At 40.1% G+C, this 144,179-nt stretch overlaps 1 protein-coding gene, 1 long non-coding RNA gene and 1 other non-coding gene across 8 annotated transcripts; all 3 read left to right on the forward strand.

The window, feature by feature from the left end:
- Window positions 1–31,585: 31,585 nt before the first annotated feature.
- LOC131253351 (uncharacterized) lies at window positions 31,586–85,811 on the forward strand. 4 transcript variants are annotated; one of them, XM_058254318.1, is made up of 16 exons: window positions 31,586–31,667; window positions 33,969–34,519; window positions 34,956–35,232; window positions 36,448–36,749; window positions 39,880–40,059; window positions 40,453–41,178; window positions 44,082–44,176; window positions 44,278–44,337; window positions 44,415–44,503; window positions 44,716–44,781; window positions 45,529–46,125; window positions 47,283–47,342; window positions 66,832–66,902; window positions 67,027–67,084; window positions 81,184–81,466; window positions 84,687–85,811. In XM_058254318.1, the coding sequence occupies exons 2-16, from the start codon at window positions 34,110–34,112 to the stop codon at window positions 85,433–85,435; spliced, it is 4,023 nt and encodes a 1,340-aa protein (XP_058110301.1). In that variant the 5' UTR covers window positions 31,586–31,667; window positions 33,969–34,109; the 3' UTR covers window positions 85,436–85,811. The 4 variants fall into 4 exon arrangements, with proteins under 4 accessions (XP_058110301.1, XP_058110303.1, XP_058110304.1 ...); XM_058254320.1 differs by having other exon boundaries at window positions 34,956–35,226; XM_058254321.1 differs by having other exon boundaries at window positions 31,587–31,667; window positions 81,184–81,457.
- A 931-nt stretch (window positions 85,812–86,742) lies between these two features.
- LOC131253352 (uncharacterized) lies at window positions 86,743–94,509 on the forward strand. 3 transcript variants are annotated; one of them, XR_009175107.1, is made up of 4 exons: window positions 86,743–87,348; window positions 89,214–89,264; window positions 89,340–89,399; window positions 93,740–94,509. It is a non-coding gene; the product is annotated as an uncharacterized LOC131253352 (long non-coding RNA). The 3 variants fall into 3 exon arrangements; XR_009175106.1 differs by lacking the exon at window positions 86,743–87,348 and adding an exon at window positions 87,356–88,974; XR_009175105.1 differs by lacking the exons at window positions 86,743–87,348; window positions 89,214–89,264; window positions 89,340–89,399 and adding an exon at window positions 91,569–92,242.
- A 31,376-nt stretch (window positions 94,510–125,885) lies between these two features.
- LOC131254634 (small nucleolar RNA R71) lies at window positions 125,886–125,992 on the forward strand. Its single transcript, XR_009175757.1, has one exon. It is a non-coding gene; the product is annotated as a small nucleolar RNA R71 (small nucleolar RNA).
- The last annotated feature ends 18,187 nt before the right edge of the window (window positions 125,993–144,179 follow it).

Raw genomic sequence — 144,179 nt, forward strand, 5'->3', positions numbered from 1 at the left:
AACATTGAGCATTCATTACATGCATCCATTGAGAGTGCATGCACACCTTGTACTTTGAGTTCCTGAGGGATCTCCCTGGATGGTTGCACCTGGTATATTCTTTGCTAGAAGCCACGTAAGTGGAAGCCTACTCACAGTGTAGATGGATATATTACCCATGCTTACCTAGATGGATGTTTATAGGCTACAAATTACTCATGCCTACCTAAGTGGATGTCTAATGGGTATGATTTTGGGTTGGCGGATATCTAACCTAAGCAAGTGGATGATCATCCTACTTGACATGCATATAATGACATCTTTGCATCCATGCTTATACCGCATACCCTTTATTTTAATTGATTATTATATCTTATATTGTGCTATGTATGAATCATGTTGGGTTCACACATTAGCCTGGATAGCTAACGTTGTAGATTAAACAACCGTACAGAGATAAATGATGCAGACGACTTAATCAGGTACTGGAAGGTGAGGCTCAGTTGTTGGATGAAATAGGACTAATGGTCGTACTTAGCGGAAGATGAGCTCGCTGCATTAAACGACTGAAGGGATTTTGAGATTTATTTTAAGCAGCTTAGTTTTCATTCATGTTAACCATTTGATTTGAATTATGTTTATAATTATAGCGTTGTTAGGTGATGGTTTATGATTTTAGTTTAATAAAGTTCCAGATGGGTGGACTTAGATTGTTTTTGAGAATTTGTTTTATGAATGTGAATGTTATGAATGTAGTGCTAATGAAAGAAGTGAAAACAATTGGATGTATGAATATTATTGTGATGAAAATCTAGAATACATATAATTGTGACTCTTAATAATTGTATGATGGATGGATTTATGTACACTTAGTATATGAGTCATTAAGTATAACTCGGGTCTTAGGGTGCATATTCTGTATCTGAAGTATGGGGCGTAACAAAATGGTATCAAAGAGAGGCTTTCTTAAAAACCTAGTGTTACATGCAGGTTATATCTCCACACACACTTGCATAAATGGTAGATCATTGAAATTTGAAACTATACACCTAGGATCTCCCTTGTTTGTGTTGATTAACAAGTGGCGTAGAAACTAATTAAGTGCTGCCAATACTTTGAGTGGTGCATGGGATTAGATACAAAAACTCTAAATGCTTATGTGTCTTTAATTCTCTCTTGGACAACAATCGACAACATGGTTCATTACTAAACTCAATTTTTTTATAGGACACAATAGCCCCAAGGAAGACACATGGTATCTAAGATATATCTTCATCGACCAACGTCGTGGTTTGTCATGAACCAATTGTGGACCTGAATGCACCACTAGAATTGAAAACACCAGCAAGAGAACAAGATGAAAATGTGAAAGAAGGAAAGGAGATAGAAAGTCTGATCCCTCCAGTAGGAAATTCGGGTAATGCTAGACTTGGTGTGCAATTTCCACTATCATCAACTGCTATGCGCACGAATTTTGCTGGACCCAGTTCCCAGCCATGGGATGTTGCATTTGGATTAGTCACTCGATTGGCGGCCATGATGAAGCAACAACAAGATCAGATTGTGGCCCAAATGAACATGATATCTAAAATGGGTCAAGCTCCTCTCGGACTGAGGAATCCAGTTTCAAGACACAAGCAAGTCAGTGGAGTGGACCTATTGGAGAAATTCTCGAAACTATGATCGCAAGTATTCAAAGGAATTTCAGATTCGACGATAGCAAAAGATTGGACGACTCAAGCGGAGAAGATTCTTGAAGCTATGGAATGCCCAGATGACCAGAATGTCTGAATGGCAATGTTTGTGCTGTAAGGAGAAGTGGATATATGGTGGCAATCAATGAAAAAGATGGTCGGAACAACTCATGTGTGGACCTGGAGAGAGTTAGAAGAAAGTTCCACGAGAAGTATATCATCTTCAGAAGATGGCATAATTCTTAAAGTTGGAGCAAGGAGATATGATAGTGGTCTAGTACGAGATGAAATTCACAGAATTATCTCGATATGTCCTGAAAGTGGCTGAGGACGAAGAATATAAAGTTCAGAAATTTGAAGAAGGTCTTCGATAGAATGTTAGAACTAGGTTTTGTTGTGCAGATATCACGAAATACTCTAAGATTGCTGATAAGGCATTATGAGTAGAAAGAGACATTGAATGGACTCGTGCTCAGATGAGAGATCATCAGAATAAGACAACACCCACTAAGGAGAAACCGTAAGAAAAGAGGCAACGGACCACCGCTCCGAACACGATGCCGAACAATTATGAGTGACAATTTGTGGGAAATTTCATGTATTATGGGAAGTAAGGGCATAAGGCGCAGTTTTGCAGCCCGACTTAGAGACATCGAGTAGTTACCTCTACTTCAGTAGACACATTCATGAGTACCTTCCCCCTGCATCGACTCATTAGTCTGTTTTGTCACCCCAGACGTCAGACCGCCACACTCTTACCCTTAGTCATTAAACTTCGTGCCATCTTGACCACCCCAGAGCCAACATAATTGCCTTAGCAATCATCACGACCTACAAACCCTTAAGGAGGATATTCATTTAGACAGCAGCCCAACTAAGCCAAAGTTTATGCCGTCACCTCTACTGAAGAACCTGAAGTGGATAACAACATTATAAAAGGTACGATCATCTTGCATGATCAACCCATTGCCATATTGTTTGATTCTGGAGCTTCATTATATTTTATGACAACCGCGGTAGTTGAACGGTTAGGTATGGAATCTGTACCTCTTAGTAAACCAATTGCAGTAGAATCACCTGTGGGTAAGATTGTCACCTTAGAAAAAATTTACAAATCTTGTGGAATCAAAATTGAAGGAACCCCAATGCCAATAGATATAGTCATGATGGAGATAAACGGGTATGATGTTATTTTAGGAATGGATTGGCTTACTACCCATCATGCTAAAATTGACCGTTATGCCAAGATAATGACCTTCTCTATTCCAGGGAGGGAGCCTTTCCAAATCCGAGAGCAACATAAGGACGACGTCATATACATCACAATGGGCCTCATCATAAGGGCCTCACATACCTCACATTGGGCCTCATCACATGGGCTTCATATACATCAAGGTGGGCTTCACAGGCTAGCCCTATGGTCTAGAAAAATAGATAGACAGTGTGCTTACAACACACACATCGAGGTGGGCCTCACACATCACCAATGGGCCCCACCAACTGATGACCAGCACGGATGTTTAACGCATACATTATGGTGGATCACCGTCCCAGGTTGCTGGACAGTGTGGATCAAATACATCACAGTGGGGTCCACAGCTGCTGGACGGTTAGATCAAATACATCATGGTGGATCCTCACACGTACAACTGGTCCCCACCATCCCAGGCCTGGATAGTGTGGAAATACAACATATACATCAATGTGGGACCCACCCCCCACGGACGGACGGTGGATGAAACGCTTACATCAGGTGGGTTCCACACAGATGGACAATGTAAATTTGATACATACGTCATTGGTGGGGCCACGTGCTGGATATAGCACATACATCAGGTGAGTCCCACGTGCAGACGGTGGATAAAACACTTACATCAGGTGGTCCCACATGTGGACGGTGTGCTCCACCTGAGATTTGAATCTGCCTCATTTCCCAGGCTCATGGCCTGGGAGGCCTGGATGATGGTGTGGATCCACACGTTCATCAGGTGGGTCCACGTCCCATGTACGGACGTCGTGGATACACACATAAATCATGGTGGGTTCCCACCGTGCATGGATTGGACGGTGAGGATATACATCATATACATCAAGGTGGGTCCACGTGGTGGCCCACCAAGGTTTGGATCAAACTGATATTTGTGATTTCCTTCATCCAGGATTGTCCCAACAGACAGGCAGCAAGCCTACCCATCGAACAGGCAGCAAGGTGGAGCCCAATGTCACGCCCTAAACTTTAAAACCCGGCTCACAAAATTCCCGATTGCTGAATCCGATACCAATAGCCTCCGTAGTACCCCATTCTCTGCTCCCGGCACCCATACACCAGGTTCCAATCCTGGAATCCTACAAGGAGGATTTTCAATATGAATTTGATTCGCAGTAAGCATAACCATAAGCATACCCCACGAACAATAACCAAGATACCATCACAAATCCACTATGATAAAAAACTTTAACGTACAATGCACATGAAGGGAAATACAATAATAATAATAACGGAAACTCCTGAAGATCGACTGCACGCTCCTGCTGCGGCTAAGCTATGGCTGAGTCCTGGCGTCACCTGCACGCATCAATCGTGCATAAGCTTATAGAAAGCTTAGAGGGTGGTGTAAGTGTGTGCGCAATATGAGCATGCTCAGAATGTAATATCAGAGTAATGCGAAATCATGTTGATGAGACCATGAATGCAATCAGCTATACCAAGGCTATGCGATGCAAGGCATGAATGCTATCTGTCATATCAAGACCATGCGAAGTGAGATGCATCTCAAGCATACTAATCCTCATCCGAATCCACATATCAATACAGCTCATCACTAGATCATCAAACATCAGTACAGTTCTCACTCTGGACAATCACCGGGGTTTAGTACACTCCAAATGACACTGCCCCTTTCTCAGGCGCACAGTCCAAGTGAGCATAAGAAACCTCACTATCCGGCTGTCCAATAGTCTGTCAATACCTATCCGGCACGTCGATAGCGGACCCATTCACGAGCTGGTCATACTTACCTAGCAATGCCCCCTACCCTCGAGCGGGTAAAGCCACATCCCCTTCCAACTGACCACGACACAGTGGGAGATGCGGCCTCCTGGTATTCGGCCCTCGTGCGCTCATGTATCCACTTGGTCTCGACATTGGAATCATCCTTTGGTACCATCAGGTTTAGAGATTTTCACCCAGGAATATATATGGCGCCCTGATGCTAGTAATAGTATTTTCGGTATCCGATCCTGCCATCCGCGATATGCCTGTGGAGGCCACGGCTCTTATGTCACTGGGGCGTACAATAATCACATCACACAATGCAAGATGCATGAGTCACACAGTCCAATCATACGTCAATCCTACGCATATCGTATGCTTATGTGGGACAACTCCACCTATTAAAGAGTCCAATGAACAACCTGCCCAATAGCATATACAATGATCAAACCACATCTCATTACAAGCATACAGATGACTGACTCTCAGATGTTATCTTTACCCAATAATTCTGCAACAACTCGTCTATCTGCTGAGCCTCGATCACCCTTGCAACAAGAGAGGGTTGAATCGACACGCTCGATAGCTCAACGATAGAAGACTACAGACCAAACTCAAAGTCATACTCTGCTATATCCTCTAGCATCCTCCATTCCTGAATCATCATGTGTGTCACCAGGCCTCGTGGCTGACGTCATCCGCCACCACGTTTGCCTTGCTTGGGTGGTACTAGAGATCAAAATCATAGTCCTTCAGGAGCTTCATCCAACGCCTCTGCCTCATGTTCAGCTCGGACTAAGAGAATATGTACTTTAAGCTCTTGTGGTCAGAGAAGAGCTCAAACCTAACCCCATAGAGATAGTGCCTCCACACCTTCAGTGTGAAGATGACTACTGTCAGCTCCAAATCATGCGTGGGGTAGTTCAGCTCATGAACCTTGAGCTGGCGAGACGCATAAGCCACTGGTCTCCTGTGCTGCATCAGGACAACACCCAAGCTAATACATGAAACATCGGTAAATACAACAAATCCATCACTCCTAGAGGGAATAGTGAGGACAGGAGCGGACGTGAGGCGTTCCTTCAGCTCCATAAATGCTTGATCACATGCGTCACTCTAAATAAACTCTACGCCCTTTCGAGTCAACCTAATCAACGGGGTTGTGATACGGGAGAAGCCCTTAATGAAACGTCGATAGTAGCTCGCCAAACCAAGAAAACTACGGATCTCAGATGGGCTTGTGGGCTGGTCCCACTGATGCACTGCCTCAACCTTCGAGGGGTCCACTGCGACACCCTCCCTCCTCACCACGTGACTGAGGAACTTCTCCTCCTCCTGCCAAAACTCACACTTCTTTAGCTTCACATACAGCTGGTGAGCATGGAGGGTCTGCAATGTAATCTCTAAATGTTGCACGTGCTCCACATGGGTCCTCAAATATATCAGAATGTCATTGATGAATACCACAACAAACTGATTGAGATACAGATAGAAGACCTCGTTCATCAACTACATAAATACTACGGGTGCATTGGTCAGTCCAAAGGACATGACCTGAAACTCAAAATGACCATAACGCATTCTGAAAGCTGTCTTCGGGATGTCCTCTTCTCGGATCTGAATCTGATGATAACTGAAACACAGGTCAATCTTCGAAAAGAACTGTGTACCCTGCAGCTGATCAAATAAATCATTGATCCTCGGAAGCGGATACTTGTTCTTGATCGTGACCTAGTTGAGCTCGCAGTAATCCACGTAAAGCCTCAATGAGCCATCCTTTTTCCTGACGAAGAGTACCAGTGCTCCCCAAGGTGAACTGCTTGGACGGATGAAGCGCAACTCAGGCAACTTGTCCAATTGTCACTGCAGCTCCCTCAACTCCATCGGTGTCATACGATACAGGGCCTTTAAGATACGCGCGATACCAGGCACAAGATCAATCTGAAACTAAATATGTCGATGCGGCGGTAATCCTGAAATCTCCTAGAATGCATAGGAAAAATCATGAACCACTGGCAATTGATCGATACACAAGGCAACAGGCTCCTCAACTGCGTAGGACATCAAACAAGACAACAACTCTCCTCCGGGCCCTGCAACGAACTGGAACTGCGGCAAGCCTGGTATACAGAAAGTGACTATCCTTGTAGAGTAGTCTAAGATAGCGTGGTACTCTACAAGCCAATCCATACCCAAGATGACGTCGAAATCTGACATTAGCAGCACAAACAAGTCGACGGGCAAGAAAATCTCTACCACCAACAAGGATAAGATGAACAGAAATGTCCTAACACTGTAGTCTTCCCCAAGGGCGTCGATAGGTCAACCCCTCACTAGCAACTCTGTCGACAATCCAGACGATTAGTAAAAATCCTCAGACATGAATGAGTGCGAAGCACCGTAATCAAATAATACTCAGGCGATGCATGCAGAGACCGGGAGTATACCCTCAACGATTCCTTTGGAGAACTGTGGGTCTTGCTAAGCCACATAAAACCTAGCTTGAGCTGGCTGGGGAGGTGTCTGTCCCCTCTGAGGTCCCTGCTACTACTGCTGCCTCACCGGCAGCTTGTACTGCTATCTCTGTTACTGTTGGGGCCTCAGCGACTAAGGTGGCTAGGATTGCTGCTGCTGCGGTCACTACTATGGTGGAGGCTGCTGTGGCCCTCTCGGCTGCTGTTGTTGAGGGCGAGGCCACTCATGTAGGTGGTGCCATGTCCTACCACATCTAAAACAAGTCCCTATAAACGGCCACTGGGGTGACACTGGAGGTGCCGCTGGTGGTCTGGCGGATGGGTGGCTCCTGTGCTTCTGTGACCGCCGGTACTGCTGGGAACTACCGGAGGGGGCCTGCCTCTTCCGGTCTCTCCTCTGATTACGGTCACTCTATGCGTCGGCCCACTCAGTCTCATAAATCTGAGCCCTCTATACTACTGTCCAAAAAGTCAAGAGCTCATGCCCAATAACACGGCCTCGAAGATCGTAACGCAAGCCGTTCTCGAAATGGAAGGCCTTTCGCGCTTCATCATCAACCAAATATGGCGCGAACCTCGATAGCGCCACAAAATAAGCCTCATACTGCACCACATATATTTTTTCCTGAACCAAGGTCTTGAACTCTAACGCTTGCTGTCGACAAATGTGGTCGAGGAAGTATTGTTGGCTGAATCGGTCTACGAAATCCTCCCATGTCCAAATGAAATCAGGTCATGCAACACGGGTAATGGAAGTCCACCAGTGCTCGGCCTCACCCTGGAGAAGAAATACTGTTAACCGGACCTGTAGCTGGGTGGTGCATGCCATTGTATCAAAAATCTTCTCCACCTCGGAGCGTCATCTCTCGATAACTGTCTGATCTGGCTCACCCTCGAAACATAGGGGATCGAGCTATTAGAACTCTAGAAGAAGGGCGCTCATGTGCGCCTGCTATGCCTGGGCTAACGAAATAATGGGGTGCTTGCCCGACCACTGAAGGGCGGCCATCAGAGCCTGCAACATCTGTTGTAACTGGGAGGCACTCACGGGTACGATCGGATCCGCACCGGTCTCAGGTGGAGGAATGACATCCTCAAGCTAGGGAGTGGGGATCTCTGACGATGGAGTAAGAGTCGTAGGTGATAGAGCGGGAGTCACTTAGGTCGCACTCCTGGGCGGCAAGTCTTATAGGAAAGAACAAGGACGCCTATCAACCTTGAGAACTCTTGAATGCACGCACGTTAGGGAATTAAATTGGAAGGTTACACACTCGGGACCTAATTGTCCTGAACTCATAGCAAACATGTGATATTATTCTCAGTTATTCCCAAGTTATGCTCTAATACCAACTTTTGTCACCCCAAACTCGGAAACTGAGCTCACAAAATTTTCGATCGCTGAATCCGGTGGGCCCCACATAACTTGGTAATGTTAATAATTAGATATGTTTTAGCCGATGTGAGATGCACCGGCCAATCTAATTTCATAGAGGTGGGTCCCACGTGGGGCCCACCATATAATAATATATATTAGTATATTATATTATATTATTATATACATGTATTATATATATATTTTTTAAATATTAGTTGTCTAGCATCCAGATGGTTGGACGTCCGTCCAACGGACGGTCTGGATTTACATACATCTAGGTCGGCTCCACACAGCACCATCCAGATTTGGATGGTGCAGATACAGAATGCATGCCTCAAGGTGGGGGCCCACGGCACTTGCTGATGTCACAACATTAGCGGTTAGCTGGTGGGGTCCACATCAATGGACGGTTGGGATACAACATACCACATGATGGGGCCCACCACACTTGATGACGTCAATACATTAGCCAACGCTGCTAGCTATCCATCAAATGGATGGCCCACAATCAAAACAGATACAAAGGTGGTTCCACATGTGTGGAACCCACCAGCCTTGGATAGTGCTGATACTTGTATTTTCACCTTCATCTGGGCCTGTCCAGACGAACAGCAGCAAGCCAGTCCACTGGACAGTCCAGTAAGGTGGGCCCCACAGGTGCACGGCATGGATTGCACATATCATGGTGGGCCACACACACATATCAGGTGGGCCACACACACCTCATCATCATCTTCATGATACAAAGGAAAGAGGGAGGGAGAGAGATAGAGTGAGAGATAAGTCGGGGTAGTGGAGGGACCTCGCCACTATGGGCCCCTCATATGATTACAACACATACATCAAATTGGGTCCCATCATAAGTGGGCCATCAAATTAAAAATCAACGGTGGATCACCCACCTATTGGCCTCCTTCTTTAGCTCTTTGGACTCTTAGGCTCCTTGGCTTCGATCTTAATGGAGGATGATGAAGATTGAACGGCTAAGATGGGAGATTGGGGTAGGGAAGTGGGCCACACTTGGGTTTGGCTTGGGAAGCTTGGATGTTAGATGCTCTCCTTGGGAGCTTAAGAGTAAAGAGAGAAATGAGAGAGAGAGAGAAGTGATGGGATGAAAAGAGATGGAGTGATAGGTGGAGAGAGAAAGAGTTGACTTTGGGAATGGGTAAGGGATATGTTGCTTGTACTTGTGATAGGGTGTGCTTGTACTTGTGATAGGGTGTGTACTTGACTTAATTGATTAATTAATTGATTGATGGGATAGGTTGTAGAGATTCTCTCGAAATTCGCACACGTAGCGTTTTCCTCGAAATGCATGCGGGCCTACAACTTCTGGCCTGGGTATCGCATCGGCACGCGAGACGCAGCGTTGGAACCGTAGCGATGGTATGGTCGCTAGGATACAAGTTTCGAGTCGAGCGATATAGATCTTAGCTATGAGATTTAGGGTCATGTGTAAATGCCGATTACTGGTCGCGGGTCGCCGAAATTTGACCGGGAGGGCCGCGGAAGCCTACAGAATGGTACGGTATAGGATACGGGCCTCTCTAACACATGGACGGCATGGATTAAATACATCATGGTGGGCCACAAGATAGGAAAGAGAGATAGAGAGAGAGGGAGAGAGAGCGTGATGATGGAGGGCTCCGCCATTATGAGCCCTCCTAGGGAGGCCATGGGAATACAATACATTCATCAAGATGGGTCCCAAAAACATGTGGGCCCTCAGAATAACAAATCAAGGTGGGGATACCATCCCCACCATAAAATCAAGGGTCGAGATGACCTCTACATGTCGACTATCAAATAAATATCATGGTGGGGTCCATGGAGAATGGCCCCAACATGGATATATATATATATATATATATATATATCATGGTGGGCCATTGGCCACACTTTGGGTCTAAAATGGGATCCATACTATCGATTGGTAGGCCTCACTTGGCCCATCATTAAAATCACCAAATCTAGTCCTATAAACACTCATCGATTCCACTTCTTCTTGGTTCCTTGGAATACTAAGCTCATTGGCTTCTTCTTTGATAAAGGATGATGAAGATTGAAGGGTTAGGATAAGAGATTTGACGTAGGGAGTGATCCACACACTTGGGTTCTTTTCTCTCCACAGGATTTTCTCTCCTGGTTGCTTGGGATTTTGGGTAGAGAAATGAGATAGGATGGAGTGAAATGAGTGGGGAGTGGTGTTGTGTAAGGGGGATGGGATAAGAGGAATGGGTGTGTAAGGAGAGATGACATCAGAATTGACTTTAGGAATGAGAGAGGTATGGTGTCATGCCCTAAACTTGAAAACCGGGCTCACAAAATTTTCGATCACCGAATCTGGTGCTGACAGCCTCCGTAGAACCTCGCTTTCGGTTATCAGCGCCTATACTTCAGGTTTCGATCCTGGGATCCTACAAGGAGGATTTTCAACATGAATTTGATTCGTAATAAGCATAACTAACATAACCCACAAACAACAACTGACAATTCCATCACATTACCACTATGATAAAAAAAACTTAAGTACAATGCGGAAAAGGAAATACAAAGATATACAAAAGCTCCAAGATGATCTGCTTTGTGCTCTTGCCTCAGCGCTGTTGTGATCCAATGTCACCTGCACGCAACAGTCATGCATAAGCTTACGAAAAGCTTAGAAGGTGGTGAAAGTGTGTGCATAATATAGTAATACAATTATGCAATATCATATTAATGTAGAATATGCTGATGAATCCATGAATACTATTGGCCGAACTAAGGCTATGCGATGCGAGGCATGAATGATGTCGGCCATACCAAGGCCATGCAATGCGAGATACAACTCAAGCATACGAATCCTCATCTGAGTCCACATATCAATACAACTCAACTCTGGAATATCACTGTGGTCTAGTACACTCCAAACTAGATTGCCGCCCCATCGCACGCAACAAGGTGAGTGGAAGAGACCTCACTATCCGCCGGCCAATATCGAGCCCAGCTCGTCAATAGTGGACCCATTCCTCGAGCTAGTCAAACTCAGCCTAGTTTTGCTCCCTCCTCTCAGGCGAGTAAGGTCGCACCGCCTTCCAACTGCCTTAAGTATATTTTCACGCAGCGTGATTTGAATATGAGGCAGCGCCGATGGATGGAAACATTGAAGGACTTTAAGTTCGATGTTTCTTACCATCCGGGCAAGGTGAACCTTGTGGCAGATGCGTTGAGTCGCAAGAAGGCTATTGAGTTTGCGGCTCTGCTGATGATAGCAGAGTGGGATATGTTGGAGTTCGTGCGAGATTTTGAGCAGAAGCTTACGATGGTTGAGCCGTATGAGGTTATCGCATACGTTCGTGTACAACCCCTTATCAACGAGAGGATCGTTGCAGCTCAGGCAGATGATGAGCTTTTGGTGAAGATGAGAAAGCGGGTTGGTACAGATGAGAACTCCGACTGGAGTGTTAGTTCTGATGGGGGCCTACGATTTCGTGGCTGGTTAAGTGTTCCTGACATCCCTGACTTAAGACGGGAGGTTCTTGAATTAGCCCATAGTTCTAAGCTTGCGATGCATCCAAGTAGCACGAAGATGTATCAGGATATGAGGAGATCTTATTGGTGGGACAATATGAAGGTCCAGATTGCTGAGTTTGTTTCTCGTTGTCTCACATGCCAGCAGGTTAAGGAAGAGCATCGCTGACCTCCTGGGTTGTTACAGCCCATGCCCATAGCAGAATGAAAGTGGGACTTCATCTCTATGGATTTTATTTCTGGGTTATCGAGAACGAGGAAGGGATATGACTCTATTTGGGTGATCATCGACCGATTGACGAAATCGACGCATTTCTTACCGATCAGAGTCACAAACTCTACAGACGAGTTGGCTAGGTTGTATATCAAGGAGATAGTACGTCTGCATGGAGTTTCCCTGGAGATTATGTCTGATAGAGACACGCGTTTCACATCTTTCTTCTGAACTCGCATTCAGGAAGCGATGGGTGTGAAATTGAAGTTCAATACCGCGTTTCATCCGCAAACAGATGGGCAGATGGAGCGCGTGAATCAGGTCCTGAAAGACATGTTGCGAGCTTCTGTTTTTTATTTCAAAGACAGTTGGGATGATTGTCTTCCGTATGCAGAGTTCGCGTATAATAACAGTTTCCAGGCGAGTATCGGCATGGCTCCTTATGAGGTGCTGTATGGTCACCCGTGCAGAGCACCGCATTGCTGGGTAGAAGTTGGCGAGCGTAGTTTGCTTAGCCCGGAGTTGGTGCAGGTGACTTCAGAGAAAGTTGACATCATTCGACGTGTACTCCTAACAGCCCAGAGTAGGCAGAAGAGTTATGCTGATACGAGGCGTCGACCGCTTGAGTTTGAGGTTGGAGACCATGTTTTTCTGAAGGTCTCTCCTATGAAGGGAGTTTTGCGGTTCGGTAAGAAGGGGAAGTTGACGCCGAGATTTATTGGTCCATTTCAAGTTCTGAATCGAGTGGGAGCGGTAGCATACCACCTTGCTTTGCCCACACCTCTTGCGGGCGTGCATAACGTATTTCATGTTTCTATGCTGAAGAAGTACGTTCCTGATCCTTCGCATATTATCAGTTGGGAGCAAGTGTAGTTGAGTGAGGATGCCACTTATGTACTACGACCGACGCGTATTCTCGACAGGAATGAGCAGGTATTGCGTAGCAAGGTTATCCCTCTTGTGAAGGTGCTATGGACGCATCATAGTGAATAAGAGGCTACTTGGGAATCTGAAGCTGAGGTCAGGAAGATCTACCCTCAAATCCTTGAGGAATATGAGAAGGTATGAATTTCGAGGACGAAATTTTCCTTAAGGGGGGTAGATTGTAATGACCCTGAAAATTTTGTGCTTTTCTTTCCCTAGTAGTTGTTTTGGGGTAATTAGTGTTAATCTCGTTGCTTGTGAAATTCGCATCGATCACTTTGAATTCGATCTGCATGGCTCTAAACTTGTAGATTAGTTAGCGCTATGTTACTCTGAAATCTGGGATCCATCGTTAAATCCAGTTGTTCTGGAGAATTTTTGGAAGTTTTGGATTGGACCTAGACCGCGCGTCGAAAGTCCGATAGCGATGATCTTAAGCTGTTGCGGTCACCATGTTGGACTTGGTCATCACCTCAAAAATCAAGTCCATGTGATGTTCTGGTTCGATTTGATTGAGTTCAGAGTGAAGAGTGTGAGAACGGTTGGAAATTTAATAAGATTTTATGAAATCTGAGTCGTGTCGCTTGCGCAATGATTTTAAGTAATCTGACTGTTAGATTCTAACCCAATTTCACCCTCTGATCAAGGAAGGTGGCCCAGGCATGTCCTTGTGCTTGTAGACCTGATCGAGATTCAGTGACCGTTGAATTGAGTTTGGTCCGCCACGGCTAATCTGAAGATCTGGTTGGTACGAAAACTCAACTTGACCTAGATCCATGGTCAAAGAGCTTAAGTCCGACCTTTCGTGGTAATAGGTCCACCGGAAGTGCTTCGTTGGATCGTGAGAGGCTGGTTTTGGTTATACCCTAAGTATACCTTGGCCCTGGGGTTATTTTCATCAATATTAGGCCTGTTTATAGTCCTTAAACCCTAGCTCTCTTTTCCATACGAATTTCCTAACCCTAGCTAAGTGAGAGAGAGGAAAAGAGAGAGAAAGTGAGAGAGAAGTTGGTGAATCATCTTAGATTCTTTCCTGTTCTTCTTCATCTTTGAACCTTCACTTTGAATCGTTATTCTGACGATTCTGAGTTCATCTTTGGGTAAGTTAACCTAACCCTAATCTGTGTTAGAGCTTAGAATAGTCTTGGTGTTGCTGTATCTCATTTCTATTCTTGTCTTAGGTTATCTTGTCGCCATTGACAAAGACATATCGTCTGAAATCAGTTCGGTGTTCTTTTCTGGCTTAAGGTGCGGACTTTAAGTGTATAGGTTATAGTTTTCAAGGCTTTCAATGCCAGTGAATGGTTTATTCTTGTTATGGATGAGATTTCACATGCCAAATGTTATGTTTATGTTGCGTTCATGATATGCATGTGTTATATTGAGATTTGTGTATTCTATGTGTATGTATAAAGTACCGTATGCGTATAAATTATGAACATGTGATTGCCATGATTATTTATCGTGTACTTATGCTAATTGTATGTACGAGAACTCCTTGGTAAAAGGAATTGTCCAAAGGTGTGTATTTCAACATACATCATGTATGTTGTATTATGTATTCCAAGTGTTTGTAGGAATGTCTGAATGATCTAAAGTGTGATATATCAACCTAGTATGGGCGTTGAGAAGCGATTCTCAACTCTCCCACTAGTGTGTATGATTTCCTTCCTGTAAGTTACATTCCTTGTTATTTAATTTCAAGCATTACTTATGCTTACATTTATGTTAAGTTGATATTCTTCAAATGCTTGCGTACTACATGATTTGAGTTGTTGTTCCATTACTATTCTAAATTGTAGTTATGAATATCTGTTGTAGTGTAATATGTGTTGGACTATGCATTAGTCCAGGAAATCGGTAATCGGCCTTAAGATCGTGGCTGAGGTTGCTTTCGCCACGTAGGACGTATTAGACGAACCCGAGTCGTATTGGAGTTGTCGGCAGTGGTTTGGCCACGTGGAGTGTTTGCGCACTCTATGTCATTCAACCCAACGTGCGCTCGTGCTAGTCGAGTTCGTCAAGTAACCCGATTGTCCGATGTATGTTAACCATGTATGGACGCTACTCTTTGAATCTAGGGTATCGAACTTACCGATGACATCCTGATAACCATGGTACCTTGATCCGCAAAGACTCATGAGCCGGACATGGTGGTATGGGACACCGTGGTCGAGCTGTCAGCCTACGCTGGGGTGACGAGCCTCCCCGTAGTGACCAGTGAGCAACTAAACTCGTGAGCCGATTATGGTGGTATGGGACAATATATTCGTGCTGTCGGCCTACATTGATTGGTGACGAGCCCTTTGTAGTGACCTCGAGCATACCTGGATATCGCATTGAGGTGACGAGCCTTAGTGTAGTAACGATGGTATGATAGGCGTGCATTGATTGGTGACGAGCCATTTGCAACGACCTACAGCCATATGATCGTATGAGATATCTAGGACTGACGACCCTAGAATGGATCACTGTTTGGATGATGATATGAGGAAGGTATCTTAGTTTCTCAATCCTGCTGTATGAAAAGGACTAATAACAACTTGGTAATCATGTTCATGCACCACATTTGCATGTGCTTTGCAGATGTGGCGCACTTTGAGGTGGTGTCATGCGTAACGTAAGATGAAGACGCTGAGGGTGTATGTGTGAGGGCACGCATTATTTTGCATACATCCTTGCATTAACAAGAGTACTTAGGACATTTTTGATTATTCTGCTTTATCATTACTGCTTGATTGAATTGATAACATGTTAACCTGTGCTTTATTGTTCCACTGAGTTGATCACTCACTCCCACGTTCTGGGGCGGTGTTTAAACACCCACCAGACTCTGTCTTAGTTGCTGATGTTGCAGATGTTGAGGCGACTTCTGAGGCAGAGCGGGAGATGGATAATGATGAGGCTGCTTTTTATTTTATGCAGTTTTCAGACGGGTTCTAGTGAACCTCGTTCTGATGCGCGGGATGCTGGGATTTCTTTTGGGAAATTAAATGATGTAATCTATTACTTCTAATTTTGATAGTAACACTTGTCAGAACGACCTGGTATGTATATGTACTTCAGGAATTTCCACTTGTACACATATATTTCTATAAGTCTTCCGCTTGCTTTCTTCACTTATCCCTGAATTATATTTGCTAATTGGCTTAATCTATTCCATGTTTTATGCACTAATACAGACAACATACATCCATCATTAAATATGTTGCATAAGTGATGTTTTGGAACTCGGGAGCTGAGTTATGCTCGACCCCCAAATTTCAGGGTGTTACAAAGGCTTAAGTGGACCATAATACAGAAAGTAGTGGGGATTGAATGTCTATGATTAAGAACCTCTCGAGGGCCATAGAAGTTGTGGATTGCCTTATATTTATGTTTTCTCTTCATCCATGTCTATGTGACCTTAAGAGTCTATGTATGTCTATATATATATATATATATATATATATATATATATGTTATGTATATGTATATGTATACATGTATGTATATTATGCGCGCGCGCACACACACACACATACATATTTATGTGTGTGTATATTTGTAGGCGTGTACACACACATATAAGAATGCTCACCTGCGCGCCTTTTTAGGTGAGCACCCATGTGCACCTTTGCACGGGTGCTCACCTTTACACATGTCATGGGCACAAAATTTGAACGGTCAATGTGATGTGCACCCAATCTCACAAGCCTAACTTTTAGCTCGATATAAAACTCTAGTAGGCCATGGCAAAAGGAAACAATTTCCTCATTTGATTTGCATTTATCTTTGTTATGGCCCATTAGAGTTTTGGATCAGGCTGAAAATTAAGCCTATAGAGTTTTAAGGGATGTCGCATCACGTGGACCGTTCAGATTCTATGCCCACAATACATGTGCAAAGGTGTGCACGGATGCCCACCATTTAGTTCCCATGAGGTATATATAAGGTCGACCTCATGGGAACTTCCCATGAGGTCGAGTTGTGTGGGCCCCACTGTGATGTGTGTCGAAGTAACATCCCGAATTTTCACGGCCAAAGTTTATACTCGTGCCCAAGAAAACCATGTGTTAATAATTTATAAATTGGATGCTTTAAAAATCACACCTTTTTTTTCCTTTTAGATTACATCCACATACATTCATGAAGGAAACATTCATGAGAATAAAATCAACTGTATTGATTATTTCATCATAGTAAAAGAATTCAGTAAATAATCAAATGTCCATTCAATGGGAGCTTATTACCTTAATCGAGTTCACAGCGAAAGTATAAAACTAATTCACAAAACTATCTTCTTATTCTTCAGTATAATCTTCCATAGGGAAATAGTCCTCTAGGTCTTCAATCTGTATGTCACATGCATCATCTGTATGGTTGGAGAGGGTCAACGCCCTACTCATAATGATGGTCATCCTTTAAGATTGACAATAATTTAAGAGTTTCGCAAAAGCAATGTAACTGGGTTCGGATACATCCCGTACTCACAACTACATAATGTATCTATATGGACAAGCAATTTATATGAGATACATGCCTAGTAAAGTATATGCGGTTTATCACACTTAGCGATCACCACTATGTAGAATACGATTAGAGTTATCTGACTCGCCCCGCATCCCATACTACGAAGATTCACCGGCGTGTCTCATATTTAACCTGGATTTATGAGGTTATCCTAAGACGAACAGAACACATGACTAAATGAATCACGCAACCCAGATTGGAGCGACTAATTGCGACATCCAACTCCCAAAAAGAAAAGAATTGATGTAACATGTATAATGATTTACATATACCAATTTGTTCACCATCACCCATGAAACATGCAATTACGTATCGCCCAGGGCCGCTACTGAAAATGTATTACGTCCACGATATTTATTCAATTGCTAGAAGAGGGATTCCCAACATAGTACTTGCACCAAAAGGGGAAATTAATTAATTCAGGGAGTTCAGGAATATCAAGATACCTACCCTAGGCCTTGAAGATAAATAGCACGAGGCCAATAATATAAGGAGAGGAGTGGCAATGGCCAACTCAATAAATAGACGAGTAGTAAGGCTAACTTAAAAAAATTGGTAAGGGCAAAGGGTAAGACTTGTACCCCTCACTCCACATGAAATTAATAAAGATCGTAATAAGCATCATGTCAAATTTTTCAAAAGGGTAAAAAGTTGTTGATGATAAATTAAATAATTGCAAGAAGGAACCCATGGCAGTATGAAAACATAGTATGTAACAGGTAGGATAAAGCATCTCAGCTTAAAGTACCGTAAGCTTAAAGGATAAAACCCTCACTTATGAAGTGTCATGTGCAATTTAAGTTCGACTTCATCCATAGATTTCACCAATTATATGATTAGAGCTTAACTCGAGGTCTCATCTTGAAACTAATTATTATTTAAATTTAAACTTAACATAAAACCTTCATGTAAGTGTTTAACTTACCTTGATCAGCATCTTAGCCCAAAAACAGGTTTAATGTTATTCTTCCACTGAATTAACTTGGTCATGACTTGAATCGATCTCTCTTATTTCTTCTTCTTCTTCTCTTTCTCTTTCCTTCTTCTTCTCTTTTCCTTTCTTTCTCTTTCTTTCTTTTTTTCTTTTCTCCTTGTGATACTTCCTCCAAACGCTGGACAAAAGTGCCCTCTTATAGGGATGCAGTGCGTAATCCATACTCTTCCTGCAATGCCTTTCCCCGGTCTATTTTACGCAACCCTATTTTTATGCATCTTCCGATATCAGCGAATTTACCGTCTACGGCCAGATTTCTTCCCACTTTCCTCTCCTTTGCACCGTAGATCCAATCGGATCTGAATAGGGTCAGGCTGTCCCTGGATGGGACCACCAATGGGAAAACCATGATTAGTTTTTCTTGAATGTAAGATGATCAAACGGTGGTGGCCTGGCAAAGAGATTTAACGCACTTTTCCACGTGAGAAACAGGAAGTGCCACCGTCTTCGTCTCCCTTCTTCTCTTTCGGGCTTCTTGGGGGAAATCAGGACCCTGCTTCCAACAGTTTGGATAGCTTAGATCGAGGCCAGATGTCATCCCGTGTTTTGCTACGCGTGAGGCAAAGTCAAGTCCGTTTCCATTATCATTGCGGAAGGAGTGCGGAAGACGGCAAAAGGGTCCCGACCCTGTTTAGAGTCTGTGGGGTCCTCTACCATGGACGTCCAAGCAATCTGATCTACACATCAGGATCATCATGAAACTTCTGTCCCGAGACCAAGATATGGGATGCATCTAGGATCTAGATAGTCTGGACCGTTGATCATGGTGCGGCTCTCTGTCCGCTGATCATTGGGTGAAATCCATGAGACTCTGGTCAGCTTCGTCCATATTGGATAGATGGTCCAGATCTCCCATATGAGCCACGATGGTAAGCCATATTGACAACAACAGATGGCTCATTCAAACATCTCGCGGCGGGAAAACGAAAATCAAAACAGAGGCGAATCCTCTCCTCATTTGGAAAGTGAAGGACGCGGGTCAAACTATGTTTGATCGCTTCACTTGGTTTGACACAGCGTAGGTATACTCCTATGTGTACATGCACAATCTGAAGTGGGGTCCACCTTGGTAATCTTGACATATCCGTTCCGTTGCTTTGTTTCGTCAGCTTATACTAAGGATTAGCCCAAGGGTTGTGTAAGACCCGTATCATAGGCTGAACCATTCCTTAAACTCCCGTGGTCCTCCCGGTCGAATTTTAAAGACCCACGACCTGTAATCGACGTTTGCACGCAATCCTAAGTCGCATCCCATATATCTGAGTCAACTCGATCCGAAACTTGTACCCTAGCGACCGCGTCGTCGCTGCTGTTCCAACACCACGTCTTACATGCCGATGCGATACCAGGGCTAGGAGTTGTGGGCCCACATTTATTTTGAGAAAAATGCCGCGCGTTGCAAATTCTGAGAGAATCTCTACCAAACTTCACATCAATAAAGTCAAGTACCAACCCATACCTAACCATCCCTTTTTCACCAACAAGGCATGACACCCATTCCCCTCTCACCCAAAAGTCAACAAGCGCCATGCCCTCTTATCCCATCACTCCATCCATCACCACTCCTCTCTCTCTCTCTCTCTCATTTTCTCACTTCACAAGCAAACCAAAGAGAAGCAATCGTCCAAGCATTTCCAAGCTCCAAGATTTTGCCAAGTGTGGCCCACTTTATACTCCTCTTATCTCTCATCCTAGCCCTTCAATCTCCATCATCCTCCATCAAAGTTGAAGCTTAGGAGCTAAAGATTCCAAGGAGCTAAAGAAGAAGATCCAACTGTGGGTGTTCACAGCGCTAGATTTTTTATTTTAATTTAGGGTCCATACGATTTTGGGACCCATTTTTATGTATGTGATTGTAAATAAAGAGGGGCCCATGGTGGCGGGGTCCCTCCCTCTCTCTTTCTCTCTCTCCTTTTCTTTTGATGATATATGTATGTAGCCCACCCGATGTGATCAAATCTGGACTATCCAAATTTTTTGGACGTCCAACAAATGAAGCCCACTTGTTGCCTGTTTTTAGGCTGGCTCGGATGAGGGAAAACAAAAATATCAGCTGGTCCGTGTGGACCCCACTACGATTCATGCATTTCATCCATGCCTGTGGGGTGGCCACACATGTGTATATATATATAATATAATATAATATAATAATTTAATATAATATAATATAATTTATATTATATTATAAATAATATAATATATATACTATATATATATATATGGTGGGCCACATGTGTGGACCCACCTTGCAATGTGCAGGATCCACACCATCCAGACCTTGGACGGTGGGTCCCACGCAGCTAGACAACTACAGTACAGCGTCAGTAAGTTTTGTGGGCCTAATCACAAGGTGTGTGTGAAATCCACACCGTCCAGCTGGGGATGGTGGGTCCCACCAATGTGAGTGTTTTATCTACTTGGTCCATCCATGGGGCATATCCTAGTGGCACGTGGGTCCACACGTGGGACCCACATAGTGTATGTGTTTCATTCACATCGTCCAGTCCCTGGACGTGGACGGTGGTCCCGCTGATGTATGTGCTGGATATCCCAGTCGCCTCCATTTGTGGGACATGGGACCCACCTTGAACGTATGTATTATCCACACTGTCCAGCTAAGGACGGTGTGATCCACCATGATATATGTGTTTCATCAACGTCGTCCACTTGTTTTACATCCACGTCTTTCATATGTTTTAGATGGCACACGTGGAAGTGGACCCTACTTTTATGTATTTATTTTATACCCATATCATCCATCTGGACGGTGTGCCGTGGGACGCACCGTGATGTATGAATTGTATATTTAAGCCGTCCATTTGTGCAACCCGTCGTGATGTATGAATTGCATATCTATGATGTCTGTTTGTGCAGCCCGCCGTGATGTATGTGTTACATATCTATGTCGTCCATTTGTGCAGCCCGCCGTGATGTATGTATTGTATATCTATGTTGTTCGTTTGTGCAGCCCGCAGTGATGTAATTGTGGCCCATTGATGAGGCCTAAAGTGATGTATTTATAGCCCATTTGGCAAGGCCCATTATGGTGTATTTATAGCCCATTTGATGAAGCTCAATATGATGTATATGTGGCCCTTGAGTAAGGCCCATTGTGATGTGTATTGGGCCCTTGTGTGAGGCCATGGGCCCACTATATGCTTGGCTCTATGTGGGTCATCCCATGGGAGCAATGTTGGTTAAAGGTTCACATTGTTGGGCAATGATGGTTGAATGTCCACATTGTGACCTTTCCTTAGGCCCTGTTAGGCCCATTCTCATCGAGGCCAATTATCGATGTCGTATTGGTGCCGATTATTGATGATAATTATTAGTGTCGATTATTGATGCTGATTATCGATGCCGATATCAATGCTGATCATCGATGTCGATTATCGAGGTCAATTATCAATGTTGATTATCGGTGCCGGTTATCGATACCAATTATGAGTATGTAACAGCATAACATCATGATACATGTCCATATGCATCATCTGCATGTTTGTTATAAGATGTGGTTGACTATTGCATATGTCATAGGGCAGGTTGTTCATGGGACTCCCTAATAGGCGAAGTCGTCTCATATAAGCGCACGGTATACACAGGATTGATGCATGATTGGACTGTGTAACTCATGCATCTTGCATTTTATGATATGACTATTGTACGCCCTAGCGATATCAGGGTCATAGCTCCACAGGCATATAGTGGATGGCTAGATGGGACACTAAAAATATTTGATTCGAGCATCTGGGCATGTTGGATGTCCATGGGTGAAAGCCCTTAAACCTCTGTGGCCAAGAGATGCTCTAACGTCTAAATTGAGTGGATATACATGAGCGCCCGAGTGGCGAATACCGGTAGGTTGTGTCTCCCACTGTGTCATGGTCGGTTGGAAGGGGGTGTGGCCTTATTCGCCTAAGTGAAGAGGTTGTAAGATATGATGAGTTTGACCAACTCACAAATGGGTCCGCTATCGATGAGCCGGGTAGGCATTGGTATACTGCTGGCAGGTGGATAGTGTGGTCTCTTTTACTTGCTGGGCTGTGCAGCTAGGGAGGCGACAGTCAGTGTGGAGTGTACTAGACCTCGGTGATGATCTTAGAGATGTACAATCCTGATATGTGGACTTATTGAGTAGGAGTTGCATACTCAGCATTTTTCTCATTCATTCATTCATTCACTATCCACTCGGGTTGGTGGTGCACAGTTAATTATTGTCTACCTTCGCAATGGCTAGGATTTCGTTGGGGCGTGCGACTAACCTGAGATCAGGAGTTTACCATATTGACTCTGGCTATCTAAATTTAGGTATGAGACTGCTTTGGATAGAAGTCTCTTGTGATGAACCCCATAACCTGCGATATCACGTACTATCATCCTGACTTCACACTCTAGCTTGGTCGTTTCATTCGCACCACATATTGCATTGAATCCTCAGCACATAGCATTTGGTTTACTATACTTCTGTATTGTATAGCCTAGATGAGGTTGATGGTATTCGTAGACTCGTCAAGATTTACATATTTCATTGTTTCTTCAGTATGTAATATTTGGCTTACTATGTCTCCACATTGTATAGCTGATCTACATTGCTTCCTCAGTATATGATATTGGCTTATTATGTTTTTGCATTACACAACCTGGATAAGGCTGATGATATTATAGATTTACCAGTATGTTTCATAATTGCTCTGATATTGCATACTTGGCACTTACCTTACGCACACACTTACAACCACCCTCTAAGCTTTCTATAAGCTTATGTACGATAGATGTGTGCAGGTGGCGTTAGGTTGCAGCAGCGTTGAGCTTGGAGCGTGCAGTTGTCTTCTGGAGCTTGATTATCGATATATGTATTTCCCTTTCAGTACTGTATTCAATTGTTTATATTAGTGGATATGTTATGATGATATTGCCTTTGTGATTTGGGTCAACTTGTGGTTATACTTCTTACGAGATAAATGTACGTTGGGAAATCCTCCTTGTAGGATCCCAGGATCGGATTCTAGTGTATGGGCGCTAGAGCCAAGAATGGGGTATTACGGAAGCTGTCAGTACCGGATTCGGCAACAGAAATTTTGTGAGCCCGATTTTTAAGTTTGAGGCGTGACAGGTTGGGGCAGATTTAAAGCATTAAGTGGGTCATATTCCTAAGAAATGGGGTTATCTTGCGGTCCGAGAAGCTATGACGGTTAGATGGCTTAATCTATGGGTGGAAGTTGATTCAAGTGGTCAAGTTCTCAGAGGGGCCTATATGTGAAGGTTAGAGCGGCGGAATTTATGTCATGCACGTGTACCCGTTAGGCTATATTTCATGTAGTTTCGAGAATTTTCACTACTCAATATTGAAAAGTTCGGGCTATTACAATCTACCCCCCTTAAACATAATTTCGCCCCCGAAGTTTAGTACTTCCACTATCTGAGTCATTTTTTATGCCTCTAAGGATTCCTTACATCCGGTGTTCGAGGTAATATGAATAGATGATCGTAGTGAGTTTAAGCCTGATACACAGATCCTTTGCCTGCACAGTATAGAGGATCTACCGGTATCAATTCGTAATCCAGTTAAATCTCGATCCTTTGCTTGATCAGGGCATTTGGTCATTGACATTTGTGAGGACTTTAGAATTCAAGTCAAACCACGTAAATTTCGCTTAAACATGGTTATATCAATCCATAATCCCGATCGTTTTAGATTCATGGGAAATCTCATGTACACTTGTATTCTTATAGAGGATGAGTCTACATGGCCCATTACGCCTTCACTGCATACTCTGATTTTCCAATGTACTGCTTGAATTTTGATCTGCTTCTATCATCCTCACTGGTTCATTAGGCTTAGGTTTTCAATGTACTACTCGTAAGTTTTATATATATATATATATATATATATATATATACACACACACACACACACACAGAGGCCTAGGTGCGCGTATAATTGGCTACGTGCTTTGGGATGCTATAGCCTACCCCCCTTAAAAGAAAATTTCGACCCCGAGATTTGGTCTTTTGATAAAACCGCTCGCACCCTACTTAATGTGATTCGTAATTTCATGGTTCTGATCTCTCTACGTCCTTGGAAAAAAAATTTGTTTCACCTTGAAGCCAGATATCATAACTGAACTAGATGACAATGGATAGGCCAAATCATTCATTCGTCGTTGCACCTAAGCTTTGGTGTCGTCATTGTAAATGCCCAAAATCTTTTATATTGATAGTCAGTCATTTTAAGATTTTTAACTTCCAATCCATACGTCCACTTTATTCGAAATTTGGAGCCTAAGCCCCTAACTTGCTCTTGAGACTTTAGAAAATTTTAGGAGGCAAGATTCAACGGTTTGGGGGGAGTTTCACCATTGTGAGGTGTACAAAATCTTGTTGTATAGCAACAATTTCTACTAATTTATGCTACTGTCGTATATTGATAAAATTTTGTATAGATCCAATCGAGATGAAATTTTAGAGGAAGGTTGATGGAGACCTAAGTGATCTACCAGAAAAGTTTCTAAATTTTCTGATATGTCTAATTACTATATCTAGTGGGGATTTTGCAACATGTAAGAATTTCATTGAAATAGTTGAAAATTCTGGAAAAATTAAGAAATCTTCATTACTATAAGGGAAACTTATTTTTTCTTGATTGTGACCCTATTTAAGGATGACTTTTAGTTCAAAACAAGTCTGTTTAGAATTTTGGGGATTTATTCCAAGGTATCTAGATTCGCAGTTTCTAAATTCCACGTCTAACTTAATATTTCCAATGGGGAACCTGCATATGAGTTTCTAATTCTTCAACCTCATGATTTCATTGGGGGATAATCCTAAGAATAGATATATAATTCATAATTCCATCTTAGCCATGTAAAGTTTGTGATGGTCCACTCCCTCAGGCCCAATTAATCTCATTCTCATGCTCTGATACCAACTGTAACATCCCGAATTTTTACAGCTAGAGTTTATACTTGTGCCCGAGAAAATCAGGTGTTGATAATGTATAAATTGAATGCTTAAAAAATCACACTTTTTTTCTTTTAGATCACTTCCACATACATTCATGAAGGTAACATTCACGAGAATAAAATCAATTGTATTGATTATTTCATCAGAGTAAAAGAATTCAGTAAATAATCAAATGCCCTTTTAATGGAAGCTTAATACATTTATCGAGTTCGCAACGGAAGTATAAAACTAATTCACAAAACTATCTTCTTATTCTTCAGTATAATCTTTCATAGGGAAATGGTCCTCTGGGTCTTCAATCTGTACGTCATATGCATTATCTGTACGGTTGGAGAGGGTCAACGCCCTACTCACAGTGATGGTCATCCTTTAAGATTGACAATAACTTAAGAGTTTCGTAAAAGCAATATAACAGGGTTCGGATACGTCCCATACTTCACAATTACAGAAGGTATCCATATGCACAAGCAATCTATATGAGATGTATGCCTAACAAAGTATATGCGGTTTATCACACTTAGCGATCGCCATTATGTGGAATACAATTAAAGTTATCCGACTCGCCCTGCATCCCATACTACAGAGATTCGCTGGCATGTCCCACATTTAACATGAATTTATATGTTTATCCCAAAATGAACACAACATGACTGAGTGAATCACACAACCCGGATTAAAGCGACTAATTGTGACATGCAAACCCCAAAAAGAAAAGAATTGATATAACAATTTAACAATTTACATACACCAATTTATGCACCATCACCTATGAAACATGAAATTATGTGTCGCCCCAAGACCGCTACTGAAAACACATTACATCCATGATATTTATTCAATTGCTAGAAGAGGGATTCCTAACATAGTACTTGCACCAAAAGGAGAAATTCATTAATTCAGGGAATTCAAGAATATCAAGATACCTACCCCAGGCCTTGAAGATAAACAACATGAGGCTAATAATATAAGGAGAGAATTGTCAATGGCCAACTTAATAAATAGACGAGTAGCAAGGCTAACTCAAACAAATTGGTAAGGGCAAAGGGCAAGACTTGTACCCCTCGCTCCATATGAAATTAATAAAGATCACTAGTAATAAACATCGTGTCAAATTCCCGAAAGGGTAAAAAGCTGTTGATGATAAATTAAATAATTACAAGAAGGAACCCATGACAGGATGAAAACATAGCATGTAATAGGTAGGATAAAACATCTCAGCTTAAAGTACTATAAGCTTAAAGGATAAAACCCTCACCTTTGAAGTGTCGCGTGCACTTTAAGTTCGACTTCATCCATAGATTTCACCAATTATATGATTACAGCTTAACTCGAGGTCTCATCTTGAAACTAATTATTATTTAAATTAAAACTTAACATAAAACCTTCACGTAAGTGTTTAACTTACCTTGATCAGCATCTTGGCCCAAAAACGGGTTTAATGCTATTCTTCCATTGAGTCAACTCAGTCATGACTCGAATCAAGCTCTCATATTTCTTCTTCTTCTCTTTCTCTTTCCTTCTTCTTCTCTTTTCCTTTTTTTCTCTTTCTTTCTTTCTTTCTTTTCTCCTTGTGGTAATTCCTCCAAACGCTAGACAAGAGCGCCCTCTTATAGGGGTGAAGTGTGTATTCCAGACTCTTCCTGCGATGCCTTTCGCAGGTCTATTTTACGCAGCCCTATTTTTACACATCTTCCGGTAGCTGCGAATTTACCGTCTACGGCCAGATTTCTTCCCACTTTCCTCTCCTTTGCACCGTAGATCCAATCGGATCTGAACAGGGTCGAGCTATCCCTAGATGGGACCACCAATGGGAAAACCATGATCAGTTTTTCTTGAATGCAAGATGATCAGACGGTGGTGGCCTGACATAGAGATTTAACGCACTTTTCCGCGTGAGAAACGGGAAGTGCCGCCGTCTTCGTCTCCCTTCTTCTCTTTCGGGCTTCTTGGGGGAAATTAGGACCCTACTTCCAATAGTTTGAATGGCTTAGATCGAAGCCAGAGTGTCATCCTGTGTTTTGCCATGCGTGAGGAAGAGTCGAGTCCGTTTCCTTTATCATTGCGGAAGGAGCGCGGAAGACGTGCGAAAGGGTCCCGACCTTGTTTAGAGTCTGTGGGGTCCTCTAACATGGATGTCGAAGCAATCTAATCTCCACATCAGGATCATCGTGAATCTTCTGTCTCGGGACCAAGATATGGGATGCATCCAGGATCTGGATAGTCCAAACCGTTGATCATGGTGTGGCTCTCGGTCCGCCGATCATTGGGTGAAATCTATGAGACTCTGGCGAGCTTCATCCGTATTGGATAGACGATCCAGATCTCCCATATGAGCCATGATGGTGGGCCATATTGACAACAGCAGATGGTTCGTTCAAACATCTCGCGGCAGGAAAACGAAAATAAAAACAGAGGCAAATCCTCTCCTCGTTTGGAAAGTGAAGGATGCAGGTCAAACTACGTTTGACCACTTCACTTGGTTTGGCACAGCGCAGGTATACTCCTATGTGTACACGCGCAATCTGAAGTGGGGTCCACCTTGGTAATCTTGACGGATTTGTTCCGTTGCTTTGTTTTGTTAGCTTATACTAAGGATTGGCCTAAGGGTTGGGGCAGATTTAAAGCTTTAAGTGGGTCATATTCCTAATAAATGGGGTTATCTTGTGGTCTGAGAAGCTAGGACAATTGGATGGCTTGATCTATAGGTGGAAGTTGATTCAAGTGGTCAAGTTCTCAGAGGGGCCTATATGTGAAGGTTAGAGTAGCTGAATTTGTGTCATGCACGCGTACCTGTTAGGCTATATTTCATGTAGTTTTGAGAATTTTCACTACTCGATATTGAAAAATTCAGGCCGTTACAGTCGAACATCAACACCGTGCATTTAATGGTTCCCCTTTGGCTTATGGGATATCCCAAAAATCAGTCGTAAACGAAACTCAGGTAAGCCATACCATCTAAAACCATGTAAAGACATGACTAAAACATATAAAAGCACTTGGTGGGACCCACCTGAGTTTTGGATGTGGCTGAAACTTGGTGTGACCCCTCATCCAAGTGGGACACAAACAATGGATGGGCTACATTTGTGAACCACATTTAGGTGGACCCAATAACTGATTATGAATGTTTTAATGGGAGGGCAACCCCTCTTCACTGTTGTGTGTGGGGTGGCCCACCGAAGTCATGGATTAACTTGATTTTTAAGCCCAAGGTCCACCATGGAATGGTGCATCTAACTAATAGGGTAGATGTTTGACACACATTACGATGGGGCCCACACAACTTTACCTCATGGGAAGTTCCCATGGGGTTGATATATATACATATATATATATATATGTATATGTATATATATATATATGTATATATATATATATATATATATATATATATATGTGTGTGTGTGTGTGTGTGTGTGTGTGTATATATATATATATCCAAGTCTCCTACACTAGTCTACATGAAACATTGACTACTATCTTAACATATGGCTGGTTAAACTAGGTCCCACTGTAATGTTTTAGAGAAATCCACCTTGATCAACAAGTGAATCATTTCATTTTAATTGTAATGCATAAAAATCAACCGTATTCATGATTTAGATAGGCTATTCAATTGAAACAGTTTGAGTGGGATGTTTACCCTCGAAACAATTAGAGGAGATCATTCACTCTTGATTTATTTTAGAGACCGCCATGGTCATTATATAAAATGCAGGACTCAAATTTAGTTATATTTATAACTTAAGTAGCCACACAAAGAAAGTTTAGAGGGTGAGTGTTGCCTTGTACATTGTTTATAATTTTGTGATCCACGTAAATCTAACTATTTATTGAGTTACTTGTAATGCTTTTATTATACCAAGTAAACTTTGTTGGGTGCAATATGAATGAATGTGGTTTATCCATGATGTCCATCTATTTTTGCAGCTCATTTTAAGGGTTGATTCTAAATTGTAGCATATTTGAAGCTCAAGTGGACCACACCACGTGAAACAGTGGGAATATTGATTTCCACCATTAAAACATTCCTAGGTCCTATAGTAATGTTTATTTGTCACCTAACTTGTTCATAAGATTGGGTAGACATGGATGAAGGGAAAACACAATTATCAGCTTAATCTAAAACTTTAGTTGTTCTTAAGAAATTTTATACGGTAGGTAGACGTTCAATTCATACTGCCCACTTGAGCTTTAGATGTGTTTCATTTTTTTGCTAAAGTCCCAAATTCATGTGGTAAAATGAATTTACATGGTGGATAAAATACATAAATCATGGTGGGCTCCACATAGCTTAAAGCATATGGTGCATATTTCCTAGCTTGCCGGTGGGCCCCACCTAGCTTCCCAATGTAGTAACTTTGAGTGAAAGGCTTTAAATATATTAGGAGGAAGATTAGATCCTTGCCATTTCGACTCTTTCTGGCGGGGAAGATTAGATCAGAAGGAAGTCGGGGAAAATAATAAAAAATCTTAACTTTTTCCTACAAGAAACTCTTATCCTTGTCTTGAAATCGTCGGATTCTCATTCTCCAAACCCACGTACGCCTCTCTCCATAACGTCTATCCGGTTGGACATACCCTCGATCAGTCACACTATAGGAGCGCACAAAGGTGCATTTCCCCCTCTTCCATTCTTCTTTAAAAATTAGAATGTTGGCCCGTGAGTTACTTAGGGTGCGTTTGGATGCTTGTAAGTTTTTAAAGTTATAAGTTAAAGGTAATCTACTTACAGGTGAAAAAAAGTTAGGTGTAAGCTATAATTTACTTATAGGTAGCTTAGTTTTTGTGTTTGGATAATATATAAATTAATTACAGGTAAGTTGTTGTCTATTCACACCAACATGAGTGTGGAGTTTGTAATTGTTTAAAAATCAAATTGACACATAAAAAAACTTAAATAAAAGTATATAATTTTGTTGAGTCCGTTTAGATGAATGGTTGAACCGATACTTAAGTTAAACTAATCACTAAGTGGGTCCTGAAAGTAGGCTATTAGAAATTAAAAAACATATAAAAGTAGGCCTACTTATATGTAACTAAAAAACTTCTTAGGGGCCACAAGTTAAAAATCAAGCTAATATCTGTTTTTCCCTTCATGCAGGTCTTTTTGACCTAATCATTAGGTAGGATGTCAAATAAACATTGTAGTGGGCCCTATGAGGTTTTTAATTATAAATATTCGATCACTACCAGTCTACTTAAAATTGAGATTTGCCACAGTTTCCTCATTTGAGATCAAGCCCTAAAATGATATGAAAAAAATTGATGGACAACATAGATAAAACACATGCAACATGACAAGGCCCACAAAGCCCCATCTAGTAGCGATCTAACTATTGGCTAATGTCACTAGTCAAATTGGAATGGATCCATCGAGGTGGGTGGGATCTCAAATTGTGAAGCCCATTATGATGTATTTTCCTCACATCCACATGTGCATTTAAAGCTAATTTTAGAACATGATCCAAAAAAGAAGAACTTAATCTCAAGTGATCTATAGCACACGGAACCTTAGTAATTGACCATTAAAAACTTCCCATTGGCCACAAAAGATTCCGGATCAAGATGATATTTGTGTGGTATCTTCATCAAAGTCTTTGTTAGCTTATCAACGAGTTGGATGGCAAATAAATATTCCAATTAGATGGCAAGTAAATATTTCAGTGGACCCATTAAGTTTCTAATGATAGGGATTTAGTTAAGATTGTTTCTTGTGGTGTGTCCCGTTTGAGACTTGGATCAGCTTCATTTTTTGGATCACAGCCTCAACTGAGCTTTTAACACGGATGGACGGTTTGGATGTAAGGAAAGTACATCACGGTGGGCCCCGCAGATAGGGATCCGAAACCGCCCCTGGCCAAACAGCGCCCGTTCCGTACTTTCGCAGAAGGGAAAAAAGGATGATGAGGAAAAAAAAAAGAAAAAAGAAAAAAAGAAAGCAAGGGTTAGGGCTCACCTTCTACAGCAGAGAGAGGGAAGGAGACGCTGAGAGAGAGAGAGAGAGAGAGGGAAGGAGACGTTGGGTCAGAGCAGGTAGGTGCACTTTCAATGCAGCTGCGTTTTCTCCTCCCTCTCATAACTTTGAAATGGATAGCCGTTGCCTGTAACAAAGTAACCTGTGACTTGAAAAACACCTAATTCCCCTGTTACATTTCTTGCAATCTTACCTGATAGAAAATTACAGGTTGAGACTTTGTTGCCTGTAACATTTTCTCCCCCAAACACAAACTGTAAGAAAGTCACCTGTAACTTTCTTACATTTTACAGAAGTTACAGGCATCCAAACGGCCCCTGTATTTCTTCCCCTTTTGCCCTAACTTTCCATCGATTTCGCTTCATATTTTGGAGATTCTTGTGATTGATTTCTCTGCGAATTCCGATCATCATTGCGGAGCTAAAAATCGATATTTCCACCTCCCCGTAGGGGTAATTTGGTAATTTTAAGATATCAATTTGGTTGTTTTTGAGTATCTCTATGCTGACCAAATTACCCTTGCTGGGGTGGAGCTATCAATCTTAGGGGTTGGAAATATCATTTTCCGTATTATTATTATATTCATTGTAGAGAAATACTAATTTTAAGTGTAGGAGTTTGATTAAGTGTGGCTGCCACCTTAGATGTGGTAAGTTTGTATGGTGATCGGGACTTGATTGGGTGGGTCTCTATGTTGATGGTTGATTGTCTGAAAGTTGAAGCAATTAGACAGTACTGATGATCTGATCATTTTGAGTTTTGCTTGTTGCATGTGGACGAACTGTAAATCTTTGGCTCCACTTTGAGTTAACCATCCATTTGTTGCGAATGATCATTGGATGGCTGCCATTGTCGATGTTTTTTTTTTTTTGGATGATGGCTCATTTACATGCTGGCCCTGCAAATAAATGATCCTCTTACTGAGCTCTGTTGATCAGGACCATTGTTCTGGTGGGCTACCATGTGGATGGGCCATAATCCAGAAGAGACAGTGATTGGACAATTCTGACCATTTAATAGTTGCAAGTTTTGCTTGTTGATTGTGGGCCATTGTTCCATTTTTCTTCACCGAGTTAACTGTCAATTTGCAACCTGTGACTGTTTGACTACTGAAATCTGATTCCCTTAATTATTTTGGGCTATGTGGCCTGTGCACATAATGCTACAGCAAATCTAGGGTTCTGATCAACATGGACAGATACCATCAATTTGGTGAAGGTCTTGTGGTGTGCTCTTCATTGAACTCTGCGGCATCAGCGGTGTTTAGTGTTGTCCGGTGTAAACTTTTACTTCTTGACCCATTCTTAATTCATATCTTTGTTCTGGTAGAGTTTCTGTCTGTCTATGTGGAGAAAACCAATGGATGATCTTGGTTGCTTTGAGCTAAAACTTGAAGTTCTTTCGTCTTGTTTCAAGTGTCAATGTCAAGTCGTCAGCCCTTGCATATCTATGTGCACCTATTTTGTTTTCTTGCATGATGTAAGATTTCAAATCTTTTTGACTTGTTCTTTATTCACATCTTTGTTTTAGTAACTGTTTTGTTTTTTCAATGGAAAAACTTAAATACATGGTCTTGGTTGATCTAGTTTTTTAAATTTTAATTGGGGTAATTTGCTACTGAAGTGAAATCCTTGCTTGTCTTTCTACCTTTGAAATGAGGCTCTTGTTCTTTCATTTTGGAAGTTATCTTGCTTCTTGCTGCTCGGAAGAAGCTTTCTCTGGTTCTGGTTAGTATGTAGTCTTCAGGTTGCATTTGGATGCACGTCTGACTTAGATTGGGTAATCAAGTTGTTACCAAGTGAAATGTCCAAAGTTGGGTAACTCCCACTATTCACTATACTAATGGTAAATAAACAGTTCCAAATCGTAACCGTGTTTGATTCAGTTGCACTTGAAATGAAAACAATTTCAATAATATTGCAGCAACTAACTTTTCTGATTGGAAGAAGTTCCTGTAATAATCTGCTCTCTCTCTCTCTCTCTCTCTCTCTCTCTTTTTGTTTTTTTGCAATTTAATTATCCTAATCTAAGTCAATTGCACATCCAAACACATCATTAGACTGACTCAGCCTTGGACTTCTGCTAAGTTTCCATTTCTTTTCAACTCATTATTGATATTCTTCTTTTGCTAGGATTTCTTGTTTTCTCTTTTCTTTTCTTTCTTTCTTTCTTTTTTTTTTTGAAGCGTTTCTTTTCAACTTATCCTAACCTAGGATTTCCTATTTTCAATGGGAAAAATTTTCAATGCATTATTTGATTTTTTTGAACTATACTTTTTTTTTTTTTTTCATGTTTCTTTATTTATTTATTCATGTTGAACTAAATTCAGAGTCCTATCCCCGTGTTTGCATTTTTTGTAGGTGCTCCTGTTGCTGTTTCTGCCATGATTGCCTTCTCAAGGATTTCAAATTTGGCGGTCATGTGAAGTAGTTCTATATGTTTTCTATGTGTGTGTCTGTATTTTGGATTGGTAAATCGAAGACGTTGAATGAATTGATGCAATGGCATCGAGTAGTAAATTCGAGCTGTCTTCTGGTAGCTCAGATGGGCCATACCCCAGTGGGCAGCGGGGATCGTATGCAGCTGCTTCTTTGGATAGGTCAGGCAGCTTCCGCGAAGGCATGGAGAACCGAGCATCAGCACTTCCAGGCATGTCAAGAAGTGGTTCAACATTATCTCACATAGACATGATGAATTTTTTGCAGTCTTTGCCTTTTGATGCTAAAGTAATGGTTGCTGAGCAGAAGTTCCCTCGACAGGGGGAACTTAAAAGAGTGCTAATGTCTGCCCTTAGTATCTCCCCAAGTGATTCTTTATCTGGCGCTTTTAGTGGGAAGCCTCTACCGGCATCCTCACTGGAGGAGCTCAGACGGGTCAGGGCTACTCTCCATGAGAACTCTGTCAAGGCGAGGTATTTCTTTACTTTGTTGACAAATGTGGAGGCTAACTCAGGTTCCTACACCATATGTGTGTGATATCTGGGCAACAGGCTGGCTCCATACTTCATGTCTTGCGGCCTGAAAATCAGGCTGGTATCGTCATTGGGTGGGCTATGTTTGCAGGAGCATGGACACTTAAAATGAACTGACAAAAGGTCCACAATCAATGTATGCATATGGGCCACCTGATGATTTGACCAGCCTGATTTTTGGGGCAAGGCATGGACAACATCGGTCCACCTGATGATATGGCTTGGATCTTGATTGCACGCGATGTGGGAAATTTGGACTACAGATCATATTCTCATGAGTAGCCTTAGATTCAGAGATCCCAACATTGGGAGCTCTCTCTTCCTTTTCTCAGATTGAGGTTCGAACTACTCATTTTAAAATGTTTGATTTTGGCAGTGATCTAGCAAAATCCTTGAACGATGGTATTTCCAAAATTGACAAGTATTGCCAAGGTGCTCCATCGAGGAAACGTTCTCGACCTGATGTTTCAAGTGAGCGGTCAAATGTCTTGTTGCTTGGAGATCGATCGGTTCAGGGGGGAACTGTATCTAAGATGGGTTCCCAAAGCCATTTGAATTCTAGTGGTTTTGAACTCGGACCTCAAAAATCAGAAGAAAAGACTAGGAATACTGTTCCAAACAAACGTGTCAGGACTTCTATGGCAGATGTACGGGTGTGTATCTTGGGGTTCTTGTTCAAATCCCTTCCTGTTATCTTATTTCAATATTTCAACTCTTAACTGCTTTTGTTGTTAATGTTTATCTCCTCATTGGATGAGGTAATCCACTTGAAGTACTCATTAGACGAAATATTTATTAGCGTACATGCAATGAAGCCACACACACACACACACACACACACACATATATATGAAGAGCAATGAAGCTATATTTCTATCATTAGAGCCTTGCCAAGAACACACACATGTGCAAAGCTCATGTATAATCCACACAAGGTGCTAGCATGGGATGTAGGTGCGAGATCCAATACACCCATCATGTTGGTCTGACTTTCTACATGTTTTCCCAAAAATAAATCTGGTCCACTTGGGGGTGCAACTCGAACAGGTTAGGTTGGGTTGAGGGTCCACTTGATCCCAACCCAACCTCAAGAGGGACCCAAATTGCAACCCGACCTGCCCGAATTCCAACCCGATCCGACCCAACATCAACCTGATCCAATTACACGTGATTATTCCCATCCCGACCTAACATGACCTGGATTTACTCAACCTAAACCCAACACAAATTCATATCGGGTTGGCGTTTTCCAACCCAACAACCCAAGGACCTTAACAACCCGACCCAACCCAACCCAACCCAACCCAACCCAACCCAAACTCAGGTCGGGTCAACAGGTTGAGGTTGACCTGAACCCAAATTGCAGCCCTTGGTCCACTTATCATGGTGCTCCAATATTGGAAACAGGTAGATGAGTTGCAGAACTTAGTCAAGTTTTTAAGAGCTGGACATTTGTTTTGCAGACTGTCCCTCTTGACCGTGGGCATCAACTCGATTCTTGTGCTAGGGAAAAAATATAGTGGTTCCTTTCTGATGGATGAATTGGATCTCGTACCTATTGTGCCATGCTGGCACATGCATGGCTTGTACATGAGGTTTATTGCACATGCATGAGTGCTTAGCAAAGCTCTCCATCATTATACTCCTTTTTCCCATGCTCTACATGGATTACTTTCCTTGAAAAGTATTTGTTTCTAAATCTGTTTACCTAATCTGCCTGTATTTCTTATTCCATTGGGCTCCGCTCCTTGTTCTGATAGTCGCACATGGCTTGCACTTCTCTGTTATCTTTTCTTTTAGTTATTATGCCAGGTACTTCTTTCAGCTTCCTCGTGGGGTGACTCACATTCAAAATCTGATTTGTGCAGATGGATGTACGGGCTAGCAGTCTCGCCAGGCCTTCTGTGCCAGTGGATCGGGATAGAGACATGTTCAAACTGGTAAATGGTGTTGCAGCTCCATCTGAAGAAAAAGGTCGAACATTGGCAGCTGGTGTTGATGGTTGGGAAAAGTCGAAGATGAGAAAGAAGCGATCTGGGATAAAGTCAGATGTTTCTACCAGTGCTGTTATGTCCAGGCCTCTGGATGGTGATCGTGAACCTAAGCGATTAATCCAACAGAGGCTTGGCACCGATGCTCGATCAAGATTGAGTAACGTCCTTGGTTTCAGGTGGGATTTCTCATCATTCACAAATCTTTTCTCTGGCTTTAACCCTGAATTACTGTCTTGAAGTCCACACATTGAACATTTATGACTGTGCTATTGGCATGATTTTTTAAGTTCCTTCTATCATCATCTGGTCATTCATGTTCAATAATGTGATCTATAAACCAGAATTGTTTTGCCAAGCAATTACTTTAAAGGGTTTTATTGAGCTGAATCAGTCTTGACATGGTTTGATACAACTGAAGGTTGTACTTTCTTTCTTCCTTCCTTTAATGATATCATGGATGCATGTCTCTAAAAGAGTGTTGTATGTACCTTACAACCCTTCCAATTTATTGTGCACAAGTTCTCTTTTCGAGGTGGTGATGGTGGATGCATATCTAGACCACTATAAAAAGCGGTACTGTCAAGGCATTTTAGTTTCAACTTTCGGCCCTATAGTGTATTGTACCACTATATTCAAAAGGTCTTTTTGTAAATTCTTAAGCACTTTTCGTATCTACACTTTCATGTGTGGGCCCAACTGTGATGTAAGGTCCACATCCACTCAATCCATAAGGTTTGACCCTTCAAGTTCACCAAGTATACCAAAAATTTGGCAGATCCAGAACACAGGTGGGTCACATGCACCACAAAAATCATTGGGGTGGGACAGCCACCATTACAACCTTTCAGATTGTGTGTGAGGCCGATATTATTCTTCATGTAACATCCAAACTATTCATAAAATGAGTCCCACCAGGATAAATGGAAAACCCAAAAAGCAGGCCATTCCAAAATGCAGGTGGGTCACAAGATGTGATTTTTGATGTTTTAGGCTTGTTTTTACATGGTGTGGCCCATTTGCGTTTTGGATTTGCCTGATTGTTTAGTCTCCAAGGGGAACATGAGAGGGCTCACATGGTGGACAGAGCTTGATTTCAAGTGCGCATCACGGTGAGGCCTATCGACAAGATTATTGAATAAGCTTTTAGCCATAAAGTTTGAGTAGGGAAATACCAATGAATTTCTTTTTATAAATTTACACTTTCCTAATTAAATAATTTAATAAAATATTTATTATGCACTACTTTAACATTAGTTAAATTTTAAGTATTTTAAAATCCTGGTGTTGGTAACCCTTAACAACTGTAAATTTATTTATCATATAATCTTTAAATATTAATTTTAAAATATTGTGCAAGATTTTAAATACTTTATTAAAAGAGAACTTCTCTAGGATGGTACAATATTTTAAATATTTAATTATAAAATTCTCTTCAGTAAAACCATACTTTTACCATTTTGTGTTATTGTGGTTTTAAATTAAAGATTGTAATTCTAAAATAATTAACTAAATCTAGGAAAATTTAATAAAATTTAATAACTATTTAATTACAATTATTTATTTTGACAAATACATAAATAAAACTCTTATGTTCCACTTGCATTTGTGCATATGCCCAATTGACTAGTAAGTTTTAATGGATAACTAAAACCGGAGGTCGAAGTTCCTTACAGAAGTCATTGATGTCTCTATTCCTTGCAACTGGATGTTCTCCTGTTTGACAGTTGAGTGGGATGCCTTTGGTGTCATTCGGTGCTCATGAATTGAAGCCTACCTTGGAGATCCATTGAGGCTTTTAATGAGATCATTCAAATTTTGATCATGGTTTAAGACTTTATATGGAAAAATGATGGTTTAGTTTGTACGAAACTTGAAACTTTCGATGATTGAGTGGTTCATGATTTTGTGGTCATGTAGTTTGGATAAAGCATTTTTGCATGTTTACTTTTTAGTTAATTATGACTCTATGATGGATCTATTGTCTATTGTTTCAGGTTTAAGACAATGATGATTTTTTCTTGTCATGTTTTGTTGTCATATTAGTTAATATGATTGGGTGTTCTTTACAAGAAATTAACGTATTTTCCCAAAATTCTTCTGCTCCTAATCATCACACATTCACTAAATGCCCATGGATCAGTAGCCTATGCTATTTTTTTTTTTTGGGTGTCTTGATTGCATGGCTTTCGTCATTGTATGCATAGTGGCAAGAGGCTAGAAAAATGAACTTGATGATCACACTCGAAGGTGCCACCATGATCATCATTAGCAGATGAAATTTGAGGAAAACAAGAGGTAAAATGTTGCATGTTGCTTTTCATTCCTATCTCACCCTATGCATCCAAAAACAAGTGCAATGTGCTCGGGGGCTCCACAAAGGAATTGGATAGTATTTGAGGAGAAAAGCTCAAGACCTTCTAGGTTTTTTTTTTTTTTTAATTTTTTTTTTTAATAAATTAAAATTTTTTTTCGTGCAGCTTTAGGAAGCAGTTCACCTTGTCTGTTAGCTTCTCACCATTGTTCTGAAACCATCCATTATTTCTTATTTCATCCACCTCTATCCGAGTGATGGTTTCCTTTGTGGGTATGGGGGTTCAGTTCTCCAGCATTGTGTCTGCTGATTTTGTTATGAAATAGGAAGAAATGATTCCTTCCATCGGATATTTGAAAAAAACTGAAAACCAAGAAAAAAAGAGTTACTATTTTCTTTCTTGTTTTCTTTGTCTGTGATGTGCTATTACACATCGTGGGTTTGTCCAATGTGTAACAATTAATGGTGAGACAGGCTGATACAAACTGATACAGGTCTCCGTTGGCTATATTTTTGTGAGTTATTGGGCTAGCAATAGTCATATATTCATTTTTCCATTTAGGTGTGAAAAAAAGAGATTAGTAATATGTATTGTTTCATAAAAATATAAATCTTGACCATGCATGGTTAGTCATCCCAGCTTTCTCTGGTTAATGTTGGTTTGCTGTGTTGACCATGTACTGGGAAATATCTCATACATTTAAAAAAAATGTTTATGTGGTATTATTGGGAGTTCCATTATCTTTTTATGTGCTGCTTATGATCTTCTCGCATAGTTCATCTGCATGGTGAAAGCTGATTGCATGTTATAGTGAAGCAGTTAAATCTTCCTCCTCTCTTGTTTCAATTTTCTTTGTTGATTCCAGTTTTTGTTTCCTGGATTTCTGAATGCATCCAACTTATCTGACTAGGATTGGATTTTTGCATGCCTGACTTGTAATAAATTGCACCCTCTTGTGTTGGGTTGGTTCATTGCTGAGCATCTTAATATGCAGGTCAGGGCCTGGTAATGGAGCTGTTGGAGTTGGGAAGTTAGACGTAACCTCTCAACAGAATAGTCCAGGCATGCGTTCTGGACCTAGGGGTGAACAGGATAGTCCCACACTCCCCAATGATAGAAGAGAACGTCTTGTTGGCATGGATAAAGAAAGGGTCACTCTCAAAGCTGTTAACAAGTACGTAAATTTTCATTGGATCAACTTATATTGACAGTCTCCTCATTTGCTCCAAGATTTCTTCTGGCTAAGGGCCGGATCATCTGCTGGGCTCCCAGGCTTATCCTGGGATGGGCCATGCTTGGGCCTGGCTTTGGGTCTATGGAATTAATGATCATACATCACCCAGGATAATCATTTTCTATTGGGGCCCGGCACAAGCTCAGGTTCTGGTCTGTACATTACTTATGTGTCAGTTTGGACCTGAATTGCAGGCCGGTTAATAGAAGTGCTGGGATGAGGACTTTCAGGCCTAATTAACAAATGGAGGGCTTCGTTCAGCTTTCCTTCCCATTGCGACCTTTCCTTTTTCTGCTTGTCATTGCTAACATTTCTACTCTCTTCAATATTCAGGGCAAGTACCCGTGAAGATAATAGTGCAGCTAGTCCTACTTCAATCATGAAAATGAGTGCATCAGTTCGGGCACCTAGGTCAAGTTCAGGGGCACTACACAAGTCATCTCCTAATGTCCATCGTGCAATTGGAACACCTGATGATTGGGAGCATTCTCAAAGTACAAACAAGCTTACTGCTATTGTTGGGGCTAACAATCGCAAACGCCCGACATCTGCACGTTCCTCATCACCACCTGTTGCACAGTGGGTAGGGCAAAGGCCTCAAAAGATGTCTCGTGTTGCAAGAAGAACCAACTTTCCTCTTGTTTCAAGCCATGATGAAGAAACTGTAGCTAATGTCTCTGGTGCTGATAATGGGTTGGGATTTCAAAGGCGCTTGTCGGGTAATACTCCTCAACAAGTTAAATTAAAAGGTGATAACGTCTCCTCAGCTGGACAATCAGAAAGCGAGGAGTCAGGAGCACCAGAAAATAAGTCAAAAGACAAGGGTAAAAAATGTACTGAGGTGGATGAGAAAGCTGGGCCTAGTGGAACGCCGGCATTGCCGAGGAAGAATAAGATGGCTACTGATGAAGATCTGGGAGACGTACTTCGGAGACAAGGGAGAACTGGACGAGGTTTTGCTCCCTCAAGGTCCAGCCTTCCTGCAATGGAGAAGCACAGCAATGCAGCCACTGCGAAGCAGCTCAGAAGTGCTAGAGTTGGATCTGAGAAGATTGAAAGGTGACTGTTTGTCCTTACTGATTTTTTTTTTTTTCCTTGAGCTTGTTGTTCTCATTTGTAGCTCAGGTAGTACCTCAAACCGTCTTTTGTTTAAATCTGTCAAAGCTGTGATTCCATTTGAATTGACTGAGCATTTGAAATTTGCAAAATGATACCTGAACTGGTAGGCTGTAGATTTTTCTGCTTTTCTACCATAGAAATACTATTTCGTTGGTTTCAAATACTAACTGAAACAAACAAAAGTTGGGCGGGGAAAAATGGAAGTGGATCCAAAGTTGTGTTAGATTGCCTGCCTTCTCAGTTCTCGTGAACGGCTCTCCTAAGGTTTCTTCAAGCCGGCTAGGGGTCTTCGCCAAGGTGACCTCCTTTTCCCTTAGCTTTTCCCGGTTGTAGCTGAAACCTTTAGCTGGTTACTGGCCAAAGGTTAAGAGGCTAACCTTATTAGTGGGTTCAAGGTGGCCCCTTCGTCTGTTTGAGTTTTGCACCTTTAGTTTGCAGATGATACTATCATCTTTTGTGATGCCGATCCTGCTATGGTTGATAACCTCTGTAAAATTGTTGTGTTTTGAGGCGGTTTCGGGGCTAAAGATTGACATTGGGAAAAGTGAAATGTTGGGTATCCATCTTGTTGATGTGAAGTAAAGCTGATTGGTGTCGGTGTTTGGGTGTAAAGTGGGTTCTTTCCCATCCAACTACCTGGGTCTTCTTTTTTGCATTTGGAAGCCAGCAAAGCATCTTTGGGATAAGGTGCTAGAGCGGGTGGAAAGGATGGTGTCTAATTGGAAGAGCCGTTATCTCTCCTTGGGGGGCCATTTGACCCTAATCAAAGCAGCTCTATCCAATATGCTGCGGTACTTAGTCTTTCTTCAACTGTCAAAAATCAGTGAGGGATACACTAGATAAGCTAAGAAGGGACTTCCTATGGAAGGGGTCGGAAGATAGTTTCAAATTCCACCTATTAAGGTGGGAGGAGGTGTATGAGCCGTTATCTCAAGGAGCCGGGTTACGATATTTGTGCACTATGAATCAAGCTCTCTTGGGCAAATGGTTATGGTGGTTCAGGACAGAGGTATGAAGCTTCTGGCGTGGAATAATATTGGTCCAAATACGGCCTAAAGGATAATCCTGTGTTTTGTTGTCTCTGCCTTTTAGTCTCGAGTTGTAGTGTTTTTCTAGGTTTCTTTTCTTTTGTCTGCTTTTGTAGCATCTTTGTTTATTCTTATCTGTTTTCTTTTATATATATATATATATATATAGAGAGAGAGAGAGAGAGAGAGAGAGAGAGAGAGAGAGAGAGAGAGAGAGAGAGAGAGGAATGCTCAGCTGGGCTCAGCTGGGCACCATTTCTTACGAGTTCTGGTGAGAACTTTTTGAGAACTCATTTCCGGTGATATGGGCTCAAAATCTAAACCGTCCACCTGATGCAGCACCCCATGAAACCCGTAGGGCCCAACTTTTACCCTGATCCAAAACTTTGGTGGGCCATGACAAAAAGGGGCAAATCAAGGGAGGAAACTATTTCCTTTTGCCATGGCCCACCAGAGTTTTGGTTCAGGGTAGAAGTTGGGCCTTGGAAGTTTCATCGAGTATTACATCAGGTGGGTGGTTCAGATTTTGAGCTCATATCACCGGAAACGGGTTCTCAAAAAGTTCTCACGAGAATTTATGAGAACTGGTGCACAGCTTAGCATTCCTCTCCCTCCCTCTCTCTCTCTCTCTCTCTCTCTCTCTATATATATATATATATATATATATATTTCAATCTTCAAAAAAAAAAGAAGGAAAGGGGGGTGGGAGGTTAGGAGTCCTCTCTCTATGGGTCTTCTCATATTTGGAGACCTATAATGGCGATAAGGAGGAAATTTTGGGAAGGTGTCTCTTGCTCCTTAGGCGACGGTGCGAGAATTAGGTGTTGGAAAGACACTTGGCATGGTGACGACCCTTTGCAAAATGATTTTCCAAGTTTGGCTATAAGTTATTTTTCCAAGGTTGGCTAGTGTCATGACTTCGGAAGATCTTAAAAGTGTCAATTGTTTTTCCTACTCAAGCTTGTCAGTTTGTTGGATGCTCCCTTGCAGAAGGTTCCTTATGGATAGCGAATTGGAGGAGCTCCAATCCTGTTTGGCCCAGCTCCAGTTAGTGATTCCTCCAGGCGGAGATGATTCTATGGTGTGATCCATCCACATTGGGAAAAATTCTCTGTTAGCTCTTTTTATAAGTTTCTTTGTTCGGAAACAACTTCCAATGTTGGGTTTTATACCTATCATTTTGTCTTTTGGGCGCCCTCAAAGGTGGCGTTCATGTGGCTGATTGGTAGAAAAAAGGTACTGACTATCAATAATCTTCAAAAGTGGGCTATGCCTATCCCTAACATGTGCTGTTTATGCGATCAAGATGCTGGATATGTTGATTATTTATTTATTTCCTGCCAATTTAGTGCCAAGGTGTTGGCTTTCTGTTTGTCCATTTTTGAAATGTCATGGGTTATGCCAGGCTTAGCTGCTGATCTTCTTTGGGCATGGAATGGGAGTGGGGTTAGTAAGAAGATTAAGCTGATCTGGAATCTGATTTTACCGGAAATTTTGTGGGCCATTTGGGTTGAGCGGAATAGGCAGTTGTTTCAGGATTCTTCGAGCTATATCATTACTTTACTGTTGCCTATTAAAGTCTCTGTTTTGGAATGGCCAGCTTCATCGAATGATGATCTAGAATTTGTAAAGTTAGTCCTTGGGATGTAAATCTTTTAGCCCCTTTGTATTGTTTTCTTCCTTTGCTTTGCAAGTGGGCCTTTAGTAAAGTTTTCCATTAAAAGCATCTCATTCGATGACGTTTCCAAGTATTCTTAATTCTGTTCATATCTTCCTGTAAAAAGCATCTCATTCGATGACGTTTCTTTGATTCAGTAAAGCGGGCCGCCCACCCACTAAGAAGTTGTCTGACCGTAAGGCCTACACACGACCCAGGCATGCAATAAATGGTGGATCTTCAGAATTTGCTGGTACTTGGCACTTCCAATACAATCAATTAAATTCTTCTGCACACGTGGGAAATAATGCATATTCATTGATCATGTGTCTGATACTATTCTATTGTTTTCAGGAGAATCAGATGATGACCATGAAGAGCTATTGGCTGCTGCAAATGCTGTTCTGGATACCAGTATTGCGCTATCTAGAATGTCTGCTCGAAGTCTTTTTCACTTCCATGCAGTAATTTTGTTTTTAATTTTTATGCAGGTCACGCATGTTCGAGCTCATTCTGGAAGCAAATAGAGCCAGTCTTTGGTTTGGTCTCCGCAGAGGATATAGCCTTTTTGAAGCAACAGGTAGTTATATGCATATATATCATTTGCATGTATTTAAGAATTTTCATTTCCTTCCAAAAACTGGATTTCAGATTTTTCTTCTTCTTCTTCTTCTTCTTCTTCTTTTTTTTTTTTTTTTTTTTTTTAAAATAAAATTTTATTTAGAGCATATCTCCAATCCGTACCACTTTAACCTTATGGTTTAATTTTATTGCACCATAAAATGAAATCAGATTCGCCTTGTGGATGAGTCAGCTGCAAATATTTTTGTTCCTAGCGATTCTGATCCAAACTCAAAGGTATGAACTCCTTGCAACACGGTAACATTCTTTTAATTTATATGGTGGTTTGCTATGATTTTTCTTGATGTTCCTTGTTGTAAACTAGCTTCATAAGCTATCACTTAGTTGTCAGAATAGCTTTATTTTTCTTTATTTTATGTTGATGCTTTAACAAGGATTTCTGGCTGGATTATTGAATCTCTTAGACTTTTGCACTCTTTCTTATTACTATACAAGAAGGGAATTTATATTTGATCATTTTGGGCCCCTTTGGGTAGGTGATTCAACAATTCTTGCCGAAATCCTGATTTCGATCTGCCTAATATCTCCATGTCAAACAGAGGTGGTGCTTTCCCTGCTTAATCAGAATGATGCAAAGTTTTAAAAATGCCTTAAGAGCGAAAATTATGATTAAACAGGGAAAACTGCCTCTTCCCCGGACATATCCGGCTTGTAGGGATCCCTTCCCCTAACAGGCCTTAAAGGTTGCATTTGGGTGTACCTTGAAATTGTTGTTGGTAGGGCTTCCCAAACCGACACCACTGTGTTTGGTGTGGCTCACTATAGGCAAGTTGCATTGTGCGGAATAGCATTTCCCACTTTTCCTGCTCTAAAATGTGGTGGGATAAGAAGGTCTGTAGCTCAACCATGCATCTATCTAGAGAAATGCAAACTCCCAAAAGTTATGTAAAAAATATAATTTGGCAGGATTGTTTTATCAGGTTGCCTTTGTTAGGTATTCAAATGGGTCTTTTTCTTTTTCAGGGGGATCTTGGGCCATCAACTCCAGCACTTGTTTGTACAGATGATGGTGCTCCTGGTACAAATGGTACCGGGTCGAATGAAGCTGAGAGAGATACATGTTTTGTCAGTGAAGAAAAACAATTTCAATCTTTGGTAGATAAGTTTGGACCAGGATTTCTGGATCATCATGTGATTCCGCTTTCCCTGAGGATTGTTGCTGCTGCAATTCATGTTGATGAGATTGAAGAATTATATTGTGAGACATATGATTCATATGGAATTCGATTAGAGCAAGATACTAACTTGAAACCTCAAAGTTTGAACCAACGGTCGTTAGAAAACCTTCTGACTGTCGGAAGAGTTGCTTCTAATGGTTACCGGGTAACCACCACTCAAAGATACCTTGACGAGCTGGAACTTGCTGAGCTGGAAGGTGATGTTGTAACAGATTCAAGTATCAAAACAGTCTCAAACTTTGGGCATTCCCTAAATGTATTACAGCCCAAACAAGCAGTGATTTCTAGCATGGCCTGTACCAAATTCCAGTATGAGAAGATGAGCTTTGATGACAGGATCCTACTGGAGCTTCAAAGCATTGGAATTTCCTCAGAATCATTGGTAGGTGTTATTTTACAAAGACATAATACATGTTCTTTTTTGGTGTGAACTGTTGGATGGATATGACTATGGTTGTCATATGCTAGTCACATCTCATTTTTGTTATATTCTGTTTTTGTTGCTGTTAGTAAGTCTTAACTTTCCTTTGCATTCCGTTGATACAGAATTGGTCAGGAGTCATATTTATTTTTTATAATGATCTTTTATATGAATATATGATCATATCCTGTCTGATGAATTGGCCAATCTTAAGGCGGGGGCATTTTCACACCGGGCTCGAGTGGGGTGGCCTGTGGGATGCAGGGGCATACTCGGGGTGGGTGGCCCGTATAATCCATGGATTTGGGGCTAGTGTGAGGCGGAGCCCATGGATTTGGGGCCCACGAGGGGGCGGAACCCATGGATTTGGGGCTCACGAGGAGGGTTCGGCCGATGACCTAACCCATGGATTTGGGGCCTGGGCTATGAGATAGAGGGAATAATTGGTCATGCTCTATCAGTTCAAGCTTTTAGAGCAAATGGTTAATTGTCCTGCATCAAATCTGTTTCACCGGAACCAAGGATTGCTAGTTTTCCTTTTAATTGCATCCATTGGTTGCTGCGGCTTCTCCAAGTGTTTTTATTCATATGTTATTGACTTATTGTCCATCATGGTTTAAACAGTTGATCAAAGAGCTATTGTGATGCCCATTTCATAGTAAGATGAGTGTCATCCTGCTGTAGGAATGGCAAAGTAAGTGGTGATTGGGACTGTTGATCTAGTTGGTCATCATGTGGATGCGGCCATAATTAAAAAATTGTCGTGTTTGGACAACTTCGACCATCTGATTGATGTCACTTGTCCGCTGAATGTGGACTGTTGCTCAATTATTGAGTTAATGTGTTCCTTTCTCAGACTAGGGGTCGGCTGCTACCAGTCTGAACTTCTCTTTGGGCTAAAGGCCATCCATGTGGGTGGCTCACCAAATCAGTGGTTTGATTACTTACACAGCTCCCTTGCGTACTGTCGAGATGTTATGGTCAGGACTCATGGAGCTCCATGAAGTGCACATGTTACAGGGGATTCCTCTTTCCCCAAGTGCCATGCATTCTACTTAACTGTTTCCCTTTTTCTTTCAAATTTATGTTCTTCTCATCTCTGCTTGACCTTTTGATAGGGAGAAGAAGATGATATCAGTGAAGATATCAGTAGATTAGAAGAGAAGCTCCATGAACAGGTATTTTCTAAGTACTGTTTGCAGACTCTTTTTCATGGCTCAGTTTTGGTATCCTTGTGTGTGCATCATTTTCCTGATTCCAGCCTGTGACTTGTGCGCCTTGTGAATGCTAGTACTTGGTTTACTAATTGTGTATTTTGATGGCGGTGCGTAATGGGTGTGTGTATATATATATATTTTCATACACACCATTCACTTGGAAATAACATCTTCCCCTTCTCCTATTTGTAAATAACATCTTTTATTTTGACCGTATTAGAGTTGAAAAACTTGAGTTCGAGTTTCTTCAGATTCTGTGATAGGGTTGTAGAACACCATTAGCCACCAACCATTGATGCGTTTAAACGACATTTCTGTCCTCAAAATCAAGTGTTATGTGAAATGACATATTTGTCTTCAAAAAACTTTTCCAAATGAATTTTTCCCTTCATTCGAGCAGAGGGCTGTGGATGATCTGAAGTGCCGACCCAGTAAGGGCCAAAATTATTTCCAAATCGATCATGCGTTAGGGGCTGTGTCGAGCCTGTGTTTCATTCCAAACTGCACATCCAACAGTTGATCAGATGAGGGACCAATGATTGATCCAAACCACACATCCAGTAGGGTGCAGCGGATAATCCAAACCGCAAATCCGGGGGGCAGCACATGATGTTCACTGTTCACCCATTAGGGGATGGTCTGAACTGCTTATCAATAGGGTTCAAAAAATGATCTGAACCGCTTATCCAGTAGGCTTTCAACAGGTGATCTGAATTGTTTATCCAACAGGGTCCAGCGGATTATCCAAACAATTCATATGTAGGGGCATTTGGTGGGTAAGCTTAATCATCTTAACAATCTTATCCATTTTATTCACTTGTACAACTTGGACTTAGTTTTGACCTGCTGACTTAGCCAACCTTAGCTTACAAATGATGTAGCATTTTCTTCTGGCTAGACTAAGGTGTGTGGGGGTCACGATTTACTTAAAGAGAGGATCCAACAGTCTTGGAATGCATTCACTTTCTATACTGTACATGTGTTTTTTTTTTTTTTTTTGTGTGTGTGTGTGTGTGTGTGTGTGTGATAATCTGAGCTATCATTTATTATCCACAAAAGATGGACCATAGGTCAAAATACAATTGAGTTGAGATTGAAAACATGTAAAATGGGGCACAACACCAATAATGGAGGCCATCCAATTAAAGTTCTTGATGCACCGATAATAGGAGCGCACTACAATCTTTGGATGATGCACAAAAAAAGGAAAAAGAAAAATAAAGAACAATTTGGAGAAGAGGAGCAAATAAGTGAGTAGAAGACTGTTGATTTGTACATGTGGGGTCATGTTTTCCTCATTGAATGTCTTTTTAGTAGCAACTTCAGTGTTCTGTGCATGTGGGGCATGCGTTTTAGTGATGTAAACTGTTGAACTCATGCCCCATGTTATGAATTGACGTTATCCTTCAATACTTGGCCTATTTCCCATTGAATGTGGAGAGTTGCTGCCTTTGTTTTTTTCTTCTTTTTGATTTTTTTAATAAATTGTTGTTAATTCTTAAAAAAAAAGTTGTTGCATTTTTTTTTTTTTTTGCTTATTCATTTAGGCTATTGATCAAGGAGCTTCCAATATGGAAGACTTTTGGAGCATCTCCCATTCAGTAGTCAGGCACATCCTATCAATAGTTTGGATTGTCGAAGCATGATACCCACATTGGAGGCTAAATAGGGCAAGATCCAATCACCCCGTGGCAGCGTGCTTTGCATACTGCTGCTACCTTTGCTCCCTGGAGAGTCAAGCGCAGGGCAAGATCTAATTGCTCCATGGTCGCACTACTGTTGCTAGATGGCACAAATGATTGTCGGTCAGTGAGTGAGGATGGTCGGAGGCAATACACACACAAAAAAATACACACACATATACAAACACACATATGCATGCATACATAGAGTGAGGATGTTAGCAGTGTTTCAAATAGCGCCCGTAGCGTGGCCGTAGTGCTACGTAGCGTCCCAAATAGCGTAAATCCCCGGTAGCGTACGTTACGGGGGTCGTAGCGTACACTACAGCTATGTAGCACGTAGCATCCGTAGCGTAAGCTACAATGTATTTTTTTACTGTTTTATTTTTTTATTATTTTTTCACGTTTTCTTTGTTTCTAATGTTGAGGAATGTAACACTTGTATTGTACTTGATACTTTTAACCTATAAGATTTTTATTTCTTTTCATAATTGTGACTTGTGGTTTCAATTAGACTATTAATTAAAGTGGTTTGCTTAGAAAGTTGTTAATGTGATAATTATTTAAGTTGGCTTATATATGTGGATTGGCTTTTGATAAATGATAACTAATAACTTTTTTGAACATGCTTATAATTTATAAAATGAATAATCTTTTAGGCATTTATATATATTTTTTTTCCTTTTTTTTTCCCACTATTTATTATATGTCCTATTTTTAAATTAAAAATTAGAAGTATCGTGTAGCTTACGCTTCACACTACGTATTTACGCTACACGCTATAGAGGGCTGAGTGCTACGCATCACGCTACTGCTATTTAAAACACTGGATGTTAGTATTCCGTAACGGTAACAGTGGCCGTAATGACCACCACCTTTACCTTTACGATACAGGGTGTAACGACCATTACGGGGGCTGTAAAAGGCCGTTATGGTCTCTCTCTCTCTCTATTAATTGAAAAATATCCGAAAAACTTGTATCAGCCCTGTAGCGGACTGTTACAGGGCCGTTACAGGGGCTGTAATGGCCTTTACGGGTCATTTTTTCCGTAACACCCGTTATGGCCTTTACGACCCTGTAATGTGTAACGGTTGCCACCGTTACCTTTACGACACACCATGTGTTGAGATGATTGAGTGGCAAGACGAGGATAGAATGGAAAAGAATGCATCCGAGGGAACTTATGAATATGAGCAGCACCAATTGGGAATAAGATGAGGAGAAGTAGATTTGGATGGTTTGGTAACGTGCAATGGAGAACAAAAACTGCACCTATTAGGAGTGAGTTGGTACAATTTGAAAGCTCTAAAAGTGCAACGGGAAGGTCCGAAAGGATGTGGATGGAGGTAGTAAGAAAAGACTTGACCGCCTATGGTTTAATTGATGTTATGGCCCTTGATAGAGTGGAATGGTAGGACAAGATCCCTAGAGTGTTTTAAATAGCAAATTGTGTGTTGCATGGTGTTCACCTCTCGAAAGCGTGGGTGTAAGCTACATAGCAGGTAGCGTTAAGCTACATGCTACTTCTAGATTTTAAATTAAGGTTTTGTTTAGTTGCACTAAATATCATGAGATTTTATTATATGTGCTACAATAAAAGACAATCTAATATCATATGAAAAATAGGGTGAAGATTTAGTATAAAGATAAAGAAAGTAAAGGAACTGTTTTGATACTCTTCTTCTTCTTCTTCTTCTTTTATTTTTATTTTTATTTTTAAAGATAACAAATTTATTCAATAAACAAGAGTGAAAGCTCAATATACAAAAAATTACAAAGCAACTAGCAAGGATCCATCATTCGGATCAGAATCCTTTGAAGCGAAAATCCAGCCTAAGACATCCATTTTGGCTCTTCTATATGCATGATCATTTGATTGACTTTGGTTTTTGAAGCAATGGTTATCCCACTCTCTCCAAATAACCCTAATAACTGGCATCATTACTACGATTTGCCAATTTACCTCCTTTTTTCCTAGCACCATAGCCCGGGCCATGCTAGAAGAATGTCGACAACCAAACCCAGCATCACCCAATCTGATTGGAAGAATGCGATAAATCTAACTCACACCTTCTAGGCAAACGACCAATGACCAGAGAGGTCTTCCACTGTTTCCGCCTCACGCATGCACATAATGCAACAATTCAGAATGATCATTGCTCTTTTCTGAAGGTTGTCAATGGTGAGAATCTGATTCCTACCAACCAACCACGTAAATGCCACAATTTTAAGGGGAGATCTGCACAACCATAAGAAGGAAACCCTTCCTCTATTGTCATTTGGGGCAGAGACAATAAGAAGCTTGTAGAAGGGTTGAACCGAAAACCAGCCTAGTTTATCTGAAGACCAAACCAAGTAGTCTTTTTTGCCTGGTTGCCACCTTAAGCATTGAAAACAATCCAAAAGATGCACTAACCGTTTTGTTACTGTTATATATTATTTTATTGAAATCATTGAAAAAATTGACTAATTTTAATCTAAAATTGAAAAATTGACAAATCATTGAATATAATAATTGATTTTAATGATTTAGTGAGATCTAATTTCTAGTGTAAGCTACGTAGCATGTAGTATAGGTTATGTAGCATGTGTAAATTAACATGCAGGTTTTACTACACGTGGCTTAAGCTATTTTCATGAGCTATGTCGAGGCTGAGATAGGCTGCATCGCATAAGCTACACACTACACTGCGTAAGATATTCAAAACATTGGATTCATGTGGCAACCCCAATTAATTGGGACCAGGCTTAGACACCGATGGTGATGACAATGCATGAGTGTGTGTGAACAGTATATGTATCTTTGAATGAATAGCCCGGACCACGCCTCCCCCTTCATGGGGACATTAGCAATGCCCCCTATGCTTTTAAGTGACATGTGGAACTTACAATCATTGATCCGGGCTGTTCATTCATTCATGCAAATGAGGGTAAGTTGTGGTGAAAAAATCGTGCTGATTGGATGATCCTAAACATATGACCAATGGCATGGAAAATGGACAATTGGGATTGAGTGGAGAAACAAAATAGGTTCAAACATAATCTTGAAACATCCGCTAGAAAGATCCAACTTTGTATTGTATGATTCCAAATCACCACTTTGTGTTGATGATTCTAACCATGTGATTTATGGCTTGTAAAAAAATGGACGACAGTGAAATTGACCCCATTCAATGAGTTATGATCATTCGGTTGGCGTATCGTTTCACCATGCATGCTCCCAATTGTATGAATGAGTGGATGGCCGGATTAATGATTGGGCATGCCATGTGTCACTCAAAAGCATTGGGGATGTTGTTAACTTACCCTTAAAGTTAGGGATTAATTAATGTTAATAAATATAGCAAAGAATTTTATATCACCTCATTTTGGAAAAAAAAATGTGGTGGCTTGGTGGGTCCACCCATGGTGTTTATGTCAAATCCACCTGGAGCATCAGCCGTGTCACCCCGTATGAGGCCCATGGCCTAAAAATCAGCTCATTGTTGATTCAGGTGGACCACACAATTGAAACGTTGTATAGGGCACACCTTACCCTCCACAATGTCTCCCTTGGGGCACACCTTACCCTCCACAATGTTTCCCTTGGTGTAGGCCACCTAAAATAGGGAAGGGCTTGGTTTTTGGCTTAACAACATAAGTTTTAGTGTGGCATCTAATGGTTGGAGTGGATTGCATATAATCATCATTGTGGGTCTTGTAAAAATCAAGGGTGGATGTTTCTCTCCCAACAGTTTCCCTTTAGTGTGGCCCCACCTGAAAAACATGTTAGCTTGATGTTTTGGTTCTGGGCTTAAAATGCAATTACACATCTAATGGTCGGAATAGATCTCACATACACAGCACGCTGGGTCCCCTAAAAATAAGAGCATATGTCGTTTCCACCTTCATGGGGATGTTCGCAATGCCCCCTATGCTTTTAAGTGACACACCTACGCTTTTAAGTGACACGTGGTGCGTCCATTCATTGATCCAGGTTGTTCATTCATTCATACAAATGGGGGCAAGTCATGGTGGAAAAATCATGCTGATTGGATGTACTGCTCATAGGGGTGTACATCGAGTCGAATCGAGTCGAGCTGAGGTTCAACTCGAGCTAGCCTCAGCTCGACTCGGCTCGGCCACTAGATGACCTCAACTCAAACTCTGCTTGGCTCGGTCCTCGAGCCTGACTGGCTAGCTCGGCTCGGTTCGGTCAGTAGCTCGGGCCAGTTCGAGCCAAGATCGAGCCGAGTTTGCCTGTGCAGCATTTCCACAAACACCTGGACTGCACTTTCAAAATCTCATTGTTTGTAAAACAGTGGTAATGGTTTTACAGGTATTTTATCAAACACCTTCTGAGCAACATAAAAACCATGAAAAAGTGGGTATTTGTTTCATGTACATACCTTCCTCGCCACTAGCCACACTTTGTTGGGTCATTTCATCAAACACTTGGTGAGCAACATCAATATCAAAGGGAGGAAGACCAAGGTGAGCGCCTGAGAGAGGAGGGAGAGACTAGAGAGAGAGGGAGGAAGACAGGAAGAGGGGAGCTTGAGCTCGGGTTAGGGTTTAGGGGAGCCGAGTAAGGGAAAGGGCCAAAACAATTAGGGTTCGTGCGGCCGAGTGAGGGAAAATGAGTAAAGGTAAGTAGGTTTTTTTATTTTTATTTTTATTTTTATTTTTATTTTATTTTTTTAAGTACCCCTGCACCGAGTCAAGCTGAGTCAAACCGATTCGAGGCGAGTTCGAGCTGGATTCGATCCGAGTCGAGTCGATCTGGGGCAAGCTTGAACTCGGCTTGAACTCGTTTTTGAGCTTCAAAAATCAGCTCGACTCGGTTCGAAGCTGACTTCGAACCGAGTCGAGTTGAGCTTTTTCGAGTCAAGTCGAGTCGAGCGAGCCAACCGAGCTAGCTCGGTTCGTGTACACCCAACTGCTTGTGATTCCAAAGTATCACTTTGGGTTGATGATTCTAATTGTGTGATTTATGGCTCATAAAAAATGGATGATGATAATCTCTAAAAAAAAATAAAAAAAAATGGATGACGATAGCAAATTAGCCTCCCCATTCAAAGGGTTATGATCATTCAGTTGGCGTGATTGTTTCACCATGGCCTGTCCCCAGTTGTATTAGTGAGTGAATGGCCGGATCAAATGATTGGGCACGCCATATGTCAATTAGAAGCATTGGGGACATTGCTAACATCCCCTTGAAGGTGGGGATTAATTAATGTTAATAAATATACGGAGAGTTTTATATCACCTCACTTTGGAAAAAAGGCAGCTTGGTGGGCCCCACCATGTTGTTTATGTGAAATCCACCTAAACCATTAGGTGTATCACCCCATGTTAGGCCCAGGGCCCAAAAAATCAGCATCATCCTTGATTTAGGTGGACCACAAATTGGAAATGGTGTGCATTGCAAACTCACCTCCAAAATGTTTGCCTTGGCGTGACCTACATAGTGTGGCCTAAGTTTTAGTGTGGCATCTAATGGTTAGAGTGGATTGCATGTAATCATCACGGTGGGCCTGATAAAAATCAAGGGTGGACGTCTCTCTCCCAACTGTTTCCTTTGGTGTGGCCCACTGAAATGCATGTCAACCTGATGTTTTGGTTATGGAATTAAAATGGAATTACACATCTAATGGTTGGAATGGATCTCACATACACATCTCAGTGGGTCCTGTAAAAAATAAGGGTGGGCCTCTAGTAAAATTCTTTTTCTATCTCAAGTTCAACGGCTGGACCAGGTCCAACTAGCAAATAACTTCCAACATTTCACTTGTATACAACATCTAACCCATCTAAATAGGTTGGCCCTATCATGAGAATTACCTTTTGGAATACTCCATCAGAGACTCATTTAGTAGATCACACTTATGTTTTTCTATTTACCAATGTCTGTATGTTGTTTTATGCAGTGGAGCCCACTTGATGTGTAGACAGAACTGACCATTGCACTGGGAGATCCTTGTGGTAGGAACAACCTATTGGAAGGGCTAGACGTCCAATGTACTTAATTCTTTGGAAGTTATCACATGGGTGGACTATAGCTTTTGGTCCAACCTGTTGGATCAAGAACAGAGAGGTGCCACGCAATATCGGAAAGGTAGCGAGTATGGATCTAACTAAGAGCTTTGAAAAGGAGTCCATAAGGGCTATGGAGGAGCACAGGTATTTGTTTACCATTAGGGGGAAGTCAGAAATGCTGGGGTGAGCATGAACCTTAATAAAGTGTCGGCTCTAGGTTGTTTCTCCATGGGCTTCTTCTGTGGCTTTTAGGAAGCTATCAAAGGGGATTTAATGGTTGTTTTCAAGGAATTCCATGCCAGAGGAACCCCCAACGAAAACATTAACGCTTCGTCTATCTCATCCCTAAGAAATTAGGTGACCTACATTGTAACCGAAAAGAAAAAATTGTATTAAAAAAAGTTACCTCTGATGCTGTTACTTCTCCTCTTCCTGTAAAACTACGTCTCTCTCTCTCTCTCTCTCTCTCTCTCTCTCTCTCTCTCTCGGCTTTTCAATGAAAATCCAGCACCATGGCTCCTCTGGTGGTGTATAATACTTGATGCACTTGCACTTAGAAAATTGTACTTGTGGCATATTTCTCTCCTCTTTTTGAGAATTTGAGTTGGGTTGTTTTCTTTTCTCGTCTTTTGGCATGGCTTTTAAATTTTTTTGTTCTCTCTCAATATATATACACATACATGTGAATGTATATATAACTCGGTGTTTCGAATAGCACTCGTAGCATAGTGTAGCCATAGCGCTACATGGCATAGCTAAATAACGTAAATCCCCTATAGCGTACTGTAGCATGTAGCATTTGTAGCCACTACAATTTATTTATTTCTTTTTTAAGTTTTGTTTTTTAAAATGGTGTAAAACTCACATAAGAAAAAAACTTAAAATGTAAACTTAAAACCAAACCTTTCTATGTTTACTTTCACTTAAAATGGTGGTGATACTTTGTTAAAGTTGGTGTGAAACTCACACTAAAAAACCTTTAAAACTAAAAAGAAAAAGGGGTTTGAAAGAGGGTTTTCGAAAACCCCTCTTTACCTTTGAAAATTTTATTTCTTTTCATACTTGTGAGTTGTGACTTGTGGTTTCAATTAGACATCATTAATTAAAGTTGTTTGGTTAGAAAGTTGTTGATGTGGTAATTATTTGATTATTGATTTTTTTAAAAAACTTATATATGTGGATTATCTTTTGATAAGTAATAATTAATAACTTATTTGAACATCCTTATACTTTTAAAAATGAATCATTTATTCGAAAATTTTATAATTTTCACTATTTTCTTACTAATTATGATATTTCTCCTATTTTTAAATTAGAAAATAGAAGTGTCGTGTAGCTTAAGCTACATGCTACATGCTACAGAGGGCCAAACGCTACGCAACATGCTGCCGCTATTTAAAACATTGATAAACTAATTAAATTGTGGGACCCACAATTGCTAAGTCACAATTCCAAAATCAAATTGTTTGAACGATCATAACCGTTGATTTGATGACACGTGTTTGTTGAATTAGGGCTACTCCATATTTTTTCATTCTTCATTGTCTAATAAATGTCTATTGGTCTGATAGTTAGATGATGAAATAAGCATAATCTCGGGCTGATTGCATTAGTGAGTTGAGTGCCATAGATTGCATCAATTTGGGGCATTGAGTGGTCCTCTACCATATCAACAATGCCAACACTATTCATCCGAATTTATTTTTAAAATTTTTCTTAAATTTTCTTGGGGGAATGATGTCAAATGCTTAGGGATGTGCATTAGTGGGATAAGTACTATAGCTTACATGAATTTCGGGACAATTTGAGTCAATCTAAGCCTGTCACATTAACAAAATCATCAAACGGGCCAAGAAAATGTTCTTACCAAATAGTGGACCATTACACTATCATAAATGTGTTCAAAACCACAAAAGAATACATATTTGTCATCCTCTCAATATTTTGGATTTTTCCGACATTTTTTGGATTTTTTTCTCAAAAAAGTTTCAATTGTTAGTGTTTCAAGTATCAGCAATATTAGCTGATATATCCCACGATATATCTGGTATCCTACCTGTGTGATACGAAACACGCAAGTAGTGGGGGATATCCCACATGTTCAATCTGGTGAGTATTTCGATTTTTGATCCTTTTTTTTTTCCCCCATTTATAAATCATGTTAAATCAATGTCAAATTGTTACAAATCCATGATTTTTCATGGTTTTTGCATGAAAAATCATGGATTGAGAGCTTCAATTTCAAGGTTTGGAGGAGATGGGCTAAGTAGTGGAAAATTGAAAAAAGTCAATATTTCTCAATTCTTGCAAATCAGTTGCTATCTTTGTGTCCATACATGAAATCAAACATGTAACCTGATCTAGTGATTTTTCTTTTGCATTCGAATGTTGCTTGTGTTTTTATGTCTTCTTATATTTATAAATTATATGAATAGACTTTTAATATACATGCATTAATTCAATGAGACAATGCATAGATTAGGACTCCATACAAAGAAAACCTATTATGTGCACTTGTTTTTTTTGTAATGTTTTGATTTATAAGTTTGTATTGATGTATTTTTTAACAATAGATGAAGTTTCATTAAAAAATTTGACCAATTTCCCAATGTTCACCATGTTTCCAACAACAACGATACAGTACGTGATACAGCCGATATATCTGATGCGATAATTGGTATGTATCTATATCCCAAGGGTGCGATAAGTAACGTGATATCGATACTTCGAACATTGGATACGGGTGTAACGGCCGTTACGAAATACCTTGCTTAAGTCCCTTGTAACGACCATTATGCATAGTGGTTTTTGGTTGGGGCACTGTTGTCATCACGGAATTCCTTGCTTAAGGCCAATTAACTTGATATAGAGAATGTATAAAGATCATTGCTGGTCGTTTGAAAAATCTATAGACAAATACTTGACAGCATCTTAGTGGTGGATGAATGATTACACTCGCACAAGATGAAGAAAAGAGAAGGGAAAGTTTGCAAAATTGATATGGAAAAAGCTTTTTGACCACACGGATTGGGTACACTTGCTGTATATAAACACATGGATTTCTCTAATTAGTGGTGCTTATGGATCAAGGAATGCTTGGCGTTATCATGGTTTTCGGTTCTCATCAATGGTTTGCCTGCTGGGTTGTTAAAAGCAATAGAGGCCTTAGGCGAGGCAACACACTTTTCTCTTTCCTCTTCTTGATCGCCATTGAAGGTTTGAGTAGAATTTTTTTATGAAGTAGAAGAATTAGGTCTTGAGGTCAGTTGGTGATGCGGGACAATTAACAGTTGGCGTTGCAAGACAATTAACAGTTGGTGATGCAGGCCCCCCATCCCATGGGTTAGGACCTCGGCCGAAACCCCCTCGTGGGCCCCACTTCACATGGGTTCCGCTTCCCATGAGCCACCCGCCTCACATGAGTGGGTCCTGCCTCACACGGGCCGCCCACCTCGAGTGTGCCCCTGCATCCCACAAGCCACCTCACTCGAGCCCGATGTGAAAATGCCCCTGCATTAGTTGGTCTTCAAGCTAGTCTATCCTTCTCGATTTTGCAATTCTTAGATCTTTTGAGACAGGCTCAGGTTGTTAGTGAATATGAGGAAAACTCATAATTGTTGGTGTTGGGTCAAACAACGAAAGGCTTGCATCTTTGGCTACCATGTTAAACTGCAAGTTTATGTCTCTCCCCATCATTGTTTTGAGCCTACTTATCAGAGCCAAAACCTATGCTAATGCAGCTTGGGCACCAGTCACTGGAATGTTTAAAAAGTGACTTGCCTCTTGAAAGAAGAACTCTGTCGGAGGCGTAATAACCCTTATCGAAGCAACCTTCTCTAATCTCCTAGTTTTTTGTCTCCCCTTAAAAAATCTCATTGGTAGTTGTGAATCAGCTGAAGAAAATTCAAGGGAATTCATTGGGGAAGGCAATATCAATCAATAGAAAATTTGGGGCACTGGGAAGACGTGTAGAAACCAAAAACAAAGGTAGATTGGATTTGGGCAACATAATTAAACTTAAGAAGTAGAGCCTGCTCACAAAATGGTGGTGGAGATTTGATTCCGAGAAATCTCACCTTTGTAGAAGAATTATTGTAGACAAATATGGTCTTGTGAATGGGGTATTGGATCTTAGGGCTTGTTTGGCAACCCTTGTCTAATATAATAAGAGCCAAAGAATTAGGACTTTGTTCTAGCTCTTGTTTTTATAATATGCTTGTTTGGTAAAGAACATTTGGTAAAACATTCAAACAAAAGCTTTTTTCTTAAGGGTAATTGTTGCCTTTAAAAAAAAAATGGCAACAACTCCTTACGATCAATGTGGACTGTTCGTTTTATGGCTTTGGCTATTGATTGGATGACTAAAATCATCTAAATCAAGAGGAATGGGCAACCAATTGTGAATACCTACCTTCAATGTGGGTCGTCCATCACGTGGGGCCCACCTTTGATGTCCATTATCCATTGCCCACCGTTGATGTGGACCATCCATCATGTGGGCCCACCTTTGATGTGGGTCATCTATCATGTGGGGCCCACTTTTGATGACCGCCATCCATCATGTGGGGTGCACCTTCAATGTGGACCTTCCATTTGTTGGGCCACCTTGGATATAGGCCTTCCATCATGCGAGACCTTGACTATGGGCTGTTCATTAGGTGGGCCCCACTCGATTGGACCGTCCATCATGCGGGGTCATACTTTGATATGGTCCATCCATCATGCGGGCCCACCTTTGCTGTGAACTGTCCATTATGTGGGCCCCACCTTCAATATGGGTCATTTATCATGTGGCCCACCTTCAATGTCCACTATCCATCTTGTGGGTCCCACCTTTGATGTGGGCCATATATCGTGTGACCGACCTTCAATATGGGTCATCACACGGGTCCACCTTCAATGTCCAACATCCATCATGTAGGTCCCACCTTTGATGCAGACCATCTATTGTGCTTGGTCCACCTTCAACATAGATTGTTTAGCATGTGGGACCACATTCAATGTTAATCATCCATCTTGTGGGCCCACTTTCAATGTCCACCACCCATCATGTGGGTCCCACCTTTGATGTGGACCATCTATCATATGTGTGGCCGAACTTCAAAATGGGTCGTTCATCATGTGGGCCCACCTTCGATGTTAGCTGTCCATCATGTGGGCCCACATTCAATGTTAACCATCCATCATATGGGTCCCACCTTTGATATGGACCATCTATCGTGTGTGGTCCACCTTCAATATGGTTGTTTATCATGTGAGACCAACTTCAATGTCAACCGTCCATCATGTGGGTCCACCTTCAATGTACACCATCCATCATGTGGGTCCCACCTTTGATGTGAACAATCTCTCATGTGTGGCCCATCTTCATTATGGATTGTTCATCATGCGGGCCCACCTTTGATTTGATGGGAGAGATTGTAAAGAGACGAGAAGAGGTTAATATGGGAATTTCTTAAAAAGCGATGGTGGAATTTCTTGAAAAGTGATGTATGGGTTATTTTGGGGGGAGGAATGGACGTTGCTTCCAAAATAGGAGCACTTTTGTGGAGGTTGTTACGAAAGTTAAATTTGATGTTGTAGGTTAGGCCTCTAACGTAGTGAGATTGTTCATCATGTGGGCCCACCTTCAATGTAATGGGAGAGATTGTCAAATGAAGAGGGTAATATGGGAATTTCTTAAGAAGCAATGGTGGAATTCTTAAAAGGTGATGTGGGTTATATGGGGAATGGGCGTTGCTTCCAAAGTAGGAGCGCTTCTATGGAGGAGGTTGTTAAGAAAGTTAAAATCGATGTTGTAGGGTGGAATTTCTTGAAAAGTAATGTATGGGTTATTTTGGGGGGAGGAATGGACGTTGCTTCCAAAATAGGAGCACTTTTGTGGAGGAGGTTGTTACGAAAGTTAAATTCGATGTTGTAGGTTAGGCCTCTAACGTAGTGAGATTGTTCATCATGTGGGCCCACCTTCAATGTAATGGGAGAGATTGTAAAGTGAAGAGGGTAATATGGGAATTTCTTAAGAAGCGATGGTGGAATTTCTTAAAAAGTGATGTGGGTTATTTGGGGAATGGGCATTGTTTCCAAAGTAGGAGCGCTTCTGTGGAGGAGGTTGTTAGGAAAGTTAAAATCGATGTTGTAGGTTGGGCCTCTAATGTATTGGCAACGCCCTTTGCCTCTTTATTTCCTCATTTTGTTTGTTAGCTTTAGGTTGTATTCTCTTCTCGTCTACGTTTTCTTTGGTGGGCTTTCTAATAAAATATTTGTTACCCGTCAAGATGGGAAAAAAAAGAAGAAGAAGAAGAAGAAGAAGAAGAAGAAAAGAAAGAATGAAAGAAGTTTAGGGATAAACTTGTCCCAAAAGAAGCCCCGAAATGTCTACCCACTTTAGCAAAATAAGCTCTTAAAAAAACTGAACTCTCCATGCCTATAGAATTAAGAGGTAAAACCTCTTATGTCTAAATTAGTAGATGTAAAATTAGACCATTACCAAACAATTTATTTTGAAAAAAGACCTTAAAAAAAAGGAAGAAATAAGCAAATAGGCTTATTTGTAGAGATGCTAAACATCCCCTAAAATGCTTAAATATGAGGGATAAATATGAAGTTTGCATGACATCTCTGTCTAATGGGGACTTAAGCAAAAGGTGGGGCAATTTTCTCTAAGTTGCTACTGGATTCATAGTAAAAAAAAAATAAAAAGGTGATTGAGTTCAGCTTTGGGAAGACGATTGTATCGAGAAGTGCATGTTGACAGTCGGTTTTTTGGACTTGTATGGTATAATTCGCATAAAGTGAGTTTGGTGAAGGAGAATGTATCTGTTATCGAGGGCAAGATGGTTTAGGAAATCCCTTTCAATAGTAACTTTCGAGATGAGGAAGTCAATAGATTTACCGATTCAATGGGCATTCTTGAGCTGGTAAAGCTGTAGCTCAATGAGGAAGACTTCAAGGTTTTGTACTTGATTGATTATGGAACCTTAGCTATTAGTTTATATCTCAACAAGTCTATTGAAAGGTCTCTCCAGTCCTTTTGCTTCTTTCCTTAGATTGAGCATAATTTGCTTGTGTTTCAGGTTTTCAGCTTCTGTTTGGACCGGTGTTTTAAATAGTGGTAGCGTGTTGCGTAGCGTTCAGCCCTCTACAACGTGTATTGTAAATAGCATACGCTACACTATGTTAATTTTTAATTTAAAAATATGATAAATAGTAAATAAAGGAAAAAAAATATAAAAATACCAAAAAAATGATTCATTTTTTCAAGTACAAGCATGTTCACATAATTTATTAATTATTATTTATTAAAAGCCAATCCACATGTAAAGTCATAAGCCAAATCAAATAATTATCATGTCGACAACTTTCTAAGCAAACTACCTTAAATGATAATGTTTAATTGAAAACCACAAGTCACGACTCATAAGTATGAAAAGAAATAAAAAACGGCACAGGGTTTGGGCGAATGACAAGCGTCGTGGGTGTGCTCCCCACAGACGCAAGTTTGATTCCCTTCTCTAAGATTACCTGATGTACGCGGTTTGCGGGTGATTGTGTGCATCCGTAGGGAATAGTCTCGCCTCAAAATGAGGTGGGGATACCAAGGTATTCTGTAATGGTAATGGTGGTTGTAATGACCACCATTGTTTCCTTTATGATACGGGTCTCAACGACTGTTATGGCCCCCTATAATGGTTGTTATGGTATCTTCTTCTTCTTCTTCTTCTTCTTCTTATATATATATAGGAAAAAAAACCCAAAAAACCTGTATCTGCCCCGTAATGTTGAAAAAAAGTATGAAAAACCTGTATATGCTCTCCAACAGACTATTATGGGGCTGTTATGGCCTTTACATGGTACGTAATGGGCCTTTAACGGTGGTTACAGGTCATTTTTTTCCATAACGGCTGTTACGGCCATTACGATCCCGTGATGTGTAATGGTTGCCACCGTTATCTTTACATAACGGCCTTTACAGCCCCATAATGGCTTTTATGACACACCATGTGGGACACCATGACGTTATAAAAAAGTACAATATAGATGTCTTCTATAGAAAGAGGGGGTTTTAAAAACCTTTTTTTTTGTTTCAAGTCTGGTTTTAAAGGTTTTTTAGCATGTGAGTTTCACACCCAGTTTAACAAAGGATCACTACCATTTTAAGTGGAAGTAAACAAAGAAAGGTTTGGTTTTAAATTTACATTTTAAGTTTCTTTATAATGTGAGTTTTACACAATTTTTAACAAACAAAACTTAAAAAAAAAACCCGTACGATATGAATGCTAACACTACAACCCTTGTAGTGTACACTATTGGGGATTTATGCTATTTAACCATGCTACCATTACGCTACTAGCGCTATTGGAAACACTGATTTTACATTTTAAGTTTCTTTATAATGTGAGTTTTACACAAATTTTAACAAACAAAACTTCAAAAAAAAAAAAACAAAACATTGTAGCATATGCTATGAATGCTGCACACACGACCCTTGTAGCGTACGCTACAGGAGATTTACGCTATTTAGCCATGCTACGCTGCTGCTACGCTACTAGTGCTATTTGAAACGCTGGTTTGGACTGCTGCAAAAGGGAAGATTTTCACTATTGACCAGCTCAAGAAGCGTGGTTACAACATGCCAAACAGATGTGTCTCATATGCAAGTGTGCAGAAGAATCCCCCATCATCTTCTAATTGACAGAGTTGGGACTTGGGACTGTGTGCAGCTCATGCCCAGAGGTAAGGTCTTCTGGACTCCCCCTTTCCATTAGAGAACATTCTAAGGCGTCAAATCTTCGATTCAGCATCTTGTAGCAGAGTCAAGCTAAATATCTCTAGTTGGCCCCTAAATCAAAACGTTTTCTTGGATATGTCTGCTCTGGCAGCTGGAGGGATTTTTCTTGGTGTGGAATGTGCATTAAAACTTCCGTCAGCCCCAATTTGCAACACGAGGCCCCTGGGCAAGGATTCTATGTGACTAGCATGGGTCAACATTCCTGGCTTTCTCCAGCCCTTCTCGTGTCAGTTGCGCTCCTCATTGCTGTTCTGGCACTCAAGAAATCTTTATCTCTCATCTCCAACCGAGATCATGACATACTGATTTCAGTTGTCAGGTTGCCACAACATTCCTTAGCTGGTTCTCGGGGGAGTTTTCCCCCCTCTTGGCCTTTGTTTTTGGTTTTTCAGGATCTTAGGTCTTTGGCCGCAGGGCTAACGTTTTGTTTAACTTGTCTGCTGATATTCATAACCTTGCTTTATTTCTCTAGCCAAGGAAGGGGCTTCGCGCTCCCAGCTTTGTATCGGGAACTCGTTTCTGTGAGCTCTGCTAAGTGTACATGTGCAACAAAGCTCATGTCACTCCAAACATGTTCCAGCATGGCATGATAGGCCTGAGATGTGATAGGAAAAGGGAAGGGAGTTGTCTTGGATGGCCAAGAGGGAGGGTTGTATATGCCAAAATTTTTGAAGGGTATATTGCAATGATACTCATACCCTTCAAAAAACTGGATTATCTGAGTTGGATATTTGGATATTCTTGGATGAGGGGTATGGATATGAGATTCCTTTCTCCAAGTCTGTACCTCTGGTTCTGTTAGGGTTTTTAAATTTTGATTGAATACTTGCCAACATGGGCAGTCTCATGACTGTAACAGATCCTAATACCGATACCCAATGATTTGGGTCCAGAGAATCTGCTCTTCCTGATTCTGCTATATTCAATTTTCAGATGTGTGGTGGAGTCACTGAGTGTGGACACTTTTGGGGATGGAAGAAGTACATGAGTTGTGGATCAATCTGCATCTGTGTAATAATAGCAGTTCATATTTCAAGCTTATGCAAGATACAGTTATTAACATCCAAATGTATATGATTCACAATGGCTTGCTCACTCACTCACACCACACACACGTGCATGCATGGGTAGGGAAGGAGGGAGGGAGGGAGACCAGCCATGAAAATGAGGCACCCCCAAAATCATACCAATCCACCCCTTAGATGTGCCCTATGTGAATGTGGAGGTTTTTGGGTGGTGGCTTATTGTTTTCATTTGAGGCTAACCACAAAAGGAACCAGTTGGATATGAGCATTTCTCACATGCACATGCATATATATATATATATATATATATATATATATATATATATATATATGAGGTGCCTCACATGATACATATACCACCACAATTAGTGGTGACGGGCACTGTAATGGCTGTTACCATATGGGCTGTAATGGCCGTTGTGGCTATAATGTTCATGGGAGACCAGCAAGTTTACCCACCATGAAAATAAAATACCCCTAAAATCATACCAATCCACTCATTAGATGCGCCCTACATGGATGTGGGGTTTTTTTGGGTGGTTGTTTGTTGTTTTTTATTTGGGGCTAACTGCATAAAAGGATAGTAACTTATCATCCAACCGGTTGGATATGAGCATTTCTCACACGTTCGCACACACATAGACAGGCGCATATATATGAGGTGTATACATATTCTACCACAATTAATGGTGACGGGCACCATTATGACCGCTATGATACGGGCCATAATGGCTGTCATGGCTATAATGTTTATTTATTTATTTATTTTTTAAGTAATAAATTATATCGGCCCAATAATGGCCATTACAGGCTAGTTTTTCTGGAACGCGCGTTACAGCTGCGTAATGCGTAATGGCTCCCACCATTACCACTAAGTAACCATTTGTTAATACATTGGTGGCGGCGCTAGGCTACTGTAAATTAGGGGTTCCACCAAATTTCAGACCATTCCAAAACTCAAGTGGGTCCGACGAAGTGATTTAGCTGTTTTAGGCATAAATTTGTACTGTTCCAGATGGTGTGGCCCACCGAAGTTTTGTATATGGCTGCTTTTTGGGACATTCCCTTTTTAAGAGGGGAGCAACCAGATGGTTTACACACCAAATATACATCACGGTGGGGCCTGCAGTGCTTGACCTTGGTGTGAGTTACGCTGAGGGTGACCTTATGGGAACATTTTGTGTGTGTTTATGTGTGTGCGGGGTTGTCTGTGGGTGGGTGCTGGTAAATTGCATGAAATGAAACAATCAAGATCAAGTGGGGAAACAAATTGGTGCAATTGATTTATTTGGTAGGCTTTGCTTTGGATATTTATTGATTACAAAGAGAAGCACTTGGTTTCTTGCTGGTTTCTATCTGAGATGTGGCTTGTAAATAAAGGACACTTGCAAAAAAAAGGGGCCAATGTTCAAGGGTTAGGATCATCCAGTCAGCATAACTTTTTGCACCATGGCTTGCCTCTAGCAATACCAATGAATTGGCAGTCTGGAACGATGTTCGGCTGTCCTACATGTAAATTAAATCTTTGGAAACATGGCTAACATCTCCATAAAGGTAGGGATGTTAGCATGTCTCATGTGCGTGTGTCTACACTCAGATGTATATGCATATATTACAAACCCATTCTTATGCCCAATATGTTATGTTTATAGATAGTCTAACATATTTTATCATACAATTTATGCTGTCTATATGGATTTCACACTGTTTTGGTCTTTCTAAGCCTCCTTTTTTTTTTTTTTTTTTTTTTGCTGCACCTCTGACATGGCACCAGTATCTATTTCCAGATTATGGTGATCTGGACTATTAACTGAAGAAAGAATCTGATCAATTTGCATTTACTGCAGCATTTTTCTTGATAGTATTTTTATAGTTCTAGAAAAGAAACACATCACTACTTTTTGTGACATGGTTTATTATTTTGTTCATCTTACAGGTTATGCAGAAGAAAAGCATGCTAGTCAAACTAGAGAAGGCAGTTTTGGAGGCAAGAGAAGTTCAAGAGAGGTAACAAAATGATCCTATTTCTTCTTTAAATTTTTGCACGTGCTTAATTTGCACTCTTTACTTCTTTGCTGGATTCGTGTTTTTCATGCATAACTACTTCTGTTAAAAATTTATGGTTGTATAGGGGCATTGAACGTCTGGCATTGGACAAACTTATTGGGATGGCTTATGACAAGTATATGGTAACTCTCTATTGTCCAAAACACTTCCTGTTTATCAATGGTTTGATATGTTTCTTTGGATGGTAAACAATGCACTAAGGAAGCTTTCAACTCTAGGCTGATGGGTGTTCAATGTTTCGATTATATCTGCTGTGTTTCATTAAACTATTTTTTTGCAATTGGAATAAAAATACTCCACAGTCATGTTGTTGTGCATTGCAAAAATTTCATTCCATGTAATTTAATCGCGTCTGCCAAGCAATGTTTTAAATAGCGAATGATGTATATTGATGGGAAGAATAGGGAAAAGAGTAAATATAATGATAAAAGATAGCAATATGTTGATTTTATATTCTTGCTCTATTTAACTAAATTCACTGAATACACTAACTAATTTTTAGTGAGAAATAGTGGAATGTTATGAATCACTAGAAGTTTTTTTTTTGTTTTTTTTTTGTTGTTTTTTTTGTTTTTGTTTTTGTTTTGTTGTTGTTATTGTTGTTGTTTTAGCATAGGCTATGTAGCTATAGCATTAGAATATGCTATGTAGCATGTAGCTTATGTCAGGTCATGTGGCATATGCGACTCAAGGTATTTTCATGCGCAACATAAGCTACACACTACGTCTATTTAAAACTGGATAATCAGTATGTAGAACAATTTGTGATTTATCAATGTGCAGCAGATGCTGGTTGATGTCTCTTGGATCAGAATATTTATGTCGTATTGGATGATACAAAATACGACCATATCGTGATATGGGCCCAATACAACCATATTGGATTTTTTTTTTTTTTTTTTTGAAATATCTCTCTCTCTCTCTCTCTTTTAATTTCAACTATATGGAGGAAGCTTAAAAAGTAATTTTAGATAAGATCTACGTTATTTTGGGAATAAAAACAAAGATTTCAGTGGGAATATGATGTAGGCCCGCAGGGCCTGGCATCTGCTGATTTTCAGTCATTTCTTACTAGATTTAGGGTGTAAATGTCAGAAACTGCAATTTACTATTTTGGAAGATATTGGGGCTGATTTGAAGATGCGATTAAAGATTTTGAGAATTATTTCCTAGATTTCCTTTCAACAAAGATTGTAAGGTAGAAAAAAAATGCTAGACGAATGGAGGAAAAGTACCATCAGTACCTATTTATAATAATAAAGGAGACTATGGGAGAGGGTGATTGAGCAAAGACTAATGCATGAGATGAATGCATTAGAAAATCAACTTGGTTTTATTCCTGGGAGGTCTACCATTAATGCTTTTTTCCTACTTAGACAATTGATGGGGAAATATTAGGAGAGGAGGATCGATCTCCACGTAATCTTTATTGACTTAGAGAAAGCATAAGAAAGCATTTGATAGGGTCCCAAGAGAGTTAATCTGGTGGGTGTTGGAAAACCACGAGTTTCAAGATGATATATTGAGTTGATTAAGGATATGTAAGAGGGAGCGGTAACAAATGTGAGGACCATTGGTGGAGAGTTGGTGAGTTCCAATTACTGCAGGCTTGTACCAGGGGTTGGCACTGAGCCCCTACCTTTTCGCATTAGTTATGAACAAGTTAACGAGGTTTGTTGAAGAGATTCCATGGTATTTGTTGTTTGCGAATGACATGGTTTTGATTGACAAGACGAGGGAGGGCATAAACATAAAGGTAGGTTAATGGAGGGGTGCTTTAGAATATAAAGAATCTGAAATTAGTCGGACAAAAATAGAGTATACAAAGTGCAATTTTAATAACAATAGGATTGAAAACAAGGAATTAGTTTAGATTGCTAACCAAGAAGTTTGCTAAAATGACCATGTTCGATACCTCGGGTCAATAATTCATGAGAGTGGAGCCTTTCAAAAAAGGAAAAAAAAAAAAAATCATGAGTGGAGAGATTGACAAGGACGTTGCCCATAGAATTCAAGTTGGGTGGAAGAAATGGAGATGCGTCTTTGGAGTTTTATGTGATTTTTATGTACCACTAAAACTGAAAGGGAAATTATGGGACATAATGTTGGGTAGTTAAGGAACAAACCTATTCATAGGATTAAGTGTAGCGGAAATGAGGATGTTGAGATGGATGACTAGTAAGAGGAGGAAGGATAAAATTAGAAATGAATGCATTCGAAAGAACTTAGGAGTAGGACCAATAGGTAATAAGATAAGGGAATGTATAATTAAATGGTCCGGTCATGTGCAATGGAAACCAAGAATTGAGCCAGTTGGACTTAGGAGTGAGCTAACACAAGTTGAAGGCTCTAAAAGGGTGCAGGAAAGGCCTAAAAGGACATGGATGGAGGTAGTGAAAAAGACTTGATGACCTATGGTCTAATTGAAGGTGTGTCCCTTGATAGAGTGGAATGGGGCAATAGGATTCATGTAACCAACCCCAATTAATTGGGACATGGTTTAGATGATGATGATTTCCTAGATTTGCTTTTACATTTTTCGGCATGTTGCTATCACAGGTAGATTATATTAATTTGAAATCAATTAGATTCATTTGAAAATCAGTCTAATAGTTGAGGGGATTTAATTAAGTATTTATAAGAGAGGAAGTTTGAAAATTAAAAAAGTCTCTCTCTCTCTCTCTACTCCAATATTTCTTGTGAGTGTGCACTTGTTCATTTCTTTTTCAATTTGGATATCAAGATCTCATTGACTTGATAACCGGGTTGCACCCGATTTGACGAATAAATGCTGGATGAACTATTACAGGAAAAGTTGCAAGAAAGGGTAGACTATTACTCTTGAACCATTACAGGAAAAGTTGCAAGAAAGGGTAGACTATTACTCTTTTTCACGTTTCCATTGTCTTATAGTTATTATTAATTTTTTTAATGGGCCTTAATCCACAAAATAAAGCTTGATTAGTGTTTAGTTAAGTGCCCATTTGATTTACTTTTAGTGGGTCAAGTCGACGGACAACATTCTTATCAAAGAATGGTCTGATACACCATTATATACAGATGCAAAAAACACAAGGAAAAAAAGAAGGAAATTATTGATTCTTGAATTTATCTTTTCCCCATTGTCCTGAATTTTTTTACGCTAATTATTTGGCTTAAAAGTTTTGACCGATATGGACCTATATAGGCTGATACAAATATGATATGCCTGTAATGTATTGGTTTTTGGCTTGGCCAATACTCCCTTCTGTACCGTTATTCAGAACCATGTGATGTCTCGCTTTGTGAGAGTTTTACACAAAAGCTCCTACATTAGATTTAGTTTTCAAATAACCAAAAGAACCTTTTTGTATCCTAATTTAGAAATTCAGAACAATTAGAAATACTTAAATATATAAAACCCTCATCAAGCCGTGGACTGGAGACTGCCTGTTATGTTTGATGAAATACGGGATTTAGCTTGAAGGACAAACATTTTGTTTGCTTATGTCGAGAGGAGTGTAAATGTATTGCTAACAACTTTGCTAAAGAGGGGATCAGAATTGCTAAACCCTACGACACGTAGCAAAACCCCAATTCTTTTTCCAATTTCAAATTCCCTAATCCTTAACCTTTAAGACAGCAATTCTCAACTTTCTTCATCCAGCCCCAGTTTTCAAAAAACCCCAACTCCCATTCCCTAGATTTCAAAATTTTCTAATTTACCTAACCCTAAACCCCAATCTTACCAAAACCCTAGTAGATTGCCACAGAAAGGAAAAAAGTAAAAAAAAAAAAAAAAAAAAAAAAAACAAAAACCTGGTGGATTGCTGTCACAAAAGAGAAAAAAAAGAAGAACTTCCCACAATGAGATCTTTAGAAGATATTAATCAATTAGGACCTATGGAAGGTAGAACTTCCATCTAGCATGGGGATTAATCTTAATTCAAAGGGAATCACTTGTCCTAGTAGGGTTTGGTAGGTTAGGATTAATTTAGGAACTAGGAATTTGGGAATTGGATTAGGGTTTTAGGATTGGGTAAGCTAGGTTTTGGGAATGTAGGTTCTAGGTTAGGGTTTTAGGCTTAGGGTTATGGGATTTAAGGGGAAGTTAACAGGAAAGGATGAAAGATGAAAGAGGGAGAGAAATGGGGATTGGTTGATTGTACGGACAACCGTACGAATTGTATGGTCAAGGGTGGGGATCGGTATGGTTGCACGGTTAGGGTAGGTTTAGGTTTAGGCCGGTTTTGGAGATGATGGGGAAGGGTTTTGAAGGAAACAAAAGGAAAATAATGGAATAGAGAGAAATAGAGAGAGATTGAGGGATTTAGAGAGAAAAGTGAAAATAATACCTTGAAAGAAGAGAAAAGAGAGAAATAAGATGGAATCACTCCATGGCTTCACACACTCCAATAACATGAGGTTTTCTTTGCTAAAATAAAAAGAGATTATTTATTTATTTATTTAATGCATAATAACCTTAGGGCATTCACACGCCCATAGCATATTTGGGGTGTTTATTGTTAAGAAATGTTCAAAACACCCCCTTATTTCAATTAAAACATAAAATAAACTAAAATTCCTAAAATAAATAAACAACTAAACTAAGCCATCCAATGATTCCATCGTGTCTAATGGTCCATGATCAAGATGGTCCACAGTCACGATCCAACGGTCCAACAAGTGTATCGAGTGAATCCAACTGTCTAGATGTGTCAAATCATCTCCTATGTGCAGCCCACATGCATCTTCTCAGTGCGGGGCCCTCAAAGATGCATAAACATGCATGTTGGGTCTTCCAACATGGCCACGTACTTGATCCGGACCCCATATAATGATCATCAAACCATAGAGATGCAGGAACTGGGGCCAAAGCTTTCTTCCTCATTTGGTATACTCTGTATCAACCACATTAATATCCTCTTACATTTCTTGTTTCATAAATTCCTCTTGAGCTAAGGTACTATCGCATTTCTTTCTTATTTGTTTTATCCATATACTTCATGATTTTCCTTCGGATTTTTGGAGTAATTTTGTCACATGCTCTTGCATTTGACCTTGGTATTTGTACAAGGTGTTGCTTGTGCCATGGAACTCACATACCCACATAAGTCATATACTATGTGAGTTTTTTCTGTAGCATTATGATTGTGCCTGTACTTCCAACCAGTGTTTCAAATAACTCTCGTAGCGTAGCTTAGTCGTAGCATTACGTAGAGTAGCTAAATAGCATAAATCCCCTGTAGCGTATGCTACAGGGGTCGTAGTACGCTACAGGGGTCGTAGTGTATGCTACAACTATACATTGTTTGTGGTGTTTGTAGCATTTGTAGCATACGCTACAATTTTTGGTTTGTTTTGTTTTTAGCTTTGTTTGTTAATAATAATGTAAAACTCACATCACATCATGAAAAACTTAAAATGTAAGGTTAAAATCTAACCCTTTTTATTTATTTATTTATACTCTCACTTAAAATGGTGGTGAGCCTTTTTTAAAGTTGGTGTGAAACTCATACATTAAAAAACCTTTAAAACTAAACTTAAAAGAAAAAGGGTTTTGAATGTATTGATGAAATCTGTATTGTAATTAATACCCTTAAGTCTTAACCTATGGGTTTTTTTTATTTCTTTTTTCATATTCGCGAGTTGTTATTTTTAGTTTCAATTTTAGTTGTTATTAGAAAGTTGTTGATGTAATAATTCTTTGATTTGGTTTATAACTTTATATATCCGGATTGGCTTTTGATATGTTATAATTAATAACTTTTTTGAACATGCTTATACTTAAAAAAATGAATAATCTTTTAGGCATTTATATATTTTTCGGCCTTTTTTCTTATTATTTATCGTGTTTTCCCTTTTTTTTTTTAAAAAAAAAATAAAAATAGAATATCATGTAGAAATATCGTGTGGCACACGCTATGCTATTTACGCTACACGCTACCACTATTTAAAAGATTGCTTCCAACCTGGGTGTTTCGTTTGGGTTTCAAAGAAGAAGATTGGGAAGAAGAAGACATGGTGTATTGGTGTTCTAAGTTCTAAGATGTAAAAACTAAATAGTATAGAATAAATGAGAGGGAGAGGGAGAGTGTTACACACTTACACTAGTAATAAAAGAGAAGAAAGGGGGAGACCAGGAGAGAGAGCGAGAGAGAGTTACACATGCTAGTAGTGATTAGTGAAAGAGAAGAAAGGGAGAGATAAGAAAAAGAGAGAGGGAGTTAGAGTTACACTTATACTTGTAGAGAGAGAGAGAGAGAGAGAGAGTTACACAATTATATGAAAAAACTTTGAATCTAAAGTCTTCAATCTCGTCCACTACAACTACATTTATGTCATCAAATTTATTTCTCTCAAAGTAGGGCACTATTGCATTTATTTCTTGTTTGTTTTTCCATATACTCCACGATTTTCATTCGAATTTCTAGAGTAATTTTGTCACATGCTCTTGCATTTGACCTTAGTGTATGTACAAGGTGTTGCTTGTGCCGTACAATGCCATCGGAACTCACACATAAGTCACATGCTATGTGAGTGTTTTCCGTAGCACTATGATAGTGCCTGTACTTCTAACTCGGGTCATTCGACTTGGATTTCAAAGAAGAAGATTGGGAAGAAGAAGACATGGTGTATTGATGTTCTAAGTTTTAAGATGTAAATGGCTAAAGAGTATAGAATAAATGAGATGGGAGGGAGAGAGGGAGCATGTCACACACTTAGTAGTAGAAGAGAAGAAGGGGGATTGAGAGAGAGAGAGATGCTGATTGGGCATATCGTTCTATTATGCCAATTGATGACTTTTGAGATCTTTCCCTACTAGTTTTTTCTCATCTTGTTGAAAAGGAACACAATAAACAACATTTTTCTTAGGATGAGTGATGCAGGACACATGATTTAATGCTGGCATGCAATGTGAAGATTATGAAAGAGTCTATAAAGTAATTCAATTAACAAAAGATGCTAACCTACCAATTAATTAAGAGTAAACAATAGGAAATAAAATATGATTTAACCTAAATGACATGCTCGCATGATAAGAAATCACATAAATCAATTAAAACTAGGACCAATGGAAGGATAGAATTTCCAATTTAGCATAGACACGTTCCACACTCAATGGACAGATTTGTAGGTTTTATGATTAGGGTTAGGAAAGGGAAAAATATGAAATTAGGAAAATTAGGGCTCATGGGAATTGAGAATTTTGAAATTAGGGTTTTTAAAATTGGAGAAAATAAGAAATTGAAGATTTATGGTTTAGAAGGTTGTAATGGAAAGGAAAAGGGGAAGACGAGAAGAAGAATACCTATCGAAGAAGAGGGAGGAAGGATGTAAGATGAAGAATACCTTGGGAATCCACTACCAAACAAGCTTCTACCATTCCACAATTTAATTGGAAGGGAGGTTTTTTATTTTTTATTTTTTATTTTATTTTTAAACCCTAGAAAACAATGAGGAAAATTTCTTCACATAAGAGCTTTTTTTTTTACTCCTCAAATCTCTACTAGGGTTGGAACTCCACCCTCCCTATGCTTTTATAATAAAAAATTCGGAATTAAAATCCAGCATAATTACAACTATGCCACTCACTCAAGTAAAGTGGCCCATCATCCAAAATAAGAGAACTAAAACATATATTATCAATCTCAACCATCAAATAACTCCTAAAAATTGCAAAAACCATAAAAAAGCAAGATCATAGTCCAAGGGGCCTAGATCTAAAAGATTTGCTGGCCCGATGGCCTGATCGACACGATCCAATGGTCGGATCGACAAGAAATAGAAATTCTATGACTAAAATGATCTCTTATGCAACCAACATGCATATCCCAAGGTGGGGTCTTTCTGATGCACGTCCAATGCATGTGGGGTCGTCAAAATGGCCTGGCGGGCCTCATCTGGAACTCGTCTTCCATCCACAAAGAAAGCTGCACTGATGCAGGTGGTCGCCTCCGTCTCTGGTACATCCGAGTAGGTCCTCTGATGTCCCTATAAATTCCCCTCGGCTGAGGAGATTTCGCCTCTGGCGAAATAAAGCTGTAGCGATGCTCGAGGAGATCCAGGTCTCGGCATTGAAGTTTTGCCTTTGTGATCCACGTACTGTCTGATTTTGGTCTGCCCTTCCCCTTGACAAGGTACTCCTGGTAACCGCCATGTTGTGTGGAAACCGCTTCTTCATCTAAGATATCATCCATCTCTCCTCTTTTTATAGGTATGGATGGTACGGATGGTAAAGGTTGAGAAGAGGGGTCAGGTAATGGCCATGGGTTTTGGGACAGGTTCGGGCATCATCATTAAAGTTCATGTGAGGGTTAGGGGAATGCCCATGAAACGGTACAAGATCTTCCACATTTAATACCCATATTAGGTGGAAGACCTATCAAGTAAACATTCGAACACAGTCTTTAAAGATTTTATATGGTCCAGTGTTACGGGCCTGTAATTTTTGTATGGTTCTTTGTGGAAACATTTTTGGATGTATTTTAATCATGACTTCATCACCCATAACAAACTCTTTTAACTTATGGCGTGAGTCATCTCCACATGCAAGTCATGCATATGTTGTGTAGATGCGTGTGCAGACTCTGAAGGCCTATGGAACACAGACATGGGTATGCAATCTATAAGGGGTTCTAGGCTCATCTACTTGTCTTTCCAAATCCACCTCCTCCCCAGGACTCATTTGATCATGATGAAGGTTTGGTAGAGTCAATGTGTGAATGTTTCACACGGGTGTAAGCTCATTCGGTATGTCCTTTGGAATAACAACATTGGACACCTCCAATACTGGACTCACCTCAGATAGTAACTCTACACTAACCTTGGGTGTAACCAGTGTTCGAAATATCTCTGATATTATCTTTATTTCTAGCTCAGCGATACTAATAATACTGGTAGCGATACCGATAACACTAGTAGTATTAGAAATTCCATGTATTAGCATTGTATCGCTAAGTATTGCCAACGTATCAATATTGCTAATGTAATCACCAATATTTTCAACTATGTAAATTCTAGGTGTCGCTTGTATTGCCAATGCATCAATATCGCCAATGTATCGCCAATATTTTCAACTATGAAAATTCTAAGTAATGCGTGTATCGTAAGTGTATCGATGGTATTTTAATAATAAATTTTCATTTCAAATTTTTTTTTTTTTTTCATAGGCACATGGTTGTATATAGTGTTCAATTTGTCATTGATAATATCTTGATATTATCGATATCGCAACATGCGCGATATTGAGACCACAATCTTTCGTTTCCTTTCCAATTGTTGATGATTTCTTGGTGAAATATCATGTGTTGTTAATATTTTGCAATATCGATGGATGTTTGGATGGAAGGTTGGATGGTTAAATAGGCCGGATGGGATGGTTGGATTGATTTCTAACAACAACACATACTTTCAAGGCCCCATTAAATGGAAACTTGTTATGTATGCATTCTTTTTATTTATAAATATGCAAATATGTCCATTTTAACATATCCTGAAGTTTCGCTGAAAATTCCACCGTTTTTTCCCATGTTTCCTTGCATTTCCGGTTATCAGTGATATTATTGGCAATATCGATATTGTTTCTGTATCCCTGGCTTGCGAAACTTATAGCAATACCGATACTTCGAACACCGAGTGTAACCTCAGGTGGCATCTCCATAATAATCATAGGTGTGACCTCACTTGCCAGGTATGCATACAACGTCAAATCAGTCTCTCTTTCAGACTCTTTGACATTAACTATAGGAAGAGACTTAAGCTGGAGTTTCGTCACATCTTCAAGACCAAATGTCTTGACGTCCTCCTTTTTAGGGATGCTTTTCGGCGGGAGTGAATTCAAGACAATCCTTTTGCCTCCATATAGAAACGAACATGTATTCGAGTGACCGAATAGTGTTGCGTCTATGTCATATAACCAAGGCCTGCCCAAAATGATGTGGCCTATATCCATATGCAAAATATCACACCACAACGTGTCCGTGTAGGAACAAAACTGGATGGGAATAGGACAACGCTGAGAAACCAAAATTAAAGATGCATCAACCTATGAGACTTGATAGGGCTGAGGGTGAGGAACGACTAGCATACCTAAGCGGTCCACGGTGCGAGCAGATACCACATTGATGCAACTGCCACTATCAATGATCACCTTGCAGTTTTTGCCACCACACTTGGTATAAGTGTGGAAAATTGAATCCTTGCGCCAATCATCACTTTCTACAATTTGGCTTAAGGAGCGGCTAATAATTGCAAGTGGCACAGTCTCAACTTGTTCCCTTACTTGTGATGAGACATCTTCCCGAGCCTCGGGGTTTACTTGAAGGGAGGCTTCAAGCCGATTGACATGCGCATTGATCACAGTTAATTGAGTTGTGGTGGTCCTATTGTGCGCTTCAATAGCCATTAGACGGTTGTTGATAGTGTTAAGGGCCTCGTCAATCTTCTCTAGATTCATAGTGGGATGTAGACCAAAACCACATCCAGAATGAGTGGGGGCATACACATGGTAACTCTGAAAGGGAAACTCTAGGTCCTAGGACAATGATAAAACTAACCTAGAGATCAAGCTGGACACACCAACTAGAAAATTCAGCAAGCCACTGTCCTCAAATATTATGTTGAAAATTCTGCAGGGTAGTAATCTGAGGGTGCCAAATTGAAAATTCAACAATGTGATACCCTGAGATTTCTATGTTGAAAATTCAGCAATGGTATAAGTGGAAACGCTAGCTGAAAATTCAGCAATATGATACTCAAAAAAATAAAATAAAAAATAAACCAGCAATATGATCCTATATGCAATGAATGTTCTACTAACCCTAGATGTGACTCTAACCTAGATGCAACACAAAAATCCTATGCTAAACCTATGCTTTGATACCAAATTTGATGCAGAACACATAATTTAATGCTAGCATGCAATGTGGAGAGTATAAAAGAGTCCATAAAGTAATTCAATTAACAAAAGATGCTAACCTACCTATTAATTAAGAGTAAACAATAGGAAATAAAATATGATTTAACCTAAATCACATGCCCGCATGCTAAGAATCACATAAATCAATTAAAACTAGGACCGATGGAAGGATAGAACTTCCAATTTAGTATATGCACGTTCTACACTCAATGGACTTATTTGTAGGTTTTATGATTACGGTTAGGAAAGGGGAAAATCTGAAATTAGGAAAATTAGGGCTCATGGGAATTGAGAATTTTGGAATTAGGGTTTTTAAAATCGGGGAAAATAAGAAATTGAAGATTTAGGGTTTAGAAGGTTGTAATGGAAGGGAAAAGGGGAAGACGAGAAGAAGAATACCTTTTGAAGAAGAGAGAGGAAGGATGCAAGATGAAGAATACCTTGAGAATCCACTACCAAACATGCTTCTACCATTCCACAATTTAATTGGAAGGGAGGTTTTTTTTTTTTTTTTTTTTTTTTAAAAATTTTATTTTATTTTAAAAACTCTAGAAAACAATGAGGAAAATTCCTTCACATAAGAGAGCTTCTCTCTCTCTCTCTCTCTCTTTTCTTCTCAAATCTCTATTAGGGTTGGAACTCACTCAAGTAAAGTGGCTCATTATCCAAAATAAGAAAACTAAAACATATATTATCAATCTTAACCATCAAATAACTCCTAAAAATTACAAAAACCATAAAAAAGCAGGATCATAGTCCAAGGGGCCTAGTTCTAAAAGATTTGGTGGCCTGATGGCCTGATCGACAAGATCCAACGGTCGGATCGACAAGAAATAAAAATCTTATGACTAAAATGATCTCCTAAGCAACCAATATGTACCATCCCAAGGTGGGGTCTTCCTGATGCACGTCCAATGCATGTGGGGTCTTCAGAATGGCCTGGCAGGCCCCATCTTGAAATCATCTCCCATCCACAAAAAATGCTGCACTGATGTGGGTGGTCGCTTTCGTCTCTGGTACATCCGAGTAGGTCCTCCGATGTCCCCATCAGAGAGAGAGATGGAGTTAGAGTTACACTTATAGTTGTAGAAGAGACTAGAGAGAGAGAGAGAGAGAGAGAGAGAGAGAGAGAGATACACAATTATACAAACACAAATACACAATTACATAAAAACAAGTTTGAATCTAAAGTCTTCAATCTTGTCTTGAATCTTGTAGTTGTAGTATTATAGAATGTAGATCGTTCAAGTTAGGGTCTTGAACTCTTAATTCTTGAAATTTAAATCGTGTAGTTGTAACTTGTAAGTGGTAAAAATGTCTTGAATCTTGTAGTTGTGTGATGAGTGTAGAATGTAAGATGAATGAATGTAAATTGTAGAGAGAGAGAGATAAAACTGTATATTATGAATGATTAGAATGTAGAATGAATGTAGAATTTAAAATGAATGAATGTAGACTAGAGAATGTGGAATGTAGAGAAAGAGATAGAAATGTATGGAATGAAGATTATAATGTAGAATGTAGAGAGAGAGAGAGAGAGAGAGAGAGAGAGAGAGAGAGAGAGAGAGAAGATGTATGGAATGAAGAGAGAGAGAGAGAGAGAGAGAGAGAGAGAGTTACATAAAGAAGTTTGAATCTAAAGTCTTCAATCTTGTAGTTGTAGTCTTGTAGAATGTAGATTTTTCAAGTTGAATCTTAAACTCTTGATTCTTGAAAGTTGAATCTTGTAGTTGGAAGTTGTAAAAATGTCTTGACTCTTGTAGTTGAACAATGAGTGTAGAATGTAAAATTAATGAATGTAGATTGTAGAGAGAGAAAAATGTATATAATGAAAGATTAGAATGTAGAATGTAAAATTAATGAATGTAGACTAGAGAATGTAGAATGTAGAGAGAAATTATTAGAATGAAGATTAGAATGCAGAGAGAGAGAGAGAGAGAGAGAGAGAGAGAGAGAGAGAGAGAGAGAGAGAGAGAGAGAGAGAGTATAATGAATGTAGTCTATGTAGATTGTAGAGATTAGAGAATGTAGAATTTAGAGAGAGAGAGAGACAATGTAACTATTTAGGATGAATGGATGTAACTATCTAGAGAGTGAATGTAAGAGAGATAGAAATGTAGAAACTAGAAAGAGATAAATGTAGAATGAGAGAGTTGAAACTTGAATGAGATAGGAATGTAGTTGTAGTCTTGTAGAATCTTCAATGCATTCTTGCTTCTTGAATCTTGATTGAAAGTTGAAAGTAGGAAAGTTGGAGCCTTGGAAGTTGGAACCTGCCTGAGAGTTGAAAGACGAAACTTGAAAGTAGGTTAATGTAAGAGAGATTTGAAAGTATGAGTAAACGAGAGTATTGGAGTGAATGGAAGTTGCAAATGGGGGGATTTGAATGCCTTTTTATAGGCAAGAAGTCGTTGTTTTGCAAAAAAGTAAAAAAATTCCAATGGTCAGATTTCTGACCGTTGGCACAAATGCAATCGCATATGCTATATCCGATTGCATATGCTCACATATTTGGAATATGCAATTGCATATGCTTACTGGTCGCATATGCCATTTCCTTATGAATATGCGATCGCATATTCGCATACGCGATCACATTTGATAACTGGTACAATTAGAGCTTTACCAAACAGTCTATTTTCAAAATAAGAGCTTTAGGGCTGTATCAGCCCTATATTGGTGCTGATACAGGTTGATATGGCCTTTTTCCTTTCAAGATAGCCTGATTCACCCCGCATGTCGTGTATCAAGGGAAGCCGACAAGGTTACCATATGCCCGAGACATAATCGTTTATTAAAACAGTGTAGTGTCCTTTGATCTTTTAGCCGATCTTTGCCCTAGTTTGTGTTTTGGGTACAGGATTGGAACGGGATCTTGTTGAGGTTTTGATCCTGGGTTGGGACTGTTTATTTATTAAATCCGCATAGCACGGTCAACTTAATGACTTTTCTAGCCATGGTAGGAAGTCTATCATGTTGTTTTGTGATGAGAATGCGAGTTGAAACTGATAATCATTACAATATGATGTTAAAACTCTCTATGATCTGATCTTCATGCAAGCTAGTTTCCTACATATTTTGAATTTCCTTTCTTCTGTGTGAAGGTTATTGTTGTTTAGTGTTCGATACTGTTGCACATGTCTGCTTTAACTTTCTTAATTTAATGATGATCTGTCTTGCTTAAAATATGGATAAGAAGTTCTCATTTACTGCATCACGTTACTTGTATAATGCTCCTTAGCATGTTCTTGTAGATGTGCTGCCATCTTGATGGTTAATTTGATTCATCACGGGGAGTAAAACAGTTTTACTTTTTAACAGGCTTGTCGGGGTCCTAATGCCTCTGGTGGCAAGGGTGGGAGCAACAAAATTAACAAGCGTGTTGTCCTAGCCTTTGTAAAACGAGCATTAGCAAGATATCAGAAGTTTGAAGAATCTGGAAAGAGCTGCTTTAGTGAGCCTGCATTCAGGGATATGTTCCTTTCTCTTTCTTCCTATAGCAATGACACTGAATGTGTGGATGCTGTCACAGATGGGGAGGCTGCTAATCCATATGCTGACACTCCTGCTCGACCCTCAGAAATTAGGACTTCAGGTACTGCTGGTAATGTCTTTTGCAAGAATCACTGGGCATTAGTATATGTGCATACATATATGTGGAAAATGATAACAAGAAACCAGTTGCATCATAGGTTATTATCAGTGTTTCAAATAGCGCCCATAGTGTACGCTACGTAGCATAGCGTGGCTGTAGCGCTATGTAGCGTCCTAAATAGCGTAAATCCCCTGTAGCGTACGCTACAGGGGTTATAGCGTATGCTATAGCTACGTAGCGCGTAGCGTATGTAGCATAAGCTACAATGTATTTTTTTACTATTTTATTTTTTATATTACTTTTTTCATGTTTTCTTTGTATCTAATGTTGAGGAATGTGACACTTGTATTGTACTTGATACTTTTAACCCGTGTGATTTTTATTTCTTTTCATAATTGTGACTTCAATTAGATATTATTAATTAAAGTGGTTTGCTTAGAAAATTGTTGATGTGATAATTATTTGATTTGGCTTATAAATGTGGATTGGCTTTTGATAAATGATAACTAATAAATCATTTGAACATGCTTATAATTGATAAAATGAATCATCTTTTAGGCGTTTTTATATTTTTCTTTTCCTTTTTTCCACTAATTATTATATTTGTCCTATTTTTAAATTAAAAAATAGAAGTATTGTGTAGCTTATGCTACACGCTATGTATGTATGCTACACGCTAAAGAGGGCTGAGCGCTATGCATCACGCTACCGCTATTTAAAAAACTGGTTATTATGCAGACATTTCCATTTTGATATGTGGACAGTCCAATTATCATGCTGAACTTCCACTTGGTCTGGTTCATTCTTCATATGACATCTTGCAGAAGTCAAATGATCTGACGAATCCTAAGCATCCGGTCAATTGCTTGCAAAATATGGATAATGAAGATATCTATAAAATAATAGGTCCAATCATTAAATAGAGTCATCCATTGAGTGGTCACATGCTGGAAAGAATCAATAGCGGATGCTAACCATCTGGCTTGTGGCTTTCAAAACAGACAATTATGACATGCCTGTGTTTGAATCGTTAGGATCATCCAAAAAATTCAAAATTTTCACGGTGGCAAATGGAGTAGTGTCTGGACTGACCGAAAGGTTTGTATTGATGATCAAATTGTTCATTTGTCTACATACAATTAGTTGCATTGAACCCTATGATGTAGCTGGTTGCTAGTGATCCTCCCTTTATATGTGGTCATCATCATCATTGTAACCTCGTTCTAGTCATCATCATCATAGTCTTGTCCTAGATATTTGGAGTTGGCTTTTCTATTCATCTATTGCCAATCATTCATCTATTGCCAATCATTCCTAAGGCATTCTCCTGATAAGTGAATGAGCCTTCTTTTCCCTTTTTAACACCTTGATCCAAGTCGCTGTAGGTCTTCCTCTCATTCTCTTTTTGGCTCTTCATCCTTGACCAATGTTTACCCTCCTTACCTGAGCCATCTCCTGCCTTTTTGGCCATGACATCTATGTGGCACATGACAGAATGTTCTTAATCTGCTATTCCTAATTTCACATCTCATCGGGACTACCAGGCAGCTTTGAATGACTTAATTCTTAGTTTAACCTTCCTTGTCTTCCCTCACATGGAAGATGGATCTCAATTTCATTGTTTATAAGATGATCTCTGCTCATGCTGCCTTCTAACTTCCCAATAGTCTACCCCATTTATGAATGCATATGTATATGTATGCATGATGCTAAAGAAATCACGCCGGTCCGATGAGCCCAACCCTTTCAATTTGGCCCATTTTTCGCAGCCATCCTATTTGTAGGAGCCATAAATTTGGATGGTTAGCATCATGAGTATAACCCTTTCAGTGTAGGCCATTTTTCACAACCATATACTTTTAAAAATCACACCAATCGGATGAGCCTAACCCATTTAATGTTGACAATTACTTATAACCATCCGTTTCTTTTTCCAAGCCATAGATCAGATGGTTAGTACATAAGTCCGACCCTTTAAATGTGAGCCTCTTTCTTCTTCTTTTTATTTTTTATGTTTTATTTTTTTTACATCCATCCTTTTTTTTTTACGAGCCATAGATCTGATGGTTAGCCACTGGTGCTGCAGGCACACGCCTGAGGTAATCTCCTTGTCCAAGGACCAGGCAAGGGTAACATTCCCAAAACGCCCGGGCGTGTGCCTGGCTATGCCTTCGACAGCCCCTGACTATAGCTTGCCCCCAATGATACAAATGGATGAACGGTCCAAACGATTATTAGCTGTGCAACATGTCACTTAAAAGAATTGGGGATATTGCTAACGTCCCCATGAAGGTGGATGTTAGCGTTTCTCACATGTATATGTATATGTAGGGGTGTGCTTACATGGTATTGGTACCACCACTTGTGGTGTTACTGTGCTGTTGTTGGGCCCTTGTGGTTTGTGCATCTAATTTGCTCTGTCCACTGTGTTAGTCCCTCACGTTCAGCACAACCCAAAAATCAGGGTAATCCAAGACTTAAAGCAGTTCATGCCATAGGGAACAATGTCAAATCATGCATAAAACCTTTAAATTCATGTGGTGTGGTCTACCTGAGCTTTGGAATGGCCTGATTTTTGGTTTGTTCCTTCATCCTGGTAGGGCATGTATGATGAGTGGCTTAGATGACATATACACAACATGGTGAGTCCTACAAACCCCTAAACAACTGTCCCCTATGGTGTGGTTCACCCGACCCCAATGGACAAGGTGTATCAGTTGCACACCATGTGGGCGTTCAAATAGCCAGGTACTAATGCCACGCCCACACCCATACCCTTGTGCTGTGTGCATATGATTTGCTTTGTCTGTCATGTGAGACCCCCCCCCATGTTCATTGTAGGTCCTGAAGATCAGGCCAATCCAAGATTCAGGTGCCACACCATAGAAGGCAATCACAAATCATGCCTAAAACCTCTAAACTCACATGGTGTGGCCTACTTGAGTTTGGATTGCCTGATTTTTGTGTCCCTTCATCCTAGTGCCTCTCTCCTTTGAAAGGCAAGTTGGGCTTGAACAGGAGACCTCATTGTTATACCATAGGGTTTCTACCATTTAGCTATGGGCTCAAACCCATGATAGAGCGGATTTTATTTTGGGCCTATTGTTGTTATATGTATTATCTTTACGTCCAATGGTGTTTAACTGGTCAAGCTGCTTCATCTCTTGATAAATTGATATTGTTGTTATATCCATTTTTGGTGGTTGACTCATTATTGCTTCTTTTGCAGCTCCTTTTGGTTCGCATAGCACCTGTCTGAATTCACAAGCAGGGCAGAAAGTAGATTCTAATGACAAGTACTCTTCCGATGCTTCTCAATCAGCCAACCATTTACCAGAACAAACATTTGTAAAGGAGGACATGTGGTCAAATAGAGTGAAACAGAGGGAGTTGTTGCTTCATGATGTTGTTGGCAGTGCAGGTGGTACTTCTCTGAGAACCACTTCGGGTCTTGGAAGTTCACTTGTAAGTGGTACTAAAGGAAAGAGGAGCGAAAGAGAAAGAGATGGAAAAGGGCACAACAGAGAGCTATCTAGAAATGTCACTGCTAAAGTTGGCCGGCCATCTTTATCCAATGTTAAGGGTGAAAGGAAGTCTAAAGCGAAACCTAAGCAGAAGACAACTCAGTTATCTGCTTCTGTCAATGGCCTTCTTGGCAAGGCTTCAGAACAGCCCAGAGCAACATTGCCTCCAGTAACCAAATTGCGTGATATGCCTATTGTTGGAAATACCAAAGCGAAGGATGAATTTGGGTTGGACTCCATGTGCGATGCATCAAATGATCCTGAAGCCCTTGATTTGTCCCATTTGCCATTACCTGTGATGGATGATCTAGTTGTTACTGAAGACCTCGATGGACAAGCTCAGGATTTGGGCTCATGGCTGAACAACTTCGACGATGACGGATTGCAAGGCCATGATTTCATGGGCCTAGACATTCCAATGGATGACCTTTCAGACTTGAACATGATGGTTTGAAGTCGGCCTTTTTGTATATAGTTCTGTGAATTATACGAGTTAAGAAAATATTGGTGCTGTTTTCATGAAATGACCAATTACATAGAGTTACTGTTTGGCAGCCAGATCGGTTATTAGGGTATATGTATTCTTTTGGGGACTTCCGCAGAAGTTGAGCCGGGAGTAAACCTTTTTGGCCAACGTGAGATTTGCTCATGTTTCGATTGAGCAATCTTGACTGTAAAGATCCTGTTTTCCAGTGTTCAAGCTAGCAACTGTAGCCTTGATATCATTGCAAGCATTATGTCCTGATTGTAACATTTACTAATTGAAGAAACAGTGCCAATTGTACATACATTTTATATCTCAATAAAATCGGGCTGTTTATTTGCTGCAATTACTTCTTGCAGATGTGTACCAGCTTTTGGCTTTTTCTTTACATTCCCGTGTTGCTTTTGATATTTGCAGATATACTTTTTAATACTAACATTGTTTCTTACTCTCATGACTATTGTTTCTAAAGAGGAAAATTACACACTTTGTGAAGATGAGGTTTAAACGATACTTAAGATCGTAAGATTCCTAACCTGGTTTCTATTGAGCAGAGTAGGGCAGCTTTTCATTTCTCACATCTCACCGGACATTTAGCTTGCTGAACTAACACAAATTTTTTTTTTTTCTTTTCTATAGTTGAAATTCAATCCCGCTGATATCCTTTGTTTTACTTGGTATCAGGTAATAGAAATGCTGAGGAGATCTGCACCAAGAAGATTGAGGAAGATTTTAGTGGCGCATGCGTGTGAGCTCCAGTTGCGTGGAGGAGATTGAGGAAAATCCTCATGGCATGTGTGGCATCTGGTACATTCATCAGGTTTCAGGACTGAGAACTAGGTTTTGTAAAACAAATTATGCTACTTTACCCATTCAGATTGATTATGGACCATTTCTTTTTGTTTTTCTAACCATCCATTTGTTCTCATGCACATTAGGGCCAGCAACGAGCAGACCAGCCTGCTTCTTTGGTCTGGCTTTTTTGGCCCCCACCTGATGGCTGGAAGATGTCATATGTGCCATTTTGGCATGTGTGCTGCAAAGATCTTACTCATTCTCCTTTGCTGCATCTCCTTCGCATTTCTCACCAGGGAAATCATCATCATCTGAGCCTTATCCCAACTAATTGGGTTGGCTACATGAATCCTTTTCCGCCATTCCACTATCAAGGGCCATAACTTCAGTTGGACCATAGGTCATCGATTCTTTTCTTACTACCTCCACCCACATCCTTGTGGGCCTTCCCCTTGCCCTTTTAGAGCCTTCTGCAGTTCTTGGTTTCTGTTGCATGTGAGTGACCAAACCATCTAATTTTACTTTCCCTTATCTTAGTACTTGTTGGTGCTACTCCTAAATTCCCTCCAATGCATTCATTTCTAGTTCTATTCTTGTCTTGCCTCTCATTAATCTCAACATTCTCATTCTAGCTACACATCTTATGTACATGTTCATCAACTGCCTAACATTCTTTCCCGTGGAGCATGGCTGGTCTTATAGCCATCCTATAGAATTTCCCTTTCAGTTGAGTGGTACACGACGATCACATAGAACTCCTGAGGTGTATCTCCATTTCTTACACCTTGCCTAAATTCTATAGGGCAAATCAACCTCTTCACTCATGAATTATTGACCCAAGATATCGAAAGTGGTAGTTTTGGGAAACTTCGTGGTCTCTCTACTCTCCATTAACTGTGCACGTATGGGACAGTAGGTATTAAGCAAAAATCCATTATTTATATTGGCCGGAGTTTTACTTGATTATGGATGGTGATATTGCTTCAGGATCCGCATAGTAGGGTTGAGCTGGTATGGAGAACTGATGATTGTTATGCATTCTCTATGGATGGGTTGGAAATGAATTGCACTGCCCTCATTATTTCATGGTAGATAAACTACTGCGCTCATGTTTGGATGCTTGCAGTAAAATTTTTAATCAATAGATACTGTTTACTGGATGATTGTTATGCATTTCTTATATGGATGATTTTTATGAACTGATGATTGTTATGCATTTCTTTTATTAACTGATGGATGATTGTCATGTATTTCTTCTATGAATGATTGGATGATTGTTATGCATTCCTTCTATGGATGAGTCGGTTGTTTCATGAAACGAATTGTACTGTCCTCTTCATTTCATGTCAGATAAATTGCTGCGCTCATGTTTGGATGCTCGTGGTAAAGTTTTTAAACATTAGATGCTGTTAATTCATTACTCCAGGCCATATCTGGAGACTAGCGATGTGAATTGCCTATTTTGCTTTTGAGTTTAAATGGGGTAGCAGAGATGATAATCATCGATATATTCATGACAGTTACTGTGATTGCACTGGTCTAATCAGTTTGTCAAATCTATTGAGAAAACACAAGTAATTTCCTGTCCAATTGGTTTGTTGAATCTGTTGATTAAAAAACATAATTACTGGTTCCATTCGGATTGTTGAGTCTATTGATCAACCTGTATCTGGGCTGGGTCAAGGATTTAAAAATCAGTTTTGTATCGGCCGATATGGGTGAATTGTATACGTATTTGCACATACAATACGTGACATGGGTCTTTATGGGCCCATGTTGGAAATATGATACTGTATCAGCCCAGTTCCTGACTTTACAGTTTTCTGATGGACTATCTCCATTTCCTGCTACATCAAGCATACCAGTTTCAGAAGCCCTGAAGTGAGAATTCCAAACTATGTTCAACAGAAAGAATGAGCTAGTTTTAGGGAGAAACACAAACTGTCTTTTACAAAACCAATATCAATCAACCATATTGAAAAATTATGAGCTGACATGTATTTATGATTTTCTCAATCCAAAAGAAACCCTAATGTAATCCTAACCATCAATTTTCTCTAATCCTAACAATTTATTTCAACAAACCTATAAAAATGACAAAAAATCCCTTAATCTCATTACACCCTTATAGGACTTTGGTAAATGGACCATAACTCAAAACGGTATACATGATCTTGGTCATTTTGGAAAGCTAACTCAATATGTTTTCAAAAGGGATGAATTTCACGTCTTCAGACATTGTTTGATACCCCAAAAGTGGTCCGTAGATAAGTGGCAAAATAACCTAGGCTGAGTTAGAATTCATTCAAGTAGACTCTTCATGTGGAACCTTACAAAGGTGGTCCACTCTTCGCAGAATCACAAGCTCCCAAGGTTAAAAAAAACGACGATCCATGCTCGATGGACTGAAAATCTAGGCCTTTGAGGGTCATGATCATGGGCTATTCGATGAATGAGGCTGCATCAGACTCCTCGGGGTGTAAAAAGCTCATCCTTGAGTTTCGTTCCAAGGGAAATCTCAAATGAAGTATACACGACAGGAATTTCGAAATGGATGGTTGCAATCACTTTGAGATTTTGCTATGTGGCATGAAGTTCTTTGGCAAGTTTTGGGTGACATTTGTATCTGTTTATGGATGGAAATGCTATGTTCATTTGTCAGAGTTGTCGTGGAAACAACCTTGTGATATCTATTGGTGCAATTCTAGATGAAAGTGAGTACTCCTTTATGACAAACTCAGATGCATTGTCTTTGTTGTTCTCATGAGCATTTTCATCAATGGTTTTTACCAATTTCTTTAGGTTCTTTATTGAAAGTTGGACCCTTATTGATGTCATGGTCCATGTTAAAGAAATGACCTTTTAATGATTTCATGGTCCTTGTTGAAGATCGGGCCTTTGTTGAGATCAATAATATAGACAATACTCATTGTGCTTTTCTTTTTTATTGTAGATTTGCTCTCCCTGGAGGTTTATATATTTGACAGGCTTATCTGCATTGAAGGTCGGTTCTTTGTCAAGGTCTTGATATTCACTACATGTCGATTTGCTCTCAAATTCTTGGTTGTCTTGGTCACAGGATGAAACTTCAAGCTGTGCAGGGTGTTGGGTTAAAGATTTCCACTTGCATTTGTAGAAGGTTGTTCCCTGTATGTTTGGTTGAAAGATCAATTTGCGATTTGAAGAATTTGACCTCTTTCCGATTATGGTTTACTTGCTCAGCATTTGAAATATTTTTATCAATTTGTCTATGACCTCTAACTTGTGGAGCCGTGGCAGTGTATAGATGATTGAATGGTGACAAGCTTATGTTCATGAGAAGAGAGAGGTAGAAAGGGAAGGACTATTCTGATGCCTAGAGGGATCAGCCATAATCATGCCTCTAATACCAAATAATATGTCTGTTTGTCGAAACAAATGACTGTAGCCTCGTGTGTTGCGGAAACCTACCGAAGTCAGTGTAAGGATAGATATAATTCAGAATCAAGCAAGTAGCTCAGTGATGGATTGACAAAACTGACTATGAGAGGTACGTGAGTGGCTCGGCAGGATCAAGCATAAACCTTCAACACGTTGAACACACTCTTTTTTGAAATTTAGGGACAAGACTCAACCATTCTCTTACAAAATCAATAGAATCAACTATATTGTAAAATTATGAAATTACATGTATTTATAATTTCCTTAATTTTCTCATACCAAATGAAATCCCAATGTAATCCAAACAATCATCTCTAATTGTAACCATCTATGTTTTCAATAGAACTTTTAAAATGAAAAAATTATCCTTAATCCCGTCACATTCTTATAGACCTTTGGTAAATTGACCGTAAGTCGCTCGAATGGTGTGAAAAAAAAAATTGATGATCTTGGGCTCATGGAAAAGTAACACAATAGGCTTTTAAATGAGACTAATTTTGCATTTTTAGACACTGTTTGATACCCCTGCCAGATAAGTAATGAAAATACTAAGGGATACTTACATTCTTCTATCTAGATGACTAAAAACTAAGAGAATCTCTCAACGCAAAATATGCCGAGTTGGGAATCACTCAACTAGAGGGCTCTTCAAGTGGGAGCCATGATGGTGTGGTCCAATCTTCACATGAATATGATCATGGTCCTCCAAGGTCAGAAGTGATGATCCACACTCGATGGGCTGACATTGCGTGCCTTTGAGGATCATAATCATAAACTACTCTGATCAATGGTGGAGAACAATTTGACCCTGATGCATGCTTTCATTAATTTCCTCTTTTTTGTGTGTGTGTGTGTGTGTGTGTGTGTGTGTGTGTGTGTGTGTGAACATTAACATGTGTTATGTAAGTTTGGAATTGACATGTTTTCTTGCAAACATAGCTCCATTAGAGTAGCAAGTCATTGCATTATAAATCATGGTTCACGATTACATGGTCCCATTCGCTTTTTTTCTTTTTTGAAATGGTAAGAGGTGCCATTACTACGTCATCATTCTCTTAGGGGCCATTTGGATGGGAATAAATGGAGGTAAATGGCTTCTGAGGTGCTTTTGGATGCATGTAAATGCATAGAAATGAAATGAATTGGGAGTAAATAGGCCTGCAAATGAAATCTGCTCTCAGAGAAGAGATTCAGAAGTAACTGTGGTGAAATGCCTTTTTGGGCTTCCTCGGAGAGTCGTATGAGTAAACAAAGGTGTCAATAAGCACATGTCCAATTATTGGCTACATCACTAAAATCAATAGAACGGTCCAAACTGTCTAAAGGTTGGCCATCCAAATGGATGGTTTAAAAACGTTTGGCAAGTTGCTTTTTTGTGATCCTTACATTTGTGTCCCACCCGAGGCTTGAATTTCCTCATTTTTGGCTAGAGTATATATTTTAATGGGTTTATTAAATTCATTTTGTCAAATATCACACATGTACACTAATTTGGGATATTAAAGCTAGTTTGGGATATCACATGTTCTTGTGAATATATTGAAAATTTCCAATGCATTCCAATTCCTCCCATTTACTCCTTTCCAAACTGAATATTTGGATTTCAAAAGCATTTCATTTACTCCCATCCAAACACAATTGAGGAATTCATTTACTCCCAATTCATTTATACCTCCAAGTCCATTTCCCATTTACCTCCATTTACAAGCTCCCAAACGAGCCCTTGAATCATTTCAGCAATATGGCTTCTTGACCTATGAGTACTCAAGTGGTCAGAAGTGGGTGTCATTAGGTTGACTGGATTTATGTACACATAGATGATTGTAATTTGTGCAGTTCCTTCTATAGTTGAAATGTGTGTGTGCAGTTTACCAATGAGCTATGAGTAGGGACCCTGTCCAAAAGGGAATATGTTTTAAACATTCTGCGCAATTTTGGCATTCTTTTCTCATCTGTTGCTGATGTTTTGGATGTGGCTTTTAAAAAATAAAAATAAAAAAATTGTTTCTTGCTTCGCCTGCACTCTTTGATCTTTTACTCTATTTAGATAGATCTTAGTAGCATTAACCTTCTTTCATTTGAGTTGTTACTGATTTTGAAATCTGCTCCTTTGTTGGAAATTACTACCCACTTCTGCCATATTCCAGACCATTTTTAACACTTTTAGTTTGTGTGGCGTAATCATTTTGTTCCCTTTTGGGGTTTTTAGATGTCACTGGATTTCTTAGTTATTGATGTACAAGAGTTCTGGTTTTTTGTTGTTCCAAAAGTATTTTATTTAATTCTCGTTCTTTGCTCATTTTGTCTTTTCTTGTGCAACACCTTCCTATGCTACATGGGGCACACTTGGGCAATAAGAAGCAACACGAGCAAAGGACGAGCATTGTAGAGATGAGGATGTTGAGATGGATGTGTCGGACGATTCAAGAAGTTGGAAGGATAAAATCAAGAATGAGGTCATTCGATGCGCAACCTGAAAGTAGTCCCACTCGGAGATGCATAATGACGGAGGACTGATTGAGACAGTTTGACCGTGTTCAAAGTACACTTGAGATGGCTTTGGTAAGAAAGAGAACTTTTTAAAAAATTGTAGGGACTTGGATTGATGGTTTTTGTTCACTTAATGTGGATAGGTCTTAGGGAGGATTCGGAGATGCGTAATGACGGAGGACTGATTGAGACAGTTTGACCATGTTCAAAGTATACCTGAGATGGCTTTGTTAAGAAAGAGAACTTAAAAAAAAAATTGTAGGGACCTGGATTGATAGTTTTTGTTCACTTAATGTGGATAGGTCTTAAGGAGGATTTTGATTAGGAAAACATGATTACTAAAGCTGATCCCAGATAGTTGGGAGAAGCCAATCCCAATTATCTGGTAAAATAGGATTATGTGGTGTGATGTACTATGGATATTTGTAAATCTGGACTTTAGCCTGGAATAATTGTTGACTTGTCCATCCTCTTGGGGGACGTGATGATTCAGTGACTCAAGTGGATGAAAGCATGTAAGTTCTGCTTCTCTATTATTTAATTTTATAGAAAATAGGTAGAAGAAAATCAATACAAACAACACCCCCCCCCACCCCACCCCCCCCCGGCAACCAAAAAAAGAAAAAGAATGATAATAATAAAAAATTTCAAGGGAAAATGTCTAAATTATGGTAAGTTTCTTTTCTTACCATAATAATTGTCGAACTTGGCCATCCTCTCGGGGGACATGATGATTCAATGACTCAAGTGGATGAAGAACATAACTTCCGCTTCTCTATTATTTAATTTTATAGAAAATAGGTCAAAGAAAATCAATGCAAACTCCTTTAAATTAAAAAAAAAAGGAATAGAAAAGAAAAGAAATTCAAGGGAAAATGTCTAAATTATGATAAGTTTTTTGAACCCCGAAAATAATGAATGGTAGGGAAATTCCTCACTCAAGAAAAGGAAAGTTCCTGCATCACATTCAATCATGTGCACCCGTGAATTCAATGATTTATAATTCATTGTCCAATCAAAACTAAGGCGCAATTTTTGGTTTCCATTGCATATGACCAAAACCATCTCATCTTATTACCTTACGCTCCTAGGTTCCCTTGAATGCATTATTTCTAATTCTATCCTTCCTTATCTTCCCACTCATCCATCTCAACATCCTCATTTCAGCGACACTCATCCTATGGACATGTTGTTCTTTTAACTGCCCAACATTGTGTACCATAAAGCATGGCTGTCTTATACTATCCTATAAAATTTCCCTTTTGAGTTTGGGGTACATAGTGATCACATAAAACACTAGAGGCACATCTCCACTTCTTCCACCCACCAAATCAATAGTCAATAATCATATAAGCTTAATTTTTGGTTCATCATATGTTTAAACTGGGTACCATAATTTGGACAGTTTAATTTGACTATTTGTATGCCATGTGTGCAATTTCTCTGTAATTTATAAGTGCCTGCCATATCATCCATTTCACTCTGGCAGAGTATCAAAGTTTTTCCCTTTCTTATTTGACTATTTCTTTTTCTTAGTTTAGCATAGGATATGTTTTAACCAATTTTCAGGTTGTTGGGGATCCGCAAGATGTCAGACCACGTGATACCTGTAAGCTTCCACAAGGTGTTCATCTTCATTTTCACACACATTGATAATATTAAATGTTGCAGAGCCATGTTCATATCATCGTGTGCCTTCCAGAACTTGCTAAGACCATTACAGTGTTGGGGATGCTGGAACCTATTCCTCTTATTTCCTTGACTACATGGAGTGAAGATCTGAAAGAGGGCCTTGGAAATGTGTGGGTTTCCATCATTGGCGTGCCCATGCAATGGAGTGAAGCTGGATGAAAGAAGAGGAGGCGAGCTGAAAATGGAGGTCCACTCGAGGATAAGGAAGGGCAGGAGGTTGAAGTTGAATATGACATGGCTTGGACAAGGTTGCCTCAAATGAAGTTTGGAAATATTTATCTGCTGATAATTGAACCCTTTCGAGATTTTGGAAATCAAGGAGACGATGTGGCAGGTAGTCTCTAGCATTGAGATTCTGAAATCCATGCGGGCCCGAGTGGGACAAATGCTGGTTTTAGTGAGTCATGTGGGCCATGCTTGAATAGCACCAGGTTGTGAGGTTGAACCACAGCCAGTGAGTTCGCAGGGGAATCATTACTAATGTTTCCAAGGATGTTATATCTCTGTTTGACGTGTTTAAACACTTCATTTCACAAAGGAATTTTGACTCTCATGATTCTGTTGTGTTGTTAGCAGCTCAGGATCCTTGTGACAGTCTGTATTTGGATAATTTAAATAAAGTTAATGTTTCTCTCTCCCTCTCTCTCTCTCAAAAAGAAAAAGGAAAAAAAAAAGAAGATAGGGAAAGGAGGAAGACGGAATGCCTTCTGAATCTCTTTAATCCAAGAAGAGGAATTTGATAGGACCTCTCTTTTTTTCCATAGGGGCAATGGGAGGGGTGGGAGTCTTATGAAGTTGAATATCAAGAATTTAAGAGTGGTTCGAAACGCAAGGACTGACTTGGAGGTATGTTTTGTCAACATAACTAGATAGATGACTCCCTTCATTCACAAGACAAGCATTCCATAGAGAGGAGGCATATTCAAGTCTGCTGATGTTCCATTATCGAAGACGAGGCATATGCAAGTATGTTGATTGGATTCTGGAGACCAACATCACAGCTTTGGAGTTGACGATTCACGTCTGATTCAGAAGATAGTGAAGGAATTACCCCTGATGGATCCATCCTTGGCTTTCGTGGAAGAAACTCTTCAGTCTCAGCTAACATTTGTCTAGAAATGTAAATGGACTCGAGAGTCTTTTTAGTATCTTGGAGGAACGGGATGGTGAGATAGCATGAATAGTGCTAGATAAAATTTAAGTGGGACAGGAGTTCCAGATCTCAGAAAGCTTGGTAAATTATGAGGGAAAAGACAAAAAGGAGCACCAGAGACTCTCGGGTAGAGATGGCACTGGTAGGGTCGGCCCATGGGTCAACTTGCCTAATCCACTTCTGAGGTGGGTACAGGCTAAGCTAAACGAGCAGTAGGTTGGCTTGGGCTAGAAATCAAGGCCCATTTAAGTAAATGAGTCGGGCTTGGGTAAAACCGTACAGTACCAAACCCCCGTATAAGAAATCGATGGGCTGGGCTAGACAACCCAACCTGACCTCACCAAAAGCTTGAAGCAAAATAATAAAAGACACACATACATATGACGTATGTGTGAATATATACTAACTCGACCTGACTGCTAGCTACTATACCTTTAGCTTCATATCTCATCTTAACCATGGGTTGTTCCAGGTTTTATTTCCACCATTTCAAGCCCCAAGTGGAAATACACATAGGATTGGGTCTCAAGTGCTTTCATATGCATCTTATCTAATGACGTTCCTCATCTGGAAATACAAGAATTTAGGATTGAGTAATGATGGGCTGTACGTGGTTAATATCTTCTAACAATGGTCCCAAGTGAAAATACACATCATTACGATCAATGGGCCCTGTCGAGAAATAATATGCGACTATGATATAATAACGATGGTTCAACATGGTTAAGAAGATCATGTGATACTGGTCGGTGTGTGGAATATGGGCTAGGATCAACTCACTATAGTCCCACGTTACGATCATCTAACGATTCCCGTGTGAACATGCAAGTTGTTAAGATTGACTAAGTGTACATTGGTTAAAGCGAGAATGGAATAGATTTTCCTCCATCACATGCAATTCGTATGCACCAGAGACAAGGATGAGGGAAAATGGAGTGATTTTCTTAGAAAATTGGGGAATATGGAAAAATTATATTCTCTTATCAAATTGGGGAACCAAAAACTTTGATACTATGGAAATGTGTGATTGATGATATGCAATTACCGTGGTAAATACCTTGGCTAGTTTCCCCTATTATCGTGTGTTGTGCATTTTTTTGCATAGGTCCAGTTACATGAGTTGTGGGTCCCTACTATTTAGTGGGATGGAAAGAAATAAAAAGGGCGTTTGCTCTAGAAGTTTTTGTAGAAATGTACCGAGTGAAAGGAAGAGAAGAAAAAGAATAAAAAAATGAGATAGAAGAAGAAAAAAGAAAGTTAAGGTTTCTTGGTGCCAAGGTTAGGATTTAAGAGGAGATTTTTGATAGCTTCTTTCTCTTTTTTTTTTTTTTGCTGTCTCCGCGAATTTGTTCCTCATAGCAGCTATCTTTTTGAATTTTTTTGTGCTTTGAAAAGGGGTTCTTGTGATGAAAAAGTTTGCGTTTCTTGAAGCACCAAAGAGGTAATTTATATTGGATCTTTCATCCTGTAATCTCTCAATTTTTTGACAAAAGACTTGAGAAGAATATTGTATTATCTTATTCTATAATAGATTTTATTTGAATTTACCCTTTTTTTTTTCCTTTACTTTGGAGGTTTTTCATGTAAATCTTGCATTGTGATTTGATAGCGTAGTTTAGGCCATTTTATTTTGTGGTTTTATTTTTTTTTTTTTAAAAAATTTTGTGATACCTATGTGAATTTTATATTTCAGTTTGATTAACATAGAAGGGAAGTGGGTCGATTCTCGACAAGTGGTATCAGAGCCAAGGTAGAAAGCTTAATTGTTTGTGAAATTCCTTGTTTGTCAAGTGTGAATTGAATTGGAGGCAAGCATTGCAAATAGAATGGTTAGCTTTGCTCTAATTAGATGATTTAACAATTCAAAATGAAGGATTTTATGTTGTAAAGATTTGTATCTCTAATTAGATGATTTAACAATTCAAAATGAAGGATTTTATATTGTAAAGATTTATATGGACTGGTTGGAGCTGATGAAGACAAATTAAAGGACATGTCGAGTGAGGAGTGGAAAAAAAAGAAGGAAAACCATTAGATATATTTAATAATAGTTGGATGATATTGTTTTTCACCACATGTCAAATGAAACTTTTGCTCATGTCATGTAGAAATAACTAGAAGCATTATATGAAAGAAAACCATTAGGAACATGGTTTTCTTAATTAGAAAGCTTTGTAAATTCATATTTTAAATAAATGGGATTCTATTGCTAAACATTTGAATAAGATGCATAGTATTCTGAACTAGTCGACCACTATGAAGATTGTGTTGGATGATGAGACCTGTGTTCTTGGTAAACAGTCGCCCGAGCTTGGTCACTGCGACCCCCGTTGTGAGGAGGCACCCCTTTTCCTGAAGTTATGGGACTATTTTTCTGAGTTCTTTAGAGAGAGTTGTCTCGTGCCCCTAGGTATTCTCTACCTACTCATTTGTTTTGTTTTCAAGTATAGGTACCTTTTTGTTTAAGATCATTTGAGCTTTTCCTGGGAGTATGATATGGGTTATTTCAACGCCACAATGCCTAGTACTTGGACATTGGCTCGAGGCATTTCCTCTACCCCATCTTACCCTGTCCTGAAAAACCAAGGTTACCTTGCATCATTGAACTGATAATCATCTATAAGCAATGTTATCACTTGGCTCTTTACTTAACAATTAGAAAATTTTGGTAGTGTCCCTTAGCAATTTGACCACGGATGGTGTAGTTACTATGATTGGAAAATTTTGGTAGTGTCCCTTAGCAATTCGACCATGGATGGTGTAGTTACTATGAGTTAGGTTACAAGTAGTTTATTTAATGAAGAAACAAGAAGAAAGTTGATTCCACTCACCTACAAGCATTGGTTACTAAAACAAAGGAAAAAAGATAAAAGTAAAAAATTGTATATGACCATAAAAAATTGAAAGGAAGATCAAAGTCTAGAACTTGGATAAAATACTCCTATTGTGGAAAAGAAAGTTATATAAAGAGAATCTATTTAATCTTCAAAACATTAAAAAGTTAAAAATGGTCAAGGAATGAAGAACCAAAGGTACTATTGCTATTGTATTTGATGGTGAAGTTGTAATACTCACATTTATTGAAGTTGCACGTCTCCATGGTAGGTGTTAGGAAACCAAATAGGTAGTTGATACAGGTGCTTCATTCCATGCTACTTCTAAAAGAGACTTCTTTGCACCATATAAATCAGGTGATTTTGGTGTTGTAAAGATGGACAATAATAGTGATTAAAAAATAGTGGGGGCAAGTGATATATACATCAAAATCAATGTGGGCTATATATTGACTTTGAAAAATATAAAATATGTTCCCGTTTTTTTAGTTCAATTTAATTTCTGAACTCAAGTTAGATAAACAAGATTATGATTTTTAAAAAAGGAAAGGTAGTTAGAAGTTTGTTAAAAGGTCCCTTATTATGGTAAGATGAAGCATGTTGTACACTCTAGGACAAGCAAATGTGTGCAAATACTATTGAAGATACCTCTTTACCAAAATTATACCATAAGTGGCTTGGCCATATGAGTAAAAAGGTATATGTAGACTTTTGGAAATAAACAATTTTTCTCTATATCAAAGGTACATTTCTTAACCCCTACAATCATGGAGGAACATAGAGTTTCTTTTTAAAAATCTTCAAAAAAAAAAAAAAAAAAAACCTTATGTATTTTACCTCTGATTTATTTTGATATTTGTGGTCCCATAAAATATAATTCTTTTGGTGATGCATCGTATTTTGTCACATTTATTGATTATGCTTTGAAGAAGGATCAGGCTTATGTAATGAAACTAAAGATCAAGCTTATGAAAAAGTTCAGCACTTTCATGGTAATGTTGAAAGTGAAACAGGTAAAAAATTCAAATACATCCAGATAGATAATGGTGGGGAATATTTGTCAAAGTTGTTTGAGGGATATTGCATAAATAATAGCATCAAGCATTAAATCCCCATAAATCCTCAATAGAAGAACATAGCTGAGAAGATGAATAGAACCAATATTAAAAGGATTAGGAGCCTGCCATGGTCAACCAAATTGTTAAAACTATTTTGGGGTAAACTATTGGTAGCTACATAATTAATAGGCCATTTAGTTCCATTAGAAGGAGATGTACAAGAAAAAGTATGGATTAGAAAAGAACTTTCATATTTTCATTTGAGGGTGTTTGAGTTTAAAACTTATATCCATGTGCCCCTGGGATCCAAAAAGGAAGAAAATCAAAAGGAAGAATGCCGTCTTTATGAAGATCAGACTTTTAAAGACTTTGAAAAAGTAAAAAAATGGTTGGATATAATTGATGAAGTTCTTGATCCAAAAAAAAAATAAAAACGGAGTGGTTGTTGATGAACATGAAAATGTTGAATAGAATGAGCAACTTCCTTAAGAAAAACAGGTAGAATCTTAGCTGTAAAGTTTTATAAAAGAGCACCAACCCTGAAGGAAGCACCTTCTTACAAAATATGTTATGCTACTTTATTGGGGAGGGGACAAAAGGTTTTAAGAAAGCTTAAATTTATAAAGACAATAATATGTGGAAGAAGGTTATGCAGGATGAGATGACCTCATTGCATAAGAATAATACTTATGAGTTGGTAAAGCTCCCAAATAGAAGAAAAGTGTTAAAGAATAAGTGGGCCTTCAAGTTAAAAGTAATGGTGGTGATGATAAGCGAAATATAATGCTTATTTCGTTGTGAAATGTTTTGGCCAAAAGAAAAGAATTGATTTGATGATATATTCTTTTTAGTAGTGAAGATGTCATCCATTCAAGTGATTTTAGGTCTAGCAACAAGTTTATACTTTGAGATAGAACAATTACATACCAAAACAACTTTCCTTCATGGTGATTTGAATAAAGAGATTTATATGGATTAGTCAGAAGGGTCTGAATTGAAACACTTAGTCTGCAAATTAAAGAAGAGCTTACATATGCTGAAGTAAGCCCTAAGATAATGTATAAGAAATTCGACTTGTTCACTAAGAGTCATGGGTACAACAGAACAAAGTAGACCATCGTTTTTATTTAACAAAGTTTTATAATTATAGGTTTATTATTGTCTTGCTTTATGTTGACAACATGTTAATTATTAGTCAAGCTAATGATAAAATTAACATATTCAAGAAGTAAGCCCCAAGATAATGTATAAGAAATTTGACTTGTTCACTAAGAGTCATGGGTACAATAGAATAAAATAGACCATCATTTTTATTTAACAAAGTTTTATAATTATAGGTTTATTATTGTTTTGCTTTATGTTGACAACATATTAATTATTAGTCAAGCTATTGATAAAATTAACATATTGAAGAAAGAGTTGTTTAATTACTTTAATATAAAGGATTTAGAACATGCATAATAAATTTTGGACATAAAGATTACTTGTGATAGGAAAGCTAAGAAATTATGACTATCACAAGAGAAATACATTGAATGTGAGGCCCGTTGTCACAAACTCGAAAACTTGGCTCACAAAATTTTCAATTGCTGAATCCAGTACCGACAACCTCCGTGGTATCCCATTCTCGGCTCCCAGCGCCCATATGCAAGATTCCGATCCTGGGATCCTATAAGGAGGATTTTCAACGTACATTTGTTTCATAACAAGCATAACCACAAGTTTACCCAAATCACAAAGGCAACATCATCATCACATATCCACTAATATAAATAGTTGAATACAGTGCTGAAAGGGAAATACATATATCAATAATTAAAGCTCCAGAAGATAGCTGCATGCTCTAAGCTTAACGCTGCTGCGACCTAACGCCACCTGCACGCATCTATCGTGCATAAGCTTATAAAAAGCTTAGAGAGTGGTGTAAGTGTGTGCATAAGGAAAGTACCAAGCATGTAGATATCAGAGTAATGCAGAAACATACTGACAAGTTCATAAATACCATCAGCCTTATCCAGGCTATACGATGCAAAAACATAATAAGCCAATATCATATATTGAGGAAGCAATATAGATCGATTATGCAATGCGGAGACATAGAGAGCCAAATATCAGATGCCGAGGATGCAATGCAATATGCGGTGCGAATGACCATGCAAGAGTGTGAAGTCGGGATAATAATACATAGTATCGCAGGCTATGAGGTCCATCAAAAGGACTTCTATCCAAACCAGTCCCATACCTAATTTGGATAGTTAGACTCAATGTGGTAAACTCCCGATCTTAGGTTGGTCGCGCGCCCCAACCGAAATCCTGGCCATTGCGAAGGTACACGTAATAAACAGTTGTGCACTACCAGCTCGAGTGGATAGTGAATGAATGAATGAATGAGTATGCAACTCCTGCTCAATAAGTCCACATATCAGTACTGTACATCTCTGGGATCATTATCGGTGTTTAGTACACTCTACATGCAATTGTCGCCCACTGGACATGCGACTATGCAAGTGGAAGACACCTCACTATCCGCTTGGCCAGTAGTTATCCAATATCTACCCAGCACGTCGATAGCGAACCCATTTACGAGCTGGTAAAACTCAGCCTAACTATGCCCACTATCCTTGGGCGAGTAAGGCTACACCTCCTCCCAACCGATTACGACATAGTGGGAGATGCATCCTACTGGTATTCGGCACTCGGGTGCTCATGTATCCACTTGGTCTCGACCTTGGGGTATCTCCTGGCCTCGGATGTTTAGAGATTTTCACCTAGGGACATTTATGGCGCCCCGATACTAATAACAGATTTTCGGTGTCCTATCTAGCCATCCACGACATGCCTGTGGAGGCTACGGCCTTGATGTCGCTAGGGCGTATAGTATTACAACACACAATGCAAGATGCATGAGTTATACAATCCAGTCATGCATCAATCCTGCGTATACCGCATGCTCATGTGAGATAACTCCGACTGTCAGGGAGTCTCACAACAACCTACCCAATGACATATGCAATGGTCAACCACATATCACATGCAAATGATGCGTATGGGCATGTATCATGATGTTATGCTGTCACATACTATCTCATAATAACCTGCCCAATGACATATGCAATGGTCAACTACATCTCACATGCAGATGATGCGTATGGGCATGTATCATAATGCTATGCTATCACATACTATCTCATAATAACTTGCCCAATGACATATGCAATGCTCAACCACATCTCATAACAAACATGCATATGATGTGTATGGGCATGTATCATGATGCTATGCTGTCACATACTCATAACAACTGGTATCGATAATTGACTTATACAATCGGTTTCGACAATCGGAATTGGCCTTGACAATTAAAATTGGCCTCGATAATTGGAATCGGTGTCGACAATCTGCCTTTACAATCGGAATCGACCTCGACAATTAGAATTGGCCTCAACAATTAGAATTGGCCTCGAAATTGGCCTCGACGATCGGAATCGGCCTCGACAATTGGCCTCGACGATCGGAATCGGCCCCGGCAATCAGAATCGGCCTCGACAATCGGCCTCGACGATCAGAATCGGCCTCAACAATCGGCCTTGAAAATTGGAATTGGCCTCGACAATCAGAATCGACCTCGACAATCAGAAATGGCCTCGACAATCGGAATCGGCCCTGACAATTGAAACCGGCCTCGATAATTGGAATCGGCCTTGATAAAGGGCATAAGGGAAGGTCACAATGTGGATATTTAACCATCATCGCGCATCAATGTGGACATTTAACCAACATTATTCCCAAGGAGTGGTCCTCTTAGAGCCAAACATATAGTGGGCCCATGGCTTCACACAATGGACCAATATACATCACCATGGGCCTCTCTCAAGGGCTTAATACACATCATGATAGGCCTCACTTATGGGCTACATATGCATCACATTGGGCCTCGCTCATGGACCTCATGTACTTTACAATGGGCCCCAATACATAGGCCCTAAGTATGTCAAATGGGTCGCAATATATGGGCTAAAAAATACATCTCATTGGGCCTTACCAAATGGGCTAGAAATACATCACCATGGGCCTTACCAAATGGGCCAGAAATACATCACAATGGTCCTCAACGCGTGGCCTGGAAATATATCACAATGGGCCGCTCATACAGGCCTAATATACATCACCATGGGCCCCAAATACATCAGAATGGGCTGCGACCCATGGGCCTCAATATACATCATAATGGGCCGTAACACATGGGCCTCAATATACATCAAGTTGGGCCACATTAACGGCCGCATCAATGGGCCTCATATACAACGAGTGGGCCGCATCAATGGGCCGCACCAATGGACCTCAATATACAACAAGTGGGCCGCATCAATGGGCCGCACCAATGGGCCTCAATATACAACAAATGGGCCATACCAATGGGCCTCATAAACATCAAAATGGCTCATATCACAGGGGCTTCATATACAACACGTTGGGCCTCACACAAGAGCCTCATATATGTCAAATGGGCCTCAATCAATCAACAAGTGGGCTTAATAAAAACACATGCCTCTGGTGGGCATGAAAACTGATGGTCGGTAAGGATAATATATATCATGGTGGACCGCAGCCCATGAATGACGTGCATACAAAACATACCTCAGGTGGGTCCCGTCCCAGCTGGACGGTGCCGATAAGATACATACACCACGGTAGGGCCCACCATCCTATGGACAGTATAGATAAAACACATACATCATTGTGGGACCCATTGTCCACATGTTTCAAGATGGATGGATGACACATACACTTTAGTGCGCCCCCACACCACCCGTCTAGATGGACTGTGTGGATAAAAACATACATCATGGTTGCCCACACATCACACCATCCAGATGGACGGTGTGAATACAGAATATATACATCAAGGAGGGTCCCACCCACACGTGTGGGATGGGCCACGTCCTAGACGGATGGCTGGAATGTGCTGGACGTGAAGCACATACATTTCAGTGGGGTCCACGCCATCTGGACAGATGGACGGGTGGATATACAATACATGCCTCAAGGTGGGTCCCATGTAGGTGGGCCACCCCACTTCTCTGTTTATATTATTATAATATATTATATTATTGTTATATAAAATCAAACGTCCAGCCCTGGACGTCCTTTTTATGGACGGTCAGGATATGGATTCCATGTGGGACCCACCATCCTTGCTGCTGGACAGTGGAGTCACACGTGGTGATCAAGATAGGTCCACATGATCTGGATGGTCCAGATTAACACACTTACATGGTGGGGTCCACAGAACTTGCTGATGTCACACAACAACTATATAGTTGGTGTGAGGTACTCCAGCCAACCTGCTTCCCACCGTCCAATCCCTAGACGGTGAGGATACAACGCATCCATCATGATAGGCCCCACACCCCGCATGTGCAAAATGTGCAGGGTGGGTCCCACCGTCCAGGCAATGGGCAGTGTGGATAAAACTCATAAATCACGGTGGTCCATGTCTAGTGGGCCACACACTTGGATCAAGCTGATATTTGTTTTCCCCTACATCTGGGCTTGTGTATCATGCAGGCCCCAAATCGGGATCAAGGTGGCCCACTTGTTGGACGACATGAATAAAATACACACATCATAGGTGGGCCATCATATAAGGGGGAGAGAGAGAGATAGGTGGTGTAGATGGAGGGACCCTGCCACTATGGGCCCCTCATATGGTTATAATTCATACATCAAATTGGGTCTCATCACAAGCGGGCCATCGAATTGAAATCAACGGTAGATCACCCACCTTTGGATCTCCTCTTCCTTCTTCCACTAATGCATCTTAAAGCTCCATGAAAAGCATTTCAATGGTCGAGATGAAGCTTGGAGGGTGGGATTGGATGGTAGGAAGGTGGGCCACACTAGCTCTCTCTCATGGAAATAGCTTGGACAGTTGCTCTCATGGAGCTTGGGAGGAAATGAGAGAGAGAGGTGATGTAAGAGATGGGTGTGATGGGTGAGGGATGGGTGAAAGGTGATGGATGTACTTGACATAGTTGACTTTGAGGATACATATTGTACTTGGGGATGGGTGTGAGTGATGGAATATGTACTTGACATTTGATGGGATATATTCTCTTAGGATTTGCAACGCGTGACATTTTCCTCGAACTGAATGTAGGCCCACATCTGCTGGCCCAGATATCGCCTCGGTGTGCAAGACGCGGCATCGGAACCATGGCAACGACGCGGTTGCTAGGGTACAAGTCTCGGGTTGAGCTGATTCTGGAATACGGAATACGACTCAGGATTGTACGCAAATGCTATCTATGTATCGAGGGTCTCCAAAATTCGACTGGGAGGAGGCCACACACCCGTATACTAGACCGTACTATTCTGTAGGCTTCCACGGTCCTCTCGGTTGAATTCCGGCAACCCGCGACTTGTAATCGGCATTTGTATGCAATCTTGAGTCGTATCCCATATTTCAGAGTTGGCTTAACCCGATACTTGTACCCTTGCGATCGCACTGTCACCGCGGTTCCAACGCTATGTCTCGCTTGCTAAGGCGATACCCGGGCCAGGAGATGTGGGCTCGTGTTCAGTTCGAGGAAATACCGTGCATTTGTTAAACCCAAGAGAACATGTCCCATCAATCCCATCAATCAAGTATATCTCCCATCCCTAAAAGTAACCCCTAAAGTTAACTCTATCTCTCTCTCTCCACCCATACATGTCAAGTACACACCTATCACTCACCCATCACTCCCCATCACTCCACCTCTCACCCATCCCTCTCTCTCCTTACGACCTCTCTCTCTCATCTCTCTCTCATTCTCCGAAGCAACCCAACGTCCAAGTTCCATGGGGGAGAGCTAGTGTGGCCCACCTACCCACCATCCAATCCCACCCTCCAAAGATCATCCCAACCATTGAAATGCATCCCATGGAGGTCTAGAATGCATCGGTGGAAGGAGAAGTCCATGATCAAAGGTAGGTTTCATAGGCATTTGGTTTTGATGATTTGAGGGCCCACTTATGGTGAGACTCATCTTGATGTATGTTGTAATGTATGAAAAGGAGGTCTCATAGTGCCGGGGTCCCTCCATCACTGCTCGTCTCTCTCTCTTTATTGATGGCCAGGATGGCCCACTCATGTGGGACCCACCATGATGTGTATCCCATCCACGCCGTTTGTTTAGATGACAGGGTCCACCGTGCTGCTGAACTGATCGCCCAGTGACCTGGATGATGGAAAACACAAGTATTATGTTGATTCAATGCTGGTGGATCCCACTGACGTGGACCCCCACCTTGGATTGGTGCGTTGCATCCCCACCATCCAATCCATGGACGGTGGGCGTGGATTGGCTAGAGTGCCTCACGCTGCCACGTCAGCAATTCTGTGGGTCCCATTTGATTCGTGAGCCATCCCACACCGTCCATCAGCTGCATTAACGTTAGCAGAGGGACTGGTCATGAGGCATGTATTATATCCAACACTGCCCATCTGCAGCTATGCAGCTGCTGCACTGAAGTCAGCAAGCTCTATGGGTCCCTGCATGAATTATGTGTTATATCCTTCCATCCACACGTGTGGGGCCTACCATGTGATGCATGGGTTTAATCCACACTGTCCAGCAATTTTGTGGGTCCCATCCTGTGTATGGGTTATACCCACACCGTTCATCTGATGGTGGAAGCCCACCATAATGTATATGCTTCAGATCCACACCATCCATCATCTGGACAGTGGGTTTGATCATGAGGCATGTGTAATATCTGGACCGTCCATTTGATGGATGGTCAGTAGCTTGGCTGCTACTATTGACGTCACAAGTTTCATGGGACCCACCTGTTTTGTATTTGGGGTCCACCGTCCCGCAGTAGGACGGTGGGATCCATTATGTTTTATGTATCTAAACCACACCGTCCAGTGGACGGTGGGACCTTCCCAGCCGTATGCTTTAATCCACACCGTCTGTCTGGACGCTACTGCATGGGGCGTACCATGATGTATGAATTTTATGTCCATGCCATCCATCTGCCGGGCCCACCTTGATGGATGTGTTTCATCCAACCGTCCATCTGCTGGGTCACACCAGCTACATAGCTGCTATAGTGAAGTCAGCCTGTGTGGGCCTGATCATGAGTTATGTGTTAGATCCAAACCGTCCATCCACTGTATGAGCTCGTCTTAAGGCTTGAGACTAAAAGTAAGGCAGCCGTCTATTAACTAGACCACACTGCAAATCAGTGGGGGATTAAATGTTTACCATTGAACCATCTGGGGTCACAGACGTTCTGGATCAATGTGAAATTTGTTTTCCCTCTTGATTCAGGTCTTTGTGACCATATGAATAGATTGGATGGAAAATTAACATTATGGTGGGCCTCGGTAATTCTAAGGGTGGAAATCATTATCTCCACTGCTGTTTGTGGTATGGTCCAGTTGATCTTTTGATATGATTGGGTAATGCTCTAAAATGATCTCTAAAAATAAATGAATGGTGTAGATATAATATAGTGTATGGGTCTCACCTTGATGTGATGTGTATTGGGCCCGTAAGAGAGACCCATTGTGATGTATTCGGGGCCCATGGGTTGTGGCCCATGTGATGTATTTGAGGTTCATGTGCAGTGCCCACCTATTGTGTCTTTATGGTCCATTCAGTAAGGCCCAATGAGATGTATTTTTTGGCCCATATATTACAGCACAATATGATGCATATGTGGCCCATGTGCCGAGGCCCATTGTGATGTATATGCGGCCCATGAGTGAGGCCCATAGTGATGTGTATTAGGTCCTTGTGTGAGGCCATGGGATGGGCCCACTATACGTTTGGCTCTATGTGCGCCACTCCTTGGGAGCAATGATGGTTAAATGTCCACATTAATGGGCGATGATGGTTAAATTTTTACATTGTGACCTTCCCTCGGGCCCTTTGTTAGGCCGATTCCGATTGTCGAGGCTGATTATCGATGTCGATTCCAATTACCGAGGCCGATTCTGATTACCGAGGCCGATTATTAGGCCGATTATCAGTGCCAATTGTCGATACCAATTATGAGTATGTGACAACATAACATCATAATACATGCCCATACCCATCTTCTGCATGTTTATTATGCGATGTAGTTGACCATTGCATATGTCATTGGGCAGGTTGTTATGAGACTCCCTGATAGGTGGAGATTGTCTTAAATGGGTGCAAGCTATGCGCATGATTGATGCATGACTGGATTGTATGACTCATACATCTTACATTGTGTGTTGTGATTACTGTACGCTCTAGCGACATCAGGGCCGTAGCCCCCACAAGCATGCCATGGATGGCTAGATGTGACACCGAAAATATTTGGTTTGAGCAATTAGGCACTTTGGATGTCTGTGGGTGAAAGTCCCTAAACTTCCATGGCCAGGAGACGCCCCAACGTCCAGATTGAGTGGATACATGAGCGCCCGAGTACCAAATACCAGTACGCTACGTCTCCCACTGTGTCGTAGTTGGTTGGGAGGGTGTGACCTTAACCGCCTGAGGGTAGGGGGCATAACTAGGCTGAGTTTGACTAGCTCGTAAATGGGTCCGCTATCGACATGACGGGTAGATATTGACTGACTACTGGCTAGGCGGATAGTGAGGTCTCTTCCACTTGCATGATTGCGCGTCCAGTGGGTGGCGATTACATGAAGAGTGTATTAGACCCCAGTGATGATCCTAGAGATGTACAGTACTGATATGTGGACTTATTGAGTAGAAGTTGCATACTCAGCATTTTACTTATTCATTCACTATCCACTCGGGCTGGTGGTGTGCAACTAATTGTTATGTGTACCTTCGCAATGGCTATGATTTTTGTTGGGGCACACGACCAACCTGAGGTCAGGAGTTTACCACATTGAGTCTATCTATCCAAATTTAGGTATGAGACTGGTTTGGATAGAAATCCCTTGTGGTGAACCCTATAGCCTGCGATACTACGTACATCATCCCTACTTCACACTCCAGCATGGTCATTTCATTCGTATCGCATATTGCATTATATTTGCGACATATGATAGTTTGAGTTACTATGTTTCTGCATTTATATGGCCTAGATATGGCTGACGGTATTTGTGAACTCATCAGGAATTGTATATTGCATTGCGTCCTTGGCATCTGATATTTGACTTTTTATGACTCCTCATTTGCATAACTGATTTTTATTGCATGCTCTGATATTGTATGACTCATGGACTTATCAGTATTTTTGCTTACTCTGATATTGTATGATTCATGATCTTGCCAGTATTGCCGATATTGTATGATTATGGCATTGTATTGAATACTTGACACTTACCTTGTGCACATTCTTACACCACCCTCTAAGCTTTCTATAAGTTTATGCATGATAGATGCATGCAGGTGATGTTAGGTTGAAGCAGCATTAAGCTTGGAGTGTACAATGGTCTTCTGGATCTTTGATCTCGATATATGTATTTCCCTTTTAGCACTGTATTCAAACGTTTATATTAGTGGATATGTGATGATAATGTTGCCTTTGTGATTTGGGTAAACTTGTGGTTATGCTTCTTATTAGACAAATGTACATTGGAAAATCCTCTTTATAGGATCCCAAGATCGGAATCTGGCATATGGGTGTTGGGAGCCGAGAATGGGGTACTACGGAGGCTGTCGGCACCGGATTCGGCAAATTAGGAATTTTGTGAGCCCGATTTCTGAGTTTAGGGCGTGACATTGAATGATTTTTTTTAAAGTACAATATGTAAAACCTGCCAGTACACCATTTGTAAGTCATTTGAAGCAAAGTATTGTTCTACTATTGAAAAAAAAAGAAGGAAGAGAAAACATCAATCTCCTAATCTTCAATAGTGGGGAATTTGATGTATACCATGGGTTGCACAAGGCCAAATATTGCTCGTGCGGTGGGTGTTATGTGTAGGAATCTTGCTAATCTATGTAAGGAATATTGGTAAGAAGGTCAAGTGAAAAGTTTAGATTTCTTGAAGCACTAAAGAGATAATTTGTATTGAATCTTCTCTCTTGTAATCTTTTAAGTTTTTGATAGAAGACTTAAAGACAAATTTTATACTCTCTTATTTCATTGTGGATTTTCTCAAAATTTTCTTGTAGTTTTTTTTCCCTTTCACTTTGAAGGGGTTTCTATGTAAATCTTGCATTGTGGTTTGATAATATGATTTGACAAATTCCTAGTTTGTGGTTTTATTTTAAATTTAGAATATATGTGTGGATTTTATATTTCAATTTGATTCACACAAAGATGAGAAATTATGTTGATTCTTAACACCTATAATTGTAGAAGTATCAAAAGTGGCCTATTTTATTTTCATTTCTTGATTTAGAAAAGTACCAATTTTCTTGTATTTATTGAAATTGAAAAGTGAAATCGATTTTCGGCATAAATGAAATGTTTACTTATTAGATTCATGAACATCTTAGATTGCATGAAAAATTACACTTTTAAGAAAATTAAAATTAAAATTTCCCTCCCCACTTTTTGGTGGGCACATCTAACATATCTCATATATAGATTCCAAACTATCTCATGCATTATAGATACTACACGATTCATGCTGGGCATTGCCTTTAAACTTCTCACTATAATTTGAGGGATTTTGATATGGTAGGGTGCCTGTAACGCCCCAGATTTTGAGGGTCGAGCAAAGCTCTACTCCCAAGATCTAACACATCACTTATGCAACATGGATAATGATGTTTAGATGTTGTCCATATCAATGAGTTAAACATGAGTGAGATTAGACTAAAACAATATATCATACTCTAGATATAATTAAATTGAGCAAGCGGAAGACTGAAACTTATATATATCTGAACAGGTACATGTTTTACAACCTCCAGAGTATGATTATGTAGCCGGGCTGAATATGTACATGTATTGTTTTAAAATAGACAAAATATTAAAATGTAAGTGTCCAACTAATCCATGTGTCCCTGTAATCTCGTCGAATCAGAACAAGGTCTACGTAGACCCACCTAATAGCTGAACATAGGAGAATTCCTCCTCCTTATCTATGAAGTCTAACTCAGCCGCATGGACTTCGTCATCACCTGCATCTACAACAGAGTCTGGTTGGTGTTTTAAAACACCATCCTAGGGTGGGAGTGAGTGATCAACTCAGTGGTACTATAAGGCAAAGGTTAACATGTTATCAAGTCAATCAAGCAGTAATGATAAAGCAGTACAACAATCATTCCCTAACTACTCTTATTAATGTAGGGATGGAATGCAGTAATGATGCATGCCCTCGCACGAAGCTCTCTTACAAGCGACTCCGACAACCAAGTTCGCGCATGACAACCTCCCTAAAGTGTAACTTCCTCGCCAAAGCACATGCAATGCAGTGCATGATCATGTTAATCGAGTACTTAAATTAGGCTTATTCATACAATAGATTTGGAAAACTAAGGTACCTCCCTTTATATCATTGACCCACCCGAAGGATCCATCTAGGGTCGTCAATCCTAATTATTCACATACGATAGGCAAGTTGTAGGGTATCACCCCTAATGAAAAATAGTGGATAGGCAAATTCAAGAGTTTATACTCGTGGTCACTACGGGGAGGCTCATCACCTCAGTGTAGGCTGACAGCTCGAACACGATATCCCATACCATCATACCCGGTTCACGAGTTTGGGTTGCTCACTGGTCACTACGGGGAGGCTCGTCACCCCAGCGTAGGCTGACAGCTTGACCACGGTGTCCCATACCACCATGCCCGTATAATACCCCAAATTTTTGCCAACTTGGAGTTAGACGTACTTAGGCAATGGGTCGATCCTAACACCTTAATTACTTCTCAAAAACTCAATCCCAAAGTCTCAAATCCCCTTTTAACCCATTTCCTTCAAAATCTCCCATTTCCTTCAAAAATCTCACCTTTCACCACCTTATTTTTCAAATTTTTCTACGTACTTTCATATTAGATACTAATCCTAAAGTTTAAATGATGAAGAACAATACTTAAACTAAAACTTTTTGAATGGTAAATACGTAAATAAAATGGGCTTTTGACTATTAACCTTTTGAAATCTTACGAAATAAATATATTATTTAGATATATTAGCTTCTTCTACCTTAAAATCATACATTACACATCAAATAACTCATTTTGGTTTACAAATGAGACCCGATAATGCCTCGACGGACTCGGGGGCCTAAACGACACAATTCGGGGGGACCCGAGGTGGGTCCCTCATGTATCCGACACCCCCGGGGGGGAGGACATCGACCCTGGGGTGAGCCATCACCCTAGAGTCCAGTGACCGGCGAGGCCTTGTCCGCACAGCGGGCCAGGCGGTCTGCTTTTCACAAATTTCTGTGACTTTCGTCCAACTTTGAAAAGTCATATCTCTCTCGTTATAAATCTGATTTAGGTGTTTCAAAAGCTAGATTGAAGCTTGATAAGTATAGTTTTATATAAAAATAATTAAAAATATAATAAAATACTTAATATAGTTAAATATAGGTCATTGTGACAACTATTCAAAAATTATTAGTTTGGACAACTGCTGCTTCTGGAATTTTTAGAATTTTTCTACAACATGAAATATAATGAAATTTGGTGGGAATGAAGTGGACTTGATGATGAACTATTAGAAAAATAATTAAAATAATATACCAACTAAAAGTGTCAGAAAGGGGCGTAGAACTGCCCTAAGACCTTATTCTATTGTAATTAGGGCACGATTTAGTTAAGTGCTAAACTGAACAATTAATAGAATTAGCTCGAACTACTTTAAATATGAACTGCAAGACTCAAAATGTGTAGAATCATTAATGCTACATTATCTTGAAACTTAGGATCCATCTCAAAACCCAGTTGCTCTCGGGAGCACCTTGAAACTCCGTATCGGACCTGAACCGCACGTCGAAAGTCCGATTACCCCGAAACTATACGGATATGACCGCATTACTGGACTTGACAACCCACTCAAAAATCAAGTCATGATTGTGTTTAAAAATACACAACTTGAGCCCGGAGCAAAGTGTGTGAGAAACGTGAAAATATTTAGAAATAAAAATCCGAACTTAAGTAATCTGAGTCGTGTCGGTTGTGGGCTAAATATAAGGATTCAGATCGTCAGAATTTGACCTAAATACACCCTCGGATCAGGAGAAATGTCCCACGCATGTCGATGTACTTGTGGCCCTGTTCGAGTGACCATGACCGTTGAACTAAAACTAGTCCACCACGACTGATCTGTAAATCTTATCGGAACGAAAACTTAGCCTGACCTAGATCCATGGTCAAGGAGCTTAAGTCCGACCGCACGTGGAAAAGGGGCCACTAGAATGCTCCGTTGGATCGGAACGATCCGTATTTGGATATAACCTAAGTATACCTTGGCCCTGGGGCCATTCCCATCAAACCTGGGCCTATATAAGGACCTTAAACACTCCCTCTCATATGTCATACGAATTTTGCAAAACCTAAAGGAAAGAAGAGAGAAAAGAGAAGAAGAGAGAGAGAGAGTGAGAGATAGATGTTAGGATCTTTCCCTGACGCTCCACGTGCTTAGCCACCACTCCTGTATCACAAATCCGGTGTTTTTGACAATGTTCTTAGGTAAGAAAACCTAACCCTAATCTGTTTTAGGGTTTTAGATAGTGTAAGTTATGAAATATCTAACCTAATTTATGCTATAGGTTGCCAATCTATCGTAGACAAAGACTTAGCTTTAAAACTGAGTTCATTACGCGTCTACCGTTTAAAGGTGCGGACTATAAACGTATAGGTTATGGTTTTCAAGGCTTTCAATGTCAGTTAATGGTTTATTACTGATGTGGGTGCAATTTCACATGCTAAATGCGATGTTTGTATCGCGTTTCTGATATATATGAACTATATTGAGATTAGTGTATTCCATGTATATGTAGAAAGTATCGTATGCGTATGAAATTTGAACATGTGCTTGCCATGATTAATTGTCATGTGTTTGTGCTAATTGTATGTGTAACAACTCCTTGGTAAAAGTATTTGCCCTAATACGTGCTATCACCAACATACGTCGTGTATATTGAAATATGTAGTTTAAGTGTTTGTAGAAATGTCTGAATGAACAAGTGTGTAATAAATTGAACCTTATATGGGTATTGAGAAGAAATTCTCAACTACCTTAACGATGTGTATGATTTCCTCCATGTAACTTACATTCTTTGTCTGTTTTACTTAGACACTGCTTATGTGTGAATTTATGTTTAAGTTGAAATCCATCAAATGCTCACATGCTTGTATAATTGAAATTGTTGATCCATTACTGTTCTGATTTGCTTGTATGATTATCTGTTACAATTGAATGTGTTTGGGACTACGGAATAGTCCAGGCAATCGGTAACAGGTTCTGATTTGGTGGCTGAGGTTGTCTCGCCACATAGGACGTGATCGATGAATCCGAGCCGTACTTGGGATGTCGGCAGTGGTTAGGCCACACGGAGTGCTTACGCACTTCATGTCGATTAACTCAACGTGCGCTCGTACTAATCGAGCTCGTCAAGTAACCCGATTGACCCGATGTATGTTCACCATGTATGGACACTACTGCTTGAATCTAAGGTACCAAACTCACCAGTGAAAACCCTTTTAAACCTTGGTACCTCGATCCGCTAAGACTCATGAGCCGGGCATGGTGGTATGGGACACCGTGGTCGAGCTGTCGGCCTACGCTGGGGTGACGAGCCTCCCCGTAGTGACCAGTGAGTAACCTAGACTCGTGAGCCGAATACGGTGGTATGGGACATTGTATTCGAGCTGTCAGCCTACACTGATAAGGTGACGAGCCCTTTGTGGTGACCTCGAGCGTACGCTAAAACTGCGTAGAGGCGACGAGCCCTTACGTAGCAACAAGAGTACATACTCGACCTGCACTGATAAGGTGACGAGCCCTTTGTAGTGACCTAGAACCATAACATTGTATGAGATTTACTAGGATTGACGACCCTAGAATGGATCATTGTTTAGGAATTGATATAAGGGAGGTACCTTAGATTTCCAATCCTGCTGTATGAAAGGGACTAATAATAACTTGGTAATCACGCTCATTTCATCACACTGCATGTGCCCTGGGTTGAAGAGCACAGAGGGAAGAAAGCATGCCGCGACCGTAAGATGGTGTCGCACGAGGGAGTGTAGGCGAGAGCATGCATCATGCTTACATTTCATCCTTGCATTAATAAGAGTATCTAGGAATGTCTGATATGTCTGCTTTATCATTACTGCTTGACTGAATTGATAACATGTTAACCTTTGCTTTATTGTTCCACTAAGTTGATCACTCACTCCCACATTACGGGACGGTGTTGTACACACCAACCAGACCCTGTTGTAGGTTCAGATGATGGCATAGCCTACGAGGCGGAGCCAGACTTTGAGGATGGCGAGGAGACATTCTCTTATATGCAGCTATCGAGCGTGTTTATGTAGACTGTGTTCTGATCGACGGGGCTTACAGGGATGCTGACTAGATATCATTACACTCATTATGATTGTATTTTAGAGCACACATGTATATTCATTTTGTACATTTTGGGGGTATACATGTACATGTTTAACCTAGTAACCTGATCATACTTCGGAGACTTACTATAGTTTATATATCTTATACATCTAATACAGTCTTCCGCTTGCAAAATTCACTTGTCTCTGGAGTATGATATACTATTTTGGTATAATCCCATTCATGTTTAATGCACTAATATGGATAACATTTAATCATCATTATCTATGTTGCATAAGTGATGTGTTGGAACTCGGGAGTCGAGTTTGTGCTCGACCTCCGATTTTCAGGGTGTTACGGCCCGGCTCATGAGTCTTAGCGGATCGTAGTACTATGGTTAAAACAGGTCTTTACATTGGTAAGTGGTACCTTAGATTCAAGTAGTGGTGTCTATACATAGTAAACACACAATAGGCCAATCGATTTATTTGACAAGTTCAATTGGTACAGGTGCACGCCGACTTAATCGACATGGAACACATAAGCACTCCACGTGGCCTAACCACTGTCGATAATTATCGTATGACCCGGATTCATTGAACGAATCTACTATGGCGAAACTAGTTCGACCACTCAAACGGGAATTATTACCGATTGCCTAGAGCACGTTGTAGTCCCAATCTTACTCAGATGTAGCATGTAAATAAATGTGATAATCATATCAGCATTTGACAAACAATTCAAGTGAAATTTTCATTTAAGCATTTTGCCAAACACATTGAGCATGTTACTAAATATTTGCATTTGATCCATAAATCGTGCAGTCGAAATTAAGATTATATGAAGGAAACTATACATATGGATAAGGTAATTAAGAATCCTATCTCAATACCCTTATTAAATACAATTCATCAACAATTTCTCATTCAGACATTTAATCAAACACTTAGACTACACATTACAGATACATATATTAGATTAGTTACGACATATATTATGGCAAGTCCTTACACAAAGAGATCGTCATACATATGACAAACATGAATCCTAGATTTACAGTCATGACAAGCACAATACACAATTTCATGTTCATTCAAACATTTCAACAAACATATGGAATGCATCTTGTATTCAAAATAGTTCACACATGCATAATATATCGAAAACGTCGTAACTAAGATCATTTGGCAGCAATCAAGTTAGTCATAAATCATTAGCTGACATTGAAAGCATTGAAAACCATAACCTAAACGTTTATAGTCCGCACCTTTCATTGGAATACTCGTTTCTGACTCGATTCGAATCCTACGTTCTCGAAAATGGAATGACGGGTACTTAAATCAGGAAATCCGTTAGCTAGGTTGACAAAAGACTATTCTAGGTCTTAACTATGGCGTTAGGGTTTGGATTTCTTACCCAAATTGTAGTTGAAATGGGTTGTGTAGCGAAGTGGGGAGGTGAATCAGTGCATGGAGTTGTGAGAAAGAATCCCAGCAAAGATCTCTAAGAATCCTTCTTCCTTCCTTCCTCTTTCCTCTTCTTCTCTCTCCTAGGGTTAGAGAAATTCGTATGGAATGAAAATGGGGTGGTTTAAGGGCTTTATATAGGCCCAGAACTGATGTAAATGGCCCCAAGGCCATGGTATACTTAGTTTCTATTCAAAGGGTGACTATTTCTGGAAACGGGGCTCATCGAGAGATCCATTACTCACCTACGTCACAGAGTAAGTTCTCTGATAATGGATCTATGCCAGGATATGGTTTGGGCATGATTAGATAGGCCGATTAGCCGTGGAGGACCTGTGTCAGATCAATGGTCATTCTTACTCGATCGGGGCCACAAGTATACGGATTATGTGTAGGAAAATTTTCTTTTCCCATGGATGAAGTTTGGTCAGAAACTAACAATCCGAAATCCTCAATTTCGTGCATGAGTGAATGACTAATTGACTTAAGTTTCAATAAATTTTCTAAAAGTATTCATGTTTCTCACATACTTCGTTTCGGGCTCAAGTTTACGTTTCTGGACACAGTCTGGGCTTAATTCCCACGGTAGTTGTCAAGCCCAGTAGGACGGATATAACTCTACAGTTTCATGGCCATTTGACTTTCGACGTGCGGTTCAGGTCCGATATGGAGTTTCAATGTGCTCCTGAGAGCAACAAGCTTTTGGAATTTTTTCTAGGTTTAAAAGTAGTGTTGAGATAGCGGTATTGGTGGTTTTGGGTCTTACCATTTGCATAAATAGTGGTTCGATTGAATCCACCGATTAATTCAGCGAGTACTTAATTAATTTTTGCCTAAATTTCTACAAAATATGGTCCTTAAGGATTTCTGCATGATGTTAAATCCCCAAGTATAGGGTTGTGATGTAGTAATAAACTAGGTAAGACCGAGGTCGAATCCCAAGGGACTGATACCTGTACGTTATCAGAAAGTAACTAAAACTAGAACTAGACTAAGATGAAATCTAAATCAAATGAAATTTAGGGAATAATGGTGAAATAATTATCTAAAATTTATAGAAATCAAAGGTATGATACTAGGGATTCAGAGGATCCACTTATAGAGATCAGGGAGATCTTATGCCCGCTTCAAGAACTCAACTGGACTTAGAGTCCCATCTTCATCCAGTTAAAGAGTGTAATTGTGAAAATCAAGACTGAACTTTCTTTGATATAGTTTTCAAGAGATGAAAGGTATATGAATTAGAATGGATTCCATCACCAAACCATGCCCAAGAGACAAAGTAAACAACAGAATTAAACTAATTACCAACCAATGTATGAAGGTTAGGAAGGGTACCGTCATCCAACCATTCCCAGGAGACTATGACGAACAACAGGGCTTCTTGACGTCATAATCAAAATAAGGAAAAAGAAATACTCAAGCCATCGCAGACCCATTGTAATTTCAGTCAGAACAGACCATTAAAAACTAAAAATATTTCCATAATAAAATTAAATCAAAATCCATTCAATCTAAACAAAAGGCACACACATAAATTCTCCCATCACGCTACAAGCTTCACCTCTTAGCCCTAGCTAAGAGGTTTAGCCTAGACTAGGCATGATTAAGCTAAACATTGTAGAAGAAATAAAAGTAAACAGTAAAATAAATAATTGTTACTCCCTCTCTGCTCCACACGTCGAGCTTCCTTGATCCCCCTAGCCAAGATGCAAGCTCCACGTCCTTCCCTGGAAGAATACTCCCTCCCCTCTCTCTTTCATCTCTTTATATAACAACAGGGAAACCGACTGAGGCTTGCACACAAAGGGGCTGTGAGAAGGTCGGTTGGACGTTCACAGCAGGGCCTGCGAACGTCGCACGCTGATAGTTGGTGGGGCCCATTGTCGGGATTTCCAGAGGAATCCATTCCGTCCATTGGATGCAGCAAGAAAAACTAGTCAGAAATGACCTGATATGGCTTGAATTCGGTGTGGCCCATAGAACGTTTATTTCACTGTCAGTCTTCTGTTTGAACGGTTTGAAAACTGATCTTCATTGTCTTCTGCAATTTGGTCACCTAGGCTTGGATGAGAGGGCACGTGGGCTCCTGATGGACGGTCCAGATCCGACCGATGAAGCATGGTGGTGGCCCGCAAGATTCCTCTGCAGGCTCTGTTCTTGCGTAAACAGAGAGAAAAGCGGATTTCTTTCGCTGTGCTGCTGGTGGGGCCCATGATTAACATCGGCTGTGAAATCCACACCGTCTATTGAATTACTAGCGAAAAGCTAGTGGGAAGGGGTAGTTTTGGTTGAATTTTGGTGTGGTTCAGTGATGTTTTTCTTCTGCCATCCATCCTGCGTTTGATCGCGATTTACATATGCGTGCACGCATGAGAACTTAAGGACACCTAGGAGAGGGTCCAGCTTCCCCTATGGACGTAATGGACGGTCCAGATCTTGTAAAATGATGACGAGTGGGGCCCACTAGTGAAAAATGGACGGACAACGTAAAGACGCTGTCCGCTCTTTTGCAGAGGAGAGAGGAAGACGGGTCAGCGTGTGCTGACCCGTTTCCGATTTTTGGTGCACGGCGTGTGCAAGTGTGCTATGCACATGCACACCCTCCAGGTAGGGTCCATCGTGACGTTTATGAGAAATCCTCTCCGTCCATCTATTTTTTCTCCTCAATTAAGGCGTTGAGTCCAAAATTAAAGCGTATCCAGAGATCAGGTGGGCTCCACTTAAGGATTTAAGGGGCCAATTTGTCCGTTGGGCCACTTCCACAGCGATCTAATGGATGATTTTTGACTTGTACAATTAATTTATGATCCTCATGCCACATATAGAGTTTTGAGCTGAACGGATGGTGGGAACCCTGTGATCTTGCATTCTGGACGACTTTCAGGCTACTTGAGCTTCAGTTTCTCGATTTTCTTGGATCCCTGGCATGCAAATCTATCGATCTTGGTCTCCTGGGGTCCGTCCCATGCTTTGGTGAACTCTGAACATTAAATCTCAGCTTTTGGCACCCTGTTCCAGTCCAAGCTCCTAAAGTCACCTTGCAACACAAACACAATTAAAATAGGCTGTTAAATAGTATCATGTTCATAAATCCAGGCAGTAATTGGGGTCTGATATACAATATTTGACCCTCAACACAACCCCCAACCAGCATCTTGCTAGTCCCGAGCAAGGCATGCGAAAAATAAGTTGAGAATTATAGGACAATTTCTATGAACTCGAGTGATTTTTGAAAAATAAACCAGATACTAGAATCTTAAGATTTATGAATGTTGGGCATTAATTTCTCCTGAACTCAAGCGCACGGTAAACTTCTTAGTCAAGGTCAAAGTATTAATCCATCAATTAAAAAAAATTCTAAACATTAGGGTCCATGAGTGTATAGTCTAATCTCGGCTTATCATCATTAAAATTCACTTCTCTATTTCAGGATATCATTGGTAACCAACAGAGAATTACCAAAACTTGCCTCACAGATCATCTTTTCATCTTTCGAGTCTTTTTTTTTAATAGCGTCGAGGGGAATCAGATCTTTACCTATAGGGAGCAAACCTATGGTGAAGACTGTACACTCAACCCTTTTTCACATATCATCCATGGGGAATCGAATCCTCACTTATAGGGAGCAAACCTATGGTGAAGATCGTACACCCAATCCATTCAATTTTCTCAGGTTGGTTCCTTTCATGTTTAGTGATTACTAAGTTAATCCTTCAATATCGACTGAAACCTTAATGTGTAAGCGAGATGTGACATGTAAAATTATGATTCAATCAATGTTTAAAACTTCTAATCATGGATTGATAAGTCGCTCTCAACGGTGAAATCTATCAAACAACTAAATCCAAGAGACATAAATCACCAACATCATATATCTTGTAAGTCTAAATCCAAGATGGTCGTCAAAATCACTTCGAATTCATACGAAATTTCAGAAAAATTTAAAAATTTTCACAATTTCTGCTCAAGACCAAGAAAACACTGATTAGGTAGCAAAAAATTTTCACAATTTCTGCTCAAGACCAAGAAAACAATGATTAGGTAGCCTAATCTCCCACCCCCTACTAAAAATCTGCATTGTCCTAAATGTAAAAGACATGCTCGCAATGTACATGAGACAATGAAAGTAAATGAGAAGTGATGGGAAGATTGTACCTGGACGAGAGATTCAAGAAGCTTTTACACAAAGATCTCAGCATGAAAGCAAGTCAGCACAAGAGAGAAACCAACAGAAAAAAACTATCCTAAAACAATGTAGAAAGCAAATTAACCTAGAAGAGCATAAAGCAAACTACCCTAGTCCTATGAAAACAGGAAACCTACCTATACCTCTATCAGACTAGGAGATCAATCTTGGTAAACAGGATCAGTCAGAGGTATGGACATGTCCTTTGAATCAAATTTCTCGACAAATGGTTTTAAGCGATGTCCATTTACTTTAAACTTCTTGCCATTGTCAGGATCTCTTATCTCAACGGCCCTATGAGGATACGCAGTGACCACAATGTAAGGGCCAGTCCAACGAGATCGAAGCTTACCTGGAAAGAGATGTAATCGAGAATTATACAAAATGACTTTCTGACTAGGTATGAATGATTTTCGTAGAATACGTTGGTCATGAAACGCCTTCATTCTGTCCATATAAATTCTCGAGTTCTCGTATGCATCATTCCGGATTTCTTCGAGTTCATTCAACTGAAGTTTGCGTAGCGAGCCAACGTTGTCCAGATTGAAATTCAATTTTTTGATTGCCTAGGAGGCTCTATGTTCCAACTCCATAGGCAAGTGGCAAGCATTCCCATAGACAAGTCTAAAGGGAGACATTCCAATAGGGGTTTTAAACACAGTACGGTAAGCCCATAAGGCATTAGTCAATCGGATTAACCAATCCTTACGGTTAGGGTTAACCGTTTTCTCCAAAATGTGTTTGATCTCCCTATTGAAAATCTCAACTTGCCCACTTGTCTGTGGGTGATATGGGGTGCTCACCTTATGAGAGATATCGTATTTCTTCATTAAACTCTTGAATGACCTATTACAAAAGTGTGAGCCCCCATCACTAATGATAGTTCGAGGCGTTCCGAATCGGGAAAGGATGTTTTCTTTTAGGAATTTAATGACCGTGCGATGGTCATTATTCCGACATGGAATCGCTTCAACCCATTTAGTGACATAGTCTACAGCGAGCAAAATATATAGATTTCCAAAAGATTGGGGGAATGGTCCCATGAATTCAATGCCCCAGTAATCAAATGCCTCGATGATAAGAATGAGATTCAAGGGCATCATATTTCGACGGGACAACGCTCCCAATTTCTGACAACTCTCACAAGCTTTGTAAAACTCATGAGTGTCCCTGAACATAGTGGGCCAGTAAAAGCCACACTGCAAAATCTTGGCTGTGATCTTTTTGGTAGAAAAGTGACCACCACAGGCCTGTGAATGACAGAAAGAGATGACACTCTGATGCTCAACGTCTGGCACACATCTCCTTAAGATTTAGTCTGGGAAATATTTAAATAAATATGGATCATTCCAGAAAAAGTTGCGCACCTCGGTGAAAAATTTCTTCTTATCATGCGCAGTCCAATGTGTCGGTATGGAACCTGTGGTAAGATAATTAGCAATATCAGCGAACCAGGGTGAATGAGAGACTCTGAACAATTGTTCATCAGGGAACATGTCATTGATATGTGTCATTTTAAGGGAATCAGAGGGATTAAGGCGAGAAAGATGGTCAGCTACTACATTCTCTACTCCCTTTTTATCTTTTATTTCTAGGTTAAATTCCTGGAGTAGGAGGATCCATCGTATCAGGCGGGGCTTAGCATCATTCTTAGATAGAAGATACTTGAGCGCCGCGTGATCAGTGTAAATAATGATCTTGGATCCAATCAAGTAGGACCGAAATTTGTCTAAAGCGAACACTACGGCCAAGAGTTCCTTTTCTGTAGTCGAGTAGTTCACTTGGGCAGGATTTAGAGTCTTACTCGCATAATGAATAGCGTAGGGTTTCTTATCTTTTCGCTGGCCTAGAACTGCCCCAAGAGCATAATTAGACGCGTCGCACATAAGTTCAAAAGGAATGCCCCAGTCGGGTGGTTGCATGATGGGTGCACTAGTCAACATGCCCTTAAGCTTAGTGAAAGCTTCCTGACATGGCTCAGTCCACTTGTATGGTGCATCCTTTTGAAGCAGATAACATAAAGGACGAGAGATGAGACTAAAGTCTTTTATGAATCTTCTGTAAAACCCAGCGTGTCCTAAGAAGGATCGCACGTCTCGTATGTTCTTGGGTGGAGGTAGGTTAGAGATAAGATCAATTTTTGCCTTATCCACCTCGATTCCTTTGGATGAGATAATATGTCCAAGAACAATTCCCTTATGAACCATGAAATGACACTTCTCCCAATTAAGTACCAAGTTCTTTTCTTTACATCTTTTCAGCACACATTTAAGACTCTTTAAGCACTCGCTGAAAGATGAACCGAAAACAGAGAAATAGTCCATGAAGACCTCTAGATATTTTCCTACCATGTCAGAAAAGATACTCATCATACATCACTGAAAGGTGGCAGGGGCATTACATAATCCGAATGACATCCTTCTGTAGGCAAAGGTGCTGTAGGGACATGCAAATGTGGTCTTTTCCTGATCCTCAGGGGCGATTTCAATCTGATTGTAGACCGAATACCCGTCAAGGAAACAGTAATAGGAATGACCAGTTAGCATTTCCAAGATTTGATCAATGAAGGGTAAAGGAAAGTGGTCCTTCCTCGTGACGGTATTCAACTTTCTGTAGTCAATGCACATTCTTCAACCGGTAGTAACTCTAGTTGGCACGAGTTCATTATTGGCATTGGCTACGATGGTGATCCCGGACTTCTTAGGAACTACCTGAGTTGGACTCACCCATTGACTATCGGATATGGGGTATATGATACCCACATCTAATAGTTTAAGAACCTCAGCCTAACCACTTCCCTCATGTTTGGATTTAGTCTACGTTGTGATTGCCGAGCGGTCTTCGCATTATTCTTAAGATATATGCGGTGAGTACAAATTGAGGGGTCGATTCCCTTGAGGTCCACTATCGTCCATCCAAGGGCTCCCTTATGCTCAATGAGAGTAGATATGAGCATACTCTCCTGTTCTTTCTCTAGGTGGGCAGAGATCACCACCGGGTATGTCTTATCTGACCTAAATAAACATATTTCAAATCAGAGGGTAAAGGTTTTAGGTCAAGCTTCGGTGACTTGAGGTTAGACGGTAGAGGCACTACATCAGTTTGAGGCAACTCTTCAAATTGTGGCCTCCATCGGTTAACTTCAAGTACCGGTGCAGTATCAAGCACGACACACGTCTCCCTAATCATGTCATCATCAAAATCATGGGATTAGGCCGGGCACGTCTCTACAGGGTCAGAGGATAAGGGTAGAGGTGTCGTATCTTCCACGAAAAAGTCAATCATGTTAATGTCATGGAAGTCGTTATCATCTTCTAAGTTTCTGCTGTTATTGAAAAAGATGTTTGACTCCAATGTCATATTCTCAAAAGACATAGTCATGACACCATTTCTGTAATTGATAATTGCGTTTGAAGTGGCAAGGAATGGGCGACCAAGGATGACAGGAATCTGAGTGTTCATGTTATTGATGGGTTCGGTGTCCAAGATGATAAAATCTATAGGATAGTAAAATCTATCGACCTAGACCAACACATCCTCAATTATCCCTCTTGGTACACGAACAGAGCGATCGACAAGTTGTAGTGTGGTTAGGGTGGGTTTTAATTCCCCCAAACCTAACTGTCTGTATACCGAGTAGGGAATCAGATTGACGTTCGCTCCTAAGTCAAGAAGTGCATGATCAATTCGATGGTCCCCGATTACACATGATATGGTTGGGCTACCGGGATCTTTGAATTTCTGTGGCACGTCTTGCTTTAGGATGACACTCACTTTCTCAGTCAAGAAGATCTTCTTTTGAATACTCTGCCGTTGTTTGGTCGTGCATAAGTCTTTCAGGAATTTGACATATGAAGGTATTTGTTTTATGACATCAAGTAGAGGAATATTGACTTTCACTTGTTTCAACACCTCTAGGATATTCTGAGAGTTAGAGAGAGGTTTTGGTGTGACCAACCGTTGGAGAAATGGAGTAACTGGCTTTTCTAAAAGTTCCGGTTCTAATTTTTATGGGGCCTTATTAGATCCATCATTGTTATCCTTTTCTGGTTCTTGAGGCTTTTTGTGCCTAACCGGAAGGGTTTTATCAATGATCTTCCCACTCTTAAGAGTGGTGATGGATTTAGCATGCTCCATTTGATTTGAAGAGTTGGGATTACTTATCTCGTATTGCGGTTTAGGATTGGAGAGCGGTTGTGTAGGAAGCATCTCCTTTTATATAACCGTTATACGTGAATCCATCTTTTGTATAAAATTTCGCATTGCCTGGGTCAGCTCTTGCATGGAATTTTGAACCGGTTCTTCTTGAGGTTTCCCCTGATTTGGATTTTGATTGAAGAAACTTTGAGGGGTAGCAGTTTGTCCATTTCTCCCACTAAAGTTTGGATGATTTTTTCAACCAGGATTGTACGTATTAGAGGTTGGTCCATTGAAAGGTCTTTGATAAGTATTTACGACATTGGATTGTTCATTTAACACTTCTCGAAAGGCGGGTATTGTAGGATAATTTTTAGTTGTATGAATGTTGCAATCACAGATGCCGCAAACACTTTCATTAACCTTATCCTTCTTTCCATCCATGGCCTCAAATTTCCTTATGAGCGTAGTCACTTTATACTTGTGATCATCCTCTTCTTTCAAGAGATACAATCCACCTTTCTCCTTAGATTGAGTCGGCCTAGATGTGGTGTTCGATTTTGGATAATAGTCCCATGATTGTGTTTTTTCAGGAAGACTATCGAGGTAATCCCATACCTCGTCAACATTTTTATTAATGAATTCTCCATTACACATTGTCTCGACCATTTGGAGCATGAAAGATGTCAGTCCATCATAGAAAAAATTTGTAATGCGCCACGTTTCAAAGCCGTGTTGTGGGCATGAACTGACCAAATCCCTGAACCTTTCCCAACATTGGTAAAATGTTTCATCCTCATTTTAGGTGAAGTTCATGATTGCTTTTCTAAGGGTAATCGTTTTATGATGTGGAAAAAATTTCTTTATAAATTCCCTCTGCATATCATTCCATGTGCCAATGGACCTAGGATGCAGTGAATATAACCATGTCTTAGCCTTCTCCTTCAAGGAAAAAGTAAAGAGTTTCAGCTTGACTGTGTCCTCAGACACATTTTGAAAATATAAAGTGGCTATGATCTCATCAAACTCTTTCAAATGTAGATATGGTTATTCAGATTTAAGCCCATGGAACTTAGGAAGGAGTTGGATAACCCCTGGCTTGATGTCCATATGTCCTGTATTTTTAGGAAAAATCATGCATGAGGGCGTACTCACCCCTATTGGTTGTAAATAATCTCGTAAAGTACGAGGCGGGGGTGCTTGATGCACCACATTCTCATCCTGAATGTCCTCCACTCTACGTTGGGGTAGAAGAGATTGGTTCTCAGCCATCACTTCAATTAACTCAGGGGATTTCGAGTGGTATTTAGTCCTGCGATGGATAGTTAACCCCTCAACCAATCCTCCTTCGGTCAAGAGACGTCGAGTGTTGTCACGGGCCCACTTGGGCATGAAACACTCGCAACCCTCAATCAAATTCGAAACCTAATCCTAAGAAAGGAAAAGAAAATCAAGAAAGAAAGAGAGGGTTGGAAAGAAGTTACCAAATTGGAGTCCCTAAGTTAAAAACCTGCAAAAGAAAACAAAACAAGTCAGTTTCTAAAGAGAAGGTCTAAAATTAGAGAATTCTTAAAAAGAAATATAGAAGTAAACTAGTTTCTAAAAGAAGAAATTCCTAAAGGAAAGTGGAAATTTCTAAAATAAATTAGAAAGTCCTAACTAGAAAGTTAGTTACTAAAAGAGATCTGAAAAATAGAAAGTAGAGAAAGAGCTTACCGAATTAGAAATTTCTCTCTTAAAAGCCTACAAAATAGGAAGTTAGTTTCTAAAAAGAAGACCCAAAATTAGAAAGTTTCTAAAATAGAAAATCTAAACCTAAAATTAAAAAGTTTCTAAAAATAAACTGATTCTTAAAAAGGAAAGTTTCTAAAATGAGTTAGTTTCTAAAATTAGGAAGAATTTTTAAAAAGGGAAATAACTAACCTAGTTGCTAAAAACAAAAGAGGAAAGTTTCTAAAAATAAACTAGTTCCTAAAAATAGAAAAATACTAGAATTAGAAAATTTCTAAAACTCAAACCCTAATTCTAAAAATAGAAAAAGTAGAGGAATTAGAAAAGGATTACCAATTTAGAAGTTTATGTTAGGATCCTACAAAACAGGAAAACAGGCTAGTTTCTAGAAATCAGAAAAACCTAAACCTAAAGTTAGAAAAATCCTAATCTTAAACTAATCCTAAAACTAGTCAATTTCAGAAAAACGTAACCGTCAATCCCCGGCAACGGCGCCAAAAACTAGTTCAATCCCCAAGTATAGGGTTGTGATGTAGTAATAAACTCGGTAAGACCGAGGTCGAATCCCAAGGGACTGATACCTGTACGTTATCTGAAAGTAACTAGAACTAGAACTAGACTAAGATGAAATCTAAATCAAATGAAATTTAGGGAATAATGGTGAAATAATTATCTAAAATTTATAGAAATCAAAGGTATGAAACTAGGGATTCAGAGGATTCACTTGTAGAGATCAGGGAGATCTTATGCCCGCTTTAAGAACTCAACTGGACTTAAAGTCCCATCTTCATTCAGTTAAAGAGTGTAATCGTGAAAATCAAGACTGAACTTTCTTTGATATAGTTTTCAAGAGATGAAAGGTATATGAATTAGAATGGATTCCATCACTAAACCATGCCCAGGAGACAAAGTAAACAACAGAATTAAACTAATTACCAACCAATGTATGAAGGTTAGGAAGGGTACCGTCATCCAACCATTCCCAGGAGACGATGACGAACAACAGGGCTTCCATATCATAATCAAAATAAGGAAAAAGAAATACTCAAAACCATCGCAGACCCATTGTAATTTCAGTCAGAACAGACCATTAAAAACTAAAAATATTCCCATAATAAAATTAAATCAAAATCCATTCAATCTAAACAAAAGGCACACACATAAATTCTCCCATCACGCTACAAGCTTCACCTCTTAGCCCTAGCTAAGAGGTTTAGCCTAGACTAGGCATGATTAAGCTAAACATTGTAGAAGAAATAAAAGTAAACAGTAAAATAAATAATTGTTACTCCCTCTCTGCTCCACACGTCGAGCTTCCTTGATCCCCCTAGCCAAGATGCAAGCTCCACGTCCTTCCCTGGAAGAATACTCCCTTCTCTCTCTCTTTCATCTCTTTATATAACGACAGGGAAACCGGCTGAGGCTTGCACACAAAGGGGTTGTGAGAAGGTCGGTTGGACGTTCGCAGTAGGGCTGCGAACGTCGCACGCTGATAGTTGGTGGGGCCCATTTTCGGGATTTTCAGAGGAATCCATTCCGTCCATTGGATGCAGCAAGAAAAACCAGTCAGAAATGACGTGATATGGCTTGAATTCGGTGTGGCCCATAGAACGTTTATTTCACCGTCAGTCTTCTGTTTGAACGGTTTGAAAACTGATCTTCATTGTCTTCTGCAATTTGGTCACCTAGGCTTGGATGAGAGGGCACGTGGGCTCCTGATGGACTGTCCAGATCCGACCGATGAAGCACGGTGGTGGCCCGCAAGATTCCTCCGCAGGCTCTGTTCTTGCGTAAACAGAGAGAAAAGCGGATTTCTTTCGCTGTGCTGCTGGTGGGGCCCATGATTAACATCGGCTGTGAAATCCACACCGTCTATTGAATTACTGGCGAAAAGCCAGTGGGAAGGGGTAGTTTTGGTTGAATTTTAGTGCGGTTCAGTGATGTTTTTCTTCTGCCGTTCATCTTGCGTTTGATCGCGATTTACATATGTGTGCACGCATGAGAACATAAGGACACCTAGGAGAGGGTCCAGCCTCCCCTATGGACGTAATGGACGGTCCAGATCTTGCAAAATGATGACGAGTGGGGCCCACTAGTGAAAAATGGACGGACAGCGTAAAGACGTGGTCCGTTCTTTCACAGAGGAGAGAGGAAGACGGGTCAGCGTGCGCTGACCCGTTTCCGATTTTTGGTGCACGGCGTGTGCAAGTGTGCTATGCACACGCACACCCTCCAGGTAGGGTCCATCGTGACGTTTATGAGAAATCCTCTCCGTCCATCTATTTTTTCGCCTCAATTAAGGCATTTAGTCCAAAATTGAAGCGTATCCAGAGATCAGGTGGGCCCCACTTAAGGATTTAAGGGGCCAATCTGTCCGTTGGGCCACTTCTACAGCGATCCAATGGATGATTTTTGACTTGTACAGTTAATTTATGATCCTCATGCCACATATAGAGTTTTGAGCTGAACGGATGGTGTGAACCCTGTGATCTTGCATTCTGGATGACTTTTAGGCTACTTGAGCTTCAGTTTCTCGATTTCCTTGGATCCCTAGCATGCAAATCTGTCGATCTTGGTCTCCTAGGGTCCGTCCCATGCTTTGGTGAACTCTGAACCTTCAATCTCAGCTTTTAGCACCTGTTCCAGTCCAAGCTCCTAAAGTCACCTTGCAACACAAACACAATTAAAATAGGCTGTTAAACAGTATCATGTTCATAAATCCAGGCAGTAATTGGGGTCTGATATACAATATTTGACCCTCAACACCTGAGGTGGTACTTGGGCCTTTGTACGGATTTTTTCGAGACATTACAGTGCTCCCGCAAGTAGTTCTCACATGAGGATGCGGATTGCCTACAAAAGGCTTTTGCAAAAAATTCCTATACTAGGAACCTTGGTGTGGCTGTTTTTGATAAATCCACCCGTCAACTATCCACTATGTCAGCTCATTTTAGGACATTGAACAAAAAATGAGGTGGATCCAAAACTCATGAAGATCACACGAATGAAAAGAAAGAAAGAAAGAAGGGAAAACAACACCTTATTGTATATATGCCATACAAGCGTTTATAAGGTCATTCTCACTGTGATGTATTGAAACACTAAAATCTTAGCATGTTACAAAACATTTGTGGCCATATGAATGTTTCAACGGTGGTCCTTAAATCTCCACTGTTTCCTCTTGGGTGACCTTTTTAGTTTTTGGACCCATGTGTGGATTTATCAAAAACATCATGGTCGGCTACACCTAGCTTTGGAGCGCATGAATTTTCTGCATAAGACTTTCACATCTTATACTACAATGGGTACTTAGAACGCATGACATGTTGAAACTTTTGTGAGTCTACCACTGAGGTATGAGTAAAGACCCAGTGAGGCACAACTTATTAATGGGTTTGATGGAAGATACGCACCATGGTGGTCCACGCAAACCTATGATTGAGAACCGTTCGGCATAGTTTTTTGTGACCGGAGTCTAACTAACATCAAGGATATAACTTGATGAACGGAGTGGATTGTAAATGGTGAGCCCCACAGTCTTGGGTGCTTTAAGTACTGGGTGGAACGCGATATTGCAGAGGATTCCCGTCCAATAACTAAATGAGAAAGTGCAAACAAGGCGTAGGACTCCTGATAAAGTCATCCCCCTAGCACATTCGCGAGTAGTTATACCTACGCATGCTTAGTGCCTACACGTAGTCAGGTAGGAGTTTTTGGGAGGGTTTAAGTGTTACCCGGGTAAGACGTTAGTAGGTGTCGCCCTGACTGTAGACCCTACCTTGATGTATGTGTTGCATATCCAAGATGTACATCAGTTTTTTCAGTTCATTTTAGGGCATGTTTCCAAAAATTAAACAAATCTAAATCTCAAGTGGACCACACTAAGGAAACAGTGGTCATTGAACACCCACCATTAAGAACTTCATAAATCTAACAAATTCACATAGACATGGATGAAGGAAAAACACAAATACCAGCTTGATGCAATGTTTTTTAAGCATTCAATCCCTACCATTTGGTCCTTCACTTTTTAGGACCATGCCCTAAAATGAGCTGGAAAAACAGGTAGACCACGTGAATATACAATACATACATCAATGTGGGACCCACGGCCAGGGCAAAAACACCAACTAACCACTCCCAAGATTTTTCCATTAGTATAGAGCTGTAATTAGGTCAGAGACCACCAATGGTCTCAAAGTCGTAATATTTTAATTAACGATCTTGATCATTCAATCATCAATCATTCGGCTTCAAATATATGATAAAAAAACAAAATAATCAATAATTTGCAAATCTGTTACTGAAAATCTGTTGATTGGACGGCTGTCACTGTTCACTTGGCTGTGAGTTTTTATTTATTTAAATTGGGATAGTTATTTGATACACTGGCTGGGTGTGGGGTTTGATACACAGGAACACGGACATGGTACACATGACATATATCAACTCGATCAAACCACTCATTGGTCTGAATATTAGATTGGTTGAACAATCCAGACCTTTAATAAGTGCACACTTGTTTTTTGAAATATAACCATTGGGTAGTTGGATAATAACTGTTCAACAAATGTCCAACAATCTAATACATAGATAACCATATAAGAGTGCAATTTTGTTTTATTACTTGCATGCCACGTTCAATTTCTCAGTAGTTTTTCACTGCCTGTGTATCATCACTCTTAGAGTATCAAAGCTTCTCTTTGTAATTAAACCAGTACGATTGGTCCCACTAAATGAACCGTCCAAATCCTTTGCAGTACAACGGTATCTTGATGATTGGAGATTAGCTCCAACAAATAGACGATAACTTGTCATTCCATCCCATCTTTCCCATCAACATACTAGTCCCATGGCACAACTGGGAGCGGATTAGATAAGACGCCGAACTCACCAAATACGGTGTGGCTCTTACCATGGGACCCATCTTGATTTCTTTATTCTGTATCCACCCTGTCCGTCCATTTTTATAGATCATTTTAGGGCATGATCTCAAAAATGAAGAAGATCCAATTATCAAGTGGACCATACTCTAGTAAACAGTGGTGATTGAACACCCTACCATTAAAAACTTCTTAGGGCATAACTTCATGTTTCCGCAGGGTTTATTGTCCATCCAATCTGTTGATAAGGTAACATAATTCCCGACGAAGGGAAAAATCAAATATCATTTTGATCCAAAACTTTTGTGGCTCATTAATGGTCAATCACCACTATTTATTAGACTATGGTCCACCTAATAATTGGATCTTCTTCATTTTTGGGATCATTCCCTAAAATGACCTGGAAAATGGATGGACGGGTGGATACAGCATACACATATCAAGGTGGGCCCCACAGTAAGGGCTGCACCATCTTCGGTGAGGCTGGGGTCTCACCTAATCTGATCCCAAAGGTTTAATAACCTAACTTAAGTGCCTTCCATCAGTCCTTGGGCTTAATTTTTACATATTGGTTAGGTTTTTAACACATTCTTACTGTGTAGTTGGTGGGCCTCTTCATGGATATAAAATCTAACTAGTCCACTCATCAGGTGGCCGAACAGTTGGAATCAATGGACAGCCCGCAATCTGACTCAATGTATCTCTGAATAACTAAATCAATAGAATTTTTGAGATGGGATCTCCGTGACATCCACGTAAGTGCTGGTGCGGATTGAGTATACCCCCGCTAAGACCTAGCTAGAGACGAAGGAGTTTATAGGGCCCACCATGATATATGTGTTTAATCCAAGCCGTCCATCCATTTTAAAAGACAACAGGGCATGAGGCCAATAAGGAAGCAGATTGAAGGTTCAGTGGACCACACCACAGGAATAGTGGTGACAATGACCCCACCATCAAAATCTTCCTATGGGACACTGGACCTTCTCATCCAGGTACTCCATGAAGGGAAAATATAAACATTAGCTTGATCCAAAACTTCTGTAACCTGGTACAAAATTTCAACGTTAGGTATTCAATCCTCACCTATTTATTGTTGTATTTTGTTTTAAAATAGCATTAAAATTTGAATTTTCAAATTTTCGGTAATTTCCCTCCAATTTTGAAAAGTTGTAGTATTTTTTTGTGTTGTGGGTTTTGTCCCACATCGGATTTGAAAAGGTAAACTATCTTGTATATAAGATAGTATTTTTGCTTAGGGCTTGAGCCCCTTTCAGGGGGCATGTGAATTTGGTCCTGTGGGGGGGCTATGCCAATAGCTCTAATCTATGCCATTGACCACACACGCGCGCGCGCGCACCGAGCCGAGCCGAGCCGAGCCGTGGCGTGCCGTGCCGTGCCGAGCCGAGTCCGCGTGCGCGACGGGCTGGGCTGGGCTGGGCTGGGCGTGGGCGCGGGCGCAGGTGCAGGTGCGGGTGCAGGTGCGGGTGCGGTGTGTGTATACTCGCGTGGGTGTGTGTATGGGTACTCGCAGGACTGTATGTGCGGGAGTGTACTCGCACTTGCGCCTTTTCGTTTTAAACCAGAGAGATGCGTCCCTTCCGGTTGGTCGCACTTGTTGGGTTTAAACCCAACAGACCTAACCTTTTGTAAAGGGTGCTTATGCACCACTTCGGAGTCTATATAAAGACTACCGATTCCGGTTTTAATACATGAAAAAAATTCTTCTCTTATAAAACGCTCTCTGATATTCGGTTTTAAGCAATTTTCTACTGAGTTCATCGCTGAGTCAACTCAGCACTTTCGGATTAAACTGCAAGTGGTTCGAGCCCGTGTACAGTGAGTGCACCGCTGGGACCGGGTCATAGTCGTTGTATCCTGGAGGTCGATTGCTCTGGAAACCTGTTGCACTTGGGACGCTAAAGGAGCAAATTCGATTTCAAGCCGAGTGACTCAGTCACGCCTCGACTCATTCAATAAGTTCTTCTTTCTCAAAATTTATTTTCCTTTTTTGGTTCTCGATTTTTAATAGTTTATTTAATTCAACTAAATATTCCAACAATCTTGAAATCGAATTGTTGAATTACATAGACTATGGCTACAGTAACATGCTTCTGCCGAGTTAGCCAAAATCGAACCGTTCGCTGGACAATCATTTAAACGGTGGAAACAGAAACTGATGTTCGCTCTGACCACCCTGAAAGTTTCATACATTTTATCTGAATCATTTACTATAGATCCAGCAAATCAAACTGAAGTAACAGATGAAAATAATTGTAAAAATTATATTCTAAACTCTTTATCCAACGAACTATATGACGTGTATGCTTCTTACGTGTCTGCTAAAGACATATGGACTGCTTTGGAAAAGAAATACATATTAGAAGATGCAGGCGCTAAGAAACATGCAATTGCCAATTTCCTTCATTATGAAATGACAGACGATATACCTGTCACAAATCAGATTCATGATTTTCAAAGTCTAGTTCATGAACTATCAACAGAAGGAATTAAGTTGGATGAAGTGTTTCTGTCAGGAGCACTAATAGAAAAGTTACCGCCCTCCTGGAAAGAATATAAGAATAGAATGAAACATAAAAAGAACGGTATTTCTTTGGAAACCACTATCGTACACATACGAATAGAGGAGGCCAATAGAATCAGAGACCAAAAAGAAAATAAAAATGAGATAGATTCAAAGGCGAATCTTGTGGAATCAAGTCGGGCAAATAATAAGAAAAAGGGCAACTGTCATAACTGTGGCAAACCTGGACATTATGCAAATGAATGCAGGCTCAAAAAGAAGAATGCAAATAATCAATTCAAGAAAAAAGGAAACTGCTACAACTGTGGAAAGCCTGGGCATCATGTCAAAACCTGCAGGCTTAAGAAAAATAAAGATAAGCCGCAGGCTAATCTTACAGAAACAGGCAATGAGTCTGACATGATAGTAGCTGTGGTGTCAGAAGTCTTCCTTGTAAACAACTTGGAGTGGGTACTAGACACTGGTGCAACTAGGCACGTGTGCAAGGATCGTAGCATGTTTACCTCCTACCAAGTATCAGGAGATGATGAACAGGTGTTCATGGGTAATGCTAAAATGTCTCCAGTTGTATGGAAAGGGAAAGTACTTCTGAAACTCACTTTTGGAAAGACTCTAATGTTGAATGATGTCCTACATGTGCCTGACATTAAAAGAAACTTGGTCTCTGGTTCACTCCTCAATAAGGCTGGTGTTAAGTTAGTATTTGATTCAGATAAGCTTGTAATGACTAAAAATGGAACCTTTGTTGTTAAGGGGTACAGTAGCGATGGTTTATTCATTATAAATGTATCCAATGATAATAATAAGAAGACATTCAGTTCTGTTTATACCGTTGAACCTAGTTATCTATGGCATAGTAGATTAGGTCATGTGAATATAACATCTTTGAAGAAAATGAAAAGATTAGGATTATTACCTAATATATCTAATGAAGAATTTGACAAATGTGAAACATGTGTCGAATCAAAATTCATTAGAAAACCCTTTAAACAAACGGAAAGATCATCTGTTCTATTAAAGTTAATACACAGTGACTTAGGTGATTTTAGAAATCACATGTTTAGAGGTGGAAAAAGATATTACATAACTTTTGTAGATGATTACTCAGGTTCACTAGAGTCTATCTATTAAGAAACAAAGATGAAGCTTTAGATGCTTTTTCTAAATACAAAATTGAAGTTAAAAATCAGTTAAATATAAAAATTAAAAGACTTAGAACAGATAGAGGAGGTGAATATGAATCTTCTCAATTTAGAGAATTATGTGAAAAGAATGGAATAGTTCACGAAACTACAGCTCCTTATACAACAGAACAAAATGGAATAGCAGAACGTAAGAATAAAACTTTAAAAGAGAAGATGAATGCTATGTTAAATAGTTCAGGCTTACCCTCAAATATGTGGGGAGAAGCAATTCTATTTGCCTGTTATATTCTAAATAGAATTCCTTCTAAATCTTTTGAACAAACACCATATGAACTTTGGAAGAATCATGTTCCTAGTTACAAATATATTAAAGTGTGGGGGTGTCTTGCTAAAGTAGGATTACCTGAAACTAAGAAAAGAAAGTTAGGTCCTAAAACAACCGACTGTGTATTTATAGGTTACGCACAAAATAGTGCGGCCTACAGATTTCTAGTTTTAAAAACTAAGGATAATATTTTAGATCCTAATACAATTATAGAAGCTAGGGATGCAGAGTTCTTTGAGAACGTATTCCCTATGAAATCTAAATCTATAGGAATAGAGGAAGTCAAAGAATCAGATATTGCATCTACTAGTAAAAATGCATACGAGAAAGTAGTAGAAGAGATACAACCAAGAAAAAGTACTAGGGTTAGAAGAGAAACTAACCTAGGAGATGGTTTTTTCACTTTCTTAGTAGAAGATGATCCTACAACCTATATAGAAGCAATTAACTCTCCAGATGCAACCTTTTGGTAGGAAGCAATAAATGATGAGTTAGAATCTATTATATCTAATAACACTTGGGAAATTGTAGACCTACCACCTGGAAGTAAACCAATAGGTTGTAAATGGGTGTTTAGAAAGAAACTAAAACCAGATGAGACTATTGATAAGTTTAAGGCTAGGTTGGTAGCGAAAGGCTTTAAACAAAAAGAAGGAATAGATTACTTTGATACATACTCTCCTGTAACTAGAATTACAACTATCAGGGTCTTAATAGCAATAGCCTCCATATATAAACTGGTGGTACACCAGATGGACGTAAAGACAGCTTTCCTAAATGGAGACTTAGAAGAAGAAATATATATGGAACAACCTGAGGGTTATAAGATATCAGGAAAAGAAAATAAAGTATGTAGACTAATTAAATCATTATATGGTTTAAAACAGGCTCCTAAACAATGGCATGAAAAATTTGATGGTGTTTTAAAATCAAATGGTTATCATATAAATGATGTAGATAGATGTGTATATAGTAAAATTTTTGAAAATGATTATGTTATTATATGCCTTTATGTTGATGACATGCTTATTTTTGGAACTAATATTAAATTAGTTAATACAACTAAGAAATTCTTGTCATCTAAGTTTGACATGAAAGACTTAGGAGAGGCTAGTGTAATCTTGGGTATTGAAGTAACCAGAAAAAATGGTGTTATTATATTATCTCAATCTCATTACATTGAGAAGATATTGAGAAAGTTTAACCATTTTGACTGTTTACCTGTCAATACTCCTTATGATTATAGTGTGACTCTCATGAAGAATACAGAAAATAGTGTGTCTCAATTGGAGTATTCCAGAATAATTGGTAGCCTTATCTAACAAAATACACTAGACCAGACATAGCTTTTGCAGTAGGAAGGCTAAGTAGATATACACATAACCCTGGAAAAGAGCATTGGAATGCTTTGTCTAGGATTTTGAGATACCTAAAAGGCAGTATAGCCTATGGTTTACATTATAGTGGTTTTCCTGCTGTATTAGAAGGATACAGTGATGCTAACTGGATTAGTGATTCATATGAGACAAAATCCACGAGTGGATATGTCTTCACTTTAGGTGGAGGAGCAGTCTCTTGGAAGTCTACCAAGCAGACATGTATCGCTCGGTCTACTATGGAATCCGAGTTTATTGCCTTAGAAAAGGCTGGATCAGAAGCCGAATGGCTTAGAAATCTCTTAGCTGATATACCATTGTGGCCAAAGCCTGTATCGGCCGTATCTATTCATTGTGACTGTCAAGCAGCTATAGCGAAAGCAAAGAGTAAAATATATAATGGAAAGAGCAGGCATATTAGACTCAGACACAACATAGTGAAACATATGTTGCGTGATGGAGTCATATCTATTGACTTTGTGAGGACAGAAAAGAATCTAGCAGATCCTCTAACTAAAGGACTATCTAAAAGGTTAGTCAATGATACATCAAAGGGAATGGGGCTGAGCCTAATATATGAGCTGCCAGTGTCGGCAACCCAACCTATACAAGTGGAGATCCCATGAGATAGGTTCAATGGGTAAACAACAAGACACGAGGTAGACGATTGCACTGAGTTATATGAGCCCCTTCTATGGTGTACAGTGCGAGCAGCAACGCAGAAGGATGAGTTGTTAGAACTCTTAATGAATCCATAGCCATATATTTGGTGGTGTATACAGTTGCTGCATACACTTGATGGAATTCACTTATATGGGTGTGGAGGTGGAGGCCGCTTCCTATGAGAATCTAGGCGAATTCTCTAGAGCACTCATGAAATCCAGGTAATGGTGTATGGCCGAAACGCACCGAACCGCAGAATCACTTGCAGAGGAAGAGTTGTGTGAGTGGCATGTACTTGCGATCTACATTAAAAGGATTCAGGTTCAAGACTATGGTGTCACCTGATTCCTGTAGACTTGTCTTGCTTACTCTAATGTCGGTTCAAGTCTATGGTGACACCGGCACCATTGCACAACTATTACGCTTTAATCCGAAAAAGTTTATTTTAAAACATGTGGGGGATTGTTGTATTTTGTTTTAAAATAGCATTAAAATTTGAATTTTCAAATTTTCGGTAATTTCCCTCCAATTTTGAAAAGTTGTAGTATTTTTTTTGTGTTGTGGGTTTTGTCCCACATCGGATTTGAAAAGGTAAACTATCTTGTATATAAGATAGTATTTTTGCTTAGGGCTTGAGCCCCTTTCAGGGAACATGTGAATTTGATCATGTGGGGGGCTATGCCAATAACTCTAATTTACGCCATTGACCACACACGCACCGAGCCGAGCCGAGCCGTGCCGTGCCGTGCCGAGCCGAGCCCAGTCCGAGTCCGAGTCCGTGTCCGTGTGCGCGTGCGCGTGCGCGTGCGCGACGCGACGGGACGGGACGGGACGGGCTGGGCTGGGCTGGGCTGGGTGTGGGCCCGGGCGCGGGTGCGGGTGCGGGTGCGGTGTGTGTATACTCGCGTGGGTGTTGGGTTTAAACCCAACAGACCTAACCTTTTGTAAAGGGTGCTTATGCACCACTTCGGAGTCTATATAAAGACTACCGATTCCGGTTTTAATACATGAAAAAAATTCTTCTCTTATAAAACGCTCTCTGATATTCGGTTTTAAGCAATTTTCTACTGAGTTCATCGCTGAGTCAACTCAGCACTTTCGGATTAAACTGCAAGTGGTTCGAGCCCGTGTACAGTGAGTGCACCGCTGGGACCGGGTCATAGTCGTTGTATCCTGGAGGTCGATTGCTCTGGAAACCTGTTGCACTTGGGACGCTGTCCAAGGGGAGCAAATTCGATTTCAAGCCGAGTGACTCAGTCACGCCTCGACTCATTCAATAAGTTCTTCTTTCTCAAAATTTATTTTCCCTTTTTGGTTCTCGATTTTTAATAGTCTATTTAATTCAACTAAATATTCCAACATTTATGTGGTGTTGTCCATTTAAACATTTAGCCTGTCTCATTCATGAGTTCATCACTTACAACCAATTTTCAAAATGGATGGACAGCCTTCGTAAAACATATACATCACGGTGGGCCTCAAGGAGCCCCATAAAGAGCTATCGTCGCTAGCTAGGTCTGGTGGGGGCAGAAGAAAAGATGGAAGGTCTTGACAGGTTATCATACAGCAGCTGCAGCTGATAAAGTCGCAATCTCTATCATCCGAGTGACATTTCCACTCAGATCACATCCAACGTCTGTTTCGAAAATAGAGTGACGTTCACTGTTTGTGCTGTACCCCTGTTCGTACTGAAAACGTACGTGTAGCTATGGTTGTGATGTCCCATCACAAATGATATCTACTCAAGAAGATCTCTTGATTTAGTCAACTTTAACCTTTTCATTATTGGCACATAAATACATGGTTGATGAAAAATGCACGACCTTTTCATTATTGGCACGTAAATACATGGTTAATGAAAAATGCACCAAGCCACCTACCTTGAAGGAGAAAAGACAAAAGAATTCGATTGCTAGGACCATCCATAAAGGGACCGTTAGATTAATGGCTTGGATAAATCAAGCATAGTCCAAAGAAAAAAAAAGAGGCATGGTCCGAAGGTACAAACTCAATCCACAGTGGGGAATTTTCCTGGTTGTTTGTAACAGGAAACTCGGCCTTTTAAAATTCACACCATCCCAATGGTATATTTGGAACGTAGGAAAATGGCACAGGCCATAGCATTCTAATGGTTCTTTTATTATGATATGCGGATGACCTGGATGGCATTGTTTCTTCCGTCTTATTTTGCAATACTTCCATCTTATCCATTGCTAATGGATGTCGGCATGCATGAATATATCATGTCAACCATGCTCTCTTATTTTAGAAATTTCAAGTTTGCTCTTTCATTTTTTTCAACGATGCGTGGAGACACCCTAATAGTGACCTTTTTGAATTAGGGGCGGCAATGGGCCCCTTAAAAGAAATGCAGAGATGATTTGGAGAAAACTCTCACTCTAAAAAATCATATGCCAGAAAAAAGACGAGATGATTATATATTTTTTTGAAGTGGGAAATATTATACTTTTGGTTGTCTAATAGACTACTATATATTTTCTCTTATTATTTTATTAATACAATTAGAGAGAGGGGTGCAAAATATTCCTAATCTCAATTAACCCCTAATTGTGGAATTTGTTCATGCTCTCAGAGCAGGGTAAAACCCTAACTCCCTCTTCTCCCATTTTCTGGCGCTAGCTGTTTTGGCGGTGAGTCATCCTCTTCTCATTTCTACTCAAACGTTCACCATCTTCGTCTTCCTCTTCCCCGTCGCTGCTAGACTCACCTTCATCTAAGCCCACCATCCCTGTTTCATTTTCTATCACCTACACCCATTGTCACCGAATTTCCATCGCCCAAACCCACCATTGCCCAAAGCGTCCCTCCCAATGTCGGTTTCTGTCACCCAAACATGTCATTGCCCAAACCATCCTAAAACCACGCTCACCTTGCTAATCCCCGCCTCACTGCCGCCCATTGCAGCACTACACCCATTACCATCGGTTTTGTACAATGATTTGACATTTTTAAAATTATTTCATCATTCAGTTCAAAATTAATTTAACATTAATATGTCAATATTTTGATATGATAATACACCCAAATATTTGCCACCATTTTTTTGGCATACTTGGCTTCATTCGATATTTTACACTAGACTAGGTATGCCTACACCTCGCAATAGAATTGTGTGGTTGAGAGGAAAAATTGACATTTGTTGGAGGTAGCTGGCTAGATCTCTCCTCACCGATATGCATGTTCCCCAATGGTTTTGGGGTATGCTTTATTCATTGCTTGTCACCTTATTAATTGGTTGCTCTCAGTAATATCGAAAAAGAAAATTCCATTTTCTACCCTGTTTTGAGTCTTCCTGACTCAAAACCTTTTTCATTACCTGCTTGTGCATTTGGGTGCACTCCTTTGTTCATAAGTTTGGAGTTGGCAGTGATAAACTTGATGATTGAGAATGTCAAGTATATGTTTCTTGAATTTTCTTGTAAAAAAAAGGGTAAAGGTGTTATGACCTCATTGCTTATTGTATATATGTATGTGCTAATGTCATGTTCTTTGATGACTCTCCCTACTTTAGCCCTACTGATGGTAAGTGAGAGTTGAAATTGCGGTAATGACTACTTTAGTTAAAGTGAGAATATGCCAATATGCCCTAAAGGGGGGTGAATATGACTTTTTTTATATTTTATGGTAATTTAAAATCCTATCAATCTTATCCTGACAAAATATGCATGCATCAGGATTTCTTCAAAGTAACTCTAATGACTTCCAAGCCAATTAGAGGATCCAGTCATAAAACTAGTCGAAAGATAAACAGGATGTAAATCATAATTTATGATGGATGTGACTGTGTGAGGTGTGATCTCAGATAAGCAAATATGATAATATTTAAGGAAATCATACAAGCAATAACAATCTCAAATACATTTGTTTTTATAGTGGTTCGACTACTTGTCTACTCTACTTCCGGCGGACGCACTTAACCCTTCAGTGTACCGGATCTCACTAAAGGAGGTTTCACAACATGTTCACCTCAAATCAGAGGTTTCAAATCAAGTTCACCTCAAACCAGTACAACCTACACTAGGCTGATTCTAACATGTCTACACGATACAGTTTATGCCCCACATATGAGCAAGGGTCAACACACAACACTCGACTTTTAGACCACACAGGTTAAGGACCTACACAAGGACCTAAGAGTTTATGCTCTCCACAGAGCAAGGGTCAACACAAAGCACCCCCACGTACACTCCCACCGGAAGCTTCCTATGAGGACTTGAAAGGGTGAGAAACACCTTAGACCCAATCCTACATAAGGAATGATCACAAGGGTCTTCTGGACTCTAATGACTTACAGATAAGTAGATGAGCCTCATTCAGTACGTTGATGAAGATCTCTTCCTTTGATGACGAAGAATCTTCAGCTCCCTAGAACCGCAACGTAGAAGATGTATCAATATAAGGTGACGGGTTGGGTCAAGGTTATGATGTAATTTTACTCTATTAAATGTTTTCCTATAAGGGAGATATAGCGATTCCAATCATCTATGTATTCAAGGCATCCAAACTTAATGATTTACCATTAAGGTAGTAGCTGCAGGATCCTTGAATGTGAAAGTTTATTCCCTGATCCACTCTATTGAATGTCAATGATGAGGGTGGATTGGAGGATGAATTTCCATGAGAGAAAAGGCTTAGGGTATATGTTATAGGGTTAAACACACAAAAGCACTCTCTATTTTCTCTGCCAACAACCAATGTCAAGCTCTCATTAAATAGGTAAAAGGTTCCAACGGATATAAAACGGTCACATTTTTAATAAAGTTCGATATCATCGAGCATGGTCGATATCATTAAGCGTATACTCTCGATAGCATCGACTGGCCACTCAATGACACGAACTCAATTGTCAAACGCTTTTGAAACCTTTTTCCAACTGGTCGAGGAAATCGAAAGTGCGTCGATGTCATCAGATTTCGAACTCTGATTTCATCGACACGAGGTTCAATTCCTCGACATTTGAAAATGTGAGAGCACCTGCCTTTGAAATATTTCATGTATATGATATGATCGAGCATCACTAGATATCATCAGAATTTGAATATCAATGATATCGAGGGCAGTGTCGATTCATTGAGAATTCCAAGAAATTTTCCTATAAGCTTGCTGGACGGTTTATGTCCACTTTCGATAACATCAACCTTGCCTCGATATGATCGATATTTGAATATCGATTTTATCAAGTGACTCTCGATCCAAGAAAAATAACCTGAAAACTTGCTAGATAGATTTGTGTCCCAATCCGATATCATCGAAGGGCTTCCAATATCACTGAGATTTGAATTCCGAGGATATCGAGGAGCTCTTTGATATATCGAGGATTACATGATTTGCCTTAGCAGTACTTTGGATATAACAGACTAGATGTCGATTTTATCGAGTCGGCTTGATGGACTCGAGATTCAAACTTCGATGATATCGATGAGTCCATCGATCCATCGATAATTCAGTTTAGATATCTTTGTGGTTGTTGGACATCTTAGGTCATCATTTGGATAAGATCGAGTGAGCTTTGAGGACATCGACAACAGGGTTCGATTTCATCAAACCGCTTGTCAATAAATCGACAAAGGTAGAAAACTTAAAGTTTTTCCTGAAGTTTGAAAAAGTGTTCTAGCCAAAAACCCTAGGGTGTTCGATTCAATTTTAAGGGTTTTATTTACCTGGTGTTTTGGGACATGGGGATGTGAGGCTAAGTTTTACCTGTGACGAGTTCGGGCACACATCCTGTTGAGGCAGACGCTTGATCAATCTTCCTATGGGACTCCTTTGTCTAGCTGACTCAATGCTCACGCTAATTGACAAACCAAGGCACTTTCAATCTCCCCCTTTGTCAATTACGTGACAAAATACCAAAACACCCTAGAACAACTTCTAGACTAACACCCTAAATGGTGTGTACATGAACTTTATACTATTTTACAAAGATATCTAGTTCACTCACACACACATTTAGTAGTTACTCCCCCTAACAACAATCTCCCCCTGTCTTCTTGTAGTTCTTCCCCTTTTTGGTCAGTCATTGGTAAAGGAAAATATAACAGTGGACATTTACTGAAGTTGAAGCATATGGGAGAACCAAAATTCAAATAGATAATCATAATAGATAGATGTAAAAGAACATCCCTTAGAAGCATACCAGTTCAAAGAAAAGCTGCAATGACTAATAGTATGAGAATAAAGATCAAACATCACAAACCAGGTAAGGAATACGTAGGAGGAGGCATTCTCAGTTGATATAGACCAGATAAAATAGGAAAATAGGGATAAACATCATTTGAAGCAGCCCACAAAAATATAGCAGTAAGCATATATGAAGTATATCATGAAATAAA

The sequence above is a fragment of the Magnolia sinica genome, chromosome 8 (genome assembly GCF_029962835.1).
Source record: "Magnolia sinica isolate HGM2019 chromosome 8, MsV1, whole genome shotgun sequence".
NCBI classification, from domain to species: Eukaryota; Viridiplantae; Streptophyta; class Magnoliopsida; order Magnoliales; family Magnoliaceae; genus Magnolia; species Magnolia sinica.

Excerpts from the sequence above, each read along its gene's own strand:
- LOC131253351 (XM_058254318.1), top strand. The coding sequence starts at position 34,110 with ATGGCATCGAGTAGTAAATTCGAGCTGTCTTCTGGTAGCTCAGATGGG. Across the intron at positions 44,782-45,528 it reads ATTCTGATCCAAACTCAAAG|GGGGATCTTGGGCCATCAAC; the intron begins GTATGAACTCCT and ends TTTCTTTTTCAG. Across the intron at positions 81,467-84,686 it reads TAGGACTTCAGGTACTGCTG|CTCCTTTTGGTTCGCATAGC; the intron begins GTAATGTCTTTT and ends CTTCTTTTGCAG.